This window comes from Rosa rugosa, chromosome 4 (genome assembly GCF_958449725.1).
Source record: "Rosa rugosa chromosome 4, drRosRugo1.1, whole genome shotgun sequence".
Taxonomy (NCBI): domain Eukaryota; kingdom Viridiplantae; phylum Streptophyta; class Magnoliopsida; order Rosales; family Rosaceae; genus Rosa; species Rosa rugosa.
The window spans coordinates 38102412-38243022 of NC_084823.1; the positions used below are offsets into that span (position 1 = coordinate 38102412).

Genomic DNA, 140611 nt, shown 5'->3' on the forward strand with positions numbered 1-140611 from the left:
TATGATTTTTTTTTTTAACATTCTCAATTCATATCAAACTAGCCGACTTAACAAAAAATCAAGCCATGCCTCATTTTCATGCTAAATATGTCACTACCGAACCCATCAGATCTTTGTAATTGATCGAAAATTTGATGATGCGTTAAACCCTAACCCTCGTAGGGAAGTAACGATTGTCAGTGCTGCTTGCAACGATCGTGATGTAGCCGCCATGGATGGGGGAGTCGGGGACCATGGGGGCACAGTTAACCCTATTGTTTCACTTTCAAATCATATCAAGCTAGCTTGCAACCCATACTATGGAGCATGTCACTTTCCAAAAGAAAAATGAAACAAAGAGGACGTCACTTTACTTAAGAAAAGGACTCCACCCAAGGGAAAAGTATCTATTTAAAAGGGAGATTGTCATTTCAATGCTCAATTATTTCGTGAGAATCAAATCATGCTTAAAAGCATTTTCACTTTCTCTTTTGTATTAGAATAGTAATAAACTCAACTCGCTTTCCCCAACTTATGCAAACCCCTTTGTATCAAAAAAAAAAAAAAATAACTTATGCAAATCCCCCACTAGCATAATCCACTCCATGTCGGCACTTGCATGGTTGGCCTAAAATTATTTGTTTTGGAACTAGGTGCAGTAAAATCATACCTAACCAACAAATCCACCACCGCACTAGTGAGTTGATCAAACCCATGTTCTCCTTGTTTTATGTATAAAACATCTTATAACATTTATATGTTTTGATCTTTATGATTGAATTATTAGGTAAAATTGACCATGAATCATAGGGCCACAAATAAAAGAAAAAAAGGACAATAGTGTGAAAAGTGAAAACATAGTTCTTTCCCAATTCTGCATTGCATATTTACATCTCCATTACACTTTTTCTTCTCTTTACTTGATGCATGATTTTCATCAGGTACCATGTAAGAATAACTTGAAATAGTTATATATGATTCTCCTAAAAGAAGTAAGAATCAAATTCCATTTTAATCCTCATCAAACATAGAACTCATGGCCTTCTAAATGATACACATCGGAGACATCTTCCTTGTGACATCAAAGGATGACTTGAATCAGAGCTTGCCTAAGGGAATCAATTGAAAATCTTCGTGATAGCGAGCCTAAAAGTAGAACATTAATGACAATTATCACGAATTGTTAATATGTGAAGTCCAAACTAGTTAATTACATAATTTAATTTAACAACTTATTATTCAATAAGTTCAGACATTCATAACCTAACTTCCGATATCGATCAAATACTGAAAATAGAAATATCTTATCCTCAACTTTATGTAATTGAATCGAATTATTCATTTTTTTCATTACCCCGTATTCTAGGGCATGACGCATAGTTTGATGTTCAAACAATTAACATAATTGGAAATACAAACAAAATATGACGAGCGTGATATATGCTATAGCTGGTTTTTGCTAGTTTTTCTCCATTTTCAGTTTCCTTTCTCCATAAGAAATGAATACTTGCATTCTGAACTCCGCTTACGAATGCAGGTGACCACAAACAGCCATATACAGTTGCACTATTCTGGTTTCTTCAAGAATTTGAAGAGAACTTATACTTGAAGAAACAAACGCACAAGCCTCACCGGTGGGGCATTGCTTCGGTTCAATCAACAAATTTCTCAACGGTAAAGCTCATGGACGTACCACTAGGACCCATAATAAAACAAAAAAAAAAACAAAAGAATGTAAAAGAAAAAAAATTGTTAGAAATGAAAAATTTACCAAATATTGTTTTATCATATGTGATCTCCGTAGATTAGCTTAACAGACTAGTTCGAGATCAACTGCATGGACTGATTTAGTTTTATAACAAACTAATTTATTTGATAAATTTTTTAGCGTAGTCAAATTTAAAAAAAAATGTAAATAGAAAACATTATTAAAGGTGGAAACTGTTATCGTACATTAAGAGCAACTCCAATAGTTTTCTCATATTTTGACTGTTCTCTATTTTAGGGAAAAATGAGCATCTTTTGCTCCAATAGATTCCTTATAACTATCCTTATTTTAGGGATAATGAGGAAAGAGAAAACCAAATTCCCTAAATTTACAGCAATCTCTAAAATTTAAGGAAGAATTATGGAGTTGATTGTTGTAAAATAAGGAATCTGTTAGAGTTGGAGAAGAAAAAAACAGCTAAATCATTGACTTTTGCTTCCCTATAATACATAAATTATAGAGACAGTATGTCAAATGTTTGACTCCTCTATAGTATATTATATACTGATTGATTTCGGACACTACTTTGTGATCGAGTTGAGCTATCAATACATTAATTACATTGAGAGGACGTGATTGGTTTAACTAGTAAACTGTAGAGTGTAGACGACAATGTTGAACAAAAGAAAGAGGAGAGAAAGCTAGGACGGTCTAGAAGGATCAAAATATAAAGTCAGGACTACTCAGGACGGTGATCACAGAGACCCAGTACGAACCAATCAACGGCTGAAAATGCAAGAAATCAAAAGCTCCTGGGAGCAGAGAATCACTTCCGTAAGCTTTAACCATGAGTCACAGAGTCAGTAAAGAACCTACCAGCCCTTTTGTTCTGTACACGCCGCGTGGCATCGTCGCAGAGACCGCAATCCGCTGCGGTGGTACAAGGAAACCGCCACACGTGTACACCGCTGAATCATGAAGAAGCGGGCAGGGGAAGGGGGGCTGCCCGTGGCGTCATGGGCAGCTATAAAGCGAACAAAAACCTCGGAGAAAGAGCTGCAACGCACAATAAACAAATCCCAAGAAAAGTGAACCAAAAAACAAAACACTCATCGCGGCCCACGCCATCACCCATAATGGGCCGCGGGACCCAGCTTTGATGGTTTTTGTGGAGGGCGGGACCCGCACCCCCTGCCCCTCCCCCCGCGGTGGTGGGGGAGAGAGCGGAAAACGACAAAATAATCTTGGGGGGAGGGGAGTGACGTCAGACCCGAAGAGTGAGGGGCAAGGTGGGAAAAAGTGAAACCGTGGGTTTTGGGAGGGTGTAGTACACGTACTGGCGGGGTCATTAGTTCAGTGGGGACTTTTTGACTTCAAGTCATGGCGCGTGAGAGGGACTCGCGGTAATGAAATAGGACATGTCGTTTTCCTATTCTTTTTTCTTTTCCATATTTGTGTGTACATTTTTTTGGGTAATTTTTGCTTTTTTTTATTTACTTGATGGGAAGAAAAATGTAGGGTGGAAATTTGAATGGTTACAGAATATCAAACAAGGCAGAAGAGTTTTAGAAAGTGCTGAAGAATTTCAAACAAGCGTGATCTTGCCTAGATGATGGAAGGCCACTAGAAGTTTCACAAAAGGAGGATAATTCAATCATGACAAAAGTTAGGGTTACTATTAGTGCCCTATTTTCACTTTTACAAACCGGATTCAAAATAGGGTTACTATTGTTGAACTATTTTACTTTACAAGTTATAATAAAGTTGTTGATCTCGTGGTGCAACTTTTTGAGTAGCGGTGCAGTTTAAGCTACGTAGGCTTTCAAATAGAGAAATAGTATTGACACAGTATTGATTATTGGTGTGTTTCAATCATTAGTCGGCAAGAATTACTGTAACAATTAATATTTATTATTATTATTATTTTATTCTCTTCGTCCGCGATACAAAATTGAGGGACTATATTAACAAAAAAAGTTTAGTAAATTTTATTAAAAATTACATCATAAGCTAGTGGTTGAAATCAAAATCAAAATGAGAAATGTTAAAATTAAAAAATCTTGCTGATTAACGTTTGACGTAGTGGTTGAAATAATTTTCTCCACATTAAATAGAGATTTAATTAAAATTCACGGTGCTTTCCTACTTTTTGTTTCTTCCAATTAGGGGAACAAAGTGAATTTTTTGTTTATGGGTACATAGTAAATTTAATACAACTAATAAAACCAAAAATACAAAATAACTTTTGTCATACGTTACATTGTTTACTCAAGAAGTAAAATGTGAAATGTCCAAATCAAAAACCTTGCCTACTAACTTTTAATCTAACGGTCAACATATTTTCTTCTCTATTTAACAGAAACTTAAAATTCAAATCGCTTTCGTATCTAATTTTGTATTATTGAATCAAGGGAGCATAGTAAATGTAAAAGTTAACTCCCGTTGATTGTTTGTTTTCGTTGCTTTCCTCTCTTCGCTATTGCCTTAACTTTTGAAATAATTGGAGTGGCCAAAGGGTTAAAGACTTCCAAGTCTCTTCCACAAGGCACTGCTAGGAGTCGCCACGAAAGGGAAAAAATGTCCACTATTACTTCACCCAGACTGCGACAAGGGCGGTGCGCGAACGTTACGTTCACGCGCTTCCTCCTCGCGTGTAGGACCCCCCCCCCAATTCTCTCTCTAGTACCACAATGACGTTAGGAACGTATCGTTGAGTGCGATTAGGTCGCGGGAATCGGGACCTACCAGAGAGAGAAAGATCTCTCACTCCTTCTCACACCCTCAGAAAATAGAGAATTTACGAAACTGCCACTACCTCAGATGGACCGCCGGGTGGCAGAAACGTAAATAATTAGGGAATTAAGGACGGAAGATAGGTAGTTTGAGAGATGCAGGTATTTTGAGCCAATGGATTCACAAGCACGGATTTCAGAAACCCTGCCGTTGTTTATTGTTTGTTGTTTAATATCTCTTCTTCTTCTTTCTTCACCAACCCCTTTTTAAAAACCCCCATCACTTCTCCTCATTTCCCCACAAACCTCTCCTCTCTTTTTTTCTCTCTCACCAAACCACATTTTCTCTCGCACAAAGATCGAAGCTTTAGCTAAGAAAACACAGAGATGGACTCGGTTTCGAGCGCAAGGAGGCCCTGTTTCATCGAGGAAGATGATGGGTTGGCCTCGCTGGCTGATATGGAAGCTGGGTTTTCCGGGAGTCAGCAGCATCCCTTTTTTTCTAGGCCCATGTGTTATTCGAGGAAGGGGAGCTTTAGAAACCTATCGGTGATGGGGTCAAACTCGTCTCTGTCCCCGAGATCTGGGAGGTTCTGGGATGCCAGGTTTGAGGAGCACCAGCCTCATTTCTTGGAGGCTTGTTTTCTCTGCAAGAAACCTCTTGGCGATAACAGAGACATCTTCATGTACAGGTTAGATAGCTGAAACCGAATATCAATACTTTCTCTTCTCAGCTTGTTGTTTACTGTGATTAAAATTTGAGGAAGTCGCAGGGTTTAATTCGTTCAATTAATAACTACCAAAAATAGAATAAATATCCGACCTTTTCTGAGCTACCAAACAGGAAAGATGGTGCTCAGAAAAGTTTTCGTTTGATATTTTTTTTCTTTTCTCAATCTGGGTGATTAGATTTGGGTTTGTCTGTTTGCATGATAAATTAGTCTGGTTCTGAGGGGTGGTGTGGTAAATTTTGCAGAGGTGACACTCCCTTCTGTAGTGAAGAGTGCAGAGGTGAGCAGATAGAGATAGATGAAGCTAATGAGAAGAACTGGAATCTCTCGTCTTCCATGAAAGCCTTGAGAAAGAGGGAGCAAAGGAAATCCAGCTCCCCGAACACCGCAAAGGACTACCCTTTCCGGCCAGGCACAGTAGCAGCAGCTTAAATCTCATAGAAAAATAAAAAATAAGAAAAAAAGAAAGTTGAAATCTGAGGTTGATTTCTGTCCAAGAAAGTTTTAGGGCCAAGGAGAGAAGAGAGATCTGATGGAGATTGAAGACCCGTTTTGAGGGCTTCAAAATATCTGACTATAAAATATGTTTTTATACATGTGAAGAAGAAAGTGTGCATGGTTTGGGGTGGGGGGTATTAGGCTCTATGAGATGGCTCTTTTTTTGGGTTGTTTTCTTTTTTTCGCTTTGGTTTTTAGGTAACAGTAATGAATATAATATATATGTATGACATTTTCCCATCTGGTAATGCAAGCCAAGGCTTCAGCTTTACGATGGTGAAAAAAGAAATGGAAAGAAAGAGATTGTAAGAAATGAAGTTCCTTTCTGATTCCTGATTCGGTTCTTGCTTCCCCTTGTGCTAATTTTGTTGTTGGGAACTTAAACTTGTGGTGTGGTTCAGAGAGTTGAGATTTCCAGTAATAGAAATTTGAAGAGGGTGGGTGGGTTTCCTGGTAACTGGTTGAATTCGACAAGGACAATGAGAAGTTTTTTCGGTTACTATGAGTTGGGCACTGGAATTGCTTTTTTGAAAAGCGCTCTTCAATTTGTTGCTTAGATTCTAAGTTATGACCCCACTGTAGGTTCAAGACCAGTTAGTTGATGAAGAAACATTACAAATTTCTTGGGGAATTAATTGCATGATGGAGAAGGTTAATAAACTTGACATAGGTAGAGATGTTTTCTTTATTCAAGGTGAAAAGGAATTGTGTTTCTGTTTAACGGAAAATAAAGATCAAGAATTGTTATCAACTTCTCTCTACAGTTACGGAGTTCAGTTCAGTTCATATAGATCTATCAGAGATTAACAAAAAAAAGAAAAAGAAAGAGAAAAAAGAGAGTGAACTATCTCAGGTAACTAACTATCTCAATTATAATTTTGTTTGGTTTATTTTCAGAGGGTTTTTCTTTCTGAGTTTCTGTATTAAATTTGTGGAAACCCTAAAAAATCCGATAGAATTTGTAAGTCAAGAAAGCCCTATCATCTGACCAAACAAATAAACCACTGAACACTTCTTTACTAAATAATACAAGCAATCATTTTGGCGATTCACTTGGTTGCTGTCTCGCAGCTTAATCTTAGAAATTGAAAATTCAATAACCATGCTTGAATTGTTGATAGTTGAATTTGTTTGCTTCTTATTTAGTCATATTGTTGTAGACTTGTAGTGCCACTCGAGGTTTTCGATCCAGCTTTATTACGGATTATGATTTTTGTCTCCTTCGCCTGGACGACAAACTTCATATTAAGTACCTAAAAATTCACTTATTATTATTATCGTAGAAGTATTTACTCACTCTATTGTTTTGCTTTCTTGTAACTCCTTGTTTGTTTGTTATTCTTTGGTAAATAAACTCCTTTTTTTTTTTTTTAAACAAACAAAATCATCTAATATTTTAATTCAGAAATTACTACAAAAACGACACGACCCCAAGGTCGTTAGAAAGAGCCGTTTTACAGAGTAACAAAACCTATACTATCAAAGCAGAATAAGTTCCAACACATCCAGTACACCTACCTTTTAAGCATTACGCAATTTTATTAAAATAAAAAAAATCTAGTTTTCCGAAGTATAATAAATTGGGTCAACAGAATAACTAGTTTTCTTGTGACTTTTTCGAAACAATAACAGTAGAAAGAAGAAGAAATCTCCCCCTCGTCACTCTCAGTTGGAGCAGTACCCCTTCCATCTTTGTTGCTTCCTCCTCTGGAGCAGCAACATCTTCCATGTTTGTTACGTTTTCAGCCTCAGAAGCCTCAACCTCAACCTCAATCTTAGAATGACTCTTCCATTTCTTAGTGTGCTTACCTTTCAAACTCCTACTTGTTGGTTGCTTGCATTCCCTAGCTACTTCTTTATTTCCTTTCTATCTGTTTCTTCTCCTGTCCCGTAATCTTAATCTTAGTTATTTTTCGTTCTCAAATTCAATCATAAAGCCTAAAAGAGGAGGTTCATTAATAGACATGGGGAGGTGGATTTGCACAAAGACAATTTGGTTCAAACTGTTGCTGGTATTCATGTGCTCAAAACTGTGAAATACTACCAACTATTGTAACTGTTAACTACTACCAACTATTGGAAGTGCTGCCAGCCACCCTTATTAGAAGAAAATTTCCTCATCAGATGGCCATCATCTGTTGACATGGCTATTGCAAGCCGTCTAGCTCTTCCTCATCAGATTCCATTGCTAATGCTCCGCTTCTCCTTCATAGATGATGATTACTGTTTAAGCCTCAGTGACCATATAATTCAGAAGTCGGATTCCCTCAATTATAATTTGAGTAGAGTGTCAACACAACACAACTAGGTTCGCAACAATGATAAATTAATGAAGATGTCTCCTCTATACAATAACCATCCTTATTACTTAATCTCAAGAATATTGATACATCATAAGATTCATAACGTCAATACTCCATAATATTACTCAACTTCCGAGAAAGTGTGAGCCAAAATCAGCCTAATTCATGTCAACTTAGACAAGCTTGGACGGTTTCCCAAAAAAAAAAAAAAAAAAAAAGAGAGAGAGAGAGAGAGAGCTAGAAGCTTGGACGGGCAGATTTAAGTAACTAGGACTTTTTGTCCAAATAATTTGCCCAACAACAAGCCTTGTGATATGGTATATAGCAGCGGTCCTCTCAATACTAGGGGCAAATACTACTGCATTACCAAAGTAAAAGCCTGCAACAAGCTTCCAATTTAACCATTAAAATACGTCCAAGCTTAGAGTTCAACTCCATGTGCAACTGAGAGAACAAAAGAGACCAAAGCTTCATGGGTGGATGCCATGTCGGAAATAAGGGAGCTCAAAATGATTTTGCTCGATCTTGACCTTATGTAATATTTTCTTTTTCTTATTGTTTTGCAGGGGCGATTAATCTATCAATTGCTTGTCGAAAAAAATTGACCGCTCTTCCGTTGTGGCCGTAAGACTCAATTAGATGAAAATTTGACCTTTCTTAAGCAATGAGTTGGTTGAGCGAGGTTACGAAATTTTAGTATTTGAAAATTTGATAGGAGAACACAATTTTTCTCTCCAAACCCTAGAGAGAGAACGCGCCGCGCTATGCTAGTGAGCAAAGGTACAGTTTCCATCCCCATCCGGCGGCACGTCCTGGGGACGTGGTCGTCGGATGGGTCTGTCAGACGGTGGAACCTGGTGAGGCCTCTTGGCTTGGACGGAGACATGGTTGAAACGGAGGGTGGGCATGTGGTGATCTAGATCGGAAAACGATATGGTTTCGTGGAGGTCGCGGAGGTTGTCAGGGTTGCCTGGCGGTGCAGGTGATTACGGGGGGTGCGATTTCGAGGTCTGGGAAAGGGCGGAGTGGGGATCCGAATGTGTGGGATTGCAGGTTATGAAGACAGTGACGTCTGGTGGTTGCTCTGGTGTCAGATCAAAGTGTTGGATGTCGGAACTCTACTTTCATGGTGCGCAGGTGGCGGTATGGGTGGCTGGGTCTGGATGGAATTCTAGATCCGACCTGGATCGGGTCGGCCTTTTGGTTGAATTATCTGTGATCGTCGAGGTGACTGAATGGTGGCGGCGGCAAGGTTGCGTGGTTGGTTCACGACTGCGCTGTTCCTGTGGCTTGTTGGGTTGATGTTTTTTGGACCATGTTCTTGGGGCAAGCCCATGGGTCAATCTGGGCTGTTTTCTTGCTTTGTCAGTTTTTGTTTTGTTAGTATTAAGTTGTTTGGTTTCAATAAGTACCTACCGAATTCAGGTAGGAGTAGGAGGGCTTCGTGCCGGTTTGTGCACTCTCTGTGCCTTGTCTGCTCTAGGTAGGCGACGTCCTTGCTTAGGCAAATGGTCGCAACCTTCTAGTGGCAATAACGTGTCTGCCTTAGGTTGGCGGCTAATTCCTTGGTCAAATGGTCGCAACCTCATAGTGGCAAGGTGAAACTGAGTGTCACCGGATTTATTTTTTAGTGGCAACATAGTGGGAAAACTGAGTTATTCGTAATGATGCTTCTTTGTAATAGAGTTATATTTCCGGTATGTCACCACAATTGTAAAACGAATCGAGTAGCCAATAGAGCACTTTTCGATGGTCGGTGCTTGTTAGAATAAATTGTTTTACTTGAGACTCTTGTTACTATTTCAGGAAGTTCTCTTGATGCATATTGTAATATGAGGTTTAGACACCATGTCCCTTCCATGTATTCTGCAGTTTCATTAATCAAGGCTTGAATACAGCCGCACCAGCCCTTCTTCTTCTTCAAAAAAAAAAAAAAAAAAAGCAATGAGTTAGAGACATAAATTAGGCTAGCTGAATATTGACTTTATTCCCTCTAGTAGTTATGTCAATATAAATACTAATGACATGTGGTTTCTGATTATATTTCAAATGGTGCTTGGAATAAAGATAAACTTCTTCATGTTCTTTGTTTTTGAAGTGGTTAAGAAAAATATAGCCTCTCCGATTCCTTACACCAATGTTTCAGATGAGTTCGTTTGGAGACCCTCTGAAAATGGTAAGATATCTATTAAATCAGCTTCTCACCTTGTTACTCAACATAATAGAGTGTTTCTATTGGGACTTCTGAATTTGCTCATTTGACCTCCAAGTTTATTTTTATTAAAATTTAAATCCACTTTTACCCTTCAAAAGATTGCAAAAAAAAAAAAAAAAGATCTTAATGACTTGATTAGTTGATTCTTTCTTTCTCAATTCCTCGATTCCCTCTTAAAGTTTGAGAGGAGAGACATTTATTTTACTTTTCTTGTCTCCTCCACCTCGGGCTTGGACACTCACACACAGATACAAAACATTCTTTTACAATAGATTTAGGCTTGAAAATAGTTTATCAATTCACTTATAATTAATTGGGAGAAAGCAAAATTGGCCTTCGCCTATTTTCATTTTGCTGAGCCTTGAACTTACGAAATGAGTCTTATTGAAATCATGGAAGGATCTCTAAAGGTTTCGATAATTCTATGAAAGTCCAAATTGCTTCGTGGTGGTTTTGCTTGATGATTTGGTTTAAGTTTGAGAAAGAGAACTTCTAATTTAGAGGTTATGAGTGGCCTAAATGATTGGGAAAGAAGAGAGATATGGATTGTGGATTAGATATGGTGGATTCAATTCTCTCCATATTTTCAGAGATCGAACAAGGGTTACGCATGCCTATAGTCAACGTTTAACATATAAACTAGCTACATGATGTTTGGCACTAGAAGACACTGACCTGAATAAGCCTTGTAAAATAATTTGATCTGATCTATAAATTTTCTCCTCCATAAATGGGTCTTTTTTGAAACCATGAAAAAAATCTATCATTTGACTAAAGGAATTTTTTTTTTTTTTTTTTGATCGGGTTAGTTGTTAGTAACTCATACACCCATGCAGTGGTATCCCAGCGCCAGGACACCTGCACCGACATTGCGGCGAAAGCCTGGCAAAGCCATACTAATCCACTGCACCGCAGACGCATAAACCCAAAGGGTCCCTCAAATCTGCTGGCCACGGGATGGAGCTGGGATTCGAACGCTAGACCTGGGGGTTCCAGACTAGGCCATTCGACCAACACACCACACCACGTGGTTGACTAAAGGAATTTAAATGACCATATTTATCATATGTATATTCCAATAATTCTTGATTTAGGGGGTGTATTACTGTATTGTATATGTAATTAGTGAAACTTTTTGAGAAATCTATGGAATTTAGAAGTCCGGGTGTATTCAATATAGACTTTCATCAGTCCATGAAAGCCTTGGGGTATTCAATTAGGATTTTTAAAGACATTATGAATTCCACCAAAATTTAGGGATATTCATTTAGGACTTTTAAAAATGAATAAAAGTTCAGAGGTATTCAAAATTTCATTCAAACTTATGGAATTAGAAAATCAAGGATAATCATGGACTTTGTAGTGTTAACTTTACATACCAAATTTCAATAATTTTATAGCCACCAGACCAAAGATTTGAAAAAGTCTATCATGTTTAAGGAAAACTGAATTGGGAGAGAATTGAGTCGTGCTTTCATTGATAATAAGGGCCTGTTTATATAGAGGATTACCAACATATAGATAGAGTTGTACATGGAAACATAATCGTACATTGATTGGATATCTCCTAAGATTCTCCGAGAATATCTCTAATATAAACCCTATTTCAACTAGAGCAAGTAACCTCAAGTTTGGGCCAGACACATATTCTGGATTTACTTGAACACTCCCCCTTGTGTCGCCCAAACGTGGTGCTCCTCTCGTTGCCTCATTAAAAACTTTGCCGAGTAACAAAAACCCAGTGGGACAAAAATAACCTCGGTCGAAGGAGAAAAAGAGCACAACACACCCTTCACGTTTCGAGACTATACATGTAGATACCTCCCCCTGATGTTTGCATCTCCCCCTGACGACTACGGTCATTGGAGTTCGGATAACTTCCGCAAACGATGCTACCAACATGTTTCTCGAAAGTGGAATTTAGGCAATGACTTAGTGAGCAAGTCTGCCATATTGTCCTCAGATCGAACCTAGTTCACTTTGATCTTGAGGAGAGTTTGTTGTTGCTGATTATGCTTGGTGTTGTCGCTTTTGATGTAGCCTTTGCTTCTTTATTCAAAACAAGCAGCATTATCTTAAATGCTCGTAGGCTCATCTGTGGTAGACTTCAAACCACAATTGTTTCGAACATGCGTAATTATGGATCCAATCCATATACATTCACGAATCACTTCGTGAAGTGCAATAATCTCTGCATTGTTCGAAGATATAGCGACTAAGGTATGTTCTGTAGACCTCCAAGATATCACGGTCTTTACCCATGGTGAACACTTAACCAGTTTGGGAATGATCTTTGTATGGGTCCGAGAGATACCCAATATCAACAAAACCTTCCAAAATACATGTCGTTTTGGGATGGGGATAGAGGACGCAGGCCAGTGTTCGCGGCGTTCCTGGTGTGTGATGGGTCTGAATCCATCATCTCTCTGTAGGGATAGAACAAGCCAATATCAATCGTACATCTCAAGTACTGAAAGATATCTTTTACACCAATCCTAATGGCGTCGCGTTGGCGCAAAGCTATATCTAGCTAACAAGTTCATGACAAATGAGATGTCCGGTCTTGTGCATTGAGCTAAGTACAATAATGCGCCTATTGTACTCAAGTAAGGCACTCCTGCCTCTAGCATATCTTCATTATCATCCTTCGAACTAAGAGGATCATTTTCAGGATCAAGACTACGAACGATCATGGGGGTGCTTGAAGGTTTGACCTTGTCAAAATGCCTAAGCATCTATCGACACGATGCTCAAGTTCCAAACCGAGACATAATCGTGTTCTCCCAAAATCCTTCATCTCAAACTCGGATTTCAAATGTTCAGTGGTTTCTCTTAACTCTTTAAGGGCTTCCAATGAAGATCATGTCCAACATGAACCGCGATAGAATCCGAAACTTGTTATAGAAACGCGTGGGCATATCCCTTCCCAATCAAGTAGTCACTTTAGTGAGTGTTTCAATCTTATTGTAAACGCGCTCCGTGGTCTAGAGCCACTTGACTTGGGTAGATGAAGTTCACCATGAACCTTCATGTATATTCCGTATCTAGATCCCCATATAGATACGTAGTGACCACATTTGTAAGCTGCATGTTCAGTTATTCGGAAACTACCAAACTGACAAAGTAGTGGAGTGCAATGACATCCATTACGAGAGAATATGTCTCATCGTAGTCGATTCCAAGACATTTTGTGAGAAGCCTTGCGCCATAAGGCGAGATTGCCATCTCTTTTTCTCATCACGCTTTCTAACGAAGACCCATTAGTCAATAGGTTTTATGTTAGGAGGTGTTGGCATTACTAGCTCAAAAACCTTCCTATTCGTTAGAGAATCCAACTTAACCTGGATTGCATCTTTTCATTTAGGCCAAATCTCTCTACGTTGGCTTTCATTCATCAACGGAGCGTAGTTCGATATCATCTGACTCAACAAACTCATGCGCAACGAAATGCGCAACTACATCATCAATTATGATGGAGTTTCTATCCCACGTCTCATGTACATTAGTGTAAGTTTCATAGAGCTCTATATTCTCAGGAATAGGTTCTGACGTTGAGGCGTCCCCCAATGATAACCATAACCCGGAAGATACTCATGAGACGGATTTTGAGTGTCGATGATCAAAGGATTGAAATGTGCCAAAGTATCATTCGAACTCACGGGCCTCCCACGCATCCTTACTGGGGCCATGATCTGTAACGCCAGAGTGCCACTCTCTTTGGCATTGGCGCCATGCCTACCTCCGTGTAGGGTGGCTCTACGTCCTCTCATAGGGACGTCCTTCCTTGTAGGCATTTTGCAGCATATTTGTGTGATCTCGTCACTTTAGTAGGGATCAGGATGAGACATTGTGGGGACAGACCACGACAATTCCTGTCGTTCCTGCTGAACATCTATGTTGTTATCTCCCCCTAACGATGGGAAGACTGTCTCATCAAAGTGACATCCGCAAATCTAGCGGTAAGGAGATCGCCTAGCAAGGGCATGAAGTGGCGGATGATTGTTGGAGTCTCAAATCCAACTGAGTTGCCCATTCGTCTGTAGGGACCCATTATAGAGCGCTGTGGCGGCGCAATTGGCACATAAAGGCACACTCAAATATGCGTAAGTACGATACTTGTACCCAGTCACTAGCTGTAATGCAGAGGTAGGTTGAGTTAAGAAGTTGCTACCAATTTTTGATAGGATGCAGTGGGCTTGGTCCCGGTTTATTCACTTTGTGTGCCATGTTTTCTCTAGGTAGGTGGTGAGTTTCTTGCATTGGCAAATAGTCGCAACCTCCTAGTGGCAGTAACATGTCTACTCTAGGTAAGCGGCGAGTTCCTTGCATGGTTAAATGGTCGCAGCCTTCTAGTGGTAGGGTGAAACTAAGTGTCACAGAATTTATATTCCAGTGGCAAAATAGTGGGAAAACTCTAGCATTTGTAATGATGTTTCTTCGTAATAGAAGTGGTAGAACACTCTTGGCTAGTTGGTGCTTTGTTAGAATATATTGTTTTAGTTATGAGCAGGGGCGGATGCATGTTAGGGCGAGGTTGTGCAATTGCCCAACCTCAGCTTTTCTGGATAGCCATAGATGAAGGTGAGCCATAGTTGCTGGGAACTTCTGCTCTTCAACAGAGGCCGAAGAAAAGGGCAAAATCTTTTTTTTTTTCTAGTTTAGAAGGGGCAGATTGCAAATAGAAAGAAAGGGACACGCTGGGCATTATAACTTTTTAAATGACTTGGCCGGGACGTTGGGTAGAAACTACCAGAAAAAATAAAATAAAATAACGTGTGAAGACAAACGTCCCTTTCCTCTTTCAATATTTCCTTAGGGCACGATATTCTTCTCTTTTGTTGCCCTAAACAAGTAAGTACTTCGATTATATTGTATGAATGCAATATTACATCGACGTTTGTCTTTATATTTTGAGTATTTGGCCTTTCTATAGGGTTCAACTAACCGCTTGTTTATTATTTATTGTAATTTGAATCCCGCGACCTTTTAGATGGGTTCAATTCTTTTCTTTTCTGGTCAATCATGCATTCAATTTAATCTTCAGCAATATCACAACTTATTTTGTTTTAAAAAAATAAAAAATAAAAACTAAAATCTATAACCTTCTTCTTTTGAGTTACATTTCGTGATAATTACTGTATTCTTATAGATGATTAAAACTATTCGTTATATATTATAGATAAAATATTTATATATGATTTTGATTACCATCTATGAATTTTCGTTGAAATTTTTTTTTGTCTTAATTGTGCCCAATCTGACTAAAATTTCTGGATCCGCCACTGGTTATGAGTCCTGTTATTCTCTTAGGAAGTTCTCTTGATGCATATTGTAATATACAGTTTCATTAATCAAGACATGATGACAGCAGCACCAATCTTTATTAAAAAAAATAATAAAAAATTGTCCGTCGAAATAACAACAATTTTATGAGTTTTCTGTGAATTTTCAAACATTTTAGTAAAAAGTAGTAAGCATAGGACCAGTCTAGTAATAGTCCATCATGGAGGAAAAAAAAATATTTCTAAACCTTCAATCCTTCAGACACATAAAAAAAAAAATTAAAAAAACACACACACACAGAAATGGAGGTAACACTTTGAAGTGGTTGACGAGGCCAAATTAACGGAGGATTAAAAGGATATTGGTCATGAAATCGGATTCAAGACCACATAATGAAACCCAAATTTGACAAAACAATCAACCATATAGTGAAGAAAGGCCTTCGATTTTTACGGTTCCACCATGAGCAAAAAAAGGATCTAAACCCAAAATGAGGTAGCTTCACTCTTTCCCTCTTACATGTATTAACCTCTTTGCTTACAACCATAACCTCTTTGTTGCACAAGTGAGAATCTGCTGCTGATTAGAATCACTCCTCTTCTCCAACATCAATTTCTGATTCTTGTACTCGTTTACATACCGATCAAAAGCTCATGGATGCAACTCACAAATTCGTATGCCAAGATGATTTGGCTAACCCACTAGCGGCCATGGCCGTCCAAGTCTCTTGCATTCTCGTCATCTCACACTTCTTTCACATTCTGCTCAAGGCATTGGGTCAACCAGGTCCCATTGCTCAGATCCTAGTGAGTGTATATATCTCCTAATTCTGTCATAAGTTTGTTCTAAATCGCGTGAGTTGTTTGGATATTGATAGTCTGGTAACTTAAAATATTTAAAATTGACTCGTACATTTATATACCAGGCTGGTTTGGTGTTAGGTCCTTCGGGATTGTGTAATATAAAGAAAGTAAAGCATTACTTCTTACCCCCTTCAGCTGCACAATACTACGAGATGTTCGGGTTCTTCTGCCGCATCCTCTTCATGTTCCTGTTTGGTTTGGAGGTGGACATTGCTTTCATTAGGCGAAACCTTCGTGTTGTGTGCATACTTGCATGCGGCGGTGCCTCAGTAGGAGCCATTTTTGGGTTGGTCTCGTCCTTCTTTTTGCGTGAATACTTTTTGGAAAAATCCCTTGGTAAGGCAAATTATGTCATCGCCATGATGTTATTTGTAGCCTACTCCGCCACCCCAGTCGTCAACCGTCTAGCAGCAGAGCTGAGATTTGCAACCTCAGACATTGGACGCTTGGCGGTGTCTTCTGCACTGGTCATTGAGCTTACTTGCTTACTGATATTCAATTTCATGATCTTGTGCACGTCAGGAAAAATGGTAGGAAACGCCTTCTTAGTCCTAGTAGGGTTGGTGCTTGTGCTCGTTGCCTTCAGGTACATGGCTACATGGTTGAACAAACGCATCAATAACCACAAGTACCTTAGAAACCCTGAGGTGTTTATCATACTATCGATTCTAATAGCGACTTCTATGCTGATTGAACTGGCCAATTTCAACAGCATCATAGCTTGCTTTCTTGCTGGCATGGCATTCCCTAAAGAAGGGAAAACGGCAAGAACATTACTACATAAACTCACTTACTCTGTTCACAACTTTGTACTTCCTATTTATTTTGGGTACATCGGCTTCCAATTTGACGGGACTTATTTTAGTAACATGTCCAACATATTGATTGTTCTCGTGCTGGTGCTGTTGTGCATCTGCAGCAAGATTGGCGGCGTTCTTGCAGTTTGCCACTATTTGAAGATTCCATTCAGTGAAGGGGTTTTCCTTGCTTTTGTATTGAACTTGAAGGGGCATGCTGATCTCTTATTCATAGGCACCGCGGCCAAAAAACTATTCGTAAGATTTCTAATTTTCCTCTACATGTTTAAGATTTCTAATTTCTAACTTTTTCTAAATCAATTGGGTTGTTTCAGGAATGGACCCCTATGGCTTACAATTTGTTAGTAATGACAGTCGTTATTAGCACTGTAATATCAGGGCCAATGGTGGCTATCCTAATGAAAAAAGAATATCAATTGTTCGCTCACACACACACAACACTGAGTACTGAACTGGAAAAGCCTGAGAATGAGCTTCGAGTGCTGGGATGCGTGTATGGACCTCGTCAAGTAAACGCTATACTCTCAGTGATAGCAACATTAAGAGGTCCTCAAACATCACCCATAATGCCCTACCTGGCTCACCTAATCGAGCTACAAAAGAAGCGCAGAACCAATGTGTCGTATCATGAGCTCGAAGATGATGAAATGAGCGATGAGGAAGAGTACGGTGGCAATGATGTGGTGGAAATCCATAGGGCAGTTGACGCCTTTACTGTAGAGACCAGCATTCTAATCAACATAATCAAAACCGTGTCAACTTTAGCTGGCCTGTATGAGGATGTGTGCACTGCTGCTGAGGACTTGCGCACAACGATCATTTTGTTGCCGTTTCACAAGCATCAGCGCATCGATGGGAAGATGGAGATTGGGAAACAGGCTGTACGGACGACGAACCAGAAGATTCTTCGCCATGCACCTAGTACTGTTGGGATTATTGTGGAGAAAGGGCTAGCTGGATCTTTAGGGTTCTCGCAGCTGACTAGGGTGGACACTGTCCAGCATGTTGCAACTCTATTTTTCGGAGGGCCTGATGATCGTGAAGCTATTGCGTGGAGTACTCGAATTGCAAATCATACAAAGATTAATTTGACGGTGATTAGATTCCTGCCTACAGAATCATCAAACACGAGGAATATGAAGGTAGACTCGGAGAAGGGGAACAATGACATTGAGGTCTTCATGGCGTTGTCAAGTTTGGAAATGGGCAATGATATTGACAATTCCTTTCTTAATGACTTCTATAACGGGTACGTACGTACCTCTATTTATCTTGCTTCATTTGGCTCTGAAATCTGTTTCTTTTTAGAAAATAATCTACTTAAGCTACGGTCTTTTCAATCTCAACACACTTGCAACTAGCTACTTGTGTAAGTAGGTCTCCTGTGGAACATATGATCAGTAATAGGGTACATGTGTGGTCTAGCTAACACAGTGACTACTGAGATTTTAGATTTGTGTGAAAATCTCCCTTTTCACATACCCAAACAAGAAACAACTGATTTTTGAAACAACAATGATTTTTATTCTTCTGTTTGTTTGTTGATATTTAATTAATTATCAAAACTTTAGTTCAATGCATTCAAGTTGAAAAGGGGAACACACACAAACAGTTCTTAATCTTGAAAAAATGTGCTCTTATTAATGCAACGACGTACATGTAAGCAACTTGGGTTAGGTTCGGACCAGATATTATTTGAATGAGAGTTTGTAAGAAATATATAAAACAATTCGAAGAAAGAATTATGTGCAGTTGTGTGTGTTTGCTAAGATATTATTTGTTTTAAGAGAAAAAAAACTACGATTCTTTCTATTCTTTATCAATTAACTATGCATCCGATAAAGTTGTGTCTTTGTTGGCCGGCCAGGTTTGTTGCGTCTGGTAAAGTTGGATATGTTGAGAAGTATGTAAACAATGGGACAGAAACAGTGGCAGCTCTACGAGACATTGGGGACTTGTACACGCTGTTTATAGTAGGGCGAGGTGGGCGAGGACACTCACCATTAACCACCCAAATGAGTGATTGGGAAGAATGTCCTGAACTGGGAACGGTTGGAGATCTTTTGGCTTCTTCAGACTTCAACGTCAGTGGTTCAATTTTGGTAGTTCAACAACATAGACACACGAAGAAAGACCTTATAGATGATTAGCTAGAGGAATATACTCTTATTTCAATTCACAATGTAATATACTTAGTTCTATGTTAAATTAGTGTACATAATGAAGTTAGCTTTTGAATCTGGTTGGTTCTTTCTAGCCATTTTGTGAGGGAATTTGGTTGGTCACGAGCCATTCCTCCTTACAATAGTGTCAAATTGTGAATTAGATTGTAGGGAAGAATGACACCTTATGATGTTATATGTAAGAAGCCAAGCAATTTTCGGTCGTCCTAACAAATGCCAGTAAAAGAAATTGAAGGCATTGTTATTTGATATGAGCCTCGCTAGTTGCGATGGAAGACCTATAGACAGAGATGCTGCTATACCTTACTCTTGTTTTCAGAGGTTATTACCTACGTATATATAACATGATGTTCTACATGGTCTCTTTCAAAGTCGAACCGTGCCAACTGAAAGTGCAAATCTGGAACCAAACGAAAGAAGAAAAACATAAACACAATGACTAAACATGACATGGAATGCAACTACAATTCAAATAAGAATCACTCTATCAATGACGCATATATTTGCATCTATTTATTAATGTGGAACTAGAAATTCATTCCCAAATTCAAGCAAAGAACCCTAACAATTCATTTCAAAATTAAAGAAATTCCCAACGCAATTAAAAGGTAAGTGACAAAGAATAAATCTCACCTCGATCAATCAGGAACTCAGATTTGGAAACTCAATTATCTGCAGTTTGAGATCCAAAATGACAGAGGAAACAAAAAGTTTAACTTGGAACAAATTCAGAAATTAAGAGAGATTACCATGCAGGGGGATGTGACTTGTGAGAGCCAGAGTTAAAAGCGAGCAATAATCTGGATGAGCTCTTTGGCTGTTGATGGCGTGTGATTTCGAAGCTGACGTTTTTGGCGGTAGATTTCGAAGCTAGCTTATAAAGAAGGGTAAAGGAGGGACAGAGTGAAGATAGCTCAAGAAGACAAGAAGTGAACGCATAAAAGGCCGAAGAGAAATGACAGAGGAAACAAATGGCACGTTTACTTACTTGGAATGGAAAATAATCATGAATCGGAGACAAGTGGAATGGGAGAAGAAAGGAATCGGTATTGATTCCGGAGGAATGATTCCTAAACTCATCTCCCCCCTTCGTAATCGAATTCCTGAGTATTCAGGAATCGATTCCTGATAAATAGGTGGGACCTACACCAATTCTCATTCCTTCATGTGTTAGTAAACACAGGAATTCTTTTACCTGGAATCATTCCGATTCCTTTATGTGTTAGTAAACACAGGGGTATTTTTACTCCGTAATCATTCCATTCCATTCCAAGTAAGTAAACGTGCCCAAAAAGTTTAACTTGGAACAAATTCAGAAATTAAGAGAGATTACCATGCAGGCGGCTGTGACTTGTTTACTGTGGGGTTTTAGATTGTTGGAAGATTAATAGTTTTTGTTTTGTTTTTAATCAATCCATCAATGATTGTCATTAATCAAGCCAGAATGACTATTATATACCCCTCCGATGTCATTAGCCAATAGCGAGACAAACAAGAGGTTGTGGGGGTACCACGATAGTACATAGGTATAGACCGTTTATTATACAATTAGTGTTTATTTAACAAAGCGAGCCTATAAGCTAAGTTAGCAAATAAGCAAAGTAAAACTATACTCATTAGTTTAAAAACTAACAAGCATAGGTCCCTTGAAAAGTAAGAAATTATTACAGAAAAAAAAAAAACTAAACTAAAACTAAAATAGAGGCCTAAAGCCCAAAGGACATCCTGCCTAGGCCCAACAGTTAGGCCCAGCCATACCTACTTTCCACAACCTAGCTAGCTAAAGGCCTTCATGTTCAACGCATACCTGCAGATCGAATATTGCCGCTATGACTCTCTACCGATGTCGCCACACTGACTAGCTACAAACCGTCATCCTGCGTCAAGGAAGACCACCATCTCGCGCTAGCACCCAAAAGATGAAGGTCGTTCTGCAACACAAGCCGACCCGAACCTGAAACAGGTAAGGATCTTGGCATCGAAGTCGCCAAAATCCCACCAATGGTGATCGCAAAGTCGTCGTCATTTGGAGCACAATCCATCCGCTGCCGCCATCGCCTTCACTAAACCGACACACACGAAACATCCAACCCCAAAGCTATCTTGATCCGAATAGGCCCAGCTACAACTGTCATACCGCAAGCAAAGAAAGTCCAGAGGTCTAAACCATTTGTCGCTTGTCCGGCAGCATAACAATGACGTAAGCTACGCCGGAGAGCCACTGGACGAGAGCCGGAAATATTGCGCTGCCGCAACCTTAGTTTTCTCTTGAGAGAGTCTTATGGTTTTCTTTTGGGTGTTGGAAGATTAGAAGTTATTTGTACCAAATATGAGTCTAAAATGACGTGATATCTTATTATCTTTATTATCTTGTAGTAGAAAGACATAAGAAAATTAGGTTTAACTAATATTGACCTAATATGTCCGTGAGTTATGATATATTGGTAAGTTATAATTCCAACATTGTAAAGGTCATGAGTTCGATTTTCATTGACATATGTAAGTGTGTGGTATGATATATTGGTAAGTTATAATTCCAACATTGTAAAGGTCATGAGTTCGATTTTCATTGACATATGTAAGTGTGTGGTGAGCTAAAAGTTTTTTTAATTTTTAATTTTTATTTTTTTAAAACCTAATATTCTTGTTATACCTAACTTTCTCATGTTTGATATTACATAATTTTCTTTTTAGTAATATTTCTAAGGGTTAGTTGTAATATTTCTTATTGTTATTTGAAAATTCTTGGTACAATTAGTGCTGGGGAAGTCTTAAAAGATCACGATGACCATGATGGATCTTGCATTAAGGATTTTGCCACTACTATGGGCTCACTGGGAAGGCATTGATGCTGATATTTGGGGTCTGTTAATTGGTCTCAAAATTGCTACTTCTATTCTCATTGATATCTTCTGCTTTAAAGTGATTCGGAAAATTTTTCACATCATGCATAATGGAGTTAATGACCTTCACCCTCTCAAATGTAATTTAGATAACCGCAAGTTCTATCTGGCAAAGTTTGCTAGGTTTAGCATATTATATGATTACTGATGCATTGTCCAAGACCAGTGCAGATTCTGAACTCGAAATTGAGTTCATGAAGCCACCTTCTCCACAAGTTATTCCATGATCGATGACTTATTGACTTATGTGAAATTCTTAGACGGAGAAAAGTCTGTCGTGGCTCTAGGTATTTTTTTGTTGCTGAGCCTTTTGATCCCATCTAATCCAAAAAGAAAAAGGTCGATTGAATCTATTCTTTGCAGCTAGTACAAGATTTTCTTAAAATGATACAGAAACCGGTCCACCAAAACCGATTCAGTTATGTGGGCCGGTTTTATCAGGGTTCACGGTTCATCTTGGGATCTAAAATCACGTGAGGGAGTGATGTGGGCACATGGTCACGCGCAAGCGCAACTGACCCCAGATGGCAATAATGCTAATCCCCCTTCTCGATTGTTTCCAAAATAAGCATAATCGCATATACCCCAAAACGACGTCACTCCGACCCTCCTTGTCCCCCACATAAACCATCAAACCCAAAGCCCCAATCTCCTACTTCCCTCCACCTGCACAGTCCAACTGCCACCCGATAGTCCTACGCCTTTCACTTCCTTGCGGCCCACGTCAGTCCCCATCACACGCGTCGACGTTTTATTCGTCCTGGTGTCCAGAACCGCTAGACAGTGACACACCATAACACAGCTGTAGGCGGCACCTTCCCGTCATTACAGGAAGCGTGAGTAGAAACGCTTTTCTAGAATTCTATTCCTTTCTCTTCTTCTCTGAAAAGCAAAGGATCAAAGTAGAACGGCGATTGTGCATTTTCCGAGTTGTGTGGTTGCTTCTCCGGCGGTGATGAGATAGGGATTTCCGGCCGGCGAAGATGTTGGAGGATCAGGTGGCGAACCTCTTGCAGAGGTACCTGGGGAACTACGTGAAGGGACTCAATAAAGAGGCCCTCAAGATCAGTGTCTGGCAAGGTTCGAACTCTTTCTTCTTCTTCTTTGTTTGTGCGAGTGGTTTATTGAAGCTTTTTTAGTTGTGTGGATGATTGGTTCAATTGTGGATTGGAGTTGGAGTTGGTGGCGAATTGGATTGAGTGATGTGGAAGTGGTTTTTGTTAGGGTTTTAGGTTAGTTTGGTGCCGATGGCAATGTGATTTAATTGAGACTAAATGGCAATGGAACAGTGAACAAGAGTGAGGAAGAAGGAAATTGCATTGAATCAGACTAGCAATGTTGGGAGATGAACAAGTTTACTTGGAATCCCTGCTCTATTGTTTTAGAATTTTTAATGTATGGGGGTAGAGTGTGCTACATTGATCTAGCCTTATTGTTTGAACATGATCTTGTGCCTGAGTGGTGTCGTTTTGAGCTCTGAGTAGCTTTTACTATCATCTTCAGCATTTTCAATACTCACCAGTGTTATATTTAAATTGTCAATTTGTGTCGAATTTGAAACAGACCTTAAACTATTGGATCCTAGTGCTTGTGTTGGCATTGTTTCAGCCGATTTCCCTTGACAGGCGGATAGCTCTAGGATGTAGAATCAGTTTAGAGAGTTAGCTCATGGGTTCGAAATGCCAGGCTCAAAAGCATTCATTTTTCCTGGGAGCAGTTTGTCAGCATTACAGACTCACAAATAAACTGAGAACCACTGGTTTTTTTCTTCTTCTGAACATGAAGCTGAGAATTCACTTAAGCAACAAGTTTCTGTGATGTAATCTCATACTTCCAAAGTTTTTCCTTCAGAAAACCTGCTGAATCAGAAATATTTTCGCCATTTACATCATTATATGTGATGATGATAGTTTCAGTTTATATTTTAATTTTGAGAAGAAAAAAAAACCGGAAGCAACCTCAAAATCAAAAGCAGTGGACAAGAAAACCTTGCTTGCTTTAATTAGATGCTCTGTCTGTATATTTGATTGATCAGTGTGAGTTGATTAATTGATTTTCTGCTTTTTTTTTTTTTTTTATTCTTTTGGTGATGATCTTTGAAATAACCTTAGAAATGTAGAATTTGGATTTAGGGACTATATTTTGGAACAAGCCCTACTGTAGTCTTAAAAATAAGTCCTCAACATAGGTTCTCATTCTAAAGAGAGCAAAAGTAGAATTTGGATGAGGGGACTATGTTTTGCAACCAAACAACATTCAAGCACCATGGCAACCATAAGCAAGAAAACAATTTGGTAACTTTCTTGTTGAACACCTGCGATCAAATTGAATTTTTCCAGACCGTGGTTTTCTTTGTGTGCTATAACAATGGCCTTTTTCTTTTTAAAAATTTCTTCTAGAATGGTCCATGGGTAAAATAATAAGCAGTCTTCATTCTCTTGGATATCACCCTCAAAGGGTTCTCAGATAGAATACTATCAACTTGGATAAAAGCCATCGTTCATTGTCTGGCTGCATGGAGGTAATTTAGAAAAGTAAAAGAAAATGCAGATTTAGTTTTTTTTATTTTTTTCTAATTCTGCCACTTACCAAAAACCAAAAACCAAAACTCAAAAAAAGAAAAGAAAAAAGAACCTCACTCCTTCTCGACTATTAATTGGTAATCTTCATTTTATATGCTGAATTTTAATGTGAAATGTTCATACTGTGCAAACTACGGTGGTAAAGAAAGGAAAAATAAAATGGTTTTGTCATACAGATATCAAGTACATATTTTTCTTCTTGGGATAAGGATGGATTAATAGTCATCACTATAATTTCTCATTTGGTTTCTTTATGTTCGAGTTGTCAGTGGCTTCGCATATGCATGGCTGTTCACTCGCTCTAGGTTAGAGAAATGCACTCATGCATTTCTTATCACTCTATGAGTGGTAAAATGGAGGGTGGATAGTTCTTAAAATTTACTTCTTGTCTAAAATGTGAATCAGGTGATGTGGAGCTAACAAATATGCAGTTGAAGCCAGAGGCACTGAATGCCTTAAAATTACCTGTGAAGGTCAAGGCAGGATTTCTTGGATCAGTGAAACTTAAGGTGAGGGCACATTCTTTTGTTATCATTATGTTGAATTAGTCTTTTGTTGAATGTTGTTCAGCTTAGTTATGGACGATATGTCGAAAAATTTGACTCATTCATTATGAAACAGAAACAAGATAATTTGAGTCCATTATCATAATTCTCCAATCTATATTCTAGTCGTCTTTCGTACATTTTTATTAATATAAAAAGTAAAAAACAACTACCTTCTGAATGGATTTATGCCAAGTACTATGTCATTGTCTTTTTGTTGAGTCTATCCTAAGTTTTGGGTTGCTCTCGCAATAAAAATAAATTGATGTATGTATCACTTTTGATAATTGTACAAGAGAATGTTCTATGGATTACTTTGGGAAACTTAAATCAAGGCAGTGTGTGATGCAGTATAGAGTGAGGCATTTTTTGTTTAAATATTTTCTTGTGAAATAAGGTGTCATCCGTAGAGTTTCTTTTAACTTGGAAGGGTGAGTGAAGTTCAATTTTTGATCCACTTTTGAGTTGTTGAAGGGAATTTGGTATGAAATGTTGTTTTCCGGAAACAAAAACTAGCTCTGGTTTAACCACAGGAATCTCTAACAGGTACATGTAGTAGATTATAATGCTGAATTCATTATCTGTTGTGATGTGAGGTTTGTATATTGTGTTAATCTCTGAGTTTTTGTTGGATTTTTCCTCTGTGAAATATCTCACTACCAAAAAAGAAAAAAAGAAAAATTTGAATAAACCGGTTATGTTGTAGTTGCAATTCTTATTCTGTGAAATATCTCATTACTGACAATTTTCATATACTGATTTACTGGATACGACTTGTTTATGCTATTTACTGCATTTATCCAATGAGCTGTTGTGGTTCTTTGAACTTAGGTTCCATGGAGCAGGCTTGGCCAGGATCCAGTGTTAGTTTCTTTGGATCGCATTTTTCTATTAGCTGAGCCTGAAACGCAAGTTGAGGGAAGTAGTGAGGATGCTGTACAGGAAACTAAGAAAAACCGAGTGCAGGTAAGACATGTTAATCAATATCTGTATGCGTTGTTTGCCAATGCATATTTTGTGACAGTTTGACTCTTTCCCTTTCTAATAGGAAATGGAAATGAAGTTGTTGGAGAAGGCGCAACAACTGAAGTCAGATGTGGTAAGATTTAACATGATTGAAGTGGCAACTTGCAATATAATGTGTACGATTTATGTTAGTGTATACATATGTATATGGAGTATGTATCCCATGTCTCTGAAACTGATAGGTGTTTATTATTATTTTTTAATGTTTTAATTCATTATTTCTTTTTTGTTTTTGGAATGAAGCAGCTTTCATAGGTGTTATATATTTGTCTAGTGATTTTAAGTCTCTTCACTTGGGATGAGAGTTGATTCTTGCTTCTCTTTGGATGTAATTTTGAAAATGTTTTATGGGGTGTACTTCTTTTGGTGTAACTCATCTTGGGGGAGTCTTAAGCTGAGTCTTAAGCATACATGATGAATAGCAGATGCAAGTATGCATGCCTGCTCAAGCTACATCAAACTCTTCTTATTATAATCTATTCATAATGGTAGTTAATCAGAAGTTAGTGATTTTATCTTTAATATTGTTTTATTAATTAGATGCTAGATATTGAAGTATTTCTATGTTTGGAGATTTGCTCTGCTGGAACTTCTATGTTTGTTATCTATAATGGTTTTAACTATTTATACTTTCTGCTTCCTTGAAGAATAAATCATGGTTGGGATCCCTGATCAGCACAATAATTGGAAATTTGAAACTTTCAATTTCAAATATTCACATCAGATACGAGGATCTTGAGAGGTAAAAAGAAAACTATATTTTTCCTCCTTATTCTTTTTTTTTTTTTTATTAATCTTGCGTGTATGCCTTATGTCTTCAATGTTGTAGCAATTTTGGTCATCCGTTTGCAGCGGGCATAACCTTGGAGAGACTTTCCGCCATGACAGTTGATGATAGTGGAAAAGAGACATTTGTTACTGGGGGTGCACTGAACCGTATTCAGAAGGTTCCTTATACTTTTAAATCAAGTTGCTAAACAGTAATTGGATTGTTTTTATTGATTTGAATTCTTCTAATTTCAAAAGATCAATAATAATTTCAAGTGTAGAAACCTAGAAACGTGTTGGTTAATTTTAGGTTAAATTTCTTTATTATGGGAAACTTTGATTTCTTATTGTTACTGAATTTAGGGAAAAAAAAAGAGGCTTTTATTATGTGGTCCTTGAGAGTGCTGATTGTTTGTGTGCACTTTTGAGGAGTTGATTTTATTATAACAAAAACTGTGTAGTTAGGTCAAAGGCTAAAACAAATAAGCATTTGTGTCTTTATTAATACCTTGACTTCATCAATATATTAGTCCCTGTTCCCTACTATGCAGAAATTCATGATATATTTTCTCATTTGTTTTCCAGTCTGTCGAACTTGATCGGCTTGCACTATATCTGGATTCTGATATTGCTCCATGGCATGTTAACAAGCAATGGGAGGATTTGCTTCCATCAGAGTGGGTCCAGGTATGCCCAATCAACTCTCTTTACTTTGTTGATCCGTGGAGCACGTGCACACACATTCAATTATATGTACACAGGTACCTTATTTTGTTTCTTAACAGTTAACACATTGGTTATTTTTTACTCCAGGTTTTTAAATTTGGTACTAAAGATGGTAAACCAGCGAATAAATCGACCAAGAAGCATACTTATGTATTGGAACCTGTTTCTGGAAGTGCTAAGTATTCAAAGCTACGACAAAATGAATTTGCTGATAGTGGTCGGCCTTTACATAAAGCAGCAGTTAATCTGGATGATGTGACTATCTGTTTGCCAAAGGTTCATTTTATTTTGTCTTCATCAGTCTTCATCAGTGCTCTGGGAGGTTAGGTTTAATTCTACTCATGGATAATTGGTCTTTTATTTTTTTTCCTTTTTTTTTTTTTTTTTTGCAGGACGGATACAGGGATGTACTGAAGTTAGCTGATAACTTTGCTGCCTTCAATCAGCGGTTGAAGTATGCTCATTATCGTCCACATGTCTCTGTAAAATCTGATCCTAGGTCTTGGTGGAAGTATGCTTACAGAGTTGTTTCTGACCAAATGAAGAAGGCAAGGTATTTGGATAAGTTATTTTTATTTTCTTTTAATTTTCCTTTCCTATGATATTTTCTGTTATGTCAGTCACAAGTTCAAAACAGTAAAAGCAAAAGGTTTTCCTATCTTGAGTAATCAATATGTTTTAAATCTCCTCTCAATTTAGTTTGTCCGAATTTTGACCACGACATGAGATTCAAATGATATGCTTTACTAATAGAATTTGGATATCCTGTTTATTCTTATTCCATTTTACATTTTTACAACCAGAGTTCAGCGCTCAGCGCTCTTCTTTTCTTTTTGCTTAAAGTGTCATCTTTGTCACAGTGGGAAACTGTCATGGGAGCAAGTTCTGAAGTATGCAAGATTACGTAAAAGATATATATCTCTATATGCTTCGCTGCTTAGATCTGACCCTAGTCGGGCAGTGGTTGAAGATAACAAAGACATTGAAGAACTAGATCGTGAACTTGATATTGAACTTATACTGCAGTGGAGGTACTGTTTTTTAATTTTATGATAGTACTACTACTACTACACTACTACAGCTACTACATTACTGCTACATGATTCCAACCCAAAACTACAGCATAAAAGGAGAGCTACCAGTTATTAGTTATTACTTATGCTTCGTCATTACTTCTACTTTCTCTGTTTTTTTTTTTTTTCATTTATTTTTCAATGTACATAATGTACTTGGGATTATTTTAATATCATAATCTTTCTTTATCTATAGCTAATCTTTATCTGTATACTTAAATTAAAACATAAATGTTTTTAGAAGATGAAGTATTAGAACACCTAAAGTTTACATCATTAATTTTAAGTCATGAGAAATGTACATGCAGCATCTATCTAAAATAATGAAAAGAGGCCTTCACACTGAATGAGCTAAGAACAGAGATTGTGAATACTAAGATTTACGTTTGGTTAATGAGTTGTCAGGAGGATTAATACATGTGATCTGATCCCAAAAAAAGCCTTATGTTTGCATTTCCCCACATTGGTCCAGTCTCTTTCAAGTATGAGGGGAATGTGGATGATTTATTGCTGCATTGCCTCTAGAATTGTGGTGGAGGCTGTTTAAGGAAGTTGATGTGTAGGGTCATTCCAAGGGGTGCTTTCAGTTGTTGAGCACTGGCTTCACGGCTTTGGGAAGAGAATGAAAAGCTAAAACTCTGTTTATTTTAGCTGTTTTCTGGGTCATTTGGACGGAGTATAACAGGAGATTATTGAGAACTACAAAGGGGTGGGGTGGAAAAACTTTAGGATCACGTTAAAAGTTGGTCAGCTTTGTGGTCTTCGGGTAACTGCAGATTTGAAGCGATTTATTTTTTCAGATATTTTCAGCTAGCTCGGGTGGTGTGGTTTTGTTTTCACTTGTTTTCAGAATTTGGATGTCGATTGCTGATGCACTAGTTTGTACTTCTTCAGGTTTATGGAATTTTTTATTTTTTTTTCCCGGTAATGTTGCAAGTTGAAAGAACCCCCTAAGCAATGATATACCTAGGCTATAGTCCCCACTTTCTCCCTCTACAGACTAATGGTTTAGTTCCTCAAATTCTGTCTTAAAGTAATTTTGCAGTAAAAAAAATTGTTTCCTTCTTTTTCTTTGTTTTTCCATTAGTTAATACACGCATGATCTTATATTGTGATGATCCAGCCAAGCAATAGTCTTTAATTCCTCTATGGACTAATAATTTAGTTCTTCAAATTATTTCTTGGAGTAATTTCGTAGTTTATTTGCAGGATGTTGGCTCACAAGTTTGTAGAGCAGTCATTAGAGTCAGAACTTGACTCGAGGAAACAAAAAGCAAAGAAATCTTGGTGGTCTGGATGGTAAATAGTTATTATTTGAACTTTAAAACCTGGTCTCTCAACACTAGTAATTTTTATATACTGATGCTTGAGATTGCCTGCTGTTTGGCTAACTCTATCTACTTGTCCAGGGGCAGTCAGTCTCTGAAAGATGAGAATGAGCCATTTAGTTTCACTGATGAAGACTGGAAGCAGTTAAATGAAATCATCGGGTATAAGGAGAGTGATGATAAACTGTTGGTTACAGTTGATGAAAAGATGGATGCTCTTCAGACTTCCTTGAGCATTTCTATGAAACGTAATGCCACTAAGCTTATTGATGAGTCTCAGGAGTGTCTTGCTGAATTATCGTGTGAAGGCATCGATTGCTCAATAAAGCTCTATCCAGAAACAAAAGTTTTTGACCTGAACTTGGGATCATATAAGTTATCAACGCCAAACGGTCTCCTTGCTGAGGTAGGGCTGTCTTGTTCTGTATTTTTCTCTTAAAATTTGGTGGTCGAATATATCTCCAGTAGAACAACAATCATCTTTCAAGTTCCATGTTCTGACAAGGAAAGAATATATATATATCCATGCAGAGTGCAAGTGCTTATGATTCTTTAGTTGGCGTGTTCTGTCTCAAGCCTTTTGACACCAAGGTGGACTGGAGCTTTGTTGCTAAGGCTTCTCCCTGTTATGTGACTGTATGTTCCTATTATTCTCTTAAATTTTAATTTTTTTAGTTTGTATTTTTTAAAAAGATGATTACATCTCTCTCTCTCTCTCTGTGTTGGTTTGATACTGATTACATCTGTATGGCAGTATCTAAAGGATGCAATTGATCAAATTATAAAGTTTTTTCGGAGTAATCCAGTTAGTCAGAAGATAGCTATGGATACTGCAGCTGCAGTGCAGGTTCTTTTCCCCTTATGCTGTTTATTTAATATATGTAGTTTCTTAAAGTGGCCTCCAGTTTACTGGTATTGAGCATGTTAACTTTGATAAAATGTTTCATTCATTGTGTGTGTGTCGTTGCATTCTTTTTGTTTTTTGTTACCAAAAGTACTCCAATGCTTGTTTTAGCTAAAAAAAATTTACACTTTAATAGACGTATATTTCAATCACAGCTCTGTATTATGGAATAACATATAATATCAAATGATGTTTCAACTGTTTCAGGAGTATGCATAACATCCTTGGTGCACACTGTTTCCCTCTACATGTTTAGTTGAATGTAATATCTTTTAAAGATCGATGCATTATTGATGGGTTAAGCATATCTTCATGGTTTATCCAAAACTCTAGTGTTTTCTGTTTTACTGCAATCTTTAAAGATATTGAAATCTCCAGTGGTATAGTTTTTACGAGTTATAGGACTTTTGGTTATTTCATCGATGCCCACATGAGTATATGCTAAATCCTTAAAGCACAAAGCTAAATAGACCTTCACTTGGTGGTTCTAGTGAATATCCTGATGCAAAATTAAGAAAAATGCAGAGTACGCTGTCAGTGTGCTAAATATCCTAAAGCACTTTGCATATTTCATGTTTCCTGACATTCCTAAAAGATGGAATATTTTAGCGAACATAAACAGCATCACTTTCCCAACGACATTTTAACCACTACTTGTTTTCCTTGGTCTCAGTAGAGCTAGAACTGCCTTGGTTATCAAGATTTTAATCAGTCGTGTAAAAAAATGTCTTGTTATTATGTATCAGATGACAATCGATGGAGTCAAGCGCACAGCTCAGCAACAAGTGAACCGGGCATTGAAGGACCATTCCAGGTTTTATAATTTTTGTTTTGTTTTTTTGTTTTTTGTTTTTGTTTTTGTTTTTTTTTTTAAAGTACTTCGAGCCACTTCAATTAAAATATCTTGACCACATCACTGTGAGGAAGACATTGATCATAACAGGCTAATGTAATCTTTGACTGTTTGAAGAGGTAGACAGGGAAGTTTTGTTTATGATCCTTTGAGTGGCTGACTTAATGTTCTGCAATTAGCTTCTATGTACCGGTTCTTTCTAGTTGTTAGTTTGTTTTAGCCTTCATGTGGCATTTTATTTTGAGAAACTGCTGACGTGCTCTGAAATAAGCACTCAAGAAAGCACAAATGTTTTATTTGCTTGGTGATCAACGGGATGATAAGTACTTTTGACATCCTCCTCCTTTTGCAATGGGTTGTTTTGTGCAAATAGGGGAGGGTGGAATGGCTGGTTATATAATATTACTATGAATGTCCCTTTGCAATGGAATCTGGTGCAGGTGGTTGTGTTTCTTTGGACTGGTGTGGGTTTGGCTTCAGAATTGGTTTTCCTTGCTCATGTAATTTTTTTTGGGCGTGGAAGCCAACAAAAGAGGCAATTACTCTATGGTGTGTGTAGTATTAAATTCTATTTGGCTTGCTTGATTGGGATTGAACAGTGGTCTGTTATGAGAACATGGAGAAGTGGATATACTTATGTAGAAGTAATCTTTTTATCTTCTGTATGATTTTTCAAAAAGAAGCAACAGATTTTATCTTCTGCTTTAAGTCTCTTGTTGAAGTAGTTTAGGGTTTCCTTTTTGATATTATCATATTGACTTGATCTTGGAGAATACTGAGAATTTTTTTGGGACAATTACAGGTCTGATTTTGATAGATCGCTCCTTTATCAATGTGATTGTTTTGTTCTTTAACAGAAGCGTGCCTTTCTTATTCAAAAAATATGCTCAGGTTCTTTATATTTATTCCATTTAATGATTCTTATCTTTTATTATTTTATGTTAGGTTTTTGTTGGACTTGGATATCGCGGCTCCTAAGATTACCATTCCTACTGACTTTTGTCCCGACAATATTCATCCAACAAAACTGATGCTGGACTTGGGAAATTTGGTTATTGGTACCAAGGTTGAGAACAAATTTTATTCTTAAATATCATATGGTGTGGTTATTTCTTGTTGAAATTAAACGAGCATGTGAAATGGATGCAGGATGACTATGAGCATGGATCATTGAAGGAGCAAGATATGTATCTGCAGTTTAATTTGGTTCTAAGTGATGTATCTGCTTTTTTGGTTGATGGTGACTACTGTTGGGGCAAATCTCCTGCAAAAAATTCTGCTGGTTCTTCCAATTCAGATGGTGTTAGTTTGTTGCCTTTTATTGATAAGTGTGGGGTAATTCTAACGTTTCAACAGGTAGCTACAGTGACCTCTTTAGCTTAATCATGAATATTCTTTTCTTGTTCACTCGGTAGTGTTCCTGTCACTGTGTAAGGATTGAGATTTTAATTTGTATTGAATTCAGATTAGATTAGAGAGTCCATCCTATCCTGCAACACGACTAGCTGTACGGGTGCCATCGTTGGGGTTTCACTTCTCCCCAGCTCGGTATCATCGATTGATGCAAGTAGTTAAGATCTTTGAGGAGGAGGATAGTGAGACGTCAGATCTCGTTGGCCCTTGGAATCAAGCTGACTTTGAGGGGTGGTCGTCTCTTCTTGTTTTCAAGGTTGGCTCTCTCTCTCTCTCTCTCTCTCTCTCTCGTTCCTCCGACTTTTCTCCGATTTTCCATGGCCTGCAAACGAACATTTCCCGTTTTGCTAATTTTTTCTTTATTTGTAATGTGATGATAGGGTCTGGGAAATAGGGAAGCAGTGTGGCAGCGGCGCTACCTATGCTTAGTTGGTCCTTTCCTTTATGTGCTTGAGAGCCCTAGCTCAAAATCGTACAAGCAATGTATCAGGTTCTGTTTCCAACTTTTCTAAATTGAGTAGTAGATGGCATGATAGCATCTATGTAATATATATTTTTTAATTATGTTCAGAATATAAGATGTGCATGCACTATCAAGTCAAATAGTATTATACTTTTTACTAAATCTCAGTTAGCCAACTGACAATGAATATAACACATTTATTGTTTAAGAAACAGGCTTCTGTCTTTTCAGAGATACTTTAGCATGCTATTTTTTTTTTTTTAAAGTTGAAGTGGCAGTAATATTGTTCTTTGACGTTTAGGGAACACAGTAGTATTGATATTAATATTTTCCAATGGTATTTTGAGCTCAGTTCTGATTCATTTTAGAGGACTTGTTGCAACAAAATGCAATCTTTGATATGAGATGTGTTATTTATAATATATAAGAATAGGAATATATATGAAGAACAAAGATATGGCCACTTAGATTTTCTGTGAAGTTAAAATTTTTATTCTCTCTCTTTTCTTTCTGTTCCTCTTGTCTTGAGCTGTTTAACTTGGGTTCTTTCATATCGACCAATTGTATCATACTATATACTGGTGATCTGTGACCTGTTGATAAGTTATAATTGCAACATTGTAAAGGTCATGGGTTCGATTCTCACTGGCATATGCAGGGGTGGGGTGGGCTAAGGTTATATATATATAAGTTGTATTTGAACTTTCTATATTAATTTCCCAACATTTTATAACTTTATTATTTTCTAATTCATATGCAAATACAATCAACAAGTACTATGCAATTAGGTTTGCTAGAATTTTTGTCAACTGTAATTAACTTGAGTGATATGCTTATTTCAGCTTACAAGGGAAACACATATATGAGGTTCCCCCAGAGTGTGTTGGTGATACCGATCTTGTTTTGGCTGTCTGTGATTCTACACGAGCGAATAACAAGGTTATTGTAGCTCCATATTTATAAAAATGAGAATTTATTATTTTATTCAGTCCCTATGAAATGTTTATTTATTTATTTTTTTAATCACCTAAGTTAGATCTCTCTTCTATATAGGTCGTGGAGGATGCAAATGCACTAATCTTGCTATTTGATTCTGATGATTCGAAGAAAACTTGGCAGAGCCGGTTGCGGGGGGCTGTCTATCGTGCATCAGTAATCCTTGTTTACTTCCCGAGTGACCTTTTATATTCTTCAAGTGAACAACATTTCATTTAGAAAAAAGAGAAACATACATTTATACTATGCTTGCTGCTCCCTGTGATTTACATGGTTTTCAGTGTCATCCTGTTGCAATTTTGAAAAATCAGTGCAAATTTTCATATCTGTTTCAACTTCACGGTTCTACCCAACTGTCTGACTCATTGTTAGGCAAGATGCTAAGTGGTGATATGGCAGTAGTGGACCCATGACCTAATGTCTCTTGAAGCGTACTTTTGGGCTTTCAGATATTTTCAGCATTTTGGCACTTTAAGACCGCCTATATATGAGGGACAAGTTCTTATCATCGGAGGATGTTTTAGAGGGTTTAGTTGTCTTGGACGCCAAAACCCTGAAACTATTTTAGAGCCTAAAAATTCAAAAGATGCTGGGTTTCCTGGTCATCACTTAACGTCTGACCTACAGATGGTTGGGTTGGAATTGAAACAAATTAAAAGAACATGGGGATGACATTGTTGAAATTACGAGGATGACCCTGTAGCACCATGAAAAGTGGGATGATATGACTGCATTTCTAATTGTAAGAAAACTCATAGGAATATCTTAATTTTATTTGGCAGGGTCCTGCTCCTGTAACTGGTCTATCCGATACTTCGTCAGAATCTGAGGATTCAGTAATGGAGCTTAATGGCAATCATGATATGGGTGATTTATCAAAAATGGAGAGGATATTCATAACTGGTGTTCTTGATGAACTAAAGGTCTGCGTCAGTTATAGTTATCAGGTAAGCATAAATTAGGAACTTAATAGAAAGTTTCCTTGCAAAAGTCAGATCTGACAGAGCTGCATTTCTATAGCGTGACCAAAATATCATGAAGGTGCTCCTAACTGAAGAAGGGCGCTTATTTGAACTTCGAGCGATAGGTGGTCAGGTGATATATTCACTGAAACTGTTTGTCTATTCTTAAATTTTTCTATTATTTCCATGTCTGGAGCATTTATTTTTGGACACAGGTTGAGGTATCAGTTAGATCGAGTGACATCTTTATTGGAACTGTTTTAAAATCTTTGGAGATTGAAGACTTGGTTTCTGGGCACACCCTCTCCCAGCCGCGTTATCTGGCAAGATCATTCATCCATAGTGCAGAAACACTTATAACCTCTGATGCCCCAGGAAATCAGAGTTTTGATGGTTCTGGTTCAATCCGTTCGGAAGGCGATGATAAATTCTATGAGGCAACAGATAATTTGGTCGACTCTGGAAATTTGATATTGAAATCTCCTAGTTTTACTCGTATTGCTGGTCTACTCCCAAGTGATGGAGTTCAAACAACAAACGACATTGCGCTCGATGATTCAATGGATAGCTTTGTGAAAGCTCAAGTAGTTATCTATGACCAGAACTCTCCTCTGTATCATAATATGGATATGCAGGTAAGTAATTTTCGGTGGGGAATTTGGCATTGGTTCAGTACATTGTTGCTTGACTAGGTTTTTTGTTTTGTATTTTCTAATTTTTCTTTTATGTCAATTTAGGTCACAGTCACCCTGGCTACCTTATCATTTTTCTGTCGTCGACCAACAATTCTTGCAATAATGGAATTTGCAAATTCTATTACCATCAAGGATGAAAGCTGTGAAGCTTTCAGTGACAGTTCTTCAACAGCTGCTACGAATCATGACACCAGAGATGATGCAGTTGATGGTTCGCAATCAATGGCAGTCAGCAAGCCTGCTGTTAAAGGATTGCTGGGAAAGGGGAAGTCCAGAGTTGTATTTAATATAACATTAAATATGGCCCGTGCTCAGATTTTATTAATGAATGAGGATGAAACTAAACTTGCTGTTCTGTCACAAGATAATTTACTTACGGATATTAAGGTGTGCGCAGCTTTATTTGTTCCTCATTACTTGGTATATGTTTAATTTTTATTAAACTTTCATGTCTCACGATTCTTAAACTTTTTGTTTTCAAGGTATTTCCATCCTCTTTTAGTATTAAGGCATCCCTCGGAAATCTTAAAGTAAGTGATGAGAGTCTTCCAAGCAGCCATATGTATTTCTGGGCGTGCGATATGAGAAATCCAGGTGGCAGCTCATTTGTTGAGGTTCTATCCTCCCCCCCCCCCCCCCTCTCTCTCTCTCTCTCTCTCTCTCTCTCTCTCTCTCCTCACACACAGAGACACTTAAATAATTTTGAAGTGTCAATGGATATGAAAAGGATAATGAAGTAGCATATAAGCTTCAATGAATTAAAATTAATAAAGAATTGCTGTGTCGCTGTTCGATAAACGTTTAAAGAAGTACTGGATCATGCAAGTACTGGTTCTTGCTGCTTGCCAATCTTCTATTGGCTTAGTATTTTTCTACTTTATCTCCTTGTTTTTCCCCACAATATTTCTACTTAACTAAATTCTGTTGTAGCTTTTACATGGGATTCTTCTTTTTTCCCACAACCTTTATATATTTTTTTTACTTGTTAATGGTCTTATTGTGTTCCATATTTCTTAATGGCTATTATGGATAGTTTTATTGATATTCAGTTTTGCAGTTGGTTTTCACTTCATTTAGTGCCGATGATGAAGACTTTGAAGGTTATGAGTATAGCCTCTATGGTCAGCTCTCAGAAGTACGCATTGTATATTTGAATCGATTTATCCAGGAGGTACTATACATTTTAAGTTTGTTTATCGTGTACTCTGATTGTTTTTCGATTCTCTTATGTTTGTAAAATCATATACAGATTGTTAGTTATTTCATGGGTCTTGTTCCCAAAAACTCAAAAGGAGTCGTGAAGCTAAAAGATCAAGTGACAAATTCAGAGAAGTGGTTTACAACTAGTGATTTTGAAGGATCACCTGCTATAAAGTTGGATCTGTCTCTGAGGAAGCCTATTATATTGATGCCTAGGAGAACGGACAGTCTTGAGTAAGTTTATGTTCTCATATATATATGTGTGTGTGTGATGCCTCTTAGTTTTAGATTATGGACATATCTGTGGCTGCTTAAGTATTGTTTAGATCTCAATATTATGAACGTTATATAAGATATTTTCTCATTATTTGAATTTCTTTATTTCAGCTACTTGAAGCTTGACATTGTTCATATTACTGTGAAGAGCACCTCTCAATGGTTTGGTGGAAGCAGAAGTGACATTAATGCTGTTCATATGGAAGTATTAACAGTTCAGGTGAGATAATTGCACTTTGTTTGGAAAGGATATATAGGTTCCAATGAAAACAGATTGTGGAAGCTGTTGTCCTGTTGGGTGCTTAACACAATAATATTGGTTGGTGTATTTGTTTGTTTTTCTTGTTTCTTGTTTCTTGTTTCTTGCTTTATGTTTAGTTATATTTTTTGTAAGCATCACTTCTTTTTAGTACTGTCTCTGCAAGTCGATTAATCTTCATTGGTTGGGGGTGTAGGTTGAGGATATCAATTTGATTGTTGGTTGTAAAGGAGAAACAGGTGAAAGCATAGTTCAAGATGTGAAGGGAGTATCTGTTGTGATTCAAAGGTCACTTAGAGACTTGATGCATCAAATACCAAATGTTGAGGTTCTAATCAAGGTAATGGATCTCATATTCATTGGCTGGTGTTGTGAAGTAAAGGATCTATATATCACATGGCCATGTTGCAGATTCATGCATAGTCACATTTAAAAAGCAATTAAATGTCTGCTTTTCAGATGGAGAAATTGAAGGCAGCTTTGTCAAACAGGGAATACCAGATTATTACCGATTGTGCTCAGTCTAATGTTTCTGAAACTTCACATACTGTGCCTCCATTGAACCTTGATTCTGTGACATCTGTAAGTGAGGGTGAAGCCATCACTCAGGATCCAAATGGTACTGCTTTTCCAATTGCAAGTGGGGAAGCCCGGGTCGTGATGAAAGTTTGTGTCGTCATTGATTTGGTTGAATTGTGCTTACATACTGGTCTAGGGAGTCTTGCCACTGTGCAGGTAGTTTTCAATTTTTTTGCATTTGTTAATTGTTGGGAACTTAAAAGAATATTGTCTCTTTGAACCTGCTGAAGAATGGGTAAACAGATCGACTTTGACATTGCAACATTGGTTAGTAATAATATACAAGGTGGAGAATAATCATTGAACCAAGTTGGAATTCATTTAGCAATTTGATTATGTTTTTTTATTTTATTTTAATAAGAAACAAGCTTTTTAATAAAATTAAACTCCCCTTTTTTTTCTCTCACATATATGTGCAAATTTTAATTAATGGGTTTATTTTAACCACTCTTTCATCCAGGTTACTGGTGTATGGCTACTCTACAAGACAAATACCCTGGGGGAAGGTTTCCTGTCAGCAACACTCAAGGGTTTCACTGTTCTTGATGATCGTGACGGTACTAAAGAAGAGTTTAGGTTGGCGATAGGAAAGCCTGAGAATATTGGTTCTTGTTCCGTAGATTCTGTGACTTATGATGACACCCAGCACATCACTGATGGAAATGTCAGAAACTTGAATGATATCAATTTAGTTCCTACAATGCTCATTGTCGATGCCAAATTTTGCCAGCTTTTAACATCAGTTTCATTATGCATCCAAAGGCCACAACTTCTTGTTGCACTTGATTTTCTGCTGGCTGTTGCTGAGTTTTTTGTTCCTACAGTCACCGATGCGCTGTCAACTGAAGAAGTAAAGAACTCTGTTTATGGAATTGATGCAATAATTTTGAACCAGTCTACTTACAAGCAACCCTCCACTGAATTATCTCTCACTCCATTAAGACCTTTGGTAGTTGATGATGAAAGATATGATCATTTTGTTTATGATGGTAATGGTGGAATATTGCATTTGAAAGATAGGCGGGGGTCCTATGTCTCTGGGCCTAGTACAGAGGCTATTATATACATAGGAGATGGGAAAAGATTGCAATTCAAAAATGTTGTTATCAAGGTATTGATTTTTTTTTTTCTTTCCTTGCTAACATTGATTCCAGGATTTACAAAGCACTTTTATAGCACTTTTAAGTAATAATGCATGTTCTGTTGTAGAATGGGCTGTACTTAGATTCATGTATATCCATGGGAAGCAACAGTAGCTATTCAGCTTTAAAGGAAGATCAAGTCTACTTTGTGGGAGAGGATGAAGTTCCTAATTTGAGTTCCTCAAGAGAAAGTCCCAATAATCTGCCATCTCAAAGCATTGCAGTCAACAAATCAACGGAATTTATCATCGAGTTGCAGGTCTTATATTTGCTTCACTTATTTTTTTCCCTTGTGCTCATTATTTGCATTGCTAAGCATCTTTTTTTCTAAGTAAAATGCTTCTTTGCAGGTGGTTGGCCCAGAGCTGACATTTTATAATACATCCGAAAAACTTGGGGAATCACTGATGCTCTCTAACCAACTTTTACATGCTCAATTGGATGGATTCTGCAGGTCACTTTCTATATATTTTCTAATATTTCATTGTTCCAGATACAATATCTGATTTTGACACTCTTTTCAAGTTAGGAACTTTATTAGAATAAGTTATGAAGATCTTAGTTTTATTTTAAGATAGGATTAGCTCCCCTCTTATTTTTTTTGTTTTTTGTTTTGTTTGTTGTTACTTTTTTGTTTTCAGCCTTTCTTTTTTATTTTAGATCCTTCATCTTATTGCAGTAATATCGGCTGACCAAAATGACATATACTGTTTAATATGATTGTTCTGTAATCCTAAATGATTGAGAGGATCCACATGGATCCTCCCTCAATTACAAGGTGTGCTTGTATCACAAATTGTTTTGTTTAGTCCACGGGCACACCTTAATTAATTTATACTCGGGAAAACAGGCAAAGTAGATCTGCATTGCTACATAGGTTTCAGGCTCTGATTGCTTAAAGTTTTGGAGAACTGTGCATGTGAAAATTCACACACTATATGGTCTTGCTGCTTGCAGGCTTGTTTTGAAAGGTGATACCATTGAGATGAATGCAAATGTGCTTGGTTTCACTATGGAGAGTAACGGAATAAGGATTTTGGAGCCTTTTGATATCTCTGTAAAATATTCTAATGCTTCTGGAAGGACCAATATACATCTATCTGTTTCAGATATATTTATGAATTTTTCATTCAGCATCCTAAGGCTGTTTTTAGCAGTTGAAGAGGATATTTTGGCCTTTTTAAGCACGACGTCAAAGAAAATAACAGTAGTCTGCTCGCAGTTTGACAAGATTGGAACAATAAAAGGTAGGAGGTTCTTTCTGGCCAATGTGATTGCTAGAATATTAGCATGCCTATATACAGTGACATGCTGACAAATTCATGCTCGGTTCCTTCACCTTTCAGATCCCTCCAGTGACCAAATATATGCCTTTTGGAGACCTCATGCACCTCCTGGTTTTGCTGTTCTTGGGGATTATCTGACACCATTGTAAGTGGAAATTCTTCTGAAAGTTTTGATTTTTCTATCCGAGTTGTGCCTCATGGCGATTTATAATTATATTTACTATTGGAATAGTGTTTCATTTAAAAAAATATTGATATACCATGCACCATATATCAGGGACAAGCCACCTACAAAGGCAGTTGTTGCTGTAAATACCAATTTTTCCAGAGTGAAGAAGCCCCTATCTTACAAACTAATTTGGCCACCTTTACCTTCTGGGGAGTCGTCTCTTGATGTTGTAAATGATTTGGATGCAATACCAAGTGGTGTCCTTTCTGATGAAAGTAGCTGCTCCATTTGGTTTCCTGAAGCGCCTGTTGGATATGTTGCATTGGGCTGTGTGGTTTGTCCCGGAAGAGGACAACCACCTTTATCTTCTGCTTTTTGTATCTCGGCTTCATTAGTTTCTCCTTGTGCCCTGAGGGACTGTATTGCAATTAACACCAACGATCAGTATGTCTTTTTTTTTTTGTTTAACTAAAGTTACTTTAATTACTTTCTGATTATTTTGTTCCTGTTAATGGGTCATACCTAGATTCAAATAAGTTCCAAATTTGACTGGATTTTAATTAGGGTTGGTGGACTATGTTTAGTAGATTTTATCCATCAAATGTCGGAATCACATTACAGTGATCAAGTAGGATTCAGTTATTCTGTCTAATATGTTAAAGTGTCAGTTGAGCATCTTGTTCTGTTGGTCAAACTGTCTCTCTTTCTTATGTGACTTGTTGCCCACTTCTTTGTATTATGTTTTTTGTTTAGTCAATAAAAAGCTGTTTCTTTTTTAAAAAGAAAGTAGGATTTAATTGTATGTCAATTTTGGCTACTGATCCGACTGTTTTAGTCTTGATAAGTCAGTGAAACTGTCAAGATCTGGAAACTTGACAGATCTGGAAACATTGATCTGTTGCCACCATGCTATATTATTTCCCTTTTAGGTTCCAGGGAGCAAATAAAGCTAGGAGTTATATACATATTATTGTATGCATGAAATACTGATTGCTTGCTTCTTTTCACTCCACTGTGATAAGAGATGTTGGAACTTTGAGTTTTGATTCCATTTTAAATTGCAGATATCAGTCAAGTTTAGCATTCTGGCGAGTGGATAATTCTGTTGGGACCTTTTTGCCAGCAGATCTTAATACTTCTAGCATCACAGGTAGAGCGTATGATTTGCGTCACATCATATTTGGATTTCCTGAAGCCTCTGCAAAATCATCCAATAGTTTGAATGCCCATACTTCTTCTCAAAGTCACAATCCGCAGTCAGAAAGATCAGAAACAGTAAACTCTGGTCGCCGGTATGAAGCTGTTGCTAGTTTTCGTTTGATATGGTGGAACCAAGGGTCAAATTCAAGAAAAAGGCTTTCTATATGGCGTCCAGTTGTTCCTCCGGGAATGATATACTTTGGTGATATTGCAGTGAAAGGGTATGAACCTCCAAATACCTGCATTGTTCTTCATGATACTGAAGATGAAGAGCTTTTTAAATCCCCTCTTGATTACCAAATTGTTGGGCAAATTAAAAAACAGAGGGGAATGGAGAGTGTGTCCTTTTGGCTTCCACAAGCTCCTCCAGGGTTTGTTTCCCTTGGTTGTATTGCATGTAAGGGGACACCTAAGCAATCTGATTTCAGCTCATTAAGATGCATTCGCAGTGATTTGGTAACTGGGGATGAATTTTTAGAGGAGAGTATATGGGATACATCTGATGCCAAGCTTACGAAAGATTCATTCAGTGTATGGGCAGTTGGCAATGAGTTGAGTACCTTTCTAGTTCGTGGTGGTTTGAAGAAACCTCCTAGAAGATTTGCTTTAAAACTGGCTGATTCTAATGTATCAACTGGTTCAGATCTTACTGTAATAGATGCGGAAATTAGAACCTTTTCTGCAGCACTTTTTGATGACTATGGTGGCTTGGTAAGAGTTCCTATTCCCAATAGCATTATATAGAATCATTAGCAAAAAGTTCAGACTGACTTTTAATATTTAGTGTAGGGTACTCACTCGATTAAGGTGATTTTCTTTTTTTGGTAGCCTAGCTATCGATGAAGTGTTTTGGTTTGTCTTGTTGTTTTTCTCTGCTGAGGACTTCTTGCATTTAGAGTTGATGGGATATTTCGACAATTCAGGATGTGGTTGACTGTCTACAATTACTCTCTTTTGGGAAAATAATAATTATTTTCTTTAATTATTTTTCTATTGAATTATATGTCCTGTAGTTCTTAGAGAGATCATTGATTTCTCTTGTCCTTATGTTGTAAATTTCTCGTCGACGCTTTGTACGTATTCTCTTGAATAAACTATTGCTTCTTGTCGGAAAAAATAGAAAAAAGTTTGCGGTCTCCGCAGTATTTTGTGTTCTGTAGAGAATATACTTTTGTGACATAACACATAATTTATGTGCATGAGATTAAGTATTTTTTTTTTCTTTTGAAGAATTGTGTTACGCTAATTTATCTATTATATTTTGGTTGTTTCTCTAATGATAATTGTTGGTGTACTGTTACAGATGGTTCCATTGTGTAATTTGTCTTTAAGTGGAATTGGGTTTGGTTTGCATGGAAGAACAGACTACTTGAATTCGACTGTGAGCTTCTCTTTGGCTGCTAGATCATATAATGATAAGTATGAAGTTTGGGAGCCTCTTGTTGAGCCAGTAGATGGATTCCTAAGGTAATGTTGTACTCTTCCTCAAATCTAACAGGAAGGGATAGATATGTGGACTAGCACTCAGCATTCAGTAATTTGATCAATAGTTGGACTACTTAACTCCATATCCTGTTTCTTGTCCTAGTAATGCGTAGCTTCATAATTTTGTTGCTGGCCCTCTTTAAGTCGACCAACTGTAGTTTAAATTTAACAGAAGTTTGACTTGCATTTACAAAAGTTTAATTATTCTTTGATTCTCTGCACACTTGTTCATGAGTTTGATGCTTTTATTTTTCGTTCTTTCTTGTTTCCCTTCACTTTCAATGCCATGTAGTTTATATTTTATTAATCATGTCTAGTTCATTACCTAATTTATAGATACTTACAGATACCAATATGATCTCAATGCACCAAGTGCAACATCTCAGTTACGCGTTACATCGACTAGGGATCTGAACTTGAACGTTTCTGTGTCTAATGCTAATATGATAATTCAAGCTTATGCAAGCTGGAACAGTCTCGTTCATGTGCCTGAATATCATAAAAAAAGGGTAAACTCTTCTGAAACGAAAATTTATCTTGTGCATTTACGGTCATAGCTTACGTCTATATCTCTTTATTTACTATTGTTTTTCTTTAAATGAAATAGGAAGCATTCTCTCCAACAGACGGTGAACGATCTGTTATTGACATCCATCACAGGAGAAACTACGATATAATCCCACAAAACAAGCTAGGTCAGGATATCTTTATTCGGGCTACTGAGTCAAGAGGACTTACAAGCATAATTAAGATGTCATCTGGAGATGTGAGGCCTGTAAAAGTTCCTGTTTCCAAGAATATGTTGGACTCTCATTTGAAAGGAAAACTTTTCCACAAAGTTAGAACAATGGTGACTTTCATCATAGTGGATGGGCAGGTATGTACTTGTTCCTCAGCTCAAGTCAATGGGCTATTGATTCTGAAAATCTTTCTTTTTTGTTTATAGGTGAAGACTATATAAATTACAGGCAATTTTTTACTTGTTGTGTTAATTCTGAGAAAATGTCCCTTATCTTGCTTGACTAAACTCTATTTGCACTGCAGTTCCCACGGGTTGGAGGGTTGACATCTCCCCATTATACCTTAGCAATCCGTCTCATTCCTGACCAGAGTCTCCCTAGTGAAACAGTGATTCACCAACAAAATGCACGCACTTGCGGAAGCAGCTCGAATCACCTCTCTGCAGAGCTTGAGTTGGTCAAATGGAATGAAATATTTTTCTTTAAAGTTGACGCTCCAGTATGTAGACTACTTTTCTGAACATCTTTCCCAATTAGATCGGTGCTCTGTTTTTCATGCCTGACATCTTTTTACCCAAAATTTTATTTTCTGTAGAGATAATCTATGGACCCGATATTATGAGTTTCTTAGTGACTTTGAGTACAAGGACTGCACCTCGTTTGGCACTTCTTTAGTATCTTCCCCAATTGATCAGTGCTTTGTTTTTCATGCCTGACATCTGTTTACCCATAAATTTATTTTATTCAGAGATAATCAATGAACCCAATATCTTGAGTTTCTTTGTAACTTTGAGTACAACGACCGCACCTCATTTGGCTTTTTTTTTTTATAAATTTCATTATTTTAGGCAAACAAATTTATGAAGCTTCTGCTTCTTAAACTGCAATTTTACTCTCGTTTGGCATTTTTTTTTATACATTTCATTATTTTAGGCAAACAAATTTATGAAGCTTCTTCTTCTTAAACTGCAATTTTACTATCCAAGTTTTCTTCTCGTCGCTTGGTAATATAAGCTATGAAAATCTTCTAAACTGCCACATGCTGAATTTCAACTTAACAATGCAATGAGATTTTGAATACTAATGTGAAGTATAGTTAAAGTAGTCGTCATAATTGTAGTATCACCTACTAGTTTGTTCGATGACTTCCATTATGGTTTTGTTTATGTTATTTTTATTTATTTATTTATCCTTACAAGATCAGTTGTCCTTTTAATTGTATTGCATATATTTTGTTTAGCCCTTCCTTTCAGTGAAATTATTTTACCTTCAATTTCTCGGGTACTGCTTGGTGACCACCTGAAGCTATGCTATGCTATGCTTATTTGTGCAGGACTACTACTCAGTTGAATTACTTGTGACGGACATGGGGAAAGGTATATTTATATATATATATATATATTTTTTTCCTTTGATCTGTTACGAGCCCATGTACGATGATAAGCTATCTCTTCAAATTATTATCGCATGCAGAGCATAAATATTTGAAAACTGTGTTTGATAGACGTCATAGAACAAGTCAACCATGCCCTTGTTACGTGATACAGTTTCATGTTAAAGGTTTACTAATTAACGTGCTCATATCTTAACTAACTAGTTTCATCCATTTACCCTGCATTCTTTCTTCGTATCTAACACTCCATCAGATTCGTACTGTACTGTACCCTCGTTGAAGCATGTGCATTACAAGTGTATGATGCAAGTCTCTTCAGTATAATGAAAAAGATTGTATCACCCCGATTTAACAGCAGGCTACTGCCTTAATGTCTACCTTCCCCTTCATTGTCTATGGTATCAGTCCTAGTTAGTAATTTTTCATATTATACGCGAATAAAACACGTACTTATGTTTTTTTCAAAAATACTTCCGTACTTCGTATTTTTAAAAGGGACTCATTAAATTTCCCGTACTTTTGAAGCTGAAAGTATTATACACATACTATACACAATTTTTACGTTTTTTCCCGTATTTTACACATATTATTGAACAAAAATGAATATAAATTGATATTTTTAATTAAAAATTTTAATTATTTAATTAATTAAAAATATTTTGCCGAACTTTTCAACGAACTATAGGATAAAATGTCCGAATAATACATGTACTATACACATCCCCTTTTTTACTAACTATGGTATCAGTACTTGGCTTACCATGACGGGAAATCTATGCATCACATACAGTTATTGTTTTTATTTTATTTATTTTCTTTTATAAGTTTCTCTGATGACAAGAGAGCTATCAGTATATATATATGCATTCTTTCTCTTCTTTATATCAAACTCTTTTGAGTGACATTCATTTGCTTTTCATGTTTATTATTAGCAGGGGTCCCTCTTGGATTCTTTTCAGCCCCTCTAAAGCAGATTGTGGGGAATTTTAATCATGATTCATATCCATATGATAATGTAAAGAAGTGGACATCCATTGAATTGTCCTCGGCAGAGTCTATGGTAAAGTCAAACTTTTAGTTATGTCTGCTCATGAGTGAAAATCTACCAAGCATTTACTGTCAAGTTGATTTGCCACCTTATATATGTCAAATGTGATTCAGGATAATAACCATAAGAAATTGGGTGGGAAAATCAGATGTGCTGTATTGCTGTCACCAAGATCTGAAGGAGAGATAAGTGATCAATATGATAACAGTAAAACAAAATCTGGATTTATCCAGATCAGTCCGAGAAGGGAAGGACCTTGGACTACTGTGAGGCTAAACTATGCTGCCCCAGCTGCATGTTGGCGGTTAGGCAATGATGTTGTTGCTAGTGAAGTACGTGTAAGGGATGGCAATAGATATGTGAATATTAGGTCTCTTGTTTCAGTACGTAACAGTACCGATTTTGTGCTTGATTTGTGTCTTGTACCGAATGTTTCTATGGAAAACGTGAGTTCAACAGACAATTCAAGTACTCCCGAGGGTTTACAGACCCATAGCAACAAATTTCAGACAGATGAGTTCCTTGAAACTGAAAAGTACAGCCCGACCACTGGCTGGGTTGGCTCCATGATTCAACCAAGCCAAGATATGATTGAAGGTGGAGGATCCCATCAGGTATTATTCTAGTACAAGTTGATCTTGGCATGTACTGGTAGTGGTTATATAGGGTGATTTTATGAAACATTTTTCAATATGTTACTTTAGTTTTATATATTTGTTTGGGGAACTGTTGAACTTTTTTATGGTACTTTCTTTTCTAATAAGTTCTAACACTACTTATTTTGGAGCTGTTAACTTCTTTCTGATTACTGTCAATAATGCAGGAATTTCCTACAGTTGAGTTACCACCAGGCTGGGAATGGGTTGATGATTGGCATTTGGATATGGCATCTATTGACACTGCTGATGGCTGGGTCTATGCTCCAGATATTGAAAGTCTAAAATGGCCCGAGTCATTTGATCCATTACGGTTTGTGAACTATGCAAGGCAAAGGCGATGGATCAGGAATAGGAAACAAAGTACTACAAATCAGGAAATATATGTTGGAACTTTGAAACCTGGAGATACCATACCCCTTCCTCTATGTGGGTTGACACAACCTGGATTGTATGTCTTGCGTTTAAGGCCTTCTGATCTTAGCAATCATGATGAGTATTCTTGGAGTTCAGTGGTGGATGGGTCTGAACAACCAGAAGAGTCTGGTTCGTCAAAAGTATGTCCTGAGATAAGTGTATCGTCTCTCATTGAGTCAGAGAAACTGTTGTATTGCTCACAGATAAGTAGTACCTCTTCAAGTGGTTCCCACAAATTGTGGTTTTGTATGAGTATACAAGCGACAGAAATTGCAAAAGACATTCATTCTGATCCTATCCAGGATTGGAATCTTGTGGTTAAGTCCCCGCTATCTATCTCCAATTTTCTTCCCCTTGCAGCTGAGTTTTCTGTTCTTGAGATGCAAGAAAATGGTGGTTTTGTTGCCTGCTTCAGAGGGGTGTTTTTTCCAGGAAAGACCGTGAATGTTTTTAGTGCTGACATAAGAAAACCTTTATACTTTTCACTGCTTCCACAAAGAGGATGGTTGCCCATCCATGTAAGCCTTTATTTCCATCTATCCTTGTCATTTTACTCCAGCACTTCTGTTTCTGGCATATAATGTTTTATTAAATCTGGCCCTTTGATTTATTTCTTTGAAGGAAGCTGTCCTTTTGTCCCATCCTCATGAAGTTTCATCAAAAACAATAAACTTGAGAAGTTCGATATCTGGAAGGTGAAACCCTACTATGCATAAATTATACTTGGTGTATGGCTTTTTCATTAGTATATGGAATACCATATCTTGGGTCTTTCTCCATAGTTTCTTTATTTTGTGAATGCAGGATTGTTCAAATTATTCTTGAGCAGAATTCCGTTGAAGAGCGTCCACTGCAGGCTAAGATCATTAGACTCTATGCTCCTTATTGGTTTTCAATTGCTAGGTGTCCTCCTCTCACATTCAGGCTTGTAGATATAGAAGGGAAGAAAAATACACGAAAGATAGGTGGTTTATTTCAGTCTAAAAAGATTAATGAAGTTGTCCTAGAGGAAATAACTGAAGAGGAAATATATGAAGGTCATACAATTGCTTCAGCTCTGAATTTTAAAATGCTGGGCCTTGCTGTGTCGATTGATCAATCTGGCAACAAGCAGTTTGGACCTGTTAAAGATCTTTCTCCGCTTGGTGACATGGTATATATCAATATGAATTTCCTACAACGCGATTGCATTGTGGACCAGTCTTGATATTTTCTCCTTGTTTTTAGGATGGATCATTGGATGTCCCTGCTTATGATGGCGAAGGCAATTGCATGCAGCTTTTTATTACCACGAAACCATGCCTGTATCAATCTGTTCCTACAAAGGTATATATAAATATGAGTATATGACAGATTATCTTAAATCTTGATATGTGTGTATACCTCTGTTTAGTTGTTTACCCGCTTTTCAGGTAATATCTGTCCGACCATTTATGACCTTCACCAACAGACTTGGTCGTGATGTATATATCAAGTTATGCAGCGAGGATGAACCAAAAGTCCTTCGTCCATGTGATTCAAGAATATCATTTGTATATCGTGTATCAGATGGACCTAATAAACTTCAGGTTGGTAGTGTGTATTTTGTTGTATTACCATGTCATTTTTACACATTTTTACCTCTCATCCTTGCATCTTTACTTGTTTGAGGTGATGCACACAGATAACCCAAAATATTATGCCCGTTGTTGATATTATTTAGGTGCATGAGTCATATCCTCGTGCATGAGTCATATCCTCAAAAGGGATGTTGTTTTTCTTCTCACTGGTGCATTTTATGCAAAGCTCAAGGGGAAAGTGCTGATCGTCTTTCTGCATTGTGAAGTGGCTAATTTCTTATGGAAGAAGTTATTTAGGGAGGCAAGAGTGGACTGGACAACTACATTAGAGAGGAGTGACTTGTTAAAAAAATCCTATAACTTTTGGTAAGGGGAAAAAGGCCAGAATCCTTTGGGGTTGTACAGTGCTAACTGTAGTTTGGGTGGTTTGGATGGAAGGAAGTAAAAGATTATTTGAAACCTATGGTGGGGTGGAGAGGGAAGACCTGTGGGAGAGAGTCAAGTTCTGGGCATCCTTATGGGCTTTTTCTATTTCTAAGGAATTTAAGGATTATAATCTTTATTCCATTATTCTTAACTGGCAAGCAGGTGTAGTATAGGCCCCTAAGCTTTGATTTAGTATTAATAGATGAGCTGCTAAGCCTCTGGCCCTAGCTGCCCTCTTAAGTTCTTTAAAGCGGACTCCTTGTCGCCTCCTTGTATTTCACTTTTTGTTTATTCAATAAAAAGGTGTTTTTTTGTTTTTCAAAAAAAAGAAAAGAAAAGAAAAAGGGTATAAAGTCTCTATTCATAATTGAGAAACTAATAAATGACCAAATCTGGCGATTGAGGAAATTAGATCACACAATCACATCCCCCAAACAGACTATGAAAGCAAATACTTTTTATCCAGCTTTAGTATAATCACGCCTTGTTAAATGAGTACTTAAAAAAAACATAAAAATATTTCTTGTGGACTTTGAGTCTTGAAGTTATTCGAGTATAACTTGTACGAACTTGCGCAAAAGTCTTATTCCAGTTTTTGACAACCTTATTAGTTATTAATTATTAGAGATTCAATTTTTAGTCATTACTTGCTCAGTTGACTTGGTTCAACTTCAGGGATGGAATGAGAGCATTTCTCTAATGTTAGACAAGAGGCCTCTAATTGGATAGGACCGAACCGCCCGAATCACTGTCCGATTGTTTTGGATAGGAGCTCTAGTATATGAGGTCCTGTAGTTTTGGTTCTTGAGAACATGTGGTTATGCCATGGAGCTTCATACAACTGATGGGAGAATGTTCTGTCCAAGTGTGAAAAGAAGATAGGTTTAAATGCGGAGGCTACATTAGAGTCTTTCTTGTTTTGTGATAAATGACATTAGTATAGATTACATGACATTTAGCTTAACAAATAGGAATTAACTCTGGTTTACTTTGTAGACTGGCTTGGTAGAGACTTCAGTTTTCCATATTCCTTCCGTCTGTGAGATATGCATTCTGTTAGCAAAATAGTATTAATGTTTCCTTAAGTTGCGTTTCTAACGTTAAGTAACTCTACAACAGTTAGGAATCGTATTGGGTTCTACATTACACAGTTAGGAATCTTATTGGTTTACTTTATAGCCAGGTTAAGTAGGTATACTTCAATTCCAACAAAAATTTGCAATTTCACTTCCAATTTGTAAGGTCTGCATATCAAATATTTATTATTTTTCTTTAAGTGTGCATGATGTTAACATTCTTTGCAATGGTTAGGACTGTTTAGATTTTGTTAGTTGTTATGGATCATATTGTATTTACTATATAGCCAGGCTTGGTATACTTCACTTCCATCTATAGTTGTGATTCCTTCCAACTGTGAGATTCCCATTCTGTCAGTCAAATCTGGTTGGTTTCTTTTCATTTGCATTTTTTCTTTTATATATATATATATATATATATATATATATATATTAAAATTTAAAAAAAATTTCAAAATCCGTTGTGAAGTTTTTTCTTATGCTGGGACCAATTTTGATAGCATCTTTTTCTGTTCTGTCTTTAGGTTCGATTAGGAGACACCAACTGGTCATTTCCTATTCAAATTGTAAAAGAGGACACAATTTCTCTTGTTTTAAGGAGGCATAATGGTACTCGGACATTTCTGAGGACAGAAATTCGGGGTTATGAAGAAGGCTCACGTTTCATCATTGTATTCCGCCTTGGATCATCTAATGGTCCTATCAGGTAGTTATGCATACCTCTGTCTATGCTTTGCATGTATGTATGAGTGAATGTATACATATATGTACCAACCTGTCAAATCATTTTCTGAGCAGAATCGAGAACAGAACTGTCAGCAAAACACTTAGTATTCGCCAGTCTGGGTTTGGTGAAGATGTGTGGGTTCCTCTAGAACCTTCTTCAACAACAAATTTTGCTTGGGAGGACCCATATGGCCAAAGATTCATAGAAGCTAAGGTCGACAATGATCTCTCCACTGGAGTTTGGGAACTTGATTTGGAAACAACAGGCATATGTTCTTCTGAGGAACTCGGATTGCAATTTCATGTTGTAGAAATTGGTGATATCAGGATAGCAAGGTTCAGTGACACCAGAAATACAGATGCAAGTTTGCATGAAATTAGGTCTCTGCAACTTGCTGAAAATTGCGGACCTTCTAACCTGCAGAATACGAATCAGAATAATGGTGCCTCACCTCTTGAGCTTATAATTGAGTTTGGAGTTGTAGGGCTTTCAATTATAGACCATAGACCAAAGGAGGTCTCCTACTTCTATTTTGAGAGAGTCTTCGTATCATATTCAACAGGCTATGATGGTGGGATGACAAGCAGGTAAGAGCAGCACCTCCCTACATTACGCCGCCATTTTTCTTGTGTCTTTCAGTCCAATGTTATTATGTTGTGCCTGTACCTCTTCTGAATCAACCTTATCTATAAAACATATATGAATAATTTATTAGATCTAGTTTGGAAAATGTTGGGACAGTTGGCCACTTCATGCATCATTGCGGCATACTAATTAATTTGCTTTGCATGCCTGAATTGCAGAAGGCATAGAATTCTTAAGAAATGTATACCAACAGCATACAGATGAATTATTATCATCTTGTTTAAAATAAAATAGAAAATAATGATAATTACGTAATATTTATGAAATGAGACAGTTTTGCTGATTATCTCTAGGGTAACAGCATATTCTCATCTACTGAAATTTCATTATAACGAAGTTGTTTTCAACTCTGCTATCATACTCTAGTATAACATACTTGTCAGATGAGAACATTTGTTGTCCTTCCAGGTTTAAGCTCATATTGGGTCACGTGCAGCTGGACAACCAGCTCCCTCTAACATTGATGCCAGTGTTGTTGGCTCCTGAGCCGAACTCTGATATGCATCATCCTGTTGTCAAGATGACTATAACAATGCGTAATGAAAATACTGATGGCATCCAGGTCTACCCTTATATTTATATCCGGGTAATGCTTCTTAACATTATGGCTAAATATAATTTGTTTTTCTTTGTAAACAGAAGTGATTTCCTAAGCTCTGACCAAAGTACATGGTGACATGATAGGTGACTGAGAAGTGTTGGAGGCTTAATATTCACGAACCAATAATTTGGGCTTTGGTGGATCTGTACAATAATCTACAGTTAGATCGTCTTCCTAAAAGTTCTAGTGTCACAGAAGTTGATCCAGAAATACGCATCGAGTAAGTTTCAACTTCTGCTTGGTATAGAAAAACTGCAGTTTTTCAGTGTGCTTGCAGAAATATTATTCTGATGTGTAAATGAATCTACTTTTCACTTACAATTTTTCTTTGGTTAAATGCTGGAAATGCATATTGTTGATTTGTCGAGTTAGGTTAGTAGTTTTTCTAGCAGTTAGTAACAGTTATATGGCAGAAAGACCCTTTTCTGGTTAATGTATCTCTCTTAATACGTAAACAGTGCGTAAAATCATGTATATGCATATAATTTTGTGTATGCAAAACACTGATGCATGTGCTATTATATGTTCTGTTTTTTTTAAATTTTTTATTTATTTTATTCATTTAATGTTTCCATGTTTTCTGGGGCGACTTGCAATTTTTGCTGCTTTATTGGTGCTTCTTTACACTTTGTAACATGAACCATATGAAACTGGCATAGATAAGTTTGATGCTCAAAAACCGAAGAGTGAAGATAGGTTTCATTCTGGTATTTAAGAGCCTTGAACTCCCTGTCTCTGTCTCTCTGTCTCTCTCTCTCTCTGTGGTTGGGTGTGTGTTAAGCTTTATAGGATCATGTTATTAGTTCTAGCATTCGGCTCACCATCTACTGGGTTTCCCTAAACAGTGGATGGAGCTGGTAGTGAACTACTGATATTGTTGTTTTCTTCTATGAGAAAATAATATTAAGTTGTCCTGTAGCAGGGCACTAATTTTGTGACTTGATTTGGGAGTATTGTAACATTTCAATTTTTTCCTTCCTATCTGATTTTCCAGCCTAGTAGACATTTCAGAAGTTAGGCTAAAGGTGTCACTGGAAACAGCACCAACTCAGAGACCTCATGGGGTTCTAGGAGTATGGAGCCCAATACTATCTGCAGTTGGAAATGCATTCAAGATTCAGGTCAGCTATCTAGATTATTTGGGGGGAAAAGTTGCATTATTTTACATATTGGAATCATTATGCACCACCATGCATCCTGTTGTTATGAGAGAGTCTCCTGATCCAAATGCTTTGATTTTCTTTACCCAACTTTGATTTTGTCTTACTGGGATTTGTTAAGTATTCATATATCTGCATCAATCTTTTTGGCCAAAGTGATATTGGACGTCAGCACATATTCAACTCATCACGGGAATGTAAAATTTATGTTAATGGCAACATTGTTTTAAGCTACTGCTCATATGATACTGTTATCTCATTACGCCAGGTGCATCTGAGGAGGGTGATGCACAAAGACAGATTCATGCGGAGAAGTTCCATTGTCTCTGCCATTGGTAACCGCGTTTGGAGAGACTTGATCCATAATCCTCTACATTTGATATTTTCAGTTGATGTTCTTGGTATGACAAGTTCAACTTTGGCTTCTCTTAGTAAAGGGTTTGCTGAGCTCTCAACTGATGGGCAGTTTACTCACCTACGGTCAAAACAGGTAAAATTTTCAAATTTTCATAGGAACTGATAAAAACAACTAAACTTCGATGGTGTTATCTTGAATGCTGATTTTAATTATTATCAGGTATTTTCAAGGAGAATTACGGGGGTGGGTGATGGAATCATTCAAGGCACAGAAGCATTTGTGCAAGGTGTTGCTTTTGGCGTATCTGGAGTAGTGAAAAAGCCAGTTGAGAGTGCAAGACAGAATGGTCTGTCAGGACTTTTTCACGGGATTGGACGTGCATTCCTGGGAGTTATTGTGCAACCAATGAGTGGGGCATTGGACTTTTTCTCCTTGACTGTTGATGGAATTGGAGCAAGTTGTTCGAAATGCCTAGAGGTCTTCAATAGCAAGACAACATTCCAGAGAATTAGAAACCCCCGGGCAATCCGTGCCAATGGTATACTTACAGAGTATTCTGAGAGAGAGGCAGTTGGACAGGTAATTTATGTGTTTAGCAAGCTTTGCAAGGGTGGAATATCAGAAATTTTCTCATCATTATCAAAATAATTAGAAGTGACTATTGAAACTGTTTGGCACTTGGGTATGACCCAGGGACAAGACTATTTGATGGCTATAAATTAGGATTTTTTTTTTTTTTAATCCTGGAATTTGTTGTTTAGTTGAAAGGTGAAACATTGTTGAAAGGTTTCAAATGCATGTATATTGTTCAAATTGAAAGTATTTGTTACTTACCTTTTTTACTACAAATTTGGAGTATGATCTTAGTGTTCATCTCCTTTTCCTTCTTTTTTTGTAGATGATTTTATACCTTGCAGAAGCACATCGGCACTTTGGTTGTACTGAAATATTCAAGGAGCCCTCAAAGTTTGCTTGGTCTGATTATTATGAAGAGCATTTTGTTGTGCCTTACCAGCGGATTGTTTTAGTGACCAATAAGCGAGTGATGTTGCTTCAGGTTGGTAAAGCAATATTGTCTGTAGCGTACAGGTACCTTTATTATAGGTTATAAATTGTTTGTCTGCATGAAACTCAATCTCTGTTTCTTTGCTTCCTAGTGTTTGGCTCCAGACAAAATGGACAAGAAACCGTGCAAGATTATGTGGGATGTGCCTTGGGAAGAGCTTATGGCAGTGGAGTTGGCTAAAGCAGGTCACAATCAGCCATCTCACTTGATCCTCCACCTCAAAAGTTTTAGGAGATCAGAGAATTTTGTCCGGGTCATCAAGTGCAGTGTTGAAGATGAAGTAGAGGGAAGGGAACCCCAGGCTGTTAGGATCTGTTCTGCAGTATGTAGGATGTGGAAAGCAAACCAGTCTGCCATGAAAAGCCTGATGTTGAAGGTCAATACTGTGCAGAAACATTAATTCCATCAGAGAGAGCGTATATAAAACCCTAACAATGACTCTCCATTTGTAGGTTCCATCAAGTCAGCGACATGTGTATTTTGCCTGGTCTGAAGCCGAGGGGAGAGAAAAACGTACTCTGAACAAAGCAGTGACTAGGCTGAGAGAGCTCCCGTCATACAGGTCTGCATCAGATGGTAGAAGATTTGTTAAACACAGCATCAACTTTTCAAAGATTTGGAGCAGTGAACAAGAATCCAGAGGTCGATGCACATTGTGCAAAAAGCAGGTGCTTGTAGCATTCATTTGCTTTAGTTGTTTCCATCCTTGAAATCTTTACTGTTATCTGGCGGATTGGTGAATTTAATTATCTGCTGTTTTTTTAATCTAAGATGAAACATTCTTTCATATTTTTAGGTTTTGGAAGATGCTGGATTATGTAGCATTTGGAGACCCATTTGTCCCGACGGGTAATTATGAGTTTATCTTTACTATTTTTCAAGAAACAGTCATTGCAGTTTGTTCTTTTATTGCTTCTTGCCATGTATTAAAATTGTTTTACTTTCGTTCATGTGAATTTGATGCGGCCACAATTTCAAGTTCCAAGGGTTTTTCTATATTTTATTTATTTATTTATTTTAAATTCAAGTTTGGCTTTTGCAAGGCCCGGCTCTCTAAGTGAGGACCTTGGGTACTATTTAAGGTATCCCAATCGAAAGAGAGAATTCATGAAAGAATCAAAAGATGACAATGGGCATTTGCGGCTCTCTTGTTTTTTTTTTTTTTTTCCTTTCTGTAATTTGGTTTACAACTAAGAATAAATAAAATAATAAAAAGTTACCCTTACTAGCAAGAAAGCAAAACCTCATTTAATCTGTATGCTAATTTAAGTCATCTGGGGAGTTATGCATTTCATCATTTGGAAATTAAGCTGGTATGTTTCCCTTCAGGTATGTCTCTATTGGAGATATTGCTCACATTGGCAGCCATCCTCCAAACGTTGCTGCAGTTTACCGTAAAATTGACAGGTTGTTTGCACTTCCAGTTGGATACGACCTGGTAAGTAACTTACAATCATTAACAAGATTATAACCTAATTAGGTTAGTTTAGAACTTCAAAGTCTTCTACATTATAAACTTATTGTAATGGAATCTCTCTTAGTATGCTACAAAAGGGTGAGAACAAATCAATTCAATTATCAATGCGTGTATGCAAGTGGCTGTTGTGCCTTGATGGAAACTGCAGCAATCTATGATCAACACTATCCTCATCAAAATTATCCTCATTAGTATTTAAATATTTAGCAAGTTGTATTTTTATTTTTCAGCAAGTTGTATCTTTTTTTTCTTGATTCATACGTTCGGGCATCTGTAGAATACTTAAGAGACCACTTGATTTATTACAACAACAATTTGAATGAAAGTAGGGGGTGTTGTAAATGTTATCATATAAACTGTTTACTCATGTTTGAACTCCATATAAACCTTATAATCATGAATTCATGGTCAGCATCAATATTTTAATTTAGTGAGTGATGGTTGTCATAATTATGTATGAAATTCCACTATGATGACTCGGATATGGCTTGAAGATTTCTGATAATAGTCAATCTGCATGTGTAGGTGTGGAGAAATTGTTTGGATGACTATGCAACACCAGTATCAATTTGGCATCCTAGAGCTCCAGAAGGATTTGTATCTCCTGGATGCATAGCTGTGGCTGGTTTTGTTGAGCCAGAACCTGATTTGGTTCACTGTGTTGCTATATCACTTGCTGAGGAGACAGAATTTGAAGAGCAAAAGGTTTGGTCAGCTTCAGATTCTTATCCATGGGCATGTCACATTTATCAAGTCCGCAGTGAAGCTCTTCACTTCGTGGCATTAAGAACAAGCAAGGAAGAATCTGACTGGAAACCTATGAGGATTCTTGATGATCCTCAGCCCCTATTGCAGTCATTGAAAGAGCACTAGCATATGGGTTTCTAAAGACCTTTCTCCATTTTTCCGGGTTAAGAAAGGGCTTTAGTGTGTCGAATACTGTTGTTGTATAGTAGTGTGTAGGATGTCTCTCATCATCACAGTTTTGGATGCAAGTTGCATCACCCAAAACAGGAACTTGTATATGATATTTACAAGTGATTTCAAAACCAAGTTCTATTTATAGCTGTTCCAAAGTGTTCATGTCCACACGAATGTATATTACTGGTATATTGGATCAAAATAGGAAAGAATCCCAGAAAAATGCTTGGGGCCTTTTGTATTTTTCAGAATGATTGTTTTCTTAATTATGTTCAAAGTATTGTTTGTTTCGTTCTTTTGTGTTTTTGTTTTTGTTTTTTTTATTAAATGGGGGCCAAAAGCCCAGCAAAAGAAAACAAACAGAAACTAGATACAAGGTATGCTCCTAAAACAAGGAGTTTCACACAAATCATCCAACAGAATAGTGATAACTTGTGGAGGAGGCTGCATCATGAAGTGCACTCCAATCTCAGAATCCAATTCAATCTTGGACAACACATCAGCAAGCTTGTTTACTTTCCTGTAGATATGCTTTATTTCACACCTTTGAAACTGCCTTTGAAGAGCCTGGCAACTATTAATCACAGACTTCAAAGGGTGCAAAGCATCCACACCATCATTCATCAACTTGACAAGGACTTCAGAATCAGATTCAACCAACACATGTTGATAATGAGCATCAATAGACATTTTGAGACCAAGTAGGAGGCCCCAAAATTCAGCTTGCAGCACAGTACCACACCCGGAGTTAGCAAAGAACCCACACAACCAAGACCCAGAATGATCCCTTACAACTCCACCAGCACGAATCATACCTGCATGATTTCTGGCACCATCAACATTAAGTTTAATCCAATTCATTGGGGGTTTCTCCCAATGCAAACTCAGTAGTCTTTTGCGCAAAGGTCAGGCCACTAGTATTAGCAATAGTCCACCAGCACTAATCATACCTGCATGATTTCTGGCACCATCAACATTAAGTTTAATCCAATTCATTGGGGGTTTCTCCCAATGCAAACTCACAGTAGTCCTTTGCGCAAAGGTCAGGCCACTAGTATTAGCAGTAGTCCATTCTTTGGTTGCATCAATAATGATTTTGCAGGGATTAAAAGGAACATGAAACTCACCATCAAAAATCGCCTTATTTCTCCATTTCCATATGTACCAGCAACTAAAAATAAACACCGTACACCATTTAATGCCCCCATAACAGCGAAAATTACAATGGATGTTTGCAGCAAACTAGCCATTCCAATCCAATTGCATGGCTCTAGAGATAGAATCCAGACATATAATACCATTCCAAACTCTCATAGCACATTAGCACTTGGGCAGTCTCTAAGGAGGTGAAGGATAGACTCATCTTGAACATGACAAAGGGAGCACAGAGGGTTATTAGTTAATCTTCTTTTCATCCTCTCCACGTTTGTAGGAATCTTACCATGACACAAAGCCAGCAAAAAGACTCTAGCTTGGATGGAATAGGGAGCTTCCACAAAAATAACCAGGGAAAAGTAGTAAAATTTTCATCCTTAACAAGAGTAAGATAGGCCGATTTACAGTGAAGTGACCGTTGGCAGTGCCACCCCAAATAAGTTTGTCAGGTCCACTTCCCATAAAACCGGGAGGAATCTGAACAATTTTATTAATGATATCATCATCAAAGTGTAACCTTAGGAACTCCATATTCCACCCATTAATAGACCAACAATCTCTTACCTGCATCTGTAAATCAATATCAGAAACATCAGGAAGAAATTGAACAAGCGGTCCATCAGGTAACCATCTATCATTCCAGAAATTGCCGGATGAACCATCCCCAATTCTCCAACTCAAACCTTGTTTTAACAAACTCACACCAAAGATAATACTCCTCCAAGTACGGGAGCATCCTGAAGGGCAAGCGTAAAGTGGATTAAGAAGAGGTACAGATTTAACATACTTTTTATTCAAAACATTACGCCATAAGCCCTGATCTTCCTGAACCATTCTCCAACCAATTTTCACAAGCATCGCTTGATTCATCATGCTAGCCTTTTTAATTCCCAAACCACCAAACTCCTTAGGTCGGCAAACCAAGTCCCAGTTAGCTAGATGGATTTTTTTCTTGCCATTACAGTCTCCCCACAAAAAATCTCTATTACACTTGTCCAATGCATCACATATAGACACAGGTAATTGCATTGTATAAACCGGGATAGAATTAGTAACAGCCTGAATAAGAGTAAGTCGACCTGATAAATTGAGCATCTTGCTCTTCCAACCAGCCAAACGACTCTAAACATTATCAAGGACAGGAGCATAAGTTCTTTTAGTAACTCTAGAATGTATCAAAGGAACTCCCAAGTACTTACCAAGATTAGAAGTAAGTTTAGATCCACAAATTTTGCTTATGTTTGCAGCTAAAACCTTGCAAGTATTAGGAGACCAAAACAAAATAGATTTATCATAACTGACCTCTTGACTTGAAATATCACAGAAGACATCTAAGCATCTCTTAAGAATCCTTGCTTGTTCGCAGCTTGCATCCGCAAAAAGGATCAAGTCGTCTGCAAAAAATAGATGAGAAATAAAGGGTCCAAAACCAGAAGCACGAACTGGCTTCCATTGACCCACTTCAACTGCAAAATTAATCAAATGTGAAAGTTTCTCCATGCACAAGACAAATAAATAGGGTGATAAGGGATCACCTTGTCTAATCCCCCTACTGACTCGAAATGTCTCAGTAAGTTCTCCATAATTAACTTAACAATGGAAGTGGGGAACTGAGCCTCAACCAAAACTGTCTCAATAAATCCCCAATTTAGTCTATCATAAGCCTTGGACAAATCAATTTTCCAAGCCATAAATCCCTTTCCACCATGAGAATGTTGGTATTTCTGCAGAACTTCCTGAACAATGACTATATTATCAGAGATATGTCTCCCAGGGACAAAGCTGACTTGGTTAGGACTAATAAGATTCCTCAGGTAAGGTCTGATTCTTGCAACCAACACTTTAGATATCACTTTATACAGCGTTTTGCATAGACTGATAGGTCTAAAAAGAGCCATATCTTGAGGACTAGAGACTTTGGGAACTAAGGCAATTAAAGTATGATTAAGTCCCATAGGAATCTTACCACATTGGAATGCAAGTGTCACCATTTGAGTAATCTCACTAGCACAAATATTCCAATGCTTCTGATAGAAAAGGGAAGGAAACCCATCAGCACCCGGGGCTTTCAAACCACCAATATTAAACATTGCATTTTTCACTTCAACACCAGTGACATTTCTGCTCATCATTCTTACGTCATTCTCAGTCAAAGTAGGGAAAAGGCAAGGAATAATAAATCGAGAATCTCCACCAACCTTGTTTTTTTTTTTTTTTGTTTATCTCACTCCCTCTCCTTTTGCTGGGGTTAGGTTTCTCAAGTAATTTGTTCATGTCTTTCTCTGTTTCCGGTGTTCTCTCTTGTTGGACCTATCTAGAGTCTAGACCACTTGGTGGTTCCTCAAGGTAAGCATTGTTAGCATGTAAAGGAGGGAGCTCAAACTCAATGATATAATCATGCTCATAGTTGTTTTTAGTAAGCTTGTCTACAACCCTGTTACATTCTCTATAAACATGATTAACAGAGAAGCACTGGAACTTGATATTCAACAAGATGGTAAAGAAGGGTGTTTATCAAATACCTAGGTTGCTGAACTCATTAAGCAAGAAGAGTATATGAACATAGCAAGATACGTGATGAAGGGTGTTATCAATTAGGTTACCTAGAAATTGGTCTCCTCAAAGATGGCTAAGTTCTTTAGTTGTTTCTTGTAAAACATGGGTCGGATTAGGTGGACATCTACATGTTTCAAATAATAAATCATAATTCGTACATTCTATTTGTGCACTCAAAGAACATGCAAACAGAAGAATCAATGGAAAACTAGAAAACCAACTTTCATCCAATAAGCATAGAAAAGAATCAAATATCAAACAACTATCGACGTCATGTTTAGGGCTTCAACAACCCCTAACTTTAATGTTTAGTTACACATGATTTGGTTGAAAAACAAACCAGAAGTCATTAAGGAAAGAACTAAGAAAAACCGAAATAAAATTTTGAATCAGAGTCGGAACCAACTGGTCGAAGACGACAGTTCTTCTTGGTTTCTCGCTCGACTTTCTTGCTTGATTCTAGTGCAAGACTTTGAAATAATCCATTGACATCCTAGAAAGTGCAGATGTAGCATTCATGCCAATGACAACATTAGGAAGACTAAAATTGTAAACCCATGGGATGGCGACAAAGCAGACAAAAAATTATTTTTTCTACTAACTCTCCAAGTTCGACCTGATTAAGAAGTTTAGCACCATCAAAAACACTCCTGCATGTATAAGAATTTTTTTTCCTTTTTGTTTTTTGGGATAGGTGGCCGAACGAACAAAACAACTATATTACAGAGACTTTCTTAAAACGAGGGCTTTCACTTAAATTATCTAACAGAGCTTGAGTTAACATAGGAAGGGGGCTGTGCCATAGAATGCACGCCCAGGTCACCATCCATGCAACACTAGGAATATCAGCAACATTATTCATTTCTCTGTAGACATGAACCAAACCATACTCCAGGAAAGAAGCTTGAAGGTGCAAACACGAGTTGATGATGGACTTCAAAGGATGAAAATCATCTATATCGATCCTGCTACATTAGATGAACAAGTATCTCAGAATCACACTCAATGGCCATTCTTTCAATTCCCAACGTCATAGCCATTTCGAGACCAAGAAAAAGACCCCTTCAGCTTCAATCACTTCCCTATTGCCAGTGACAGCAGCAAAACTCACTCCACACACCAAAATAGTCTCCGATGACACCACCAGCTCCAATCTTCTGACTCTATTAGCTCTTTGCTCCACACACCATAAATACCTAAAATATTATTCTTTTATAAAAGGTAGACAAAAAATGAAACATAAATCTCAACAATTACATTATATAAAAGATACATACAAATATATGTAAATTGTATGATCGCTGTTAGCCAAATAGCTACCCTCAAGTATAAGGGGTACAAGTAATAGTATAGGGATTTAAGAAAGGTTGTCGAACTCACGAGGATTGGATTCCTTTCACTAGCTAGGGTGTTAACCTAAGGAGAGCTAGAATATGCAAATGTACAATCACAAACCTAAATTCACAAGGAAATCTAGGCTTATGGTGAGTATGTGCATTGTAGTGTTAGTGAAATTGTTTGTTGGATAGAGTGGTGAACCAAATTAAAATAAATGCTCAAATATAAACTAAACTAGTAAAATAATGGATGAAGTTAGGGGTTGGATTGTCTACCACTAACCTCCCTTGCAAGTATTGAAGTTCAAATACAAGTGATGCTATTCTAATTTTCCAATTACCCTCTTTGCATCCGGATAAGACTACAAAGGCTTAAACTCCTTTAATGTTATCAATTCCAACCGGATAAGTCTAGAATTAACTACCTAAGAACAATTCCTATTACCGGTTAAGTCTCAATTCATTGTTCCTAGATGCATAAAGCTTTGAGTTTAGATAATCATGCAAGCAAACCAATCCTAGATCTAGGTGATTTTAACTCACAACCTTCACATGCACATAGAGGATGCTATCATGCTATCAATGCTCAAGGTTAACTACTCCCTAAACATTTTTTTCATGAGATGACAAACACAATACATTCAAATTAGTTAAGTTTGAATAAATGCGTTCACTTCTTAAATTAGCATATGAAGATGAAAATCACAAATAATATCAAATGTAAATTAAAACATCAATTCATACAAGTTTGGCTAGGGCTTTCAACCCTAGCCCCAACAAAGTAACTACTCACTCATAGTCTACAAATTGGCATCAAATCTATAAAGTAAATCAAGGTAAATTAAAGAGTTAAGGGAAGAAAGAACTAGTTGAAGCTTGACAAATCAATGGATAGCTTCTCCTTCAATGCTCCTTGAATCCTCCTTGATGGTGGAATTGGATGGATGATGAACTTCTTGATGGTGATGATGAATGGAATGGTGATGAAGATATGATGCTCATTTGGCTAACTTTGAGTGGTAGTGATGGAGTTTATGGTGGTGGAAGATGGTAGTTGTGGGATATGGATATTATGGGTTTGGATTTTGGGAGGTGGAGATGGAGGTTTTGTGAAGGAGATGAACAGAGAAAGAAGATGTAATGGGGTGGAATGGGTGATGTTGAGAGTGAGAAGAGAAGGTGTTTATATAGGGAAGAAAAAGAAGAGTGAAATGATGAGTGAAATAAAAATAATGAAAGTGGTTTGTAAAATATGGAAAAGATGGAGTAATGATAAAATGAAAGCAAGGCATGAAGGTGCAGAAATATGGAAGTGATGATGATCTATTAAAGAGATTGGAGTAGAAAAATATATCCAAGGAAAAAGAAAAAAAACATCTAGCTTTCTTCATGTGGGTAGGAAACATGAACATGTGGTGTTGAGCTGGTTTTAGGTCAGTTTCTGCCCCTTTATTTCTTCAATTATTTCTCCACCAAGTCTTCATAATGGGCCTCCGATTTCTTCATATCAAATGTTCCTCTGTGAGTGTAGATCATCCTGGTAGAATTTCAGAGCTTTTGGAGTAGTGGTTGGGCAGGAAACGCTACTAGACTCCTTACAGGTCCAGTTTTCCAGTTTTGCTTCTGCAGAAAATTGGACTGATTATTTGAAAGCCTTCCACTTCTATCTAGCTCTTGCACTCTTCATAAGAAATGTTTCTTAGGATGTCTAGAATGGATCTTGAGATTTTCAGCTCATTTGGAGTTCATTTGGTCAGGCGGCCGCTCCTTCTTACTTGTCTAGCTCACTTTCTCCTAGCCGGAGTAAGAAAATGTTTTAAGGTTGACTTTTTAGTGCATTTCCATTCTTCTCCATCATTTCCTAGCATGATAAGGAAAACATAATAAATATATATAAATAAACACAAAGGTTAAGTAAAAGTACAATATTAGGGAAATAATGAAATTAGATTAGTCAACATTAAATTTGGACTTTAGAACAAGTAATTTTCATGTTTTAGGGGACAAATATGTATGTGAATTATGATCCAACAAATACCTCCAAACTTGAACTTTGCTTGTCCTCAAGCAAACTAACCCAAATCCGACACTACAACAACTACCTAATCCTTCCAACAATTTCCTCAAAGAACACAATATAGATAGGGCATGAAAATCAAGTTAGGTTTTAAATTTCATGGATCATGAATCAAATGCTTGCGTTTTGAAATGTGTAACATGTCTCTAATTTGTCATTTCAACGTACCAAAATTGAGAATGCATGTCAAACCATGTTAACCATAAACTCACAAGATATTCACTCTATTTTTCACACAAGTGTTTATGGGTTAACTAATCTACACTCAAAACAATCTCATGCAATACCGCCATATGCTTGCTCTTCAATCTTATCTCCACTTATCAACAAAATCACATCTTGGATGAAAAAGGGCTTTTATTGGATGTAATGAGGCTCAAGGTGAGGGGTTAAAGAAATGAAATAGAATGGAATAACAGTTTTCAAGCAATTTAATAAGCAACAATCATTTTGAGATTAAGAACTTAAGAACTAAAGATGCTCAAAATTTCCAATTTCTCGCCACTCCCCCAAACTTAAACAAAAACTAATTATTGAATTGAAATGACATTCTTTTGAGATTTTTTTTTCTTTCTTTTCAAATTTTTTTTTTATACTATTTTTTCTTTCTTTCTTTCACTAATATAAAGTAAAATTGCAAAACAAAGAATACTCCCACACTTATTCTTTTCCGAGTGCCCCCAAACTTGTTTCTTTTAGCATCATAACATAAACAATCTCGTATTGCTCATTAAGAAAACTTGAAAGGGTAAGGCAAGTGTTTAAGTTAAAGGGACAGACATTTCTAGTGTGAAGAATTGAAAGGCTAATTACACAAAGACTCAAAATGGCAATCTAAGGATATTCAATCTTTTGGGACATACTCATTTGGCCATGGTGGATTCCTAGTTGCCTTAATCATTTTCAAGATGTAAAATTGAGACAAAGAGTTTCGAAAGATATGGAGCAAGTTCTAGAGATGCAAAGCAAATGAGATGTCCACTCATGAAGAAATTAGTGCTTAGAACTATGTATGCACTTCAATTAAGCTCAAATCTCACTATATGGCATGTAATAGTTCCCACAAGTCTCACTATGCTTCTCTAGCTCAATATATTGATATGACAAATATGGATATAAATGAAATCAAACACTTGATCCATAATGGTTTATTTTGAAAAATAAAGCTCATAAGACCCAACCATGCTTTCTAGCCCATATTTATATTAAGCTCAAGTTCATCATTGGTGTTGGAAGGAACCTAGAATAAACACAAAAAGTACTAAAAAAACTATTTTTTTAAAAAAAGTATTTATTTATTGTAATATATTTTTTTTAAATATTAAACACTTACACATATTCCCCCCACACTTAAATCTAACATTGTCCTCAATGTTAAAATGATGCTCTTAAAAGCTCTTCAACGAAACATTTAAGCATGGATGGAGTATTCATTCTCATGGACCCCTTTATATAGGACTTGAGTTTACATCTTAAGGACATAAAATATTAGAATTTACGAGGACAGCCGCATATTTATAATATTCACAACATAACTTGCATTTTTCATTTGCTAAATTCATTTTTTCCAAACAACCTACCAATCGCGTTCTGCATCTATCTAATTACTTCTCCATCTAAAACAAAAACAAAAAAAACAAAAAACAATTTCGCAAATCAAGAGCCAAAACCCTTGACCCGATAGAATCTGGGCTATGGGCCGACCCGGCCCGACCCTTTACAAACCAAAACTCTCACGGTCTCCATCTCTAAAACCCCAAAAAAAATCCTCACCGCCACCACTTCAGTACCCACCACGCCGGCGACGACGCCCTTCAAAAACCGATCGCCGCTCCTCTAGCTCTCAAATGAACCCAACTCTTCCTTCACTCAACCTCTGATTCTTCTCCCCTTATCATTTGTAAGTCTCAAAATCTTCCCCTCATTCATTTTCCCGATTACTTCTTATTCTTCTTGCTTCATTTGGTTTTATCTATTTAAGCACAAATTTTGTTTCTTTCTCTTTGGTTTTTGGTTTCAGTCTCGTAATCTTAGAGACCAAAATGAGTCTGAGGTACTTAGTTTCCAGGCAATCAGTGTCAAAATTCACTGCTAGGCTTCGGTCTCAGTATGCCGCTGCGTATGGTTTCGCAACCGTTGCAGACCCAATACCCAGTTCATTTCGTTCTGCAACTCATCATGGTGGGTCTAAACCTCTCAAAAACCCTAGCCACCCAATACCCATGTGGTCGTTTTGTAGAGGCATTCACTCCGCTCAAGTGGTTGATTCGGTGGATTCCGAGGAGGAGGAGGAGGAAGAGGGAGGCATTAATGAGTTCTTGTCCCGATTCGTGTGGATTATACGGCAGAAGCTCAATGTGGCTTACCCGGGTTGCGATAAGGAAACTGTGGATGGGATGCTGATGGTTATTGTGCAGAGGGTTGTGGAGGAGATGGAGCAGGGCGGGTTTGAGCAGATGCTTGGCGAGAGGCAGGGTGCTGCTCCGTCGCAGGATTTTAGTGAGGATTTGTGGAGAACAGTGTGGGAGGTGAGCAATATGGTTTTGGATGACATGAGGAAGGAAGCGAGGAAGGAGAAAATGAAGGGGTTTCTGCATGCTGAGGAAGTCAAGGAGATGTGTAGGTTTGCTGGTGAAGTTGGTATCCGGGGGGATATGCTTAGGGAGCTCAGGTTCAAGTGGGCTCGCGAGAAGATGGAGGAGACTGAGTTTTATGAGAGCTTGGAGCTTCTTAGAGAACAAGAGAAAGCCCAAGAGAAAGGGGAGGAGGAAGGAGAGGTTGTGCAAGCTGATGAGGAGGCTTGTGTAACTGAGGTGAATCCTAAGGTTGGTTCTCTTCCCAAGAGGCGAGGGAAGATAAGGTACAAAATTTATGGGCTTGATCTCTCTGATCCGAAGTGGGTTGAAGTTGTTGATAGAATCCATGAGGCAGGGGAGGTCATTTGTCCCCAGGAACCGAAACCAATATCTGGGAAATGCAAGTTGGTTACTGAGAGAATTCTTCAATCAAATGAGGCAGATGACATGTCTCCACTTTTGGCTGAATGGGTAGAGTTGCTCCAACCTAGTAGGATTGATTGGGACAATTTGCTTGATCAATTGAAAGAGCAGAACACCAGGTTATACTTTAAGGTACACTACACTGTCTTTCCTCCATTCGATACTGTTTACGCCGTTATTCAGATATGTTTTAAAGATACAGGCTTTTATTATCTACTGCTAATTTATGAATTCTGTATAAAGTTCATAGGAGTTCAATTATACTTGGATAAAATTGTGTGTGTAGCGGTTGAAGGGTTCCATGCATGCCTGTGGCATAAAATGAGTCCTGTAGATTTGGATTTTACTTTTAAGATTCGATTTCTAGTTCTAATCTTTAACTGATGAGTCTGTATGTTATTTTACTACATTGGATATCTAGATGTAGTGGATGCTTGCTGAAAATTTTGTTCTTAGGTGGCAGAACTTGTATTGGATGAGAAATCTTTCCAGACGAACATCCGTGACTACTCCATGCTTATCGATGCTTATGCCAAGGAAAATAACGTAGAAGATGCTGAGAGAATTTTAAAGAAGATGAATGAAAATGGGTTTGAACCTGATATCTTAACAACCACTATTTTGGTTCACATGTACAGCAAGGCAGGCAATCTTGAAGGTGCCGACCAAGCATTTAAGACATTGAAGAGCCAGGGCTTCCGACCAGATATGAAGGTCTACAATTCCATGATCAAGGCATATGTAAATGCTAACCAACCGAAATTGGGGGAGTCATTGATGAGAGAGATGGAATCAAGAGACATCAAACCCACAAAAGAAATTTACATGGCATTGCTTCAATCATTTGCCCAACTTGGTGATGTGAAGGGAGCGGAACGAATTGTCAACACTATGATTATGGCAGGTTTTCAGCCAACTTTAGAATCTTGTTCAGTGCTTGTTGAGGCATATGGAAAAGCTGGTGACCCTGATCAGGCAAGGCACAACTTTGATTACATAATAAAAGTTGGGCACAAACCTGACGACAAGTGCACTGCAAGCATGATTGCAGCTTATGAAAAGAAAAATTTACTCGATAAGGCACTGGATTTGTTGTTGCAGCTTGAAAAGGATGGCTTTGAGCCGGGAGTTGCTACTTACACAGTTCTTGTAGATTGGCTGGGAAAACTGCAGCTAGTTAGTGAGGCTGAACAGCTATTGGACAAAATTGCTGAGCTGGGTGAGGCTCCTCCATTGCAACTTCATGTAAGCATTTGCGATATGTATGCTAGGGCTGGATTTGAGAAAAAGGCACTACAAGCTTTGGGAGTTTTGGAGGCTAAGAAGGAGCAACTGAGTTTAGATGACTTTGAGACAATTATTGAGGGGCTTATGACTGGTGGATTTTTTCAGGATGCTCAGAGGATACGGGGAGTGATGGAGGCTCAGGGTTTTGTTGCGTCACAGCAACTTCAGTTGCACCTAGTGGCTAAAAGTTTTACCCTCAAGAGGCCATCAATGAGATAATGCTTGCCAATCTATTGGCTGTGAGACCAACGTATGCTTTTGTAGTTTCAGGGATGCTTAGTGTACTGTGTTGTTGGTGACATGTAATCGATAAATGGAGTTAGTGTAGCTCTCATCACATTAACATCCTAAGTTGACCGGGTTTATGGTATTTACCTTGTTTTCCTTGCCCGTATAAACGGATTGCAAGTCTGATTTTTGACCTGAAATGGATAATAAATTGTTTGAAGGTGTTAAATGTGGTAGTCTCATAGTCTCATACCCTCATCCATTCAAAACTGTAGAATTGTGGATTGGTCTAGTGCCTTTCTCCCATTGCTATAAGCCTATAAATCCTAGGCATACATTGAAGCTTGGGTTCAGTTACCTTGATCAAATGTCTCCTCCCTGTGACTTTGTCAAAGACAATATTGATGGGTCTGGATTTCAGTGGTAACCGGCTTTATGGTTTACATCAAATCTTGGTGGTGATGAGATTTTAAGGTGCAGTTGTCAAGGAAAAAAAAAATTGGTGAGGCTGCTCGGGATTTGATTTCAATGTACTTTGCCAAATTTTCACGAAGGGCAAATTATCTGGAAACATATCTGCGATGTTTAATCCAAAAGTCATTCATATCCCAGTTGAAACATATTAAGATTCCATATGTTGCTCCTAAGTGATGAAACCTGATAATATAAACCTGAATCCATCATTAAATTATTACTAAACAAGAGTGAACTCATTCATTAAAAAAAAAAAAAAAAGGGTGGAAGTTTGAGTCACTAAAATGATTTCTGTTTAGATTGACATTGCTAGTGCTTAGCATATTGCTCATGGTTTTGGTACTGTTGAGAAAATAGTTATTGGGAAAAATTCATCAACGGTGTCTGAACACTTAGGGGACTTTCAGAATGATACCTGAACTTACAAAGTTATCAATGTGATACCTGGACTCATTTTTTCATATCAACGTCGTACCTACGACCAATTTCTGTCACCGAGCCGTTAAATTTTGCACGTGCGATGCACGTGAGTCACTTAATGAAGACAAAAAGACCGATTTACCCTCAAAAGTTTTTTTTTTTTGCTTTTCTTTTTTTTCTTTCTTTATTTCTTCTTCTTCTTTTTTGGTTTCTTTTTCCCCGGATTTGAATCATCAAGATTCAAATCATCTTGCTCGTTTGATTCCCACTGCCGATCGCCGATGAAACACCGCCGCTGCGTCTCAATCCACCTTCATACACCGCAGATGTTTCTGGTTCCCCCCACTTCAAATCCTACAGCAAATTGAAATTGTGCACTGAGGCTTCGCCGCTCACTCCAAGTTCATCCCCGCCGCCGCCGCCGACGACTTAGCCACCACCACTCTCGTTCTCTCCTCCGACCCCCTTTTATACACCATTGATAAGACACTCAGACCCCGCCAGTCCTCCACTCTCAAATCACAGCTCCAATCCTACCCCGCCATCCTCTCCGTCGTTCCCGACATGCAACACCACCTCCACACCATCCTCATCTGCAACTTCATCGGTCTAGCCGACAACTTCGGCCTCTAGCCCAACTTCGATCAGAGGCAATTGTAGGCAGACAAAGATTAACAACTTCGGCCTTCACACCATCCTCGCCTACAGAAAATTCGAGCTGTTCTGATTCACCAGCTCCGCCACTCCGCTGCTACCCACCATTGCGCCTCGCCGATTAGCAGACAAAGAACTCGGAGCCTCTACCATCGAGAAATGGAGGCTTGCGTTATGCTTGTCCTGCGCGGCGGATATCCCCACCGTCAGAGAAGATGTTGTCTGAACAGAAATTGAGTTCGGGTTCCACAGCGGCAGTTCGTCGATTGCGGCCTTGGATTTCTTGATGAGCCAATCGACGGCCTTGCTGGGCCGGTCGTATCGGAGCCGGTCCTGCATGTCGTAGAATTGAATGGCGGTGTGGGCGGCGAGCTGGACGCGGCGGTCCGTGGGGCTTTTGGCGGTGCAGACCTTGCTGTGGCGGTCCTTCCGGCCGGTGGTCCTTAGAATGTGGCCTCGAGCCTCCACGATTTCGCTGGCGGTTGAGGAAGAAGCAGTCCTTATCCCCAAACCCAGTCGAGAAGCAGCGGAGGACGACATCGTTGCGCGGTGGTGGAGGTTGTTGTGGCTCTCCCCCATTTTTCTTCCTGCATATTCGATGGTGGGTTCTCCGAAAGCGGTGGTGTTGGCAAGGAGAGAAGGAGAGAATAAAGAAACCGAAAAAGAAGAAGAAGAAATAAAGAAAGAAAGAAAAGAAAAGGAAAAAAAAAACTTTTGAGGGTAAATCGGTCTTTTTGTCTTCATTAAGTGACTCACGTGCATCGCACATGCAAAATTTAACGGCTCGGTGACGGAAATTGGTCGTAGGTACGACGTTGATACGAAAAAATGAGTCCAGGTATCACATTGATAACTTTGTAAGTTCAGGTATCATTCTGAAAGTCCCCTAAGTGTCCAGACACCGTTGGTGAATTTTTCCCAATAGTTATTATATCTCTGTCAATTGGTCAAAACCCTGCCCTGGCTGGTGTAAGCTTAATGGCTATGGTGCCAGAAGCTTACAAAATGGCAAGATCGGAGCTGGTGGTGTGTCACTTGAGAATCGAGACTGTTCTGGTGTTTGGATTGAGGGCTTTGCTGCTCTCATTGGCAATGCAGAGGTGCCTTTTGCTGAAGGCTGGGGCCTTTTGCTTGGATTAAAAATGGCAGTAATGCTTGGTGTTTGGCTCCAATTTTGCTGCAGCTGGTCAACAGTCTCTTTTCTTGCGCGGGCGTGCCAGCACCGTTCGGGTGCGGTTGTCGGGGGTGTCCCTTGACCTGACTTCTATCAAGCGATTGTAGACGAGGAGAGCACCAACCTCGTCGTGGGATTCTTTGTGCCTCGTGGTGAGGACTTTGCTGAAGTTTCTTCTTGTTCACAAGTCGATACTCAATATTGCAGATTGAGCAGAGCGAAATCACCGGGAAGTATTGAGATCTTGCTAAAGCGTGACTTTAGCTTGGCTGGGTTGCTAGGGCGTTACCCTTGCTTGGCTGGTTCTGTAACCGTTGTGGTCGCGGCACTACCGTCGGCTCCCAAGGAGACTAGGACCGAAGTACGTTGACAGAGGGTTTGGTGGCACTGAAAGTCGGCTTCTGAGAAGACTAGGACTAGGAGTGTGATCACCGGTAAGAGAAAGAGAAGGAGAGGAGTTGCTCTTAGAGAGGTTTGTTCTAGAGAGAACTTAGATCATCTTAGAGATGTTGTTGTTGAATGTGAATGTGTCTTTGTGTCGGTGTTTGGTCGTGGTACTACAATCGGCTCTCGAGGAGACTAGGACCGAAGTATGTTGACAGAGGATTTAGTGGCACTGAAAGTCGGCTTCTGAGAAGACTAGGACTAGGAGTGTGATCACCGGTAAGAGAAAGAGAAGGAGAGGAGTTGCTCTTAGAGAGGTTGCTCTAGAGAGAACTTAGATCATCTTAGAGATGTTTTGATGTTGTGAATGTGTCTTGGTGTTGGTGTTTGGTCGTGGTACTACAATCGGCTCTCTAGGAGACTAGGACTGAAGTACGTTGACAGAGGGTTTAGTGGCACTGAAAGTCGGCTTCTGAGAAGACTAGGACTAGGAGTGTGATCACCGGTAAGAGAAAGAGAAGGAGAGGAGTTGCTCTTAGAGAGGTTGCTCTAGAGAGAACTTAGATCATCTTAGAGATGTTTTGATGTTGTGAATGTGTATTGGTGTTGGTGTTTGGTCGTGGTACTACAATCGGCTCTCGAGGAGACTAGGACCGAAGTACGTTGACAGAGGGTTTAGTGGCACTGAAAGTCGGCTTCTGAGAAGACTAGGACTAGGAGTGTGATCACCGGTAAGAGAAAGAGAAGGAGAGGAGTTGCTCTTAGAGAGGTTTGCTCTAGAGAGAACTTAGATCATCTTAGAGATGTTGTTGTTGAATGTGAATGTGTGTTTTAGAATAAGAGGAGAAAGTGTTTATATAGGGAAGAAAAAGAAGAGTGAAATGATGAGTGGAAGAAAAATAATGAAAGTGGAGTATGAAAGTGATTTGTAAAATATGGAAAAGATAGAGAAATGATGAAATGAAAGCAAGGCATGAAGGTGCAAAAACATGGAAGTGATGATGATCTATTAAAGAGATTGTAGTAGAAAAATATATCCAAGGAAAAAAAGAAAAGCATCTAGCTTTCTTCATGTGGGTAGGAAACATGAACATGTGAATATTGAGCTGGTTTTAGGTCAGTTTCTGCCCCTTAATTCCTTCAATTATTTCTCCAACAAGCCTTCAGAATGAGCCTTCGACTTCTTCATAAAAAATGTTCCACTATGAGTGTAGATCATCCTGACAAATTTTCAGAGCTTTATTCCATGCGGTTGGGCTGGAAATGCTGCTGGACCTCTTACAGGTCCAGTTTTCCAGTTTTACTTCTGTAGAAAATTGGACCGATTGTTTGAAGGCCTTCCACTTAAATCTAGCTCTGGCACTCTTCATAAGAAATGATCCTTGGGCTTTCTAGAATTAATCTGGAAAGTTTTATCTCATTTAGATTTCATTTGGTTAGTCTGCCGCCCCTCCTTCCTTGTTTAGCTCGGTTTCTCCTAGCCGAAGTAGGAAAAATGTGCTAAAGTTAACTTTTCATGCTTCCATGCTTCCGTAGTAGGCTTTATTTAGCCTCTAAATATATATTTTGAGCTTGTCGACAATATATAGCTTGAGCCACTGACATTGGCTCAATTTCTCCAACACATGCCTTGTCAGGCCAAAATGTTCATTTTGGGTCCAAACACTTGGAATTGAATGATTGGCTATTGAATGTGATTCTGAGGTTCTTGTCCATCTGCTGCAGCAGGGTGTAGATGATTTTCACCCATTAAAGTCCTTTCTTAGCTCCTGCATGTCTTTGTTAGGATGTGATGAGAATTAATTAGGAAAGGCAAGTCCTAGTTGGACTTGGTTAATCTTCCTAATTGGACATGGTTGATGTCAAAGTTTATTCCTATCAGGAATAGGATCTTTTCTCCTGTACAAGAAGGTTTGGTTTTCCTACTACCAATTGGATTATAATTGGGGTGCCTCTATATATAGAGGGCATGGGTAGTAAACCAAGGTATGGTCGGTGCATGCGATCATCGGCAAGAGAGTGTATATCTCTTGCGTAAGGGAGCAGAGATGTCAAGAGTGAATACAGCTCTTGGGTGAGAGTGAGTTCTTGAGAAATTCTATGAGTGTGGGTGTACAAGGGTTATGGGTTTGGGTTATGAAGAATCAGCTCAGTTGTATCTAGCTTGTACTGTAATTATTCTCATAGTGAAGAACATGTATCTCTCGGGAGGATGTAGACATGAATTTATGCTGAACCTCGTTAAATCTCGGTGTTCGCTTGTTGCTTGTCTTGTGGTTTGTTTACTTTTCCATCGGTCTACTCTGTGAGCCTTGACGCAAGGGATTGTAATTTCCCTAACAGTCTTCACCTTCAAGCTTCTTGGAGTATATATAGCATGTGATTTTATTCTTGAATAATCACTAAATCACATATATTACACAATCACAAATACATAAATAAAGAAGCAAAGCCATGCTAATTAATTTATATTAACAGAAGATAAGACACATACCTGTTGTGGGAAGGAACCAAACGTCATTAGTGCAAGTCTTAATCTTCTGCTGGTCTCTAAGTCTAAGTAACTTCTCAATGAGGCAAGTAACTGTTGAACTCATTGTTTAGAGAATGTAGTAACCTCAACTTATATGAGGTTGATATTAAGGATCAGTCTCATAAAGGTAATCTTAATATTAAAGTAATTTATTTTGGGTCAAATGTACTAAAATAAATACTCATCTATATTATGTATCAATATACATTACTTGATATTCAAGTATCATGCAGATACAAAGACCCACATCCTAACAAGATTAGAATCTCTAACCAATCTCAATTACTTTATTATTAAATTATTAACTTGTATTGAACTAATCAAAGAAATAAGTTTTCAGGCTGCAATCTCATAACTCTCCAATGTCAAGAAAGAGTGAAGGCCTCATCCATTCCATGCTTTTTCAATAGTTTATATATAAATAAGGGAAAATTTCGCAAACAGTACATTAAGTAAAGGCCACTAATAATTCTTATACATAAAGTTCCAAACCAAACATTTCGATACACGAAATCTGAAACTCGACTCACTATCAGTACACGACGTCAATTTTTGACACCAAAATGTCCATTATGCCCTCAGTTCTTTTTTTTTTTTTAATAAATTTTTTTTCCTTCGTTTTTTCTGTTATTTTTTTTTCTTCCTTCGTTTTTTTTTTCCTTCATTTTTATCTCTTTCTTTCTTTTCACATGACTAAATATTGGCTGAGTTACAAATATAAGTTGTAGGACCATAAATCTCACCAATTAGAGGGCAAGGGCGGCGTTGGAAGCGAGGGAGTGAGCGTGGAGGTGAGGAAGAAGAAAGAGATAAAAACAAAGGAAAAAAAAATAACAGAAAAAATGAAGGAAAAAAAAATAATAGAAAAAAAAATTTATTAAAAAAAAAAAAGAACTGAGGGCATAATGGACATTTTGGTGTCAAAAATTGACGTCGTGTACTGATAGTGGGTCGAGTTTCAGATTTCGTGTACCGAAATGTTTGGTTTGGAACTTTATGTATACAAATTATTAGTGACCTTTACTTGGTGTACTGTTTGCGAAATTTTCCCTATAAATAATGATGAGTCCACAAAATAACTTTTTGATGATACTTGAAGTACGCTTAGATCATGTCATTCATCCAAGTGTTGTTTAGATGGTGCTTTGAGTAGAGTGCACAAACCCACTGGTTATATTATTCAAGCTCTTACTCACTGTTGATGACTTGAGTGAAAGTCCTAGATTTAGAAAAGTCTTTCTAATGTTGTTTGGTGGGATTTTGTCTCTCGTCTAGTCACCAAATAAATAAATAAAATAATAATAATAAGAATAATAATAAATATAATAATTCAATATCATGTTTAATTTACTTCGAAAATAATTCTACAGTTTTTTTTTAAAAAAATTATTATTAGATTTTCTGTCCCACGTGACACATTATCCTCACAAAATTCTATTAACTTTTCAGGTAATATTTTGGAGTGCCACAACTTTTTTTTTGAAAAGTCGAGTGCCACAACTTTATGTCTGATGAGTTTTATGTCGGCATAGCACCCTTTTTCTTTCAGTTTTGAATACGCGAGTCATGGAGGATCAGTAGTGTTCCCCTGGTCAGCAGCTGACCATGGGAAATTTAGTCACTCACCGTCCGATTGAAATCGGACGGTTGACAGCTCTCATCTCAGATTTCATCACTTAGCTGTCAACCGTCCGATTTCAATCGGACGGTGAGTGACCAAATTTCCCATGGTCAGCTGCTGACCAGGGGAACACGGCTGCATGGCAGTTGCATGAGGATAGAGGAATTTAAGTAGCTTATCTGAAGTCAACGAGTGTTGATGGCCTCGCAGCCACCCAAAGTGTCGGTACTTATTTGGTTGGAGTCTGTCGGCAAAGATTAATAAAAGATTCAAAAGGGGAGTGACTCAATATATATACACTCATTGTAGATTATATCTTTTTTTGACCGATCGAGCCTCCTCTGGAATGTTGATGGTGATAGAAAATTAGAAATCAAGATCATAGATGGCATTGGTGCAGTGTGTCATAAGGGGACTGTAAGGATAATTGGATTAATGTAGGAAATGGTTTTGTTATGGAGTCTGAACTCTGTAGTGGCCTCTTATTACAAATGAAGTTTTTTTTTTGGGTTACATATTACAAATGAAGTTTGCTAAATGACTTTGAGAATATAGGAATTGTTTTAGGAGAGCAAGAAACGACGTTTGAATTAATAGAGAAAACTTTTTTTTTTTTCTTGACCGGATAAAGAAAACTATTTATAAATATCTATAAAAAATAATACAAAATTAAAATGAGTGTGTCATCTCGAATAGTTTTATAAGCAGTTGAAAGTGATTTTGAGAAGCATTTGACAACTGTTTCTCGTTTAAAAGTGTTTCTACCAAATTTGAAAAACGCTTTCAAAAGTAATCCCAAAAAGGGTCTAAACTGTGATAATATGCTAATCTAAATTGATTAAGCTCTTATTATGCAGATGTTCTCGGGGCATATGAATATTCTTCACCCTTTTTTGAGAGTATGTTTAATAAACGCATACTGAGAAATCAATCTGGTTATTGCTTGGTAATATTCTCTCCAAGGAGTCCATATTGGATGCTGCTTTTGGAGTGCATTATTTTGAACAACCTTCTTCAGAAGTTATCAATGCACTTCTTGATGACTTGTGTCATAATCTTAGATTTAGGGAAGAAACTATTGCTACATGAGTTTCTTGTTTTTGATTCTTTCAGGACTTTGGCCTCATGACCGTGCGAGGTAAAAACAAATATAAGAAAATATTTAAAAAACAAAAAATGAAAATGATTTATATTTCATTAATTGATTTTTTTTTTTTTGATACAAAAAACAACTAAAGAGCAGAACCCCTAGTACAACCTATACCCATACTGTCAAACAAGTGAGCATTACAAGTAGATAATGGCAGAGAATTTTTCCAGACTTGAGCAGTGGGTTGGTGTCCCATATTGGCAATTGCATTGGCTGAAGTTGGCTTCTCTCTTGACATGTTTAAGGCTGAAGCTGTGGAGTTGAGATGACAACCATAAAATGTCTTTGAGGATGCTTTTGATATGCCAGGGAGGATGTATAGATCCCTGAAAACTATCGATTAATAGTTTTGAATCACCTTCCACTTCCAGATAATGAAAATCATGTAATAAAGCACCACGAAGACCTGCTTGCAGAGTTGAAGTTTTTGACATTAACACATCATTGAAACCTAAATTATTTGAGGTAGCCAAGATAGGATTGTCATGATGATCATCTCTAAAAATAAAACCTCTTGCAGTAAGATCATTAGCTTTGACAAAGCCACCTAAATTTAGCTTTAAAGTTTCTGGAGGGTTGGCATCCGTTTAATAAGATCCATACTTTTGATTCTTTTAGTATGAGTTTCATTATACTTTCTGTAATTGAGAAAAATATTAGAAGCCGAGTACATTACCTGAATGGGTTCTTTTTGAAGACCTCTGAAGATATTATTGTTTTTATTGTTCCAAATTGTAAGTATATTGGCCCATTGCCATTCAACAAATGATTTCCCATTACAACAAGGAAACCGGAGCCTCAAGAAAAACAAAGAGAAAGATCACAAGATCGGGTCTTGAAGAAAAGATCAAGCCAAATCGAGTCACTGATCTTGAGTTTAATGTGTATACATTCCATATTAGTTGGTATAATTCTAAATTGATATGCATATCGTTGTATTAAATCAATAATCTCTTATGCATTAAAGTGGTTTTAACATGCATATCAATTTGAGGTCTTGTTTAGGAAATTGTCGATTGCATATTCAAAAAACTGTTTTAAACCTTTCCTTGTTTTTCTTAATCAATTATTAAAGAAAAGATTTGATTGAGGGGGAGTTTTTCTCTTTTATAAAAAGGTTTCAAAACTAAAGTTTTGGGCAGGGTTTTTGAGGGTAGAAATTGTTTTCGATTAAACTACTTGGTTTGTTCTAATTGTTTTCGAAAAACCCACCTTACTTGTTTCATGTGTGATTTTGCATAATTCATTCTCAAGATCAGCGATTCATTTGAGTGAAAGGAAGATCGAAGATTGATTGCCTAGAATGTTGAATTAAGAGTTAGAACGGTTGTAAAACAAGTTAGCATTTGTTGCTAAGAGAAAGTGTTTGTTATGAACAACACTACTTGTGTTCTGTAAACTCTTGTGTTTATTATTGGATTATTCTTCTCGTGTTGGCTACGTGAAAAGCCACGCAGTGAAGTTTCCTCAGTGGAGAGGTTTACACTGCGTTAGCAAATCTTCGTGTCGTGTATCGTATTTTCTTTAGTTAAATTCATAGAGATAAAATATTGTTTCATCACTTGTTCCATCTAGTATTTTCACTTGGCATCAGAGCGGGTTCTAGAACTTTCTAGTGATCCCAGGAAAGATGGAACATTCACGTGATAGGGTTGCTGGTGGATCTATAAATAGTCCTCCATGGTTCGAAGGTGGATGTGAAAAATATACTCAGTGGAAGATATACATGAAGTCATATCTTTATGCTCAAGATGAACATGTGTGGAATATTGTAGAAAATGGCTGGTCTATACCCATGATAAAAGCAAAAGGAGAAAGCTCCTCCACTGCCACCCCTAAACCAAGGAAGGACTGGACTGAGGAAGAAGTTCGGGATCTGCAAGCAGACTTCAAGGCTAAGAACAGCATTTTCACAGCCCTATCTGAACGGGAAAAGCTGAGGATCAGTCACTGTGATACTGCCAAACAAGCATGGGATCTTCTACAGACTACATATGAAGGAAACAAAAAGGTACGCGCTCAGAAATTACAAGCACTGATTTTTGAATTCGAAACTATGACTATGGGAGATGATGAAACCATTGATGATTTCCACGGTAGAATTCTTAAAATCTCTGGTCAGTGTCGTAGTCTGGGAGCACCATTTGATGAAGATAAGATTGTCAAAAAGATTCTCAGGGCTCTGCCAGAAAAATTTCATTCAAAAGTCACTAGTATAGAGGACTCATTTGATATTGATGTGTACCCACTTGATGAGCTCATCGGCAATCTCAAAACTTATGAGATGAGGTTAAAACCTGAGAAGAAGAATAAGGGTGTAGCTTTCAAGGCAGTAAAAGGAGCTGAAGAGGAAGAAGAAACACTAGATCTTGCTCTACTCACAAAGGAGTTCAAGAGATTTCTAAAAACCAAGAACTCCTCTAAAAACCCTAATGCTCCTAGGAAAAACACCTATGGGGGAAGCAGCAGCAGCAGTGACTACAATGGCAAGAATGGAAAAGGAAGCTTCAAGGGAAATCACTCTGGAAAACCTAAATGCTATGAGTGTGGTGGCTATGGCCATATTTCTACTGACTGTGGAAATAGGAAGCATGGAAACAACATCAACAAGTCTCTCCTCTCAACTTGGAGTGATGATGAATCTCTAGAAGTGGAAAATCTGGCACTTGTATCGTCACTTCTACCTGATTCAGACAGTGATGAGACATTCTCTGATGATGAAACAAATATCCGCTGCAAACAACTCTACAAAGCTTCAAAGGCCACATTACTCAGAAACTTGAGCTTGGAAAAGGAAGTTGAATTTCTAAGAACAGAAAAAGAAAAAATGGAGCACATGTTGGAGACTTCACAATCCACACGGGAACAGGGAAGAAGGAACCCTGTAACTGAGACGTCTATCCCATCAAGTGATCAGAACTCATCAAGTTGGAAGGCTGAAAAAGGTGAACTTCTGAACAAAATCAAAATGCTGGAACTAGATGTGAGGGGACAACAAGTCCTAAACCTGGAGTTATTGGCTAAAAATGAGTCTCTACAAGACGAGTTAAAATTGACTCAAGAAAGATTCATCAAGTTCGATATCAGCTCCACTTCCATGTCCAAGTTGCTCGGATCAGGAAAAGCTCCTCATGATACATGTGGGCTAGGATACACTGGAGAAAATTCCAAAAGCACCAAGTTCGTACGAGCCTCAAAACCATCTGTTGAGCAGAAAGATGTCTCCATTGATGATCATGTCAAAAGTATAAAGGAAGGTAATTCAAACCAACAAAAACAGGTAAAACTTGACCAAGAATTCCCCACTGGTCAACACAGGTACGCAAACCCTAGAACCTTTATTCCTACTTGTCATCACTGTGGTAAGATTGGCCATATCAGACCTAGATGTAATGAACGGTTTTCAAACTTACAATTTTCTCAAGAAAAATGTACTGTTGAAACCCTACAGGTTGAGCTTAAAGAACAAAAGGAACTCATTAACAAATTAACTGAAATTGTTTCTAAGAAGAATCCTCAAACTGAAAGAAGAAAAGATGTCTGGACCAGAAAAATTGAAAGCAAAAATCATAGTTCCCTTGTTAATAAAACTGATGATACATGTCTCTTTGCTTGTGCTAGCCAAACTCATCAACGCTCTCACATTGAGGCAACTTGTTTAGTTGCTTTAACTGCATTAGCTGACAAGCGACGAGATTTTTGGTATGTTGACAGTGGTTGTTCAAGACACATGACCGGAGACAAAACATGGTTTACTTCATTTGAGGATGAAAATACCTCAGGATCAGTCACGTTTGGAGATGGGAGGAAAGCTAACATTCTAGCTCGAGGTACAGTAAACACTCCAGGTATACCTAACCTTAAAAATGTGTTATTCGTTGAAGGATTAACTGCAAATCTGATCAGCGTCAGCCATTTGGCTGATGACTATGAAGATGTGTGGTTCAACAAACAAAGATGTTTGGTCCTAAATCAGAAAGGAGAAGGTGTCATGGGAGGTAAGAGATCCGTCGATAACTGTTATCATATTCAAGCTAATGAATCTTCCTGTGTGCAGTCTTGTTTGTCTGTTAAATCCACAGAGGAAACCTTTGAACTTTGGCACAGAAAGATGGGACATGTCAACTATCAGGATTTGCTGAAGTTATCTACCAAACAATGTGTCCGAGGCTTGCCAAATTTAAAAGGTAAAACTGACAAGATGTGTGGAGACTGCAAGGTGGGAAAACAAACTAAGGCACCTCACAGAGTGGTAAATTCTGCAACAACCACACAAGTATTGGAGCTATTACACATGGATCTCATGGGACCAGCTCAATCTGAAAGTTTTGGAGGTAAGAGCTATATACTAGTGGTTGTGGATGATTTCTCAAGATATATCTGGGTAAACTTCTTAAAAGACAAAACTGAAACGTTTGAGTCCTTTAAGAACTTAAGTCAAAAATTAATCATTGAGAAACAGTCATCCAATAACTGCCTAGTGAGAATAAGATCAGATAATGGAACTGAATTTAAAAATGCCTCTTTTTCTAACTACTATCGTGAGCTTGGTGTATCACATGAGTTCTCAGCTCCAATCACTCCTCAACAAAATGGGATAGTGGAAAGGAAAAATAGGGTATTGCTAGACATGGCTCGAGTAATGCTACATGCTGCAGGTTTAAGCACAAACTTTTGGGCTGAGGCGATCAGCACTGCTTGCTATACAATAAATAGAGTACTCCTCAGACCAGGTACTGAGCAAACTGCTTACGAACTGTGGAAAGGAAGAGACATTTGCAGATACCTCACCCTTCTCGGTCACACCATCACAGAATTTTGAACCATCATCTGAGGAAGAGGAAGAGGAAATCTATGACAACATTTTTGAACCAGCTCCCACCCAAAGAAGAGGGTTCAAGCAAGTCCAAAAGGATCACTCCACTCAAGATATCATCGGAAATCTAACTGATGGTCCGATAACTAGGAGAAAGGCTGCAGTTCAGGTAAGTTCCTCTGAGGTAAGTGAAGAGAATGTATTACTGTGCTTTATTACCGAAAATTTGGTAAGCATGAACATTATTTCTCATTTTGGTTTTATGTCCATTATTGAACCAAAGAATATTAAGGCAGCTTTGTTGGATGACAACTGGATTAGTGCCATGCAGGATGAACTGAATCAATTTACTAGGAATGATGTATGGTACTTAGTACCACGACCTAGTAGGTGCAATGTTATAGGAACTAAGTGGATTTTCCGAAACAAAAGTGATGAAAAAGGGAATGTGATTAGAAATAAAGCTAGGTTAGTTGCTCAGGGATACTCACAAGTCGAGGGACTTGATTTTGATGAAACTTTTGCTCCAGTTGCACGGCTAGAATCTGTGAGATTACTATTATCTGTAGCTTGTCATCTTAGGTTCAAATTGTTTCAAATGGATGTCAAAACTGCCTTTCTAAATGGGAACCTTCAGGAAGAAGTTTATGTGGAACAGCCACCTGGCTTCCAAGATCCACATCATTTAGATCATGTATACCGGCTTAAGAAAGCTCTGTATGGGCTAAAACAGGCTCCCCGAGCCTGGTATGAGAGGCTTTCCACTCATCTTATAGAAAAAGGGTATGCTAGAGGGTCTATTGATAAAACACTGTTCGTAAAACAAACCAAAAATGACATTATTATTGCCCAAGTGTATGTTGATGACATTGTTTTTGGTTCCACTTCCAGATATCTTGTCAAAGAATTCCAATCTGTCATGGAAAGTGAATTTGAAATGAGCATGTGTGGTGAACTAACTTTTTTTCTTGGACTGCAAGTAAAGCAAATGGACACAGGCTTGTTTCTCTCCCAAACAAAGTACGCTGAAAATTTGATCAAGAAATTTGGCCTTGAATCTAAGAAGACTGTGAACAATCCCATGAGTACCACTACAAAGCTAAGCGAAGACCAGGATGGGAAATCCGTTGATCCCACCCTGTATCGTAGTATGATAGGCAGCCTACTCTATCTCACTGCTAGCAGACCGGACATATCTTTTAGTGTGGGAGTATGCGCTCGCTTTCAAGCCAACCCTAAGGAATCACACTTGGAAGCTGTCAAGAGAATCATTCGCTATATATCCGGTACAGTTAACTGTGGAATTTTCTATACCTTTGACACTAATGTGGAAATTGCAGGGTATTCTGATGCTGACTGGGGAGGAAATCTAAAGGATCGAAAAAGCACCTCTGGAGGATGTTTCTTTATTGGAAATAATCTTGTGGCGTGGCACAGCAAGAAACAAAATTGCATCTCTCTATCTACAGCAGAGGCTGAGTATGTTGCAGCTGGGAGTTGTTGCACACAAATGTTATGGATGAAGCAAATGCTTCATGATTATGGCATCACTCAAGGTAAGTTGTCTATCTTCTGTGACAACACTAGTGCCATTAACATCACTAAGAATCCGGTTCAACACTCTCGAACAAAGCACATTGATCTTCGATATCATTTTATTAGGGATTTGGTTGAACAAAACATCCTTGAGTTAAGCTTTGTACCCACTGAAAATCAACTTGCTGATTTATTCACTAAGCCTCTTGACACTGCTAGATTTGAGATGTTGAGAAATGCCCTAGGGATATGTTCTAAGCATTAGGGCACAAGAATGACTGTCCACTATTGATTGAGAAAATTATGATCTTAGTATCCTTTGACCACAGTTACTAGTGATTTGTACATATTTTCAGCTATGTATCTTTTGTTGCCATGCCTTATTCTGGACAAATTGAATTGTGTACTCATGTTTAGTCACTCAATCACGTAACCCTACTATGCACTTTCACCTATAGCCTATGTGGTGGCATGTTTGTGTGTTTCTTGTCAAACGAGATTTGGTGAAGTAGTAGAACTGCTTAATATGCTCATCTGACTCATTCCCTCTTCTCAAAGTAATCAGGTCCTAGTTGTGGTGAACTTTCTAGGATTTGTAAGAAACGAGAACGGATAATTGTAACTCATCTCTCAAAGTAATCAGGCCTTAGTTGTGGTGAACTTTCTAAGGTTTGCAAGAACCGAGCTGGTGAGTGATCTTTGCACGTAAAATAAAATCTTCCGGACAACTACTCGAGATTCTCTCCACGGAACATCCTTGTTATGTTTAGTACCCTAAGAACATCTGTTCTGGGAGTTGCTGAGAAGAGTCTTGTTACATGAGTTCAAATTGTCACACACTAAAGGAAGTTAATGACTACAATTATATCCGTGCTTGGGAACAATGGTTCCTACTCCTTCTAAGGAGATTTCATGAGCTTAACTCACATGTTCAGTTCTCTCACTTCCCTCCTTCTCTCTGTCACTAAACCTATTTCTAAGCCCCACATCATGGTTATACTCACTTTTATCACAGGTTGCTTCCTAAGGTCTACACATGAGTACCCGTTCTTTTTGTTGATAGAATACATCATGCATCATTCTCTGAACTATGTGCGTCTCACTACATGTCTGTGTTCTCTGTGATTCAACTATGCTATTTTTTCTCTTCTCGATATGACCTATGCATTCATTGCCTTGATAATTAGCAAAGGAAACGATTCTCTGATTTATTTGCAGATTACGAATATCTTGTCTCTTCGTTTCTTTCCTTGATGGCATTATGACTGCTCTTAATTTCCATAATGATTATGCCTAAGTTGAGGGGGAGAAGTTTTCTGCATGCGTATATCTAGGGACAATAAATTGTCATAACTTCTCTCCTCTCTTGAGACGCTATCCCAATCGGTGTGATCTTTGGTTTTCTTTAACCCTAACTGTTCCCTATATCTAGCCTCTCTTGTCTCTCTCGGATATTACTCTTGGTTCTCTTTTGTGTGCAGGTGATGTGCTCATATTTTCCTATATTTCTTTGCCTCTTAATCTTAGTATTTATGCTTAGTCCTCCTTATTTCGAGTCATTTATGTTGTAATAGTGTTTTTGTAGGTTTGTCTCATAAAGAGAAGAAAAGAAGTTAAAATGAGCTAACTAGGATTAAAAGACGCCCAGGTCCCAGAATCTGTCTGTGCAGAACATCCAACTTCTCCGAATTACTGGGAGTTACTCAGATCGAATCAGACAATGAGCCTTATATCATTGGAAAGCTACGGATGTCAACTTTCTGTAGAATTTTACGGATCTCGATTTCGATTCTTCTAGAGCAAGTTATGATTATTTGAGTGAAGATAGGTCGAACAGGAAATCTGCTCGGGAATTTACAACCATTCGTGGAGAACTCAAGTTCCGTGGCACAAGATCATCAATCCTAATGTTTCAAGGAAGTTAATTCAGATGAGGATTCAATGATGAACTTATTCCTACTTCTACAAGAGATATTTCAAGGTTTTCCCATTCCAAATGAAGAAAGGAATCTAAATCCAAGTTTTACAAGGAAACATGAAGCCAAAGATGAGCAGAAATCTTCCCTATATAAGGGAGCACGAATTTACATGAGAGGAGAGTCTCGGAGCACAATGTAGACGCCTAAGGAGCGGAGACGACTCATCCATCTTTCCTTTCTTTTCCCCTTCCATTCTTTTTATGTTTTTCCTATATTTTACTTAGTTATATTTTGCTAAACCTTTTCTAGGGTTAGGATGATGCCCAATCATGATTGTTTATGTACTTTGATGTTTTATTGATGGATTTATAATTTCTTTATGATGAATGCTTAATCACTATTTGAATTGATGCTTTATGTTTAAGTTCTTTGATTGATCACCTTAGGGCTTTGCATATAGTAATTGGAAGATAAATTTGAAGCAGAGATGCAATATAATTTGATTAGCTTCTTGTGATTAAGTGTGGTAAATTACATTATTACTTGAGAAAGACTAATGGTTTGCTTGATTCCCTTGTTTTCTAAAGCGTAATGAGTCTTGCATGTTAAATTTATACCTGAGAAGGATAAACTGCATAGTTAGGATATAAGATCTTTACCCGAGAGGGAGAGCATCATACACTTAAGGAAAACTATGGTCTAGAGTACCTGAGAAGGACTTAGATACGGGAATTATCATCTAGAGAAACACAAGAATCCGTTAATTGCATTGAAACATAAATAAGATTGTTAGTGGTTGATTTCGAAACCCTATGTATTATCATTATTTGTTTGTTTGTTTGTTTAATTTTCAAATTATTTGTTTATTAAAAAATCCAAAACCATATCTTCTTTAGTTTGATTGCTTATGTGTTTTTGTGTTTGGATTAATTAGGTTAGGATTTAAATTGATTATCAATCCTCAGTTGGAACGACCTCGTACTTGCACACTATACTAACGACGATTCGTGCGCTTGCGAGTTTTAATTAAAATTTCACAACAGCAGGTTCATTCACTACCTAGTTTCTCTCACCATGGTTCGCACCAAAATAACCACTCGCCTAGGAGGACATCGCCGCCTGCCACCTCCAGAGGAAGGCCGTCAGGCAGCTGCCAGAGCCGGCATCCTCCATCCCGGCATGCAACGTGAACGCAGTCGAAGCCCCCCTCTTCGCTCCTTCTCCTCTGATGCCTCCTCTGCTATTCCTCCTCCACCTGTCTCTCTGGATAGTCTCCGTGACCAGATCATGGTGGCTGACTGGCGAATTGTCTGCCTTACTACAGACATGGACGACATGCATTCGCTTCTAGTTCGTACTCGTCATGCTCTGACCACCCTCACACAGGAGATCCGGAACATGCAGCGTCACCCTCCCGGGTTTGACGCTCCCCGTCCATCCAACGTAAGGCCGGAACCTGTTGCACCTGAGGAGAGCTCGGATTCTATGGATGACGAGGAGTTTCTAGACAACGTCACCAGGCTTTGTGAGGAATTTGACGTGCCTTCCCATTCAAAGGGGGAGAAGTAAACTCTTTAAATTTTTCTGCTATTTATGCTTTCTGCAGTTTATTTTCTATCAAACAATGTTTAATTTTTTGTTGGTTTGTAAGTGCATAAGCACAGACTATTTGTTGTTGGATGATTACTATTATTTAATATGGTTTTATTTTGGCAACTTGGATCAGGAAAAGGATGGAAACTGATTCCTTAATCCAAGTAGCACTCCTTGTGTTTCTCTGTGAAAACTAACATGCAGGACAAAGATATGGAAAAATCATGTGTTGAATGGGAAAGCCCAAAGGGGGAGATTGTAAGTATATTGGCCCATTGCCATTCAACAAATGATTTCCCATTACAACAAGGAAACCGGAGCCTCAAGAAAAACAAAGAGAAAGATCACAAGATCGGGTCTTGAAGAAAAGATCAAGCCAAATCGAGTCACTGATCTTGAGTTTAATGTGTATACATTCCATATTAGTTGGTATAATTCTAAATTGATATGCATATCGTTGTATTAAATCAATAATCTCTTATGCATTAAAGTGGTTTTAACATGCATATCAATTTGAGGTCTTGTTTAGGAAATTGTCGATTGCATATTCAAAAAACTGTTTTAAACCTTTCCTTGTTTTTCTTAATCAATTATTAAAGAAAAGATTTGATTGAGGGGGAGTTTTTCTCTTTTATAAAAAGGTTTCAAAACTAAAGTTTTGGACAGGGTTTTTGAGGGTAGAAATTGTTTTCGATTAAACTACTTGGTTTGTTCTAATTGTTTTCGAAAAACCCACCTTACTTGTTTCATGTGTGATTTTGCATAATTCATTCTCAAGATCAGCGATTCATTTGAGTGAAAGGAAGATCGAAGATTGATTGCCTAGAATGTTGAATTAAGAGTTAGAACGGTTGTAAAACAAGTTAGCATTTGTTGCTAAGAGAAAGTGTTTGTTATGAACAACACTACTTGTGTTCTGTAAACTCTTGTGTTTATTATTGGATTATTCTTCTCGTGTTGGCTACGTGAAAAGCCACGCAGTGAAGTTTCCTCAGTGGAGAGGTTTACACTGCGTTAGCAAATCTTCGTGTCGTGTATCGTATTTTCTTTAGTTAAATTCATAGAGATAAAATATTGTTTCATTACTTGTTCCATCTAGTATTTTCACAAATAAAATAACAAATTAAAGTACAAAGAGCTCAAAGATATCCTTAAACGAAGGATCATGGTCATGAGCATTAACCAAAAATTCCAGCTTAGAAAAATGATAGTGTAAAAATAAATGGTCAATAGATTCAGAATCATTAGGACAAACAGGACAAGATCTATCAATATTCAGGTTTGTATGAATATTGTCTTTGGAGTTTGATAATGAGTCTTTTCCTTATCAGCTGCCAACTGAAAATCTTAATTTTAGGAGGTAACTGACGTTTCCACATTTTAGAAAGGAGCTTTGATATAGAATGAGCAATATTTTGTGCTTTGATATAGAATGAGTAATAATAGAGAACTTACCATTCATAGAGGGTCCCCAAACATACTCATTGGAACATTAGTGTAAGGAATTGGAGGCTATAATTTTCTTAATTACTTCAGAAGGAAGAACGTATAGGCTTTTTTTTTTTTTTAATGTTTGAAAAACAAACGAGAACTAGAAAACAAAATCTCGAGCCACACCCCCTCCCAATTGATACAAGTGGAGCGCTGGGGACACAGAAAGGGGCAAACAGAAAAACCAGACAGAAGGATTATGAGAAGTATGCACTGCCGATGCTGAACGGTCCGCAACAAAATTAGCCTCGCGATAGACATGTCTGAAGATTACTGATTAATTGGAATTGTAGAGTAAGCACCTTAATGTCCTGTAATAATGTTTTAATTCGCCAAGGAGTCTGACAGCGGCTTTGAACACAGTCCATTAATAACTTGGAGTCCCCTTCCACAATAATACTAGGATGATGTTGAAGCAGGGCAGTATAGAGACCATCTCTAAGAGTTGTGGCTTCCGCTACAAGCACTGACGCATTTCCAATCTTTCTATTGGCTGCAAAAAGCGGGTTACCATCCTCATTACGAATAACAAAACCAATAGTAGCCAAACCATTCTTGACAGAACAGTCAAAATTCAGCTTCACTTGATCTGTGTTAGGGGGTTGCCACTTAAGATGAAAGTATTTCAAAATCTTTGGGTGAGAGAACCTGGGATTGGCCTTCAAATAACTGGAGCTCAAAGCATAAGCCTGAAACACACACGAAGAGCGATATAGAGATTCTTAAAGATTAATTTATTTCTGCTAACGTATAGAAAGTTTATCTTTATTCCAAGCACCATTTGAAATATAATCTGAAACCATGTCATTATTATTTATATTTATATTGGCATATGACTATTAGTATCATAAATGGAGATCTGCCGTAAATTGGAAAATAGTAAAATACAGAGAGGTTGACTAAATAAGTGGACAAAATTGATTGGCTAAGAGTCACACAACGGCATGTATTTACAAAGTTGCCATTACCCGCCACTCCCTCGCTTTAACTGCAGGTACCCACCTTCTTCTTCTTCTTCAATCACTCATTCAAGATTGAAATTTTGCCTTAAAAGCTTGAAACTTTATCTCTCTAGAATTCGATTTCGATGGAGGGTCTGATCAAGGGTCTGATCGACGTGGCACTCGGACACGGCGATAACAAGGAGGAAGACTCCGCTGCCGGCGACCGCGATCAGCGCTCCAGATCCACTTGGTCGGAGGTCAGCATCACTCAATGAAGCTTAATTGGAATTCTTTAGATCTTCAAAGGACTTTGCTTTTCTGATAAAAGTTGCTAAAATGCGCAGGTGGTGTCTGGGGAGCAGGATAACGACAGTGATCGCCCTCATGGGTACAACCAGAGCCACTGGAATAATAGACAGGTTTGGATAATTTGATTCAATTGGGTCTTTTTTTATTGGTTTTGTTTAGTATGACAGTGGTGCTTTGTGAATTTGCAGGAAGAGAGTAACTTGGGGCGTCAAGAGTGGGACAATGTGAGTTCGGAACCTCCAAGGCGACCCCAGAGGGTACAATTTCTATGTGTATTTTTAGTTATTACTACTTCTTTGTGTGAATTTTAAGTATGCTGTGTTGTTTATATGGTGGATTGGTTGATTTGAGGACCATTGTTGAATCTGAAAACCCCATTTTCTACAAAGTGGTTTAGAGTGAAAGTATGTGAATTTTGAAGTTGATAAGAGTATGATAATGTACAATATTGGCCATACCAATCATTGATTCTTCGATCTTTTAGTTTCTTTAACGATAATTTTTGTTAACTGCATTGTTTGATTATAAATTCTCTCTGAGTATTCCATTTTCTGATCCAAGTGTATCACTTGGTCATTGATGGAACATTTAGCTACAGAAATTCCCCACACTATTGTGTAGTCCATAACTGAGGCGTAAGGAAAAATAAACTTGTTGGTAACTGTAATGTAAAGCAGTCTTTGTGGTGGAAGCACTATTAGTTCGTTTATGCATTTAATGCTGCACTGCACTGCACAGTCACAGTCGCCATCAATGTTAATCCATAACTTCCTACAAATTTAATGATTTGGATTATCCTACTTGAGCAGTATTTGTTATGTTTTGTTTTTTTTTAATGTCATTTTTAGCTCTTAATAAGTTGATACTACATGTTCTCACCGGGATCAATGATACAGAGTACACATGAGAGATATGAGAACAATGAAGATGGTGGGCCAATTGGTTATAACCAAAACTACTCCAGCAGAAAGGTTTGTCTTGTTTGATCATCTGATTAGTTATAATTTGGTGGAATCCATTTCAAACTGTTTTGGTTTCTGTATATATTGAAGGAGGAAGGCGAAGAAGGAAATAATGATGGTTGGGAGACTGTCGGAAAGAAGCCTCCAAGGCAATCACACAAGGTTATTTACCTTCTGTTTATCTAGCATAAGAAAAGGCACCTAAAGATTTGAGTTCCGTTTATGTTATTGCTGCACAGCGTCAATTGTAAACTGTCAAAGAGCTGGTCTTGCTGTACGAGGGTTTCTTTAGTCAGTAGATTTTCTTCTTTACAAAAATTAGACCTGCAGCATTGAAAACTCTTTTTCTAGTATCTTTTCACTCTGCAAAACAATACTCTTAAAAAAAAAAAAAATAAATAAAATAAAATAACTTTAACTTATGAACTTGGGTCCGGAAAGGGCTTAGAACTACTAACTTCAGTAATTTGCACTTTTATTCAGTTGTACTTGTTACTAGAATATAAACTTGAATTATTGAATTATATAGTAATGATATAAATTTTAATTGCTTTCACAGTATTTGCTTGTTACCTTTTAAGTGTGCTATATCATACAACTCTGTTCTTTTTCCTACAGGTCTTGCTTTATTAGTTTTAAGTAAGAAGAAATAATTTTCTATTCTCACTTTGTAATGCACACAAAATGACAAATCCACACAGGTTCAGAAGGACCGGTGGCAGGGATATAAACGGCCTGCCAGTGAGCAACAATACTCTGATGAGGTTGAAGGAGGTGCTGGCATAGAACCTTCAGAAGACGAGCTTGCTGATCTGTCACAAGCTTGCAATAGATTCTGGGAACTTGATTCAAACCGTTTAGTGCCTGGAAAGGACTATGAAATTGACTGTGGTGAAGGGAAGAAGGTTTACCATAGGGGAGATTTAGCAGAAGGAAACTTATTTACCTGGCTGAGTGAAGATGTGTTCAGAAGGCCTACTTTTTCTCGTTTCTGTTCTCTTTTAGATAACTACAACCCAAATGAAGGCAGCAGAGAAGTCATCACATCTGAGGAGAAACAGGAGCAAGCTGCATTCATAGAAGAAATCAGCAGAACTGCTCCCATTAAATATCTGCACAGATATCTCTCACGCAAGGGCATTGTATCTGAGAACTATCAAGAGTTTAAAAGAACAATGACTGCTCTTTGGTTTGATCTTTATGGACGTGGTGGCACTTCTGGTTGTTCCTCTGCTTTTGAACATGTTTTTGTGGGAGAAATTAAGCAGCGTGGTGAAGAAGAGGTTTCTGGCTTCCACAATTGGATTCAGGTTGTGCTATAAAACTGATTCTTTGCTTATGGTACTTGTGTCTATGTATCTTATTATGTCAAGGTAACTTATTGATGACTTGTGCATCTGGTGTCGTTAGTTGATTTCTTTTATTTGCTCCCTTCTTTTATGGTTTAGTTGAGTTGAATTGGAAGTAAGCTAGGACAATGTATTAGCATATTCAGTGGATTTCCACATGGAATTTTATAGGATTCAATAATTTTAGACTGGTAGATTTTCATCCCAAGAAGACTTAACAAAAATGAAAAGGAGTATCCATCTAGTAATCATTTTAAAGTCAGAACTGGTTGCAATTTCACCATAGGTAGTTAGTGATTTTCTGTTTATGGTATTTCTTTTCTGACTTTTTCTTTGATAGCTACGCGAACAAAATGATGCCATCATTATGGGTTTTCCCTTCATCTATTTTGTTCATGTGTAATAATTATTTTCTTCATTCTGATCTTCCGAAGTTCTTTGATGTGAATGCTAAGCATCTTTATGATTTGCTTTGCAGTTCTACCTTGAAGAAGCAAAAGGAACGGTTAACTATCAAGGTTATATATTCCCTCGTCGACGTGGGGAAATTGTAAGTTATTCTATCCTAGCTTCTGTCACTGTGATTGCCTGCAACATAGTAGAAACTTGAAACAAGATGTATTCCTATCACTCTTTCTGTTCATATATGGAGCTTCCGAATGTGTATTGATGGCCTGCACTAGTCATTTGGTTGTTCTAAAGAGAGCAGAAAGATAGTAAAATATGGATTTGGAGTCGGTGACTGTGTCTATTGTTAATAATAACACTCTAGATTTAATCTATTTTATTGATGGAGACTTTTAGCATATATTGACTACTCTGAAAGAAAATTGAAGCCTAGCTACGACACTAACTTCAGTTTCTGTTCAGTTTATGGTACCATTTTATTTGAAATAATGATGAACAATGCACCCTTCTTTTTAAGTACTCCGTAGTCTCATTGTGGGAATGATCACCAAGTATCATGTAATGGTATTATATATTTTTTCTCAACAGTCTGCATAATACTTGAATATGAGTCTTCCTTCTCTAACTTCGGCAAACTTTATCTGTACTAAATTGCAGCCAGACTGTGAAACCCAGTTGCTTACAATCCAGTTCGAATGGAATGGTGTCCTGAAAGCCGTATCAAGCACTTTAGTTGGGGTGAGCCCAGAATTTGAAGTTGCATTGTATACCTTGTGTTTCTACATGGGTGGAGAGGACAACCACATTCAGCTGGGTCCATACCCAGTTAACATCAAATGCTATCGCTTTGGAGATAGAATTGGATCTGTGTTTCCAATGGGAGAGTGATGAGTTCAGATTTTAGGGCTAAACAACTAATCTTGTTATAAGAGTTCATGAGTGTGTGAAATTATACTGTAACTCTGAATATACTGAAGGGCAGGACAGTCAAAATAACGAGTTCTGGAGTGGGTCACCATTATAATAAAATTATATCTATTGAAATCTGCTGAATTTCATGTCTGTCTTCATATAATTTACCATGATTCATTTGTGGATACACAGTATACAGCCTGATATGGATGCTGCATAGTTACCATGATTTTTATTGTTTCCCCTTCCAGCCAGTTGTTTCACATTCTTACACAACAGATGTATAGCTCCATTTCTGTTGGGGCATAAAAAATATAGTGGTTTCTTATGCGGCGAAGATCTGGGCTTTTTGCTGCCCCTCTCATCCTATCTAGGCTACAAAGAAATTGGTTACTTTTGCCGCAAGAAATTATCCGTGTCAAGCTTAATATTTACCATTTCATTACTGTTACTTTTGCCGCAAGAATTGATGCTTAATATTCAGTTCTTACAGACTCGATATGCAGTCCAAAAGATCACACCAAATATATATATATTTTTTTTTATTAAGTAAACAACTCATATATAAGAACTAGTCTATTGTAAGTCGAACTTACGACCTCTCACTCACAAAGAGGAGACTTATACCACTAGACCAAATGGTTTTGGGCCACACCAATATTTAGTTAGCAAAGCTCTCAAATATAAAATAAATTTTGTGTCGATGAAATATTGTCGGAAATAATTTTGGCCAACGAAGTTTCTTAGGCAAAGGTCTCAATGGTAAAAAGAACACTTTTGCCCGCAACTTAGTTGACGGTAAAGTTCTCCAAAACAATTTTTAAAGGAACTTTACCGGTGATGTATTTGTCGGCAAAGTCCTCCCACAAAATTTTTCATAATCCATATTGGTGCTTTTTTTTTTTTCTTAAGGGAATCTTGGTCCTTAGTTGCAAAAAGTTTCTTTGATTGGAATACATTCATCTACTATGCTATTTAATTTTTCATTTAAATTTTTTTATATCTACTAGCTAAAAAAAAAATCCTATTTACTAAAAGATTTGAAGGCTGGGATTGAAGCAATTCATGCGGGGATGCTAGTCGCTATACATCAACAATGGAGCGAAGTGGAGTTTGAAAGTGACTGTATGTTATGGTGTTAAATGCCCTTACCAGAGAAGATGAAGACTTGTTTGAGGTTGGTGTTAATAATTTTGAATAATTGTAAACGTTATATGCATGCTTTCAATTTTATTATTCTTATACATGTCTTCTGGGAAGTAAATGGGTGTCACTCATTGGCTTGCGCACCTTGCTAGTACATTCATTTTGGATGAATTTTGGGTGGAGGATTCTCCTGGTTCATAACTTATAATACAGTCAATAATTTGGAAATTTAACAGAGACATGTGAAAGGGATAGCTAGGTACAGAAGATTGTGTAAATGTTCCCTCCCCATTGCTAGGTCTCTCTATCAATAAAATATCAGTACCTTAAAAACAAATCCTCAATTCCAAATTTCCATGAAGAAATATCTTATTCTAGAAGATATTTTCAGAAAAATATCTAGTACTAAGATTTTTTTTTTGGGAATGCTAGTACTAAGGTCTTTGTATTATAGAGTTATAGCTGTACTTGACATTTTCAAGTTTTAGATCTTTGTATCTTCTAAACTCAAAAAGGCGCTTATTTGTCCTCCACGTACTATTTGTGACTATGTTCTATGGTTGTTGATGCATAATAACTATAAGATTTAAATCCTGCTTGATATGTGGATGCCATCTCACTAGGATTTAGGGACTCATCCTGCTTCATATCTAAAAGGATTAATAGAGTAATTAATGCAAAGCACTACTAAGATTATAGGTTTTCCAACTAGCATTCTTACGGTTGCTAAGAGAGCCTAAGTAGTAATTCAAAATTTAAATATCACGAGAAAGAAACAGAAGCTAAGGAACTAAGGAATTAATATGTTATTGAATTCTCTGCTTGGATTTTGTCTACATAGTAAGATTTGTTTTGAATTTGATCTTAGCAGGTGTGTTGTATATTGTACAATGAACTTTAAAACTTAATTTATAGAGTAATATGGTCAAATACAAATCACAATCATGAATTCATAACCTTTGGATTTGTAATACAGGACAATAAGTATTGAAAAAAAAAACCCTAACAAACAATAATTAAGTAAAAACCAGTCCAAGCAACAATTGGTAGCGAGGTTAATAACTTTTTTAATGAAACCTTTTCTTTCGTACTCATTTACATGATTAGCACACAACTACTTAAGTTACTGTAAGATCACGGTGTACAACAGTGATGGCTAAGATTTTCTCCTTCGTAATCAAGACTTTGGTCCGTTTAGTTTGTAGAATGAATTTTTTGGGAATGCAATTCCTATATTCCTTCTAGTAGATGGAAATGAAGGATTCTCATTAACGTTTGGGGATTTGCGGGGAATGGAAGTTAGAAAAGATTGTTACTCGATCTTGCTCCAATGTTGGTCTCTCTTAGAAGCATCAACAAGTCCTACTTGATGATGCTCGACCCTCGAATCCTTGGCATCTCAATTATCTGTTTTTGTTGTAGGAGAATTGTAATTGTGTGTTTATTATTGATAATATGAGCCCTTTATATAGGGAGTTACAAGGTACACAAAAGGGAATAGAATCCGAATACAATTGAATACCTAGAACACTTTCCTATTACAACTCTAAAACCTAGTTTGAGGAGGCACACATTATGTCGACATCTTTCAACACTCCCCCTTGTGCCGCTCAAACTTGGTGATGATGCTTTGATTGTTGTCTCGTTAAAAACCTTGCCAGGTAACAAAAACCCAGTGGGACAAAAATAACATTGGTCGAAGGACAAAAAGAGCACAACACGTCATTCACTCTTCGAGATCGAACATGTAGACATCATGCCTCCCCCTGATGTCGACATCTCGCCCTGATTGCTACAATCATGGGAGTTCGGATAACTTTCTCAATCTGAGGCTCTTCACTTGTTTCTCGAAGGTGGATTTTGGTAACGACTTAGTAAATAAGTCCGCTACATTATCCTCAGATCGGATTTGATTCACTTCAATCTTTAGAAGTGATCAATGTTGTTGCTGATTGTAAAAGAACTTAGGCAATATATGCTTGGTGTTGTTGCCCTTGATGAAACCTAATTTCATTTGCTCAATACAAGTTGCATTATCTTCATAAATACAAGTTCCTCGAATATGTCTAATCACATACCTTAGCCATATGCATTCTCGCACGGCTTCATGTAGAGCAATAATCTCTGCATGATTTGAGGAAGTAGCAACAAGGGTCTGTTTTGTAGACCTCCAAGATATCGCTGTGCTTCCCATGGTAAAGACATAACCCGTTTGGGAGCGACCTTTGTGAGGGTCAGAGAGATACCCTGCATCAGCAAAACCCATCAAGACATCGTTGTCATTTTGATGGAGGGAAGGTGGCGTTTTGCCTTGTGGAGTCCGATCCCACACTTCCGTTATTTCTTTTCTCTCTGTAGGGATAGAACAAGCCCATATCAATCGTACCTCTCAAGTATTGAAGGATTGTCTTTATGCCAATCCAATGGCGTTGCGTTGGCGCGGGGCTATATCTAGCCAACAAGTTCATAATAATTGAGGTGTCCAGTCTAGTATTATGCTAAGTACAATAATGCGTCTATTGTACATAAGTAAGCACTTCTGCTATTAACACGTCTTCGTCATCATCCCTGGGACGAAACGGATCCCTTTTAGGGCCAAGACTACGGACGACCATGGGAGTGCATCTTTGACTTTATCAAAATGCCTAAGCATCTATTGACACGGTATACAAAACCGTGTTCTCCCAAGGTCATTCCTCTCAAACTCGGATTTCAGGTGTTCAGCGGTTTTCCTTAACTCACAAGGGTTCCAATTATGTTTATCAACATAAACCGCGACAATTACAAATCCGGAACTTGTCATGGAAACGCGTGGGCATAGTTCATCATATCCCTTCCCAATCAAGTAGTCACTTTAGTGAGCGTTTCAACCTCGTTGCAAACGTACTCCGTGGTCTAGAGCCACTTGACTTGGGTAAATGAAGTTCACAAGAACCTTCATTATATTCCGTATCTAGATCCCTATAAAGATACGTAGTGACCACATTTGTAAGCTACATGTTCAGTTATTTGGAAACTACCAAACTGACAAGGTAGTGGAGTGCAATGACATCCATTACGAGAGAATATGTCTTCTCGTAGTCGATTCCAGGGCGTTGTGAGAAACCTTGTGCCATAAGGTGAGATTACCATCTCTTTTTCTCGTCAGCTATCTAACGAAGACCTATTAATGTCAACAGGTTTTATGTTAGGAGGTGTTGGCATCTCAGGCCCGAAATCCTTCATCTTCGTTAGTGAATCCAATTCAACCTGGATCGCATCTTTCCATTTAGGCCAATTTTCTCTATGTTGGCATTCTTCAACGGAGTAAGGTTCGATGTCATTGTTCTCAACAATTCCACATCCTCATGTACACTAGTGTAGTTCATAGAGATCTCTATATTCTCAGGAATTGGTTCTAACATTGAGGCGTCCCCCAACGATGTCTCTTGGACATAACCACAATCCAAAATATTCTCATGAGACGGATTTTGAGTATCAATGATCAATGGATCAAGTTGTGCCAAACTCGCTCTCTTCTTAGGGCGAAAATCCATCGAACCTATGGGTCTCCTACGCTCTCTAGCGGAACCCATGGCCTATGACGCCATTATGCCACCTTGTGGCGTCACCATCCCACCATCCATGGTGGTGGTGCCATACCCATCTTCTCTGGGTGGCACCATGTCCTCTTATGGGGACATCAATCCTTGCAGCAGGTTTATGTGATCTCGTCAATTTTAGGGGATCAAGATGAGACATAGTAGGGACAGACCACGACAATTCCTGTCATTCCTGTTGAACATTGACGTTCTAATCTCCCCCTAACGATGGGAAGACTGTCTCATCAAAGTGACAATTCGCAAGTCCAGCGAAATAGAGATCGCCTGTCAAGGGTTCTACGTAGCGGACTTATAGTTGGAGGCCTATGTCCAACACAAATATATATATGCATTCGTTGCAATGACTCATGTTGATGCGCTGTGGCGGCGCAATTGGCACATAAACCACACACTCAAATATGCATAAGTACGAGATATTAGACTTGAATCCAGTCACTAGCTGTAACACAAATAAAAGTTGAGTGACTGCTATGAGTCGTAGACGAATTAGCATAGCTGCATGCGATATTTGCATAACCCAAGCGGAAATATTGGTGCGCATTACCAAAGTCCGGGCTACCATCGTAGTCTTTTAATGGTGGCTTTTCCGCCAGACCTATTGGGTGTGTACATGGGAATATGATACTTGATATCAATACCCAATGATATGCAATAGTCATCGAAAATTTTCGTTGTAAACTCTCTAGCATTATCAAGTCAAATTGACTGAATGGGATGATCTGGGTAGTGAGCCCGTAGCCATATGTTATGTGCTAGGAGTGTAGTATAAGCAGCATTACGAGTGGATAATGGCACAACACGTGACCAGCGTGTTTGCGTATCAACCAACGCCATAAAACATCTATACGGTCCGCAAGTTGGTTGATCCAAACCACAGAATTCCCTTAGATTCTTTGTAAGAATGAAATTATTTCTTCAATCTCCTTTGCATAGGATGGTCTCAATCCTAAAGAACAGGCTTTACAGAACGAAACATGGGCCTTATAATCAACCAATGAAGGTTTTGGTTAAGCCACAATGTCAAAATGGACTTGAGAAGTAGAGAGAGGAGTTTATGGCGTCAATGCCATGTATTTGCCGCAGGGGGTAGGCGGCGCCGGCCATGTGTGGCCGGTCTTGCACAATCATGGCGCCATGAGGCACATGTGCAGCTCCTCGAACCAATTCTTGGTTCTTACTTTTCTTCGTTCTAAAAATGGATGTCTGTGTGAAGTCTTTTAATACACGGATCATCATGTCACGACTTGGGTGTACCAAACGGTCATGCCAAAGCCTATATGTGTCAGAATCCCATAAGTCGTCTCTCATGACATGGTTGGATTCAATAACTCGAATAGTGGTTGCATACAACCCACTAGAGCGACACATAAGTTTCTCTAATACTCGTTTATGTCCTTAGTTATTAGAGGTAATGCAAAGGAACTATGTCCATTCTCATAATGTGTTTCCACATGAAAACCATTAGCTCTTATGTAATAAAGTTCGAATTAAATAAGGTATGTCCAAGACATTAAGTAAAAGAATCGACACTTTATTAATAGCCAATGATTACATCAAAGTTTCCAAAGTCTAATCCATAATAAAAATCAAACTTAGACAAATCGTAGTCACTCAATCCGTTTGGTAACTCCAATCAAATATGACCAGGGAAGTAGAGAGAGATGTTGGTGGAGCGAGGCTCTCTTAAGTACCACATCTCAATTACTTTCCTAGACATCATACTTCATTGGATGCGCCACATGAGAAAGAGTTAATGCAATTGTCATTTATTGATTAAGGCATAATTGCCATTACATAATTCTTGGAAAAATAAAAGACTATTCGAAATAAAAATCTGCGGCATTTTGTCTTCATCGCCAGATTTAAAGTCTTTTTGAACTCGATGTCTTGATCACCATTGATCAAGTACTCCATAAAACATAATGTAGAGGATGCTATCTTGATTGAGGCGTATTGACGCAATATAAATGGTCCCTAGGACCATTGACGTTGGAATAGTGTTACCATGGCCAAAAGTGGTGCCATGGTCTCCAACCCCCAACCCTCAACGCCATGACTCCTTTGGTCATGTATTTGCCAACTTTGGTGATGACCTTCATGAGCATGTTGATCATATCATCCATGGCGACTTCTTCTAGCCATTGAACGATGCTCATGGTAGCCATCTTGAGGCTTACCATATTTTGCATTCACAAAGTTCGTGGCTGTGCCTTTCAACACATGCCATAGCTCCAATTAGCTGATGGAAATTTGTGATCCGTCTTGCGTTTACATGAGTCAGGAATAAATCAGAGGACCTCATAGCATAGACAGGGAAGGTGTTGAGGGTTTTCTCAATCAATTGTTCTTCTGTGATAGTTTTTCACAGGCATGCATCAATGTCTGATGCGGAGAGCTTCCAAACAATATTCCATAACTTTGTCAAAGTTAGAGAAGCAGAGATAATTCCATCATGCTTCTAAGTTCGGAAAATTGTGAATATTGTTAAAATATTCACGAAGCGCTACCCAAAGGTTTCTAGCGCTATCCTCATTCATGTACTCAAACTGGAGTGTCATCCCCATGTGGCGCTTCATCAGGGTAAGTGCCCTGGAATTATCTATCTCAGTTTGTGAGTCTTGAGCGGTTCCTTTAGAACAGGGCTCTTGGAGTGTAGGCAATAAATATCTCATGCCCGTAGAATCCAATGGAGTAAAATCGAGCTCTTTCAAGTTTGATATCCAAAAAGGAGAAACAAGAACGGATTAGTTTCGGAGTCAATGCTTCCACGAAAACTAATATTAAGATTTCCGAGCCTTAATGCTACCAAGAAATCGATTTCCAAGAAATTTGGATTAGACCGAAACAATGATGTTTTAATATGGTCACAATTTGATGCTTACGGACGCTCTTAGTCCAAGCATTATGAACACTCTTAGTTCATACGAACGCTCTTAGTTCGTTAAGCGTGAATCCCCACAATTCCGCTTATTAAATACTCAAAACCACACATGTTCATATATTCTTATATTCCAAAATTCTACAGAAAATAAGAGAATTTAAAATACATGAAAGCAGCAACTTTAATTACAAAAACTTACGTGATGGTTCTGGGCTTGAGAACACGCGCGTGTTGGAGCAGGCGTGTTGGGGCAGCAGCAGCAGCAACAAGTGGCAGCAGTTTGGACAGCAGCAAGCAGCAGGTTCGGCAGCAGTTTGGACAGCAGTGGGGAGGCTGTAGGAGGTTGCGGTAGGAGGCAGGGGCAGCAGGGGCTGCGGTTAGGGCTGCAGGAGAGTTTTCGGCAATTTTGGTGATTTAGGGTTTTTTTTGTGTGGGCAAGGGAGGGCTGCGGCAGATTTTTATGAGAGAGAGTTTTTAGGGTTTTTTCTTTAGGCTAGGGTTAGAACTCGTGCTGATAACGTGTTGTAGGAGAATTGTAATTGTGTGTTTATTATTGATAATATGAGCCCTTTATATAGGGAGTTACAAGGTACACAAAAGGGAATAGAATCCGAATACAATTGAATACCTAGAATACTTTCCTATTACAACTCTAAACCCTAATTTGAGGAGGCACATATTATGTCGACATCCTTCAACAGTTTTTCTTTTGTTGGTTAATGAGTAAAGGAAAGCTAACAATTGGTTTGCCACATCTGTTACACGTCAACAATATGCAATTGATAATGAGAAATTGGTTTGGTGCCACACAAATTAAGCAAAGCAAAGAGCCAGTTTGCGAGGGAAATATAAACATCAGAAATGGAGAACCACATGTGGGGGGCCAGTGTACAAGCTTCAAGCTTTGCAATATTATGAAGCATCAAACTCAGGGGGGGCCAGTACACATTTGCACTACTAGCCACCATCGATGAAGACAATCATAGCTCCATTGTGTAGTACCAAGTGTGAAACACACCAAGCCAATGGGGTCCTTAATATTCCATCTACTTGTTTTGTCATAGTTACCTACACGACCTAATTTCATTGCATTGGGAGGATATATATGTTACGTTTGTCAATGAAATTAGGTAGTCTTGGTAGGAGAATATGTTTTATTTCTGTACAACACAATGTACTCAAATGCTAGAGTTTGAATCTCTTTTCCCTTTGCTTTAGTTTCGTTTGTACAAGGAAACCAAAAAAAAAAATGATCCCAGTATCCCATTATGTCTTCTAAATTGGAGGAGCATTTTTTTGGGCATGAATGTGAAGAAACTTTGGCGGACAAGCAAGAAATGAAATGATAAAAAGGTGAACCCACTTGTTAATTACCATCTGATCTCCCTGTCTTATAATTCAAATTCAAAATGTTTTAACAATTCTTACATTTGGTTTTGAATTCAATTTCTCAATCAGTTCTCTCTCAAACATAGTTGTTAACAAGTCCTTTTCCCTTTCTTTTTGAGAGAAAGGAGGAGAGAGTGAAAACGTTGAAGGGGGTAAGGTTTCATAACCTCCACAAAAGTAGTAATGGTAGACCTAACGAGTACACGGCCCTCAAGGAAAGTATCAACATCAAGATCCCGGGAGATATTCGAATTAATCTCTTTTTTCTTAGCTAGCAAGAATCGACCAAACTTAGACGAACGGGACCGACTTCAAAAACTCATGCATACTTAAACTGTCCTTAGCAATGCATTTCACTGTCCTTGTCATCAACAGGAATCCTTGGCCTGAAGTTCTCATCATTAGCTTGGTTTCAGAACTGTAGTGGGAATAAGGAAAGTATAGCTAGACATACATATTTAGCTTTTGATCCTATACAATACAAAACCGGCCCAATATACCAAAAATTCTTGGAGATGAAACAGTCATACGCACATAGCTCATTTTCATATCTAGTCATCACGCGGTTGCTAACTTGCTGACAATGTGATTGAGATGGGGCACAATTACACATCACCTGCTCGCTGGTGGTCCGATTGCAAGAGGGAGGCGTGGGCAACTAAAGCTTTTCCGAAAGAATGCAATCTGGAGGGAATCAGTCAATTAGAGAAATATGCAACAAAAATATTGAAAAATGAAAGAAATGCCAAATGACCGAAGAGGGTTGAGTTTGAATGGGGAATAAGAGAGAGAGACTCCAAGAGAATGAGAAACGAAAGAAGGACTTTGTTACAACCACACGCTATTCCCCCCAAAGGAGAAGAACTTCTTATCCTAAACCAATTCAACCCAAGAAAATTTCCCAAGTCTGAGATATTTTGTGATCCACAAAAATATTTGCAGTGTGTAGGAGAGAACTTGGACCAAAGAGACCCTAGCTAATTTGTGGGGTTTGCTACACTGTGACAAACAAAACCACCCAATAATTATCACAACAAGTGATATGTAGTATATTTTCTTGGTCTTTGTTTTAACTTCACCTAACAAAAATGCTGATTTCAGGGATAGATTAATTGTTATGGCTCAGTAACTTTCTCTCGTGTTCCAGCTAATAAATAAACATTTCACAAAGAAGAACCTCATTCTGCAAAGCAAGATAAACCTAGCTAGAATGCATTATACCATGCATATCTTTTGCAAAATTCTGAGAACAAAGGTTGAAGATAATTTGCCTAGCTAGAACATGAAAACCCAGATTTTGTTCGAAATATATTTCTGGATAAAATCATAATAAGCAGGAGTTGGTTAATGACTGTATCCATCCAAACAATAACTTCCATTCAATTGCTCGACAAGGTTTTACGGATGAGTGACTAGGCTTAAAAAAAAAAAAAAAAAAAAAAAAAAAAAAAAACTTGGAATATGACAGATGCAAATAACAGGTGTATTGTTGAAAATATCAGAAAGAGTATGATTCATCAGCTCAAGATATTTCATCAAGCATCTGAATATCCGGCTTAAGATGCATGCCTGTCTGTTACAGCTTCAACCGTCGAGCTTTCTAAAATATCTAAGTTCTCTATTCTATTCAAAAATAGGTTAAGAGATTAATATATGACTAAATTTTCTACTTAGTAACGTTATAGTTTTCTCAGAGGTCACCTGTATGTCCCTTAAAAATTTGAAATTTTTTTCCGCTAAGATTCAAATGTTATGCTGATGCAGAATATTGAGAAGAATGGAAGAGGTGTAGCCACGTATGCAGTGAACATGTCTTAGAAAAGTGAGGCTGACTAATTTTGATCTTTTGCACTTTTTCACTTTTAAACAAGAGCCCACCAACATTGTCTCCTTCAAACACTGCTTAAACAGGGAATCTATTTTTATAAATAGGCACACAACCCTTCACCATTCTCATCACTTTCTCTCTCTTCTCTTCCAAACTCGCAGAAAATTAAATGACGTTAACGCTTCGTTCTTCAACGTCTTTCATTAATCTTAAAGAGTACTCCAAAAGCCTGAAGAGCTCCGATGAGTCCTCCGGTGTAGTTTGCTTTGCGCAAATCAAGCCATCATGCCGCATCCGGGCAAAGAGTTCCCTGCAAGAAGCACAGCTCTTCCAGGAAAGAATCAGGGTGAGCACCACCACTGATGATCTCCCGAGGGAGTTGCTTCACGCACTCCCAAATATAGCTCATACCAGCAATAACAACGACTCCAAGAAGGTGCCTGTGTATGTGATGCTTCCACTAGACACAGTGACGCATGGAGGGCATTTGAACAAGCCAAGAGCAATGAATGTGAGTTTGATGGCTTTGAAGAATGCAGGAGTAGAAGGAGTTATGGTGGATGCTTGGTGGGGATTGGTCGAGAAAGACGGACCTTCCAAGTACAACTGGGAAGGGTATGCTGAGCTTGTGAACTTGGTCCAAAAGCATGGCTTGAAGATTCAAGTTGTCATGTCTTTCCATCAGTGTGGAGGAAATGTTGGAGACTCATGCAGGTATATGACATGTTTAAACTTAATATAGTGGTTCGGGATATAGATCAAGAAGTAATTAGGAGTAGAAAGAAATTATGTGTAGTTTTATGAGCTGATTTACTTGCTAAACAATCATTTTTTTTTTTTTTTTTAATTTTCAGTATTCCACTGCCTCCATGGGTGCTTGAAGAGATAAGCAAGAACCCTGACCTTGTGTACACAGACAAATCTGGCAGAAGGAATCCTGAGTACATATCCTTGGGCTGTGATTCATTGCCTGTTCTCGGAGGAAGAACGCCCATCCAGGTTTACACCGACTACATGAAGAGCTTCCATGACAGATTCAGAGATTACTTGGGAGACGTTATTGTGGTAAGATACTTGCAACAAACATGTTAACTCCAATTGATGTGCTAAACAATTAAACACATATATTTGCAAGTGTTCCCAGAAAGAAACTATTAAACAGAGCAAACTAATTAAGACAACTTGGTAGTAAATCAATCAATATTAATTTTTTACTCTTAATATAAAGTTGAGTTTATAAGGAACTTGTTTTTAAAAGGTTAGACTCAATTTCAACTATTTCTGCAGGAAATTCAAGTCGGTATGGGTCCTTGTGGTGAACTCAGATATCCTGCTTATCCAGAGAGCAATGGAACATGGAAGTTTCCCGGAATTGGAGAATTTCAATGCTATGACAAGGTAACCATTGTAAATAAAAGGAGTTTTACTTTAATTTTAAATTATGCTACCAACAAAATGGCCCTAAATTGGATCATATCAAAATCGATCATAAAGGCACCTAAAAGATTGTAGAGAATATTGGTATATATGTTATTTCTAAATAAAAAAAATTGGTATATATGTTATTTCTAAACAAGGTTTTTTTTTGTCACAGTACATGAAAGCTTCCCTGGAAGCATCAGCAGAGGCACAAGGAAAGAGAGATTGGGGAAGGACTGGACCCCATGATTCCGGCCAGTACAATCAGTTCCCTGAAGACACCGGATTTTTCAAAAGAGATGGAACCTGGAATACCGAGTATGGACAGTTCTTCCTCGAATGGTACTCAGAGAAGCTATTAAGGCATGGAGATAGACTCCTGGCAGCTGCAAAAGGAGTGTTCCAAGGAACTGGAGCTAAACTATCTGGAAAGGTAGCTGGGATTCATTGGCACTACAGAACAAGATCCCATGCTGCTGAATTAACAGCTGGCTACTATAATACTAGACTTAGAGATGGTTACATACCAACAGCAAAAATGTTCAGCAAACATGGGGTTGTATTAAACTTCACCTGCATGGAAATGAAAGATGGGGAACAGCCTGACAATGCAAATTGCTCTCCTGAGGGGTTAGTCCGGCAAGTAAAGATGGCAACCAAGAGTGCTGGAATTGAACTTGCAGGAGAGAATGCACTGGAGAGGTATGATTCCGGTGCATATGGACAAGTTTTGGCCACAAGCAGATCAGATTCCGGCAATGCGTTGAGTGCTTTCACATACCTAAGATTGAATAAGAGATTGTTCGAAGGGGACAACTGGCGGAACATGGTTGAATTTGTGAAAGGCATGGCTGAAGGTGGCCGGAATGAAAGGCTGTCAAAGTGCGACTCCACTGGCACTGACCTTTTTGTCCGTTTTATCAAAGAAAAGAATGTGCAGGAAGAAAAGGAAACTGTTCTTGTGTAGAAAATTTGCTTAAGTGCATCTTTATGTACAAACAGAGTATCTGAGTATAAAGTTAATTACTGTAATATAGCGAGAAAAAAAAAATAGGGAGAGAGTGAGGGATTAAAGGAGTACTTAATTATAAGCAAACCATACTTGGCATCAGATGCTGAGGCCTATGATGGTTAAACAATTCCCTGTATATGTCTCCATTACCTGAATGGTCAGTTGATGTTCATTCAAACCAGGTTTTCATCTAGTTTAGGGGATGTTCAGATGAGTCTTGAGAATAGTTGTCAATCTAGTCCCATGTGTCGAGTAATATGCATTCATGTTTCTTAGTGAAGCATCTACAACTTCCAATATATAATCACTAATCTCTATTTTCTTTGCTTATTGTTTCAATATAAGCTATAGTACTGGAAATGGAAGACTCATATTAAATCTTACAGCATTGGGATTTTACTCAAGTCTTGTAATTCTACCCCAAGTCCTCTGCTTTTGGCATTAACAGTGAAAGAAACCCTTTTAGTTTTGAATCAATTTTACATTCAGTTGCAACAAGAGCACACATTAAACCCAACCAAGCACACCCAATTAAAATTCTTTAGTAAACAAATAACTATGTGAGTGAGTGAGAGAATGGAAGTACCCAATGAAGTCAGGAATGAGGTGGATCGGAATTGGGATTCTGGCGGCGAAGGTCTTGGATTAAGCTTCCAAGCTCTTTGCGAGCAGATTCACTTCCAAACATGAAGCCGTACCTGATTCACAAAATTATTTGTTAAAATTTGAAAAGAATGGAATTCCGGGAAGTGAGAGAGAAAGTAAGTAAGTACCAGCCGGAAACAGCAGAGAAGACTGTTGCCACTGCAATTGTCTGAACCAGACTGAAAGCTTTCTCCATTTTCATTTTCATGAATAGAGAGAAGGAGAGGTTTTACAAAACAAAATAACAAATACGGTAAGCGAGTTTTCTCAATTTTAGAAGAGAACTTAAGGGCTTTGGGCTCTAGTTTTTTTTTTTTTTTTAATATCACAAAAACCAGTATTCATTCAAAACGGAGAGAAACAAAGAATGATGGAACAAAACTGAGACTAGTCATATACGCATCCCCACATGATAAGCATCCCCAGCAATAGTCATATAAGTTGTGCTGGGTCATCTTCTATCATTATGTAAGACAGAGACTAGTAACCAATGAAGAAAGAACCATTTTCCAAATTTTGTCAATAAAGTCAACCAATTTCCAGAGACTTGCTTTGGAATGGACTGAAGCAACTCCATTACTGTTTCCATGATTATACATGTGTAGTTTCCAAAATCCTTTTGCTTCAACTATATATATTTCACTTTGCAGGTTGCATATCATCTTCATAATCATGTTTTTCACCATAATCAGGTCTAAGCATTATGTTTTGGTTGGGCTTGTGTGCCTGGCCATTGCCTCTGCTATTTGTTGTTCTAGTGTTGGAAGCTCCAACAACATTATGTGCTTGGAGACTGAAAGGCATGCTCTTCTCCAGTTCAAACAAGGCCTTGTGGATGAGTCCAATGCTCTTGCCTCTTGGGAAAACAAGAAAGATTGCTGCAAGTGGAGAGGAATAGCGTGCAACAACCAAACAGGTCATGTCACCAGACTTGATTTCTCCTTTGGATATTTCAATTATACAGAAGTTCCTTTAAGAGGTGAAATTAGTCTTTCACTACTTGAATTGCGATATCTAAATTACTTGGACCTCAGTTATAATGATTTTGGAGGAATGATCATTCCTAAGTTCATTGGCTCTTTGAGTCAATTGAAAGAACTCAAACTTGCAGGTGCTAATTTCAGTGGACATGTTCCTCCCCAACTTGGAAACCTCTCTAATTTGCACACTCTTGATCTTTACGGTAACGAAGTTGTTAGTTCTGAAAATCTTGAGTGGTTATCTCATCTTTCTTCCTTGAGATACCTGAACATGTCATATCTAGATTTGTCAAAGGTTGTGAATTGGCCACTATCTTTAAGCAAGCTCACTTTACTGACAGAGCTTCAGTTATCCCAGTGTAACCTTCCTGATGTCAATCTAAGATCACTTTCCTTTATTAATTCTTCCACCTCTCTTCAACTGCTTGACCTCTCTCACAATCATCTTAATTCTTCAATATTTTATTGGATAGCCAATGTCAGCAGCAACTTTGTCCATATTGATCTCTTTTCCAATCAACTTGAAGGTGGGATACCAAAAGGCTTTCAAAACTTATGCAGCTTAGAGTCGTTGATCTTATATCACAACCAATTATCTGAAAACATTGAGCACTCTGTTAAAACCTTGTCTTGTGCTGAGAACACACTTGAGACCTTGGACTTGGGTTTTAACCAATTTTGGGGGTCCTGGCCAGATTTGAAACGGTTTTCAAAGTTAAGAGTGTTATATCTTGACAGCAATCAAGTAAATGGGTCTCTACCCGAGAGTGTCGGGCAACTCTCTAGCCTTGAAACATTATTTCTCTCCGGGAATTCTTTGAGTGGTGTCATAACAGAAGCCCACTTTTTGAACCTCTCTCGTTTACAGTCTCTAGCCATTTCTAATAACCATTTCTCTATCAACCTGAGCTCTGATTGGAATCCACCATTTCAACTTACTACGTTATACATGTCCTCTTGCAAGGTGGGCCCAACTTTTCTCAAGCGGATTCTAACGCAGACAAATCTTACTACTCTTTATCTCTCTAATGCTGGACTATCAGGATCATTGCCTATCCAGGTTTGGGATCTATTTTCTGGCTTGGATTACTTAGATCTCTCTATGAACCAAATCCATGGGAAACTACCGAATCTGTCATCGACAAGCTTGCTTTCTCTCAACTTGTCTTCTAATCTATTTTCTGGCGCATTGCCATCATTTTCTCCTATGCTACAAAGCCTATATCTCTCGAATAATAGATTTTCAGGACCTTTGTCTTCCTTATGTGCAACGCAGGCTCCAAATTTGGAGTATCTTGACATTTCTAAGAACCTATTGTCTGGGGAGCTTCCTAATTGTTGGATGCAATTTCAAGAATTGCAAGTGTTGGATTTGGGAAAGAATAAATTATCTGGAAAAATACCAAGCTCGTTAGGCAATCTACAGGGAATTGGGGTATTGCGTTTACATGATAACAACTTTTCAGGAGAATTGCCTTCGTTAGAGAACTGTACCAGATTATTTATGGTTGACCTTGGCAACAATAACTTGTCGGGAAAGATACCAACATGGATTGGCCAAAGCCTTACATACTTGTTGACTCTACGCTTACGGTCAAATGAGTTTAATGGAATCATACCCTTCTCCCTGTGCAGTCTAGCTGGCATTCATGTTTTGGACCTCTCTCACAACAATATTTCAGGAGGCTTGCCACATTGCTTCAATAACATAACCGCTTTGGCTGATGATACTGGAGCTGATGGTTTTATTGTGGAACTTGTGTGGAAGGGAATAGAAATTGAGTTTAGGGAAAATCTTCACCGTTTGAGAAGCATTGACATTTCAAGCAACTATTTGATTGGAGAAATTCCACCAAGTATAGCAAGTATGACAGAGTTGATTTCTCTGAACCTGTCTAGAAACAAATTGACGGGAAAGCTTCCTGAAGACTTTGGTAACATGAAGATGTTGGAATCTCTTGATTTGTCAAGAAACCGGATATCTGGTAAAATTCCTACAAGTTTTGCGAGCTTAAACTTTCTTAGTGTCTTGGACTTATCACACAACAACTTGTCAGGAAGAATTCCATTAGGCACCCAACTTCAGGGTTTTAATGCTTCTCAATATATGGGAAATCTTGGACTTTGTGGACCACCGCTGACACAAAGTTGTCCAGGAGAAGGAACAGTTCAAGATGATGGAATCGCGAGAGGAACTGAAATTGATAACAAAGAACAGGTTAGTGACGGTCTCAACCTTGGAATCTTTATTAGTGCAGTGCTGGGATTTGTCACTGGATTTTGGATGGTCTGCGGCAGTTTACTGCTTAAGACTTCTCGAAGATATGCTTATTTCAGATTCTTGGACAATGCAAAAGATTGGATTTATGTCAAAACCAAGGCAAAAGTGCGGAGGACACTTCAAAGATAAATGGTAAACTAAGCTACATAATACTTATTTTTTCTAGTGTTTATATTTCTGGCTAGATATACTTAAACTCTTCAAATTTATGGTATAACAATCATTTGGAAACACAAAATATTTGTTCAATCTTTTAGAAATATTGTTTTTTGACTGTCAATTGTTTTGACATGATGTTAGGAGATTCTGGCATTCAGGGAAATGATGAGCCTAATTTCCCAGAAGTGGAAAAATTCAAGGCTTAAAGTATGTTGAAGGTTTTCAGATGTCGTTGCTTTCTCTTTCAGCAAGAAATAAATTTTATGCTTGTTTCTCTTGAGATATGTGTATGAATAATGGATTGTATGTAGTATGAGTTGGCATAACTTTTTATTCCATGCAACAAGACCTCTATTTAGCTTCCTAATCTTTCTGGCTGTAATTTAAACCTAGCTTTCTCGATTGATTTCAAAGTTATTAGCTGCAGTTATATAATGTCCCATTCCAGAGCATTTCAATGTATCTATTCCAATCTAACTTGATCATGTTTGTGTTATTCAACTTGTTTTCCAGAAGTTTCATTTATGTCAATCTAACTTGATCACTATAATAGTAATCCATGTCTCTTAGTATTTGAACTTGAGTCCAGATGAGAATCCAACATTTCAATATTAAGCATACCATTCTTTTTATATATATATATATATATATATATATATATATTGGATTTAGAGCAGAGAGAGCATCATTATCTTCATTTCTGCAATTTCTAGAATATCCCATTCAGTGCCTAACAAGTATTGGAAAGTTTATTCTAGCACTCTATGAATCAAATCCCCGAGAAGTTTCCAATCTATCATAAAAAAAAAAAAACTACACCCTATTTAATTGAGATCTAACCACTTACTACAACCATTTCCTCCAAACATAAGGAATGTGCTTCTCCAGCTTTCAAGTAAATTACTTGACAAGCAAGGGTGCTAACAACTTTGGTCACTTGAAGATGATAGCGTTTCTTGATTCTTCAGAAAACAGCTATCCGGTAGAATCCTACAAGCTTTTCGAGCTTGAAATTTCTTAGTGCCTTGGACTTACCGTACTACAACTTGTCAGGAAGAATTCAAACTTCAGAGATTTTATTACTCTGCATCTATGGGGAATTTTGGACTTTGCAGACCACAGCTAACACTTAAGTCCCCGAAATATGCGACTGCTCAAGATCCTGGTATCTCTAGTGGCAATGGAAGTGAGAAAACTGATGGTATCAGAAACCTAGGATTTTAAAACGATAGTGCATTGCTTGGATTCTTCAGAGGATTTTGGGAGTCTGTGACACTTCACTACTAAAGTCTTCATGGGATGCGCCTATTTCAAATTCATGTATGGTACAAAAGATAGGATTTATCTAATAAAACTAGCTGATCATCATTTATTGTTTCGTACTTACATAAATATTTATAGTGTGGTCTTTTTTCTTCATAAGATGATCTTAGAAGTTGCAGCCTACTGTGGAGGAAGGAATTAGTAGCCTACTCTAGAGTAACCAGGATATGGGAGGTTTTTCTGATTTGAGATGTCTTTGCCTTCTCCTTCTTCAATTTGTAGCTGCATTTCGCTCTTTCTTTCTTTTTCTTTTTTACCTTGTTTCAGTTTAGAATGCATACTTCTAATGTAAGATAACAACGGATATGTGAATGTGACAGAATATACCAATTTTGCTTTCTAAGACAAGCAACCAAAAACAGATGTATATTGTACAGTAGTTTCTTCAAGGTTTCATACATCATTGTAGCTCCAAGAGATCATTTGACACTGAGGTGGTGAAATCATCAAAGCCTTATAAAATCAACTACCCTTTTCTAATGAGTGATCGAGTCTTTTGTAATTCTTTTCACTCCCTCTTTTTCTGCATTCTTTGCTCAAACTTTCATAGCTTCAATCTCAGGAAAACAAAACGTAGAAATAATAATTAACCTTCCAATTGTACTTGAACCCCCTCAAGTAGTACACACCCTCTCTGAGTAGTGATCAAACCATCCTATGTTGGACCAGAGACTTCGGTTAATATGAAGGGTGTAAAACTAGAGGAGGTTAAAAATATTTGAAGTCTGCAAAATTGAAACTTTTACAAAACTTCCCATTTCCACATATCCAATCATTTCAACCTGTTAAAAAATTTAAATAGAACATAGTCACAGCAGACACTATTACTAATGCTTTCGTTTGATTTGATCACAGGCTTCTCTCTTATATCACCTCAACTTGGGGTTCTTTCTACCCATTTTAGACCCAGATGCCCCAAAATTGTTATTTACAGAGTTGGTACCCTTTCCTGAATCTTGTATAGCTTGCTTCAAGATCTCTACTACCTGATTCATTGTTGGCCGGTCTTTTGCATTCTTGTTCAGGCAGCTATCTGCCAACTAGGCAATTTTCCGAGCTGCATTAATAGAATACTAGTCTCTCAGAAGCAGATCTATTATCATGCTGAATTTTTTACTGTCTGCAGGGTACTGTCTAACCCAATAAAGAAGATTCTGCTCCGCTGTTGGCCGGTGTCTTTCTAAGACACGCCTCCCAGTGAGGATCTTATACAGCACCACACCAAAACTCCATAAGTCACTATGGATGGAAAGATGGCCTGTTTCAACATACTCTGGGGCAGCATATCCATAATCCCTACCACCTGATAACAAAAGCAAATACAATATGAACCAGGGAAATGTTAAATAGAAGCAAAGAACCAGAAAGGCGAATAATAACTAATACCAATTGTCCTCTCAAGATTGCAATGCAAGCAAGATTCCGCCAACCTCCAAATGAAGTTGACATCGAGTTCTAAAAGAACTTGGGCTAGTAGTAAAATAAGTCATCTATTATCTACTTACTGCTGTCGATACATGAGTACGGTCACCCTTTGGCCCTTCTCTAGCAAGCCCGAAGTCTGAGAGCTTCGGCTTAAAGTCCTCATCCAAGAGCACGTTGGAGGATTTGAAATCTCGATATATCACCTATTGAAACAATGCAACAAAAAAGGTTCAACAAAGTATATAAAAATTCTTGTCTTCAAACAAATAAAGAGTTACCATGCGAGGTAAGCCATTATCTACCATCCTTAAATACACTCCTTAGCATTTGGATATTGATTGCCAGAAGCAAAAATAGAAGATGACTTTTGTTTCAACCTCACAAGCAGAGCTGAACCAAATCTATGTAGCTATGTAGTATCATAACATTAAAATTAAAGCAAAGAAAGCATTTTGAAGTAGCGAGAACTTAAATTTTACCCTTAATTGACTTTCAGCTTCAGCAATGGAAGAACAAGATCAGTGGACTAGTGTGCTGAAGTAAACAGGGGGTACCTATTAATGCGCAGAAATTACAATATGATTACACAATGATAACTTAGTTCATGCTTCTTTTATATTACTTCCAAGTTTTATGTCCAAATTCAATTAGTACTAGACAGCAAAAAAGAGTGCAATGTCATTCAAAGGTTTTGAACACAAGAACTCTTTTACCATGTGACACAACCACAGGGTCCCAACAGCTAAAGCTTTTGGAGAACAGAATACATCAAGATAATGGACAGTTACTGAAGTGACAGTGTCCACCAACGTATGTAACTGAAGGCAATTATATTGGTAGCGGATACAATTTAAGTTCCAAAACCAGAGATGCCACTATAAATGCAGCAAACAAGTAAAAGATGTATAACGTAATAAGTAGTTGCTACATTCCAATCATTAGTTATGGTTCTAATACTACACTATCTTAAGCAGGTCACACTGATTTGGTGTTCCATTGGTCAAAATAACATATATGAGTCACATGTTCACATGATATGGTAGTTCTACATTCCAAACAAACTCAAAGGAAATACATGGTCAAACATAGGTCAAATAAATGAAAACTATATTCACCTGGACTTCCAGTCCCTCGTGTAGATAAGCCAATCCTTGAGCAGCACCAAGCATTATTTGTAACCTTGTGATCCAAGGAAGAGGGTTCAGAGCCCTGTTGAAAAGATGATCTTCTAAGCTCCTATTAGGCATATATTCATATACCAATAGCCGTTGGATCCCTCTTTCTCCATCTATAGAGCAATATCCTAGAAGCTTTACCAGATTTGGGTGATTTACCACACCAAGAAATTGAACCTCTGCTAGCCACTCTTTATGACCATATGAAAATAGCAAAGAACCATAACCTTGACAACTAAATAGATAAAAATAATATAGAGGCACACAATGTCTACAAAATGGGTGTTTAGGAAAGGATAACTTTGAACTCAGAGTTTAGTTGAATGTGCGGATCTCTCTCAACTGTTTAAAAGAGTAATGAGATGTATCTTTTACACAGGCCAATATCATCTCAAGGGCTTAATCATTACTTTTATCCATTCTCAAATATAAAGTACTATTTCCACAAAATTTGACAATCTGTTCCAATTCAAGTTCTTGAGAGCAAAAATCTCTTTCTTTAGTAACTGGTAAGAGCATTGTCAGACAAAGAACGCTGCATAATATGTTTTCCAGCTGAGAGAAACAAAACTATTTACCATTCACTTTAGGAATGGTTTTCAAACACTGCATGAAATCCATTTGCCTTGTATTAGTATTCACTTTCCTTCTGGTTCTTGCTAACATTACAAATGATGATATAATCTCCACATTCCTAGAGTTCCAGCACCAGATGGATTCCAAGGTCCACAATTGTCATATTCCACCGAACTACATGTAGGGTCTTTAACTAATGTATACCACAGAACTTCAGTGACTTGATCAATAGAAGACATTCAGATTTCTTTCAACCTCGATAGAAAATCATTATGTCGCATTTAGTCTTTTTCATGCCCTACTCACTTTAGCACATTCTCTATTGATTATTAACTTCTATTTCATTCCCACTCCAATTGGCCAAGAATTAGGAATGACAGATTGGTTGGTAAACCCATGCCCTTTTTTCCACCCCACTTTACTATGCCTAGTGCCTAGTGCCTACCATGTATTTTGGGATTATATTGAAGCAGTATACAGGAGTTATAAATCCAATGAAAATCTAAGTTCAACTGACAAGCTATATTAACATGTATATAAAATCACAGACACCCAATAAATCTACTAAACAAACCACATGTACTAATCAATTAAAAACCATGTGTTTATTAACAAATGCAGAACAGGGCCACTACTAGAAGTATAGTCAAAACATGGAGATATATATAACTATTCTTTAGGAGTAATTCAACCCCAAAAACAAACTAATATAATTCACTATCCAATATAACAACACTTTCAGATCAGATTATAATACCATTCAATGCTACCATCACAATCATTCAACATCCAAGACTAAGAAAACCAACCAACCAAGTAGTAATGGAGAAAAACCAAGTGGAAGAAAAACAGACAGAAAAAATTGAAAAATTAAGCAAACAGTTAAAGTTCCTTAATGAAGATAAGAATTGGAACCTGTAAGCTATGTGGATTCAACTTCTTTATGGCAACAAAAATTGGACTACCCTTGCCATTTTTGGGCTTGATTATTCCTTTATACACACTCCCAAAGCCTCCTTCACCAAGCTTTTGCGACCTGCTGAAGCCATTGGTTGAATCCCTGAGCTCTTGGAATGGCACCTAAAAGATTTTTCATGCTACCAAAAATCGATCAGAAAGGCACCTAAAAGATTGTAGAGAATATTGGTATATTGCTATTTCTAAATAAGGTTTCTTGTCACAGTACATGAAGGCTTCCCTGGAAGCATCAGCAGAGGCACAAGGAAAGAGAGATTGGGGAAGGACTGGACCCCATGATTCCTGCCAGTACAATCAGTTTCCTGAAGACACCGGATTTTTCAAAAGAGATGGAACCTGGAATACCGAGTATGGACAGTTCTTCCTCGAATGGTACTCAGAGAAGCTATTAAGGCACGGAGATAGACTCCTGGCAGCTGCAAAAGGAGTGTTCCAAGGAACTGGAGCTAAACTATCTGGAAAGGTAGCTGGGATTCATTGGCACTACAGAACAAGATCCCATGCTGCTGAATTACTGCTGGCTACTATAATACTTGACTTAGAGATGGTTACATACCAACAGCAAAAATGTTCAGCAAACATGGGGTTGTATTAAACTTCACCTGCATGGAAATGAAAGATGGAGAACAGCCTGACAATGCAAATTGCTCACCTGAGGGGTTAGTCCGGCAAGTAAAGATGGCAACCAAGAGTGCTGGAATTGAACTTGCAGGAGAGAATGCACTGGAGAGGTATGATTCTGGTGCATATGGACAAGTTTTGGCCACAAGCAGATCAGATTTCGGCAATCCGTTGAGTGCTTTCACATACCTAAGATTGAATAAGAGATTGTTCGAAGGGGACAACTGGCGGAACATGGTTGAATTTGTGAAAGGCATGGCTGAAGGTGGCCGGAATGAAAGACTGTCAGAGTGTGACTCCACTGGAACCGACCTTTTTGTCCGCTTTATAAGGAGAAGAATGTCCAGGAAGAAAAGGAAATTGTTCTTGTGTAGAAAAATTGTATAAGTGCATCTTTATGTACAAACAGAGTGTCCGAGTATATAGTTAATTTCTGTAATATAGTGAGAGAAAAAAATAGGGGGGGAGTGAGGGATAAAAGGAGTAATTAATTATAAGCAAACCATACTTGGCATCAGATGCTGAGGCCTAAAATGGTTAAAAAATTCCCTGTATATGTCTCCATTACCTGAATGGTCAGTTGATGTTCATTCAAACCAGGTTTTCATCTAGTTTAGAGGATGATGTTCAGATGACTCATGAGAATAGTTGTCAATCTAGTCCAGTGTGTCGAGTAATTTGCATTCATGCTTTTTAGTGAAGTATCTACAACTTCCAATATATCATCACTAATTTCTATTTTCTTTGCTTATTGTTTAAAATAGCTACAGTGCTGGAAATGGAAGACTCATACTAAACCTTTTCTGATATACTTAATGTTGGAAACAAAGGAATATCATTTCTATATATGTAAAAAATGGGTGCAGGCAGATAATATCTTGCAGCTCATAGGAGAGGAAGCTGCTCCAAGAACGGGAGGGGCTCCTTAACACAAAAACTCACAAAAAATCTATATCAAACTGGTTTCTTTAACTTCACTTATCTCTTTCTTGAATTGAGTTTTAACAACCACCAGCTCATCCCTGTTGAGCTCAAACCTCCCTAATTCCAAGACTTTAGAATGCTTCTTGTTTTTGCTGATGAACAAGAAACTAGTTCTTGTAGGAAAGTTCAATGCCCCTTCAATATTACCATCTGTACCATGAAGAAAAAGGGCTTCATGCAAATAGTGATGAGCTTAATTTAACTATGTAATACCGTTTTCAGTGTTTTAGCAAATTAGTTGACAACTACTGATAAAACAACCAAAGTACATGCCAAAAGGCCATAGACAGATACAAATCATCAACCACTTCGCCACTAGGTTTGCATATTTTGGTACAAGAGAGTAGGTCAGAGCAGAAACATAATGTTAGCCTTTCAGAAAAATAAAGAGAACATTGCATGGAAAGTCTGAGATACATTAATTATTTCATCATCATGACAGGCAGGGCAAAGCCTCTATGATCCACAAGAAGTAATATTGACACATTGATTCACAGAATGCTTTTCATTAATTTGAAAGACCAAAGAGTATGATCAACACCAACTACATTATCTAATTCATTCATCTTGAATAACAACTATGTCACAGCAGAAAGCTGTAATCTTCAATGCAAGTCAGCATACAAAGGTTTTAAAGTTAATATCTAAACTCCTCAGGAATGCACATTCTGCTGTCAAGGATAGGTAAGATGACCTGAAAATAGCCGAAGGTGGCCGAAGGAGTTTTCCAGTAAGGCCTTAAGACAATGTTTTCTCAAGCTTTAACAAATAAAGGGACTTCCACACTGCCCACCTGCTGCAGTGAACCTGCACCCGAACACCTGAATAAGTCACAATCTAAACAGAGATCCCTACTTGATACATGAATCAAAATTCAAACTTAAACAAGAATTCACGTTGTGAATGATATTTCATGCAGCTATTTCAATTCACATTTAATTTCAAGTACGCGGAGAAGAGTGCCAATTATATAAAAGCAGTAAAAGACTAATTAACATGCACCCAAAGAGAGGAATACAAGAGCATCTACTGTCTAGGTTCAAACACCACGTCATTCCACCTAAGAATGATTCAAAGAAGGAAATTTAAAATATAAAATAAATAAGTTCACACAATATCTTTATCAGCTGTAAGAATACTATGATTCCAATTTCATGTTGAGCCTGTAATGACATGAAAACTTAAACAATGAGGGAAAAAGAAGAAACATGTCCTTAGGTTGGCTTGATGAGTAAACTGAATTATATCCTAGAGTTACAGCATTGGGTTTTTACTAAAGTCTTGTAATTTTTACCCAAGTCCTCTGCTTTTAGTTTTAATCAATTTTAGTTGCAACAAGAGCACACGTTGAGCCCAACCAAGCACACCCAATTAGAATTATTTAGTAAACAAATAACTATGTGGGTAGTGAGTGAGTGAGTGAGAGAATGGAAGTACACAAATGAAGTCAGGAATGAGGATCGGAATTGGGATTCTGGCGGCGAAGGTCTTCGATTAAGCTTCCGAGCTCTTTGCGAGCAGATTCTCTTCCAAAATTATTTGTTAAAATTTGAAAAGAATGGAATTCCGGGAAGTGAGAGAAAACCAGCCGGAAACGGCAGATAAGACAGTTGCCACTGCAACTGTCTGAACCAGACTGAAAGCTTTCTCCATTTTCATGAATAAATAGAGGAAGAGGTTTTACAAATTTCTCAATTTTAAGGGCTTAAGGGCTTTGGGCTCCAGTTGAGGGCCCAGGCCCAAGTACTACATCTGGAATTTTTTTAATTTTTTTATAGGGCTAAATACAAATTACTACCCTTTGATTTAGGTCCAAAATCAATTCAGTCCCTGAACTTCTAATTTCATCAAAAACACCCCTGCACTTTCAATTTTGATCTAATAGGTCCAATTTGTTAGTTTTCCGACAATTGAGTTATTTAACTTGTTAATGTGGATCATATATGGCTTATGTTTTATGATGTGGTGTCGAGGTGGTCTGCATTGTCAATTTAGGAGTGAGTCCTACTATTAAAAATAAATAGTTTTTCAACAAATAATCCAACTATTTGAAAGAATATTAACGAATTGGACCTATTAGATCAAAATTGAAAGTGCAGGGGTGTTTTTGATGAAATTAGAAGTCTAGGGACTGAATTGATTTTGGACCTAAACCACAGGGTACTAACTAGTATTTAGCCCTTTTTTATATATCAGAGAAGTTGATGAATATTCATTCCAAAAAGTGAGAATCTATGACTGTACAAAACATTGTAAATTTGTAACCTATTCAAACTACGTGATATAAATGGTGCTGGGTCTTGCTTTCTAATGAACAAAAGCAAGTCTTTGGAAAAAGCAAGTCTTTGGTCATCTCCACTAACTTGGATGAAGTTTTAATATCTGATTGCTTTGTTGAATTTTGACAAAAGTAAGTAAAAAAAGAATGACGCGTTATTTTTTTCTTATAACTTGCATCTTCTTCGCTCTGCAATCTGTACATCATCTTCATAATCACGTTATTCACCATAATGAGTGGTAGGTCTATGCATTCTGTTTTGGTTGGGCTTGTGTGCCTAGCCATTGTCTCTGCTATTTGTTGTTCTAGTGTTGGAAGCTCCAACAACATTATGTGCTTGGAGACTGAAAGGCATGCTCTTCTCCAGTTCAAACAAGGCCTTGTGGATGAGTCCAATGCTCTTGCCTCTTGGGAAAACAAGAAAGATTGCTGCAAGTGGAGAGGAATAGCGTGCAACAACCAAACAGGTCATGTCACCAGACTTGATTTCTCCGTTAGATATTTCAATTATACAGAAGTTCCTTTAAGAGGTGAAATTAGTCTTTCACTACTTGAATTGCGATATCTAAATTACTTGGACCTCAGTTCTAATGATTTTGGAGGAATGATCATTCCTAAGTTCATTGGCTCTCTGAGTCAATTGAAAGAGCTCAAACTTGCATATGCTAATTTCAGTGGACCTGTTCCTCCCCAACTTGGAAGCCTCTCTAATTTGCACACTCTTGATCTTTCCGAGAACTATGATGTTCATTCAGAAAATCTTGAGTGGTTATCTCATCTTTCTTCCTTGAGATACCTGAACATGTCATATATAGATTTGTCGAAGGTTGTGAATTTGCCACAATCTTTAAGCAAGCTCACTTCACTTACAGAGCTCAGGTTATTACAGTGTCACCTTCATGATGTCAATCTAAGATCACTTTCCTTTATTAATTCTTCCACCTCTCTTCAACTCCTTGACGTCTCTCGTAACTCTCTTAATTCTTCAATATTTTATTGGATAGCCAATGTCAGCAGCAACTTTGTCCATATTGATCTCTGGGACAACAATCTTGAAGGTCCCATCCCAGATGTCTTCACAAGCATGCTTTCTCTAGTAACACTAGATCTCTCTTCCAATCAACTTGAAGGTGGGATACCAAAAGGCTTTCAAAACTTATGCAGCTTAGAGTCTTTGGGATTAGCTGGAAACCAATTGTCTGAAAACATTGAGGACTCTGTTAAAACCTTGTCTTGTGCTGAGAACACACTTGAGAACTTGTACTTGAGTGATAACCAGTTTTGGGGGTCGTTGCCAGATTTGGCACGTTTTTCAAAGTTAAGAGTGTTAGATCTTAGCAGGAATCAACTAAATGGGTCTGTACCCGAGAGTGTCGGGCAACTCTCTAGCCTTGAAACATTATCTCTCTCCGGGAATTCTTTGAGTGGTGTCATAACAGAAGCCCACTTTTTGAACCTCTCTCGTTTACAGATTTTGTTTCTTTATGGTAATCGTTTCTCTATCAACCTGAGCTCTGATTGGAGGCCACCATTTCAACTTGATTTATTAGACGTGTCCTCTTGCAAGGTGGGCCCAGCTTTTCCCAAGTGGATTCTAACGCAGACAAATCTTACTCGGCTTGATCTCTCTAATGCTGGACTATCAGGATCATTACCTATCAAGGTTTGGGATCTATTTTCTGGCTTGGATGGCTTAGATCTCTCTATGAACCAAATCCATGGGAAACTACCGAATCTGTCATCGACAAGCTTGCTTTCTCTCGACTTGTCTTCTAATCTATTTTCTGGCGCATTGCCATCATTTTCTCCTATGCTACAAAACCTGTATCTCTCGAATAATAGGTTTTCAGGACCTTTGTCTTCCTTGTGTGCAACGCAGGCTCCAAATTTGCGGGTTCTTGACATTTCTAAGAACCTATTGTCTGGGGAGCTTCCTAATTGTTGGATGCAATTTCAAAATTTGATTTCGTTGAATTTGGGAAAGAATAAATTATCTGGAAAAATACCAAGCTCGTTAGAGAACTGTACCAGATTATCGATAGTTGACCTTGGCAACAATAACCTGTCAGGAAAGATACCAACATGGATTGGCCAAAGCCTACCAAACTTGGTGATTCTACGCTTACGGTCCAATGAGTTCAATGGAATCATACCCTTCTCACTGTGCAATCTAGCCACCATTTATGTCTTGGACCTCTCTCACAACAATATTTCAGGAGGCTTGCCACATTGCTTCAATAACATAACCGCATTGGCTGATGATACTAGAGCTTATGGTTTTATTGTGGAACTTGTGTGGAAAGGAATAGAAATTGAGTTTCCCAATATTACAGGTTTGAGAAGCATTGACATTTCAAGCAACTATTTGATTGGGGAAATTCCGCCAAGTATAGCAAGTATGACAGGGTTGAAATCTCTGAACCTGTCTAGAAACAAATTGACGGGAAAGCTTCCTGAAGACTTTGGTAACATGAAGATGTTGGAATCTCTTGATTTGTCAGGAAACCAGATATCTGGTAAAATTCCTACGAGTTTTGCGAGCTTAAACTTTCTTAGTGTCTTGGACTTATCACACAACAACTTGTCAGGAAGAATTCCATCAGGCACCCAACTTCAGGGTTTTAATGCTTCTCAATATATGGGAAATCATGGACTTTGTGGACCACCGCTGACACCAAATTGCTCACCAGATGGAGCAACTCAAGCTGATGATAACAAAGAACATGATAATGATGGTCTCATAAGCCTGGGATTTTTTATCAGTGCTGTGCTGGGATTCGTCACTGGATTTTGGATGGTCTGCGGCAGTTTACTGTTTAAGACTTCTTATAGATATGCTTATTTCAGATTCCTGGACAATGCAAAAGATTGGATTTATGTCAAAACCGCCGTGTACAAGGCAAAAGTGCAAAGGAGACTTCAAAGATAAATGGTAAACTAAGCAACATAATACCTAGTTTTTATAGTGTTTATGTTTTCTGGCTAGATATACTTGTAGAAACTCTTTCAAATTTATAGTATTACAATCGTTTGGAAACACAAAATATTTGTTCAATCTTTTAGAAATATTGTTTTTTGACTGTCATTTGTTTTGACATGATGTTAGGAGATTCTGGCATTCGAGGAAATGAGCCTAATGATCCCGGAAGTGGAAAGATTCAAGGCTTAATGTTGAAGGTTTTCAGATGTCGTTGCTTTCTCTTTCAGCAAGAAATAATTATTATGCTTTTATCTCTTGAGAAATGTGTGTGAATAATGGATTGTATGTAGTATGAGCTGGTATCACTTTTATTCCATCTTTCTGGCTGTAATTTAAACCTAGCTTTCTCGATTGATTTCAAAATAATTACCTGCAATTATATATTGTTCCATTCCAGAGCATTTCAATTAATCTGATCTATTCCAATCAAACTTCAGAGATTTTATTACTCTGCATCTATGGGGAATTTTGGACTTTGCAGACCACAGCTAACACTTAAGTCCCCGAAATATGCGACTGCTTAAGATCCTGGTATCTCTAGTGGCAGAGGAAAAACTGATGGTATCAGAAACCTAGGATTTTATTACGATAGTGCATAGCTTGGATTCTTCAGAGGATTTTGGGAGTCTGTGACACTTCACTACTAAAGTCTTCAGGAGATGCGCCTATTTCAAATTCATGTATGGTACAAAAGATATGATTTATCTAATAATACTAGCAGATCATCATTTATTGTTTTGTACTTACATAAATGTTTGTAGTGTGGTCTTTTTTTCTTTATAAGATGATCTTAGAAGTTGCAGCCTACTGTTATGTGGAGGAAGGAATTAGTATCCTACTCCAGAGTAACCAGGATATGGGAGGTTTTTCGATTTGAGATGTCTTTGCCTCCTCTATCTTCATTTTGTAGCTGCATTTCGCTCTTTGTTTTCTTCTTACCTTCTTTCAGTTTAGAATGCACGACGTCTAATGTAAGATAACCATGGATGTGTCAATGTGACAGAATATAGTAATTTACTAATTTTGCTTTGTAAGACAAGCAACTAAAAACGGATGTATATTGTACAGTAGTTTCTTCAAGGTTTCATACATCGCTAACCAGTAAACTAGAAAGCTCACATTGTAGCTCCAAGAGATCAGTGAAATCTTATAAAATCAACTACCCTTTCTAATGAGTGATCGTGTCTTTTGTCGTTCTTTTCACTCCCTCTTTATCTACATTCTTTGCTCCAACTTTCATAGCTTCAGTCTCAGGAAAACAGAAGGTAGAAATGATAACCATCCAATTGTACTCGAACCCCCTCAAGTAGTACGCACACCCTCTCTCAGTAGTGATCAAACCATCCTCATGTTGGACCAGAACCCCTAACTTCGGTTAAAAAGGGTATAAAAACAGAGCAGGCTAAAAATATTTGAGGTCGGCAAAATTGTAACTTACACAAAACTTCCCATTTCCACTTTATCCAACCTTTTCAACCTGTTAAAAAAATGTAAATAGAACATAGTCACAGCAGACACTATTAATAATGCTTTCGTTTGATTTGATCACAGGCTTCTCTCTTATATCACCTCAACTTGGGGTTCTTTTTACCCAATTTAGACCCAGATGCCCCAAAATTGTTATTTACAGAGTTGGTACCCTTTTGTGAATCTTGTATAGCTTGCTTCAAGATCTCTACCACCTGATTCATTGTTGGCCGGTCTTTTGCATTCTTGTTCAGGCAGCTATCTGCCAACTTGGCAATTTTTCGAGCTGCATTAATAGAATACTGGTCTCTTAGGAGTGGATCTATTATCATGCTGAACTTTTTACTGTCTGCAGGGTACTGTCTAACCCAATAAAGAAGCTTTTGCTCGGCTGTTGGCCGGTGTCTTTCTAAGACACGCCTCCCAGTGAGGATCTCATACAGCACCACACCAAAACTCCATAAGTCACTATGGATGGAAAGATGGCCTGTTTCAACATACTCTGGGGCAGCATATCCATAAGTCCCTACCACCTGATAACAAAAGCAAATACAATATGAACCAGGGAAAATGTTAAATAGAAGCAAAGAACCAGAAAGGTAAATAATAACTAATACCAATTGTCCTCTCAATATTGCAATTCAAACAAGATTCTGCCAACCTCCAAATGAAGTTGACATCGAGTTCTAAAAGAACTTGGGCTAGTAGTAAAATAAGTCATCTATTATCTACTTACTGCTGTCGATACATGAGTACGGTCACCCTTTGGCCCTTCTCTAGCAAGCCCGAAGTCTGAGAGCTTCGGCTTAAAGTCCTCATCCAAGAGCACGTTGGAGGATTTGAAATCTCGATATATCACCTATTCAAACAATGCAACAAAAAAGGTTCAACAAAGTATATAAAAATTCTTGTCTTCAAAGAAATAAGGAGTTACCACGTGAGGTAAGCCAGTATATACACTTGTCTTAAATACACTTTTCAGCATTTGGATATTGATAGAAGATGACTTTTGTTTTAAGCTCACAAGCAGAGCTGAACCAAATCTATGATGTAGTATTATATCATTAACATTAAAGCACATTTTTAAGTAGCGAGAATTTAAATTGTTCCCTGTAATTGACTTCCAGCTACAAAAATGGAAGAATAAGATCAGGGGACTCGTGTGTTGAAGTAAACAGGGGATACCTATTAACGCGCAGAAACTACAGAATGATAATTTAATTCATGCTTCTTTTATATTACTCTCAAGTTTTATATTCAATTTCAAATTGTACTAGACAACAAAGAAGAGTGCAATTTCATTCGATGGTTTTGAACTCAAGAACTCTTATACCATGTGACACAACCACAGGGTCCCAACAGCTTAAGCTTTTAGAGAACAAAATACATCAAGATAATGGACAGTTGCTGAAGTGACAGTGTCCACCAATATATGTAACTGGAGGCAATTATATTAGCAGCAGATACAATTTAAGTTCCAAAACCAGAGATGCCACTATAAATGCAGCAGACAAGTAAAAGATGTATAATACATAGTTACTACATTCCAATCATTAGTCGTGGTTCTAATACTACACTATCTTAAGCAGGTCACACTGATTTGGTATTCCATTGGTCAAAATTACATATATGAGTTGCATGCTCACATGATATGGTAGTTCTACATTCCAAACAAACTGAAAGGAAATACATGGTCAAACAAAGGTCAAATAAATGAAAACTATATTCACCTGGACTTCCAGTCCCTCATGTAGATAAGCCAATCCTTGAGCAGCACCAAGCATTATTTGTAACCTCGTGATCCAAGGAAGAGGGTTCAAAGCCCTGTTGAAAAGATGATCCTCTAAGCTCCTATTAGGCATATATTCATATACCAATAGCCGTTGGATCCCTCTTTCTCCATCTACAGAGCAATATCCTAGAAGCTTTACCAGATTTGGGTGATTTACCACACCAAGAAATTGAACCTCTGCAAGCCATTCTTTATGACCCTATATTAAAACAGCAAAGAACCATAAGCTTGACAACTAAATAGATAAAAATAATAGAGAGGCACACAATGCCTCCAAAATGGGTGTTTAGGAAAGGATAACTTGAACTTAGAGTTCAGTTGAATGTGCGAGTCTTTCTCAACAGTTTAAAAGAGTAATGGGATGTATCTTTTACACAGACCAATATCATTTCAAGGGCTAAATCATTACATTTATCCATTCTCAAAGTTAAAATGCAATTTCCACAAAATTTGAGAATCTGTTCCAATTCATGTTCTTGAGAGCAAACCCCTCTCTTTCGTAACTAGTAAGAGCCTTGTCATACAACAGATAGCTGCATCATAGAAACAAGTCTATTTACAATTCACTTTAGTAATGGTTTTGAAACACTATATGAAATCCATTCGCCTAAGTTTAGTACTCACTTTCCTATTGGTTCTTGCTAACACTACAAATGATGATATTCTCTCCACACTCCTAGAGTTCGAGCACCAGATTAATTCCAAGGTCCAAATTTGTCATACACAAAACTACATGTAGGGTCGTTAACTAAATGTATACCACAGAACTTCCGTGACTTGATCAATAGAAGACATTCAGATTTCTTTCAACCTCAATAGAAAAATCATTATGTCACATTTAGTCTTTTTCATGCCCTACTCACTTGAGCACATTCTCTATTTGATTATTTACTTCCATATCATTCCCACTCCAATTGGCCAGGAATTAGGAATGATAGGATGGGTTGGTAACCCCATGCCCCTTTTTCCTCCCCACTCTACTATGCCTAGTGCCTAACATGTATTTTGGGATTATATTGAAGCAGTATACAGGAAGAATTGAATAGTGTTTCTTATAAATCCAACAAGCTATATTAACATGGATATAAAATCACAGAGACCCAATAAATCTACTAAACAAACCACATGTACTAATCAATTAAAAACCATATGTTTATTAACAAATGCAGAACAGGGCCACTACTAGAAGCATAGTCAAAACATGAACATATATATAACTATTCTTTAGGAATAATTCAACCCAAAAACAAACTACTTTAATTCCCTATCCAATATAAAAACTCTTTCAGATCAGAATACAATAGCATTCAATGCTACCATCACAATCATTCAACATCCAAGACTAAGGAAACCAACCAACCAAGTAGTAATGGAGAAAAACCAAGTGGAAGAAAAACAGACAGAAAAAATGGAAAAATTAAGCAAACAGTTAAAGTTCCTTAATGAAGATAAGAATTGGAACCTATAAGCTATGTGGATTCAACTTCTTTATGGCAACCAAAATTGGATTACCCTTGCCGTTTTTTGGGCTTGATTATTCCTTTATACACTCCGAAAGCCTCCTTCACCAAGCTTTTGCAACCTGCTGAAGCCATTGGTTGAATCCCTGAGCTCTTGGAATGAGAAAACCTTCAAATTCTACTCCTTCTCTTTGTACAATTCTGGTATGCTTCTTGGTGAAGGCAGATATTTCGAGGCACGGTCTAGTACCGGAGTTAAGGAGTCGCTTTTGTTTCTCAATTTTACAAGAGGAGAGTTTTGGGGTTTAAGGGCTTTGGGCTCCGGTTGAAGGCCCAGCCCTAAATACTACATTTTTTTTTTTTAATATCAGAAAAGCTAGTGAATATTCATTCAAAAAGGACAGAAACATAGAATGATTGTACTTTTTACAACAAAAATTCAAACCACATGATAATTAGCTAGTCTATAAGTCGTGCGTGCTGGGTCATCTTCTAGATAATCAATGAAGAAAACCAATGTCGATCAACTCAACCAATTTCCAAAGACTTGCTTTGAAATCGACAATTTTAGACAATAGTTCTCTAAAATCTTTCTGCTTCAGCTATATATATACTTCACTTTGCTGTTTGCACTTCGTCTTCATAATCATGTTGTTCACAATAATGAGTGGTAGGTCTACGCATTCTGTTTTGGTTGGGCTTGTGTGCCTGGCCATTGCCTCTGCTATTTGTTGTTCAAGTGTTGGAAGTTCCAACAACATTATGTGCTTGGAGAGAGTGAAAGGCATGCTCTTCTCCAGTTCAAACAAGGCCTTGTGGATGAGTCCAATGCTCTTGCCTCTTGGGAAAACAAGAAAGATTGCTGCAAGTGGAGAGGAATAGCGTGCAACAACCAAACAGGTATTTGGAAAGTGCCTAACAAGTATTTGGAAAGTTTCTTCCAGCTATCTATGAATCAGATCCTCGGAAAATTTTCAATCTACAATCAAAAAACTGCACCACGCAATTTTTTAACTAAATAGAACCACCAGAGTGGATGACTCATGAATAATAGAATACTGGTCTCTCGGGAGTGGATCTATTATCATGCTGAACTTTTTACTGTCGGCAGCGTACTGTGTAACTCAATGTATGACTTATATATTGGCTGGATTTTTTACAACCACCATAAAACATTACAATCTCTCTAGCGAGCTGTTGGTTTCTCTAAATTCATTTTCCACTTCATGGTTGCTTTAGAATGAACCTCAACAATTTAAATGCAATATATAAGTCATACAACTTTAGGAGACAAATTGGTATAGGTTAACGTCTTTATAATTAAAATTGAAATTTTTATCTTATGTCCACGCATATCCATCGATGGAATATTTACAGATGTGATGTAAAAAAATCAGCATGTTTTGCGGTTGTCACACTATCGGTCAACCAAGAAGACATACAAGTGATAATAGTTGACCAATTCGATCGGATTCGAAAATATGGTGAAATTGGCTAAATTTTTTACCACACTCATAATTTATTGTAATAATCACATCCAACGGTTAGTTTTCTCATTTTTTTTTTTAATTGATAGAGGTTGTACTTTGGAGTGTATGATATATAAATATAAGTTTATAACAAAAATTAGTATCTTTAAAGATTTATTTGTAAATAATGCCCGCAAGGCCCTGCCAAAAAAAACCCGCATGGCTTGCTTTATATATACGGATTTGAATCCTTCGATTTACAATCAAACTCGGCCTGATCTGGCCAGTTATTATTTTAAAATGTAGTAAGGCCCGGCCCGGCTCAGCTCGTTGGTGAGGCCTAGTACGTTATGATTAGATCTGTAGCTATCCACGGAATAGAGATATACTCATCGTTGCAAATACAGTAGCTTGGATGTAATACCCCGAAAAATCCAAATTAATTTCCGTGGATTTTTAGAAATGATTTCACAATAGTGGGAGCGAGTACGAGGCTCTGAGAAGTTGTGGAATTAGTTCGAACGATTAATTTTCGAAAACGTACGTTATTTAGGGGCACGCGAAAATCGACTTTTTATACGTATGGAATTTGGGAAAACTTCCTTCATGAAAGTTGTAGAGCTCGTCGACACGATCGCGTGCATATATGGAACGCAAAAATCGGAGCTCGTATGAATTAGTTATGTTTTTTTGAAAACGTTTCCAGTTTAATATAAAAGCTTCCTTTTTTGTTAATTTTTCCAAAATACATTAAGTTTCCAAAATTGGAAACTGAACATTCTCTCTCTTCCTCACGCGTCCGAAACCGACGGAAACTGGGCAATCCTTCGCCGGCGTCTATCTTCCAATTCCGGCCACCTCTGGACGAGCAACCACGTCCATCAGCTTCGCCTCACTCCTCCGAAGCCATCTGTGGCAACCTTGCACGGCGGCACGGCCCCTAGCGGCGGCGGCGGCCCGGTTTCGATTTAAGCTCGATTTTGGTCAACGCCGGTTTTCTCCTAGCTCCGGCCACCAAAACTTCCGATCCTTGGCTCCATGAACTCCCCTCAACCTGCTGATCATCATACTAGGAGGATTGCACCTAGAGTGACCGGTTTCACGTTCGTCGGAGCTCGGTAAGTTTTCAATCCGAAACGAAAATCTTTCGATCGGTATATCTCGAGCTGTAGTGCATCGTTTTGATTGATTCTTTTTCCAGTGGGTTTCCCTTGATGTTATTAACAACTCTCTAGAAGGCATCGAGGCCTGAAATTGAAGCTTTGACGTCGAAATCGACCACCGAAGGCATCGAGGCCGGATTCTGCAAAATTCTGGAATTTTTCCGACCACCGAAGCTTTCGATCGGTATATCTCGAGCTACAGACCATATTTTTCTGTGATTCTTGAACCAGTGAGTTCTTCTTGAGTTTCTTGACAACTCTTCAGAAGGAATCGAAGCCTTAAATTGACGTTTTTACGTCGAATTGGAGCTCGCCGTTTTCTGCAGTTTCTCGCCGGTTTCTGGAAAATTCCGGCCACCTTCATACTGTTCAAGGTAATTTTCGACCCCTTCCGGTCATTTTCAGACTTCGTGCTAGTTATGAAAGTTGTTAAGCATGATGAGAGGAAGAAGAGCAGCCCGGCCCCGACACCATTGGCGGTGGTCGGCGGCGGCTCTGCCACTAACTCCGGCGGCCCTTTCCGGCCACCTCCGGGGATCAAAAATATGGTTTCTGTACATTTTCAGATTCTATATTTCAATACGATCATTTTGATATATTATGCGCAATTTTTGGATATCGTATGATGAAGTTATGAATTTTTAAGTTTCGATCGATTTCGATCGTTAGATTTGTGATATGTGAAGTTAGGACCGTCAGATGGACTTGTAGTTTTGATATGATGATCTTATGACTGTCCCAGTGGCTTTGTGTGGTCATGGGCGAAGATCCGACCGTTGGATCTTCGTATAATTGAGAAATGGTGATTCGGAAGGCGATTCGTGAGAATCCGACCGTCAGATTTTCATATAATTTTGTGGAGATGTTTGTAAGGATGATTCGAGAAGATCTGACCGTTGGATCTTCATTATAATTTTGGAGGATGATCCTAAGGGCGATCCGTGAGGATCTGACCGTTGGATCATCATTAAATTAAGATTCGACCGTCGGATCATCATATAATTAGAATCCGACCGTTGGATTTCAGTATATGTGTGGTTTATGAGTAATTTACTAAGTCAAGATAGTATCTGATTAGGTGATTGACGAATCGAGTTGGTGGACGATTCAGATGGATATGTGGCTTTTAGAAGACGCAGCTGGAATTGGAGGTGAGTAAACCTCACGTGGTTCATATTACGAACCCAATATATTTAATTGCTTTATTTTGCAATCATATGAACTATTGTTGGTGTATTAGACATTCCTGTGTGAATGTCTGTATATATATTATTACGTGAAATAATATGTATTGTTGGAGTTGTGTTGAGTTTATTGTTGAGAAACAATATATTGTGAGGGGTATTGAGTTTATTGTTGAGAAACAATATATTGTGAGGGGTATTGAGTTTATTGTTGAGAAACAATATATTGTGAGGGGTATTGAGTTTATTGTTGTGAAACAATATATTGAGAGAGATGTTGAGTTTTATTGTTGAGGAACAATAAATTGTTGTGATCTGTGGAAGATCAATAGGTCAAGGGGTGACCATGGCATACTATCAGCGAACCACGCTCTCGCGCCGGGTAGGTGGAACTGAATAGTATTAAATCGTGAACCACGCTCTCGCGCCGGGTAGGTGGAAACGATCAGTTAGAGCTCTAGTCTGTCTGCCAAATATTGAGTGACCTTATGGGGGAAATTGAGAGTAACTCATAAGTGTCTATATATATATATATGAGAGTGAGAAAGTAACGTGGGTTTGTGGTGGTCTTGTAATTTAATAAATCAACAGTTCTTTCTTGTTTACTCATACTAGCTGTCAAAAGCTTACCGGGTTTTGTGTTGTTGCAACTCCCGGTACACTATTCAAATTGTGTAGCGGGTAATCCTACAGGACAGGAGAACCAGGACGGTGATCGTACGGTTAAAGCAATTGTTAGAGTTTTATAGCAATTGTAAGTTGTGAGGTGTGTTATGCTCATTTGAGCTTTACAATATTGCTTGTGAGAGTGGATTGTAATAATGAACTCGAAGTTTCGAGATTTGGATTTTTGTAATTGTAATTATTCATGTTTCGGATTTGAATTTATTATTCAAAATTCGGGGCGTGACATTGGACGAAGCCGAATTCTCTGGATAGAGCGATATGCTCGAATTCAGGTGTCTTTTCCTGGTTCACATCAAAGCAATAAATTAAAACAAAAATAGGTCTAGGATTACATCTGCAGAAACACAAAAGGTTTGACTCGCTTCTATTGCTACACAGATTTGATATGCCATTATCTATTGCGTATTCGTAATCGCAATCCCAAGAATAGAAGATTTGAAATCAGGCTTTACTGATCATAGTAACAAATTACCAAGACAGCTGGCAAACAATATATTTCTCCAGCTCAACTCAGTGGCGAAATGACACAACTGCCCGACTCCTTTCACCATGACGGAAAAGAAATACACTGAACGGCACATTTACAGTCAAAAATTTTCTGCAGTTTCAGTGGAGGACCAAAATCCACGTCGATGATCCCACTGCTTGGTTCCATGCAGCCCACTCCTTGCAATATCTAGACATGTTTGCTTTCCAACTAGTGCAAAATTTCCACACAAACGTCCAACTCGTTTTGGTTATAGTCAAGGTCAACCAAGTGGAATTGCTGTGCATCAAAGTCTTCATCAAACTTTTGGTGTAATTTCATTTAGCTTTGCCGTCCACGAAAAAGACTGAATTCATCTAATTAGTAGAATAAAAATAAAAATATAGGAAAACAATAAGCCTTTTGTGGATTTGGCTTCTATTTCGGTTTCTTTTTGGCATTCTTTGAACTTGGTTCTAATCTTTACAAATGGCAGAGGCGTGCTTAGGCCTAATCTTTTGTCTTTGCAAGCAGTCTCTCAATCCTTACACTCAAATTCTTCGTAATCAACCATAACTTCGTTTACAAGACCCAAGTCGGCCAATTTCTAAAGACTTGACTTGGAATTAAAAGCAAGTCAATTGTGATTTTCACATTTATACATCTAGTCTCCAAAATCCTTTTGCTTCAATTATATGGTGTGGATTACCTACAAAAACTATTTATTGTGGCAGAAAACGAGCTAAAATAATATCTTGAAATAATTAACGTACTTTACCCATTTTTATTTTGATTTCCATGTTATCCGAAAAAAGAAAAAAAAAATATATATATATATATTGAATAAAATAGCAACTTACCTAAATTAGATTCTTATATGAGAGAAATAGCTTCCTTTTTCCATCACTCTGCAGCATCATTGCTCTGCATGATCATGATCATGTTGTTCAGTATGATGAGTGGTAGGTGTATACATTCTGTTTTGGTTGGGCTTCTATGCCTGGTCATTGCTTCTGCTATTTGTTGTTCAAGTGTTGGAAGCTCCAGCATTCTGTGCATGGAGAATGAAAGACATGGTCTTCTCCAGTTCAAACAAGGCCTTGTGGATGAGTCCAATGCTCTTACTTCTTGGGAAAAGAAGAAAGATTGCTGCAAGTGGAGAGGAATAGCGTGCAACAACCAAACAGGTCATGTCACAAGACTTGATTTCTCCTTTAGATATTTCAATTATACAGAAGTTCCTTTAAGAGGTGAAATTAGTCCTTCACTACTTGAATTGCCATATCTAAATTACTTGGACCTCAGTTATAATGATTTTGGAGGAATGATGATTCCCAAGTTCATTGGCTCTTTGAGTCAATTGAAAGAACTCAAACTTACAGCTGCTGATTTCAGTGGACCTGTTCCTCCCCAACTTGGAAACCTCTCTAACTTGCACACTCTTGATCTTTCCTACAATGATTTTGGAGGAATGATCATTCCCAAGTTCATTGGCTCTTTGAGTCAATTGAAGGAACTCAAACTTGCAGCTGCTGATTTCAGTGGACCTGTTCCTCCCCAACTTGGAAACCTCTCTAATTTGCACACTCTTGATCTTTCCTACAATGATTTTGAAGGAATGATGATTCCCAAATTCATTGGCTCTCTGAGTCAATTGAAAGAACTCAAACTTGCATATGCTAATTTCAGTGGACCTGTTCCTCCCCAACTTGGAAACCTTTCTAATTTGCACACTCTTGATCTTTGCGGTACCAAAGTTGTTAGTTCAGAAAATCTTGAGTGGTTATCTCATCTTTCTTCCTTGAGATACCTGAAAATGTCATGGCTGAATTTGTCTGAGGCTGTGAATTGGCCACAATCTTTAAGCAAACTCACTTTACTGACAGAGCTTCAGTTATCTTCCTGTGATCTTCCTGATGTCAATCTAAGATCACTTTCCTTTATTAATTCTTCCACCTCTCTTCAACTGCTTGACCTCTCTCTCAATCATCTTAATTCTTCAATATTTTATTGGATAGCCAATGTCAGCAGCAACTTTGTCCATATTGGTCTCTCTTCCAACAATCTTAAAGGTCCTATCCCAGATGTCTTCACAAGCATGCTTTCTCTAGTAACACTAGATCTGTCTTGGAATAAACTTGAAGGTGGGATACCAAAAGGCTTTCAAAACTTATGCAGCTTAGAGTCTTTGGGATTAGCTGTAAACCAATTGTCTGAAAACATTGAGGACTCTGTTAAAACCTTGTCTTGTGCTGAGAACACACTTGAGACCTTGGACTTGAGTGATAACCTGTTTTGGGGGTCGTTGCCGGATTTGGCACGTTTTTCAAAGTTGAGAGAGTTATATCTTTTCAGCAATCAACTAAATGGGTCTGTACCCGAGAGTGTCGGGCAACTCTCTAGCCTTGAAACATTGTTACTCTCCGGGAATTCTTTGAGTGGTGTCATAACAGAAGCCCACTTTTTGAACCTCTCTCGTTTACAGTCTCTAGCCATTTCTAATAACCATTTCTCTATCAACCTGAGCTCTGATTGGAATCCACCATTTCAACTTGATTGGTTAGAGATGTCCTCTTGCAAGGTGGGCCCAGCTTTTCCCAAGTGGATTCTAACGCAGACAAATCTTACTGATCTTTATCTCTCTAATACTGGACTATCAGGATCATTACCTAATAAGTTTTGGGATCTATTTTCTGGCTTAGATTGGCTAGATCTCTCTATGAACCAAATCCATGGAAAACTGCCGAATCTGTCATCGACAAGCTTGGGTCTTCTCAACTTGTCTTCTAATCTATTTTCTGGCGCATTGCCATCATTTTCTCCTATGCTTAGGGATTTGTATCTCTCGAATAATAGGTTTTCAGGACCTTTGTCTTCCTCATGTGCAACGCAGTCTCCAGATTTAAGTTATGTTGACATTTCTAAGAACCTATTGTCTGGGGAGCTTCCTAATTGTTGGATGCAATTTCAAAATTTGTATCTATTCAATTTGGGAAAGAATAAATTATCTGGAAAAATACCAAGCTGGTTAGGCAATCTACAGGGAATTCAGGTATTGCGTTTACATGATAACAACTTTTCAGGAGAATTGCCTTCTTTAGAGAACTGTACCCGATTATTGATGGTTGACCTTGGCAACAATAAGTTGTCAGGAAAGATACCAACATGGATTGGCCAAAGCCTACCAAAATTGTTGACTCTACGCTTACGGTCAAATGAGTTTAATGGAATCATACCCTCCTCCCTGTGCGGTCTAGCTGGCATTCATGTTTTGGACCTCTCTCACAACAATATTTCAGGAGGCTTGCCACATTGCTTCAATAACATAACCGCATTGGCTAATGATACTGGAGTTGGTGAAATTGTGGAACTTGTGTGGAAAGGAATAGAAATTGAGTTTCCCAATATTACAAGTTTGAGAAGCATTGACATTTCAAGCAACTATTTGATTGGGGAAATTCCGCCAAGTATAGCAAGTATGACAGAGTTGATTTCTCTGAACCTGTCTAGAAACAAATTGACGGGAAAGCTTCCTGAAGACTTTGGTAACATGAAGATGTTGGAATCTCTTGATTTGTCAAGAAACCGGATATCTGGTAAAATTCCTACAAGTTTTGCGAGCTTAAACTTTCTTAGTGTCTTGGACTTATCACACAACAACTTGTCAGGAAGAATTCCATCAGGCACCCAACTTCAGGGTTTTAATGCTTCTGCATATATGGGAAATCATGGACTTTGTGGACCACCGCTGACACCAAATTGCTCACGAGATGGAGCAACTCAAGCTGATGATAACAAAGAACATGATAATGATGGTCTCATAAGCCTGGGCTTTTTTATCAGTGCTGTGCTGGGATTCGTCACTGGATTTTGGATGGTCTGCGGCAGTTTACTGCTTAAGACTTCTTGGAGATATGCTTATTTCAGATTCCTGGACAATGCAAAAGATTGGATTTATGTCAAAACCGCTGTGTACAAGGCAAAAATGCAAAGGAGACTTCAAAGATAAATGGTAAACTAAGCTACATAATACTTATTTTTTCTAGTGTTTATGTTTTCTGGCTAGATATACTTGTAGAAACTCTTTCAAATTTATAGTATTACAATCATTTGGAAACACAAAATATTTGCTCAATCTTTTAGAAATATTGTTTTTTGACTGTCATTTGTTTTGACAGATGTTAGGAGATTCTGGCATTCGGGGAAATGAGCCTAATGATCCCGGAAGTGGAAAGATTCAAGGCTTAATGTTGAAGGTTTCCAGATGTCGTTGCTTTCTCTTTCAGCAAGAAATAATTATTATGCTTTTATCTCTTGAGAAATGTGTGTGAATAATGGATTGTATGTAGTATGAGCTGGTATAACTTTTATTCCATCTTTTGTGGCTGTAATTTAAACCTAGCTTTCTCGATTGATTTCAAAATAATTACCTGCAATTATATATTGTTCCATTCCAGAGCATTTGAATTAATCTGATCTATTCCAATCAAACTTCAGAGATTTTATTACTCTGCATCTATGGGGAATTTTGGACTTTGCATACCACAGCTAACACTTAAGTCCCCGAAATATGCGACTGCTCAAGATCCTGGTATCTCTAGTGGCAGAGGAAAAACTGATGGTATCAGAAACCTAGGATTTTATTACGATAGTGCATAGCTTGGATTCTTCAGAGGATTTTGGGAGTCTCTGACACTTCACTACTAAAGTCTTCATGAGATGCGCCTATTTCAAATTCATATATGGTACAAAAGATATGATTTATCTAATAATACTAGCAGATCATCATTTATTGTTTTGTACTTACATAAATGTTTGTAGTGTGGTCTTTTTTTTCTTTATAAGATGATCTTAGAAGTTGCAGCCTACTGTTATGTGGAGGATGGAATTAGTATCCTACTCCAGAGTAACCAGGATATGGGAGGTTTTTCGATTTGAGATGTCTTTGCCTCCTCTTTCTTCATTTTGTAGCTGCATTTCGCTCTTTGTTTTCTTTTTACCTTCTTTTAGTTTAGAATGCACGACGTGTTTAAGTAAAATAGATTCGAGAGAGAGATGTGTGTATATAGGGATGTGTGTTATTATTGAGAATAGGAGCCCTATATATAGGGATTAAAAAGTACTAGTTCTAATGTTACAAGGAATACCAATCCGTGTAGGATTGGGAAATCTAGAACATTCTCTCCTATTGCTACTCCTAGTTTGATAAGGCACACTAAATCGATATTCCTTCAACACTCCCCCTTGTGCCGCTTCAAATTTGGTGGTGACGCTTCATCCGTTGCCTCGTTAAAAACATTGCCAGGTAACAAAAACCCTGTGGGATAAAAATAACCCTGGTCGAAGGACAAAAAGAGCACAACACGTCCTTCACTCTTCGAGATCGAACATGTAAACATCATAACTCCCCCTGATGTCGATATCTCCCCCTGATTGCTACAATCGTGGGAGTTCGGATATCTTTCTCAATCCGATGCTCTTCACATGTTTCTCGAAGGTGGATTTAGGTAAAGACTTAGTGAATAAGTCCGCTACATTATCCTCTGATCGGATTTGATTCACTTCAATCTTTAGAAGTGATTGTTGTTGCTGATTATAAAAGAACTTAGACGATATATGCTTGGTGTTGTCGCCTTTGATGAAACCTAACTTCATTTGTTCAATACAAGCTGCATTATCCTCATAAATGCATGTAGGTTCATCTGTGGTAGACTTCAAACCACAACTTCCTTGAATATGTCGAATCACAGACCTTAGCCATATACATTCACGAACGGCTTCATGTAGAGCAATAATCTCTGCATGATTCGAGGAAGTAGCAACAAGGGTCTGTTTCGTAGACCTCCAAGATATCGCAGTGCTTCCCATGGTAAAGACATAACCAGTTTGAGAGCGACCTTTGTGAGGGTCAGAGAGGTACCCTGCATCAGCAAAACCCATCAAGACATCATTGTTGTTTTGATGGAGGGAGATAGGAGGACGCCGGCCACCATGAGCGGCGGCGGCAACATGACCGGCGGCCATTCTATGGACGGGGGCGTTTTGCCTTTTGGGGTCCGATCCCAACTCTTCCGTCGTTCCTCGTCTCTCTGTAGGGATAAAATAGGCCCATATCAATCGTACCTCTTAGGTATCGAAAGATTGTCTTTACACCAATCCAATGGTGGCGTGTTGGCGCAGAGCTATGTCGAGCTAACAAGTTCACTGCGAATGAGATATTCGGTCTTGTGCATTGAGCTAAGTACAATAATGCGCCTATTGCACTCAAATAGGGCACTTCGGCCTCTAATGGTTCTTCGTCCTCATCCCTTGGACGAAACGGATCTTTTCCGGGCTCAAGACTACGGCCGATCATGGGAGTACTCGCAGGCTTCGCTTTATCTTCATTAAAGCGCCTTAGAATTTTCTGAGTATATGCAGACTGATGGATCAAAATCCCATCACTACGGTGCTCGAGTTCTAAACCGAGACAAAACCGTGTTTTCCCAAGATCTTTCATCTCAAATTCGGATTTCAAGTATTTAGCAGTTTCTTTCA

At 37.9% G+C, this 140611-nt stretch overlaps 12 protein-coding genes, 2 long non-coding RNA genes and 1 pseudogene across 20 annotated transcripts; 10 read left to right on the forward strand and 5 right to left on the reverse strand.

Moving 5' to 3' along the window:
• The first annotated feature begins 4625 nt into the window (after nucleotides 1–4625).
• On the forward strand, nucleotides 4626–5984 carry LOC133743189 (FCS-Like Zinc finger 2). The gene is made up of 2 exons (XM_062171038.1): nucleotides 4626–5111; nucleotides 5396–5984. Exons 1-2 carry the CDS (start codon nucleotides 4807–4809, stop codon nucleotides 5580–5582), a joined length of 492 nt encoding a protein of 163 aa, XP_062027022.1. The 5' UTR covers nucleotides 4626–4806; the 3' UTR covers nucleotides 5583–5984.
• Nucleotides 5985–15370: 9386 nt separating this feature from the next.
• On the forward strand, nucleotides 15371–19370 carry LOC133743188 (cation/H(+) antiporter 2-like). The gene is made up of 4 exons (XM_062171036.1): nucleotides 15371–16255; nucleotides 16375–17367; nucleotides 17445–18379; nucleotides 18998–19370. The coding sequence occupies exons 1-4, from the start codon at nucleotides 16103–16105 to the stop codon at nucleotides 19278–19280; spliced, it is 2364 nt and encodes a 787-aa protein (XP_062027020.1). The 5' UTR covers nucleotides 15371–16102; the 3' UTR covers nucleotides 19281–19370.
• Nucleotides 19371–19513: 143 nt separating this feature from the next.
• LOC133743190 (uncharacterized) lies at nucleotides 19514–20279 on the reverse strand. Its single transcript, XR_009862996.1, has 3 exons — nucleotides 20063–20279; nucleotides 19947–19985; nucleotides 19514–19713 (listed from the first exon to the last, which is right to left on the reverse strand). It is a non-coding gene; the product is annotated as an uncharacterized LOC133743190 (long non-coding RNA).
• Nucleotides 20280–22913: 2634 nt separating this feature from the next.
• On the forward strand, nucleotides 22914–58708 carry LOC133742076 (uncharacterized). Its single transcript, XM_062169767.1, has 63 exons — nucleotides 22914–23296; nucleotides 25204–25307; nucleotides 26175–26309; nucleotides 26392–26442; nucleotides 27017–27111; nucleotides 27199–27316; nucleotides 27723–27824; nucleotides 27951–28139; nucleotides 28256–28416; nucleotides 28724–28894; nucleotides 30146–30235; nucleotides 30346–30670; nucleotides 30796–30900; nucleotides 31019–31111; nucleotides 31915–31982; nucleotides 32967–33087; nucleotides 33171–33377; nucleotides 33487–33690; nucleotides 33815–33924; nucleotides 34740–34836; nucleotides 34951–35049; nucleotides 35676–35840; nucleotides 35914–35988; nucleotides 36071–36490; nucleotides 36593–36937; nucleotides 37033–37164; nucleotides 37608–37721; nucleotides 37800–37984; nucleotides 38138–38246; nucleotides 38482–38625; nucleotides 38745–39020; nucleotides 39325–39975; nucleotides 40074–40265; nucleotides 40357–40460; nucleotides 40964–41253; nucleotides 41353–41437; nucleotides 41570–41905; nucleotides 42526–43372; nucleotides 43965–44128; nucleotides 44493–44655; nucleotides 44754–45023; nucleotides 45191–45385; nucleotides 46220–46262; nucleotides 47212–47339; nucleotides 47441–47941; nucleotides 48151–48918; nucleotides 49022–49095; nucleotides 49205–49553; nucleotides 49628–49726; nucleotides 49813–49968; nucleotides 51986–52167; nucleotides 52260–52775; nucleotides 53242–53419; nucleotides 53518–53654; nucleotides 54429–54555; nucleotides 54863–55084; nucleotides 55172–55531; nucleotides 55851–56009; nucleotides 56110–56394; nucleotides 56471–56686; nucleotides 56815–56867; nucleotides 57348–57456; nucleotides 58021–58708. Exons 1-63 carry the CDS (start codon nucleotides 23200–23202, stop codon nucleotides 58366–58368), a joined length of 13014 nt encoding a protein of 4337 aa, XP_062025751.1. The 5' UTR covers nucleotides 22914–23199; the 3' UTR covers nucleotides 58369–58708.
• Nucleotides 58709–59322: 614 nt separating this feature from the next.
• Nucleotides 59323–61703, reverse strand: LOC133744775 (uncharacterized). The gene is made up of 6 exons (XM_062172821.1): nucleotides 61076–61703; nucleotides 60874–60965; nucleotides 60136–60693; nucleotides 59977–60048; nucleotides 59715–59779; nucleotides 59323–59587 (listed from the first exon to the last, which is right to left on the reverse strand). The coding sequence occupies exons 1-6, from the start codon at nucleotides 61701–61703 to the stop codon at nucleotides 59323–59325; spliced, it is 1680 nt and encodes a 559-aa protein (XP_062028805.1).
• Nucleotides 61704–67280: 5577 nt separating this feature from the next.
• Nucleotides 67281–70197, forward strand: LOC133744046 (pentatricopeptide repeat-containing protein At5g04810, chloroplastic). 2 transcript variants are annotated; one of them, XM_062172170.1, is made up of 3 exons: nucleotides 67281–67441; nucleotides 67562–68672; nucleotides 68997–70197. In XM_062172170.1, exons 2-3 carry the CDS (start codon nucleotides 67584–67586, stop codon nucleotides 70044–70046), a joined length of 2139 nt encoding a protein of 712 aa, XP_062028154.1. In that variant the 5' UTR covers nucleotides 67281–67441; nucleotides 67562–67583; the 3' UTR covers nucleotides 70047–70197. The 2 variants fall into 2 exon arrangements, with proteins under 2 accessions (XP_062028154.1, XP_062028155.1); XM_062172171.1 differs by having other exon boundaries at nucleotides 67282–68672.
• Nucleotides 70198–90816: 20619 nt separating this feature from the next.
• Nucleotides 90817–94845, forward strand: LOC133746111 (uncharacterized). The gene is made up of 8 exons (XM_062174274.1): nucleotides 90817–91021; nucleotides 91109–91183; nucleotides 91262–91330; nucleotides 91970–92044; nucleotides 92126–92197; nucleotides 92737–93345; nucleotides 93863–93934; nucleotides 94450–94845. The coding sequence occupies exons 1-8, from the start codon at nucleotides 90908–90910 to the stop codon at nucleotides 94678–94680; spliced, it is 1317 nt and encodes a 438-aa protein (XP_062030258.1). The 5' UTR covers nucleotides 90817–90907; the 3' UTR covers nucleotides 94681–94845.
• A 9182-nt stretch (nucleotides 94846–104027) lies between these two features.
• On the reverse strand, nucleotides 104028–109037 carry LOC133743390 (uncharacterized). The gene is made up of 3 exons (XM_062171315.1): nucleotides 108755–109037; nucleotides 108568–108679; nucleotides 104028–104406 (listed from the first exon to the last, which is right to left on the reverse strand). The coding sequence occupies exons 1-2, from the start codon at nucleotides 108832–108834 to the stop codon at nucleotides 108577–108579; spliced, it is 183 nt and encodes a 60-aa protein (XP_062027299.1). The 5' UTR covers nucleotides 108835–109037; the 3' UTR covers nucleotides 104028–104406; nucleotides 108568–108576.
• LOC133743387 (beta-amylase 3, chloroplastic) lies at nucleotides 105655–108307 on the forward strand. The gene is made up of 4 exons (XM_062171310.1): nucleotides 105655–106264; nucleotides 106405–106615; nucleotides 106838–106948; nucleotides 107145–108307. The coding sequence occupies exons 1-4, from the start codon at nucleotides 105720–105722 to the stop codon at nucleotides 107934–107936; spliced, it is 1659 nt and encodes a 552-aa protein (XP_062027294.1). The 5' UTR covers nucleotides 105655–105719; the 3' UTR covers nucleotides 107937–108307.
• A 64-nt stretch (nucleotides 109038–109101) lies between the features above and the next one.
• LOC133743385 (receptor-like protein EIX2) lies at nucleotides 109102–112531 on the forward strand. The gene is made up of 2 exons (XM_062171308.1): nucleotides 109102–112019; nucleotides 112188–112531. Exon 1 carries the CDS (start codon nucleotides 109224–109226, stop codon nucleotides 112014–112016), a length of 2793 nt encoding a protein of 930 aa, XP_062027292.1. The 5' UTR covers nucleotides 109102–109223; the 3' UTR covers nucleotides 112017–112019; nucleotides 112188–112531.
• A 1571-nt stretch (nucleotides 112532–114102) lies between these two features.
• Nucleotides 114103–129365, reverse strand: LOC133743389 (probable serine/threonine-protein kinase PBL20). 6 transcript variants are annotated; one of them, XM_062171312.1, is made up of 4 exons: nucleotides 129228–129365; nucleotides 115910–117581; nucleotides 114875–114997; nucleotides 114103–114672 (listed from the first exon to the last, which is right to left on the reverse strand). In XM_062171312.1, the coding sequence occupies exons 2-4, from the start codon at nucleotides 116039–116041 to the stop codon at nucleotides 114550–114552; spliced, it is 378 nt and encodes a 125-aa protein (XP_062027296.1). In that variant the 5' UTR covers nucleotides 116042–117581; nucleotides 129228–129365; the 3' UTR covers nucleotides 114103–114549. The 6 variants fall into 6 exon arrangements, 3 of the variants coding, with proteins under 3 accessions (XP_062027296.1, XP_062027297.1, XP_062027298.1); XM_062171313.1 differs by lacking the exon at nucleotides 129228–129365 and having other exon boundaries at nucleotides 115910–116003; nucleotides 117461–117714; XM_062171314.1 differs by lacking the exon at nucleotides 129228–129365 and having other exon boundaries at nucleotides 115910–116169; nucleotides 117460–117622.
• Nucleotides 121573–124817, forward strand: LOC133743386 (receptor-like protein EIX1). Its single transcript, XM_062171309.1, has 2 exons — nucleotides 121573–124338; nucleotides 124513–124817. Exon 1 carries the CDS (start codon nucleotides 121639–121641, stop codon nucleotides 124333–124335), a length of 2697 nt encoding a protein of 898 aa, XP_062027293.1. The 5' UTR covers nucleotides 121573–121638; the 3' UTR covers nucleotides 124336–124338; nucleotides 124513–124817.
• On the reverse strand, nucleotides 125417–129249 carry LOC133743388 (probable serine/threonine-protein kinase PBL19; annotated as a pseudogene).
• A 1973-nt stretch (nucleotides 129366–131338) lies between the features above and the next one.
• On the forward strand, nucleotides 131339–133728 carry LOC133707246 (uncharacterized). The gene is made up of 4 exons (XR_009845018.1): nucleotides 131339–131692; nucleotides 131776–132111; nucleotides 132816–132888; nucleotides 133600–133728. It is a non-coding gene; the product is annotated as an uncharacterized LOC133707246 (long non-coding RNA).
• Nucleotides 133729–134951: 1223 nt separating this feature from the next.
• Nucleotides 134952–138792, forward strand: LOC133744776 (receptor-like protein EIX2). The gene is made up of 3 exons (XM_062172823.1): nucleotides 134952–137670; nucleotides 137743–138086; nucleotides 138260–138792. The coding sequence occupies exons 1-2, from the start codon at nucleotides 134952–134954 to the stop codon at nucleotides 138081–138083; spliced, it is 3060 nt and encodes a 1019-aa protein (XP_062028807.1). The 3' UTR covers nucleotides 138084–138086; nucleotides 138260–138792.
• Nucleotides 138793–140611: the final 1819 nt, after the last annotated feature.

What these genes read in the sequence shown, in the direction of transcription:
- LOC133743189 (XM_062171038.1), top strand. Translation starts at nt 4,807, where the DNA reads ATGGACTCGGTTTCGAGCGCAAGGAGGCCCTGTTTCATCGAGGAAGAT. An exon ending in AGAGACATCTTCATGTACAG is followed by an intron (nt 5,112 to 5,395) that starts GTTAGATAGCTG and finishes TAAATTTTGCAG; the next exon opens with AGGTGACACTCCCTTCTGTA.
- LOC133743188 (XM_062171036.1), top strand. Translation starts at nt 16,103, where the DNA reads ATGGATGCAACTCACAAATTCGTATGCCAAGATGATTTGGCTAACCCA. An exon ending in GTCCCATTGCTCAGATCCTA is followed by an intron (nt 16,256 to 16,374) that starts GTGAGTGTATAT and finishes TTTATATACCAG; the next exon opens with GCTGGTTTGGTGTTAGGTCC. An exon ending in CCGCGGCCAAAAAACTATTC is followed by an intron (nt 17,368 to 17,444) that starts GTAAGATTTCTA and finishes GGGTTGTTTCAG; the next exon opens with GAATGGACCCCTATGGCTTA.
- LOC133742076 (XM_062169767.1), top strand. Translation starts at nt 23,200, where the DNA reads ATGTTGGAGGATCAGGTGGCGAACCTCTTGCAGAGGTACCTGGGGAAC. An exon ending in AGGAGAACGGACAGTCTTGA is followed by an intron (nt 37,985 to 38,137) that starts GTAAGTTTATGT and finishes TCTTTATTTCAG; the next exon opens with CTACTTGAAGCTTGACATTG. An exon ending in GCACATTGTGCAAAAAGCAG is followed by an intron (nt 56,687 to 56,814) that starts GTGCTTGTAGCA and finishes TCATATTTTTAG; the next exon opens with GTTTTGGAAGATGCTGGATT.
- LOC133744775 (XM_062172821.1), bottom strand. Translation starts at nt 61,703, where the DNA reads ATGATGAGCAGAAATGTCACTGGTGTTGAAGTGAAAAATGCAATGTTT. An exon ending in TCACCCTATTTATTTGTCTT is followed by an intron (nt 60,966 to 61,075) that starts GTGCATGGAGAA and finishes TATTTTTTGCAG; the next exon opens with ACGACTTGATCCTTTTTGCG. An exon ending in TGCTATGAGAGTTTGGAATG is followed by an intron (nt 59,588 to 59,714) that starts GTATTATATGTC and finishes GTTTATTTTTAG; the next exon opens with TTGCTGGTACATATGGAAAT.
- LOC133744046 (XM_062172170.1), top strand. Translation starts at nt 67,584, where the DNA reads ATGAGTCTGAGGTACTTAGTTTCCAGGCAATCAGTGTCAAAATTCACT. An exon ending in ACACCAGGTTATACTTTAAG is followed by an intron (nt 68,673 to 68,996) that starts GTACACTACACT and finishes TTTTGTTCTTAG; the next exon opens with GTGGCAGAACTTGTATTGGA.
- LOC133743385 (XM_062171308.1), top strand. Translation starts at nt 109,224, where the DNA reads ATGTGTAGTTTCCAAAATCCTTTTGCTTCAACTATATATATTTCACTT.
- LOC133743386 (XM_062171309.1), top strand. Translation starts at nt 121,639, where the DNA reads ATGAGTGGTAGGTCTATGCATTCTGTTTTGGTTGGGCTTGTGTGCCTA.
- LOC133743390 (XM_062171315.1), bottom strand. Translation starts at nt 108,834, where the DNA reads ATGAAAATGAAAATGGAGAAAGCTTTCAGTCTGGTTCAGACAATTGCA. An exon ending in TTCTCTGCTGTTTCCGGCTG is followed by an intron (nt 108,680 to 108,754) that starts GTACTTACTTAC and finishes TTTGTGAATCAG; the next exon opens with GTACGGCTTCATGTTTGGAA.
- LOC133743389 (XM_062171312.1), bottom strand. Translation starts at nt 116,041, where the DNA reads ATGCCTAATAGGAGCTTAGAAGATCATCTTTTCAACAGGGCTCTGAAC. An exon ending in ACGAGGGACTGGAAGTCCAG is followed by an intron (nt 114,998 to 115,909) that starts GTGAATATAGTT and finishes TTGTTTCAATAG; the next exon opens with GTGATATATCGAGATTTCAA. An exon ending in GTACTCATGTATCGACAGCA is followed by an intron (nt 114,673 to 114,874) that starts GTAAGTAGATAA and finishes TTTTGTTATCAG; the next exon opens with GTGGTAGGGATTATGGATAT.
- LOC133746111 (XM_062174274.1), top strand. Translation starts at nt 90,908, where the DNA reads ATGGAGGGTCTGATCAAGGGTCTGATCGACGTGGCACTCGGACACGGC. An exon ending in CCAGATCCACTTGGTCGGAG is followed by an intron (nt 91,022 to 91,108) that starts GTCAGCATCACT and finishes TAAAATGCGCAG; the next exon opens with GTGGTGTCTGGGGAGCAGGA. An exon ending in CTCGTCGACGTGGGGAAATT is followed by an intron (nt 93,935 to 94,449) that starts GTAAGTTATTCT and finishes ACTAAATTGCAG; the next exon opens with CCAGACTGTGAAACCCAGTT.
- LOC133743387 (XM_062171310.1), top strand. Translation starts at nt 105,720, where the DNA reads ATGACGTTAACGCTTCGTTCTTCAACGTCTTTCATTAATCTTAAAGAG. An exon ending in AATGTTGGAGACTCATGCAG is followed by an intron (nt 106,265 to 106,404) that starts GTATATGACATG and finishes TTTAATTTTCAG; the next exon opens with TATTCCACTGCCTCCATGGG. An exon ending in AATTTCAATGCTATGACAAG is followed by an intron (nt 106,949 to 107,144) that starts GTAACCATTGTA and finishes TTTTTGTCACAG; the next exon opens with TACATGAAAGCTTCCCTGGA.
- LOC133744776 (XM_062172823.1), top strand. Translation starts at nt 134,952, where the DNA reads ATGAGAGAAATAGCTTCCTTTTTCCATCACTCTGCAGCATCATTGCTC. An exon ending in GTCAAGAAACCGGATATCTG is followed by an intron (nt 137,671 to 137,742) that starts GTAAAATTCCTA and finishes ACAACTTGTCAG; the next exon opens with GAAGAATTCCATCAGGCACC.